At 44.7% G+C, this 144,179-nt stretch overlaps 3 protein-coding genes across 3 annotated transcripts in view; all 3 read right to left on the reverse strand.

Moving 5' to 3' along the window:
- Window positions 1–41,515: 41,515 nt before the first annotated feature.
- On the reverse strand, window positions 41,516–82,348 carry LOC311316218 (histone-lysine N-methyltransferase PRDM9-like; the record flags this gene model as incomplete). The annotated part of the gene is made up of 3 exons (XM_084447032.1): window positions 41,516–41,827; window positions 43,527–43,714; window positions 82,326–82,348. The coding sequence occupies 3 exons, from the start codon at window positions 82,346–82,348 to the stop codon at window positions 41,556–41,558; spliced, it is 483 nt and encodes a 160-aa protein (XP_084303158.1). The 3' UTR covers window positions 41,516–41,555.
- A 5,579-nt stretch (window positions 82,349–87,927) lies between these two features.
- Window positions 87,928–90,609, reverse strand: LOC311316284 (uncharacterized protein; the record flags this gene model as incomplete). The annotated part of the gene is made up of 1 exon (XM_084447125.1): window positions 87,928–90,609. The coding sequence occupies one exon, from the start codon at window positions 90,607–90,609 to the stop codon at window positions 89,425–89,427; it is 1,185 nt and encodes a 394-aa protein (XP_084303251.1). The 3' UTR covers window positions 87,928–89,424.
- A 48,670-nt stretch (window positions 90,610–139,279) lies between these two features.
- LOC311316337 (7-alpha-hydroxycholest-4-en-3-one 12-alpha-hydroxylase-like) overlaps window positions 139,280–144,179 on the reverse strand; it is a gene marked incomplete at both ends in the record, with an annotated part of 5,687 nt that continues 787 nt past the window's right edge. Inside the window, one exon of the mRNA XM_084447179.1 lies at window positions 139,280–139,967. Coding sequence (XP_084303305.1) covers window positions 139,280–139,967 — 688 coding nt within the window. The remainder of the gene's footprint in view (window positions 139,968–144,179) is intronic.

Here is a 144,179-nt window from a genome sequence, read left to right on the forward strand (position 1 = left end):
AACATGATGAATCACTTGAATGTAAGCATGTAACGGTATCAAAAACTCACGGTACGGTAATATCACAGTATCAAGGTCCACGGGACGGTATATCATGGTATTAAACGGTTTAAACACAAAATTTAAATAGGAAGAAGATTTGTACTTTGGAAAAAACACCATAGCATTTATTAAACACATTTCTAATGTGTACAGTTTTTCTCTTTTAATTTAAAGTGCTTCTGCTTTCCTTACAATCACGGATCAACGATGATCCGTTGCACCACTATTCAGTAGTGATAGAGGAGGTCTGTGGGTATAGATGGTGTGTTGAGCAGTTATAGAGGAGGTCTGTGGGTATAGATGGTGTGTTGAGCAGTGATAGAGGAGGTCTGTGGGTATAGATGGTGTGTTGAGCGGTGATAGAGGAGGTCTGTGGGTATAGATGGTGTGTTGAGCAGTTATAGAGGAGGTCTGTGGGTATAGATGGTGTGTTGAGCAGTGATAGAGGAGGTCTGTGGGTATAGATGGTGTGTTGGGCAGTGATAGAGGTCTGTGGGTATAGATGGTGTGTTGAGCAGTGATAGAGGAGGTCTGTGGGTATAGATGGTGTGTTGAGCAGTGATAGAGGAGGTCTGTGGGTATAGATGGTGTGTTGAGCAGTGATGGAGGAGGTCTGTGGGTATAGATGGTGTGTTGAGCAGTGATAGAGGTCTGTGGGTATAGATGGTGTGTTGAGCAGTGATAGAGGAGGTCTGTGGGTATAGATGGTGTGTTGAGCAGTGATAGAGGTCTGTGGGTATAGATGGTGTGTTGAGCAGTGATAGAGGAGGTCTGTGGGTATAGATGGTGTGTTGAGCAGTTAGAAGAAGAGGGAAAGAGGCTGAGCAGAGAGCCCAGGTCTGATCTCTGATGCTGCGCTTCTATGGCAGGAGACTGGATGAAAGAAGTTATAGGTCTAAAAAAATAATAATAATAATAATAAATGAAAAAAAACGACAGAAGAGGAAGAGAAAGAAGAGATGAGGAAGGAGAGAATGGAGGGGGGGGGGGTGCAGATCTAGGCTAGATGGTTCTGACATCTAGTTACAGAAAATCCCTCTACGGTTCGCACGTGGTCCGCGGATAGGTTTATAAAAAAAAATAATAAAACAAAAAAGGATGTAGGTGACGTGGTCACGTAAGGCGCATGTTCAATTCACACTAGTCAGGCGCTGCCAGCGGAAGACATGGCTAGCAGAGGAGCTCAACAACCGCTCATCACCACGGCATTTAAGCAGCACTTAGCTAAAGAATCCGACCAGGCTAAAGCTATTACAAAAGGTATTATTGGGGTGTTTATAGCTGCAGACATGAGGCCATATTCCGTTGTGCAAAACGAGGGGTTTAAACATATGCTGGATGTGCTTGAGCCACGCTACGAGATCCCGTCGCGCACCCACTTTGCAACAGCACCGCTACACCCGTGGGAGTGGCCAGACCAACCATGGATGAGGCTGCCTCTGGACTTCTGTGGGCCTGTATTGGGGAAGATGCTTCTCTTCGTCGTAGATGCCTATTCAAAATGGATCGAGGCTCACCCAATGTCGTCTATTACTTCATCCATGACTATCGAGAGACTGAGAAGCATTTTTGCCACCCCTGCAGTGATTGTCAGTGATAATGGGCCTAGTCTGGTCAGTGCAGAGTTCAAGAACTTCCTACAAAAGAATGGCATACAGCATGTCACAACAGCACCATACCACCCGTCCACAAATGGCTGTGAAGAGCGGGCGGTGCGGGCGGTCAAGGAGGGACTCAAGAAGATGGGGGAAGGTAGTCTGGAGACAAAGCTATCCAGGTTCCTGTTCAAGTACAGATCAACCCCCCAGACCACCACGGGAGCCACGCCAGCTGAGTTGCTCATGAACCGCAGGATCAGGACTCGGCTAGATCAGGTGTGTCCCTCGCTATTTACAAGTGTCTGATTCAGTCTATGTGAGGGGATACTCAGGCCAGAAGTGGTTTCCGGCAACTTATAGAGAGGACCGGTCCAGTCTCTTGGAGAGTGAAAACACTGGATGGGAAACTGGTGAGACGACATCAGGATCAGATACGGCCATGTTATGATCACAACCTGGCTGACCCCTGTCTCTAAGAGGAGAGTGTTCCTGTGGACACAGCAGAGCAAGAACTAGAAAATCAGGCACACGAGGTAGTATGGGCACCGCCACAAGAAGCAGAGGATCCAGGCATACTGGTGCCGCCAGCAGAACTAGAGAATCCAGCACCAGATGCAGTGGCACCGGGGCCTCCAGACATTGGGGTTTTGGGATGTTGTTACCCAGTGAGAGTTAGACAGGCACCCACGTATCTCAAGGACTAAGTGGTAGCAGGGGCAGAATAATCCCCTCATAGAATCAGACTAGGTTTAAGTGAATTTGTTCAGCACATAAAAGAAGGATTTTTGTAGACTATGGGGGGAGGAATGTTGTAATGTTCTGTTTCATGTTGTATGTTATATTCAGTCAGGCAGTCAGGTGATATAAGGAGAGGGGCTTAATGTAGAGGGGGACCGGAAGAAACGTTCAGCAGGGAGATAACCACCAGAATGCGTAGTAATGGAGTCTGAAGTGCAGAATGCAATAAAGAGTAAATAACTTTGAGAGTGTATCATCCTTGACTTTATTACAGTAATTGTATAGCAACATGTAAACCTCAGTTGCTGGCGGTCCATCTGATGCCTGACTAGCCTCAGTGCAAATGTATAACTATGTGTGTGTTTATTCTATCCAGAATAAATCAGCCTTCAGCAGCAAGAAGTGGTCCAGCTATTTAATACACAATGCATGAACACATGCGTACAAGACCAGACCGGTCAAATCAGCAATTTTTTTTGAGTCAGCACAGGTGGTGGCCTCTAGATTTGCTTATGAATTACGTTATACGGCCATGCTCTCCACTTAATGTCACCAGCGAATAAAAGAAGTGAACGCACGCAGCAACGACCAGCAACAGCGAAATTCACTGAAACGGTATGTTCGCTTCATGCGCTTCCCTTTCAACATGGTCATACAAAACAGCTTGTTGAATTCCGAAAAGATGAATCAACTATTCTGTTTTTGATTCAAATGTGTAGCTATATGACCCTCCCCTGGACTCAAATTAAAAAGAACAGTAACCCTCTCCTGGACTCAAATTCAAAAACAGTCGTCTGAAGCCCCCCGCAGACCGCATCCGCCACGATGTCGTACGACGGCGCACGGCGCTGTGTCCGGCTAGCCCCGCACACAGGCTGCGACATTCGACGCATTTTCTAGTGCACTTTAAAAAAACAAATCCCAATTGATCAGTAAATGACAAATGGCCAACAACCTCGCAATGGGTAAGTTAATCTTATACTTTCTTCAATAAAATAATGGTGATAGTAGCTAAGCTATAGCCTTACAAGTGATTTTGTATCTTTCAGAAACAATTACTTTGATGCTGTATCAGTCACATAACTGTTTTTGTTTCTGTTTCAGTAGGCAACATTGTGGCAAAACATTGTAGCTAGCCTATCTGGCACTCGCAACATTGTGCTAACGTTAGTCTAGATAACATAGTTAACAAACCTTATGCATGTATGTTATGTAACATAACGTAGTTAACAGACGTTAGTATAGGCTATGTAACGTTGTGTTATGCACCAACCGCAGTGTTTGAGTGTGTTTTCAAGCAGGCAACATTTTATGGCAAAACATTGTATCTGGCACTCATAACGTAGCTAGTGCTACATAGTTAACAGACGTTAGTAGGCTAATATGTAGACTAACGTTTGGCTATGCAACATAGTTAACAGACGTTAGTAGGCTAATATGTAGACTAACGTTTGGCTATGCATCAACCGCAGTGTTTGAGTGTCTGTTTTCAAGTAGGAAAAACATTGTAGCTAACAAGAACATCTGGTGAACAGATTAGTAATATGCACCAACCGCAGTTGGTGTGTTTGTTTTCAAGTTGGCAACAGTAAGAACATAGTTAACAAATGTTAGTAGGCAAATAAGGCTATGTATAAGATATGCAAGTATCAATGAGCATGCCACATAATGCCATATACCTACAACATTTTAGCAGTGTAGCCTATATGCTGGTAATATTATTCTTGATTTTATTAAGACACATACAACCTTTCTCCCACACAAGCTAAATATTTACTATTGATATCGTTTTGTCCCTTTTCCTTGAGCAAAACAGATACTTGGGTGTAACAGAGGACCCAGGGATGCCTACATTCTCTGTGACAAGCTGGCTGCATACTTCAGCTCCCCAGAGGGCAGTTTGGCCTGGCAGGATGGGTGTAGGCAAACCAAGCCCTCCTCTCCAGCCTACACCACCTGGCAGTCCCTCTCACCAGCCTATACCACCTGGCAGTCCTCCTCACCAGCCTATACCACCTGGCAGTCCTCCTCACCAGCCTATACCACCTGGCAGGCCTCCTTCAGTCTATACCACCTGGCAGTCCTCCTCACCAGCCTATACCACCTGGCAGTCCTTCTCACCAGCCTATACCACCTGGCAGTCCTCCTCACCAGCCTATACCACCTGGCAGTCCTCCTTCAGTCTATACCACCTGGCAGTCCCTCTCACCAGCCTATACCACCTGGCAGTCCTCCCCAGCCTAAACCACCTGGCAGTCCTCCTCACCAGCCTATACCACCTGGCAGTCCTCCTCACCAGCCTATTCATGGGTTTCAAATGTAGTCCTAGACCTGCCATATTGGGGACCAACGCAGGTGTTTCAATTTATCCGATTGGCTCGACTGCATAGAATCCTATGCAGTAGAACTAATTCATTCATTTGAAACACCTGTGTTGGGTCCCCAACATGGCAGGTCTAGGACTACATTTGAAACCCATTAATACTATCTGGCTCTCCTCACCAGCCTATACCACCAGGCAGTGGAGACACGCATAGCTCGGAGTGGATGATGACACATCAACTCAAGCTCAATCTGGACAAGACTGAGCTGCTGTTCCTTCCGGGGAAGGGCTGCCCGCACCGGTACCTGGCCATCACCATTGAAGACACAGGGGTGACCCCGACTCGGACTGCGAGGAATCTGGTTGTGACCCTAGATAACCAACTGTCGTCTTCCGCACATGTCACATCCATCACACGCTCCTGCAGATTCATGCTCTACAACATCAGGAGGATTCGCCCTTTCCTCACTGATGAAACGGTGCAGGTACTCATCCAGGCCCTGGTCATCTCCCGCCTGGACTACTGCAACTGCCTCCTCGCTGGGGCCCCAGCGTCAGCCATTAAACCTCTGGAACTTGTCCAGAAAGCTGCTGCTCGCCTGGTGTTCAACCACCCCAAGTTCTCCCACACAACTTCCCTCCTCCGTTCCCTACACTGGCTCCCTGTAGCGGCTCCCATCCAGTTTAAAACTCTGGCGCTAACCTACAGGGCAATGAAAGGAACAGCCCCCTCCTACCTCCAGGCCATGGTCAAACCCTACACCTCCTCCCGACCGCTACGCTCTGCTACCTCGGGGCGACTGGTTTCCCCGTCACTCCCGAGGCCCCTGCGGTCGATCGACACGGTCATGGCTCTTCTCTGTCCTGGCCCCGCAGTGGTGGAATGAACTGCCCACTGATGTCAGGACAGCAGAGTCGCTGCCCATCTTTCGTCACAGGCTCAAAACTCATCTCTTCAAGAAGTACTACAACAATCCTCCCTCCTAAGCACTTATTGTATTTTATTGTATTGCACTGTACTTTAGATTGCTATTCTTGAACTTTGCCTTCAGCACTAGATTATGCTCTTAGTCACTTGTTTTAGAGAGAAGATGCACTTGTGAGTTCTGGCAAGTAGTAGTACATTGGCTTTTCCTACGTTAAATGCAATTATTGTTAGTCGCTTTGGATAAAAGTGTCTGCTAAATGATTGTAATGTAATGTAAATATAATGCAGTCCTCACCAGACTATACCACCTGGCACCTCTGTGACAAGCTGACTGCTTTCTTCAGCTCCCCAGAGGGCAGTCTGTATTGGGGGATGGAAGGGTGTAGTCAAACCAATCCCCCCTCACCCCTCCCTCACCACTACAGACTCTCTCTCTCACACACACACACACACACACACACACACACACACACACACACACACACACACACACACACACACACACACACACACACACACACACACACAACCAGTAGTAGTAAACAATAAATTCATTATATAAATACATGCACTCATGCCATTTTTTATTCAAAATGAACATGACTACAGTTATGCTACTATGGAAGGAGTATTGATTTAGCAGTTTAGTTTTTTGGTCATAGTTCAACCCCAGGATTATTTATTCTTGCTATGTACATAACACACCCATGTTATTTAATTGCACTGACTATGTCATGGACACAAACAGTCATCGGTTGGGATAAGTAGGGAAGCGATGGGGTAAGTAGATGAGGATGATACTGATAGACTGCCAGATTAGTAGCAGATAGTAATGTAAATTGTCCGTTTGGGAACCTTTACGTCTAGTGGAGTACCTAGGACTGGACTGAGGAACTGGTTTGTACTGACACTGTAAGGACAAGCGATTACAAGAATTCCAATGTACCTGTAGGCTACTCATACTTATTTTACACATAGCAAATATTATAATAGTTATAACGTTATTATATTCTGTACAGTAGGCACCACTAGAGGGCAGTCTGGTATAGCCTACCATATAGACACAGCCTGGACCTGGGCCAATCTATAAACCGGTGTGCACCGTTTTGTTACGGTTCCCACTTTAACCCAATCAGCAGTGATTCAATCCACCACCTGAGGCCGCGTTTCCCAGATTCGCCGAACTTCTCCGCGCTACGACGCTTCTCAAGGTATACCTTGAGGTGCGCCGAGAGGCAGAGCACCGTGCCTTCCCTCACCCCGGAGGAGGAGAAGGCCCTATCGATCATCGGCCTCACAGCCTCCCAAGGCATCACTGGTGGCCTTGATTTGGAGTCTGGAGAGGGCCCCTCCAACATCCAGCCCTCAGCTGAATCACCCCAAGCCTCCCAGCCCTCAGCTGAGTCACCCCAAGCCTCCCAGCCCTCAGCTAAGTCACCCCAAGCCTCCCAGCCCTCAGCTGAATCACCCCAAGCCTCCCAGCCCTCAGCTGAGTCACCCCAAGCATCCCAGTCCTCTGAAGAGGAGACCCCAGCAAGGTCAGACCGCTCCACCCCATCAACACGCTCTCCCCCCACCCCCCACACACCCCATGACGCCCGCCCCCCGTGAGAGGCAGCTGAACACCACGGATGCGAGGTGCGACTGCAGTGAGGAGCTCCTGGAGGTGGGGAGGCAGAGGCTGGCTGTGCAGCGTGAGAGGCTGGACCTGCAGAACAGGCAGCAGGCCCTAGCGGAGGCACAGTTTGTGTGGCCCTCCATATCAGTGCCCATCATTCTGCCAACTCCAGGTAGGCTAAGTGTGTATTTTGTATACTCTGTCTATTCCCACACTGCATGCATTCCATTCAATGTCGCTAATTGAATTTTCCTCCCTTGCAGATGATGCAGATGCCAGAGACACACTGCACACACTCACCACACACTACATACACTTACCACACACTCATCACACACACTTACCACACACTGCACACACTCACCACACACACTACATACACTCACAACACCACTCATCCTTCCTACGTGTTGCTACCTTGTCGTGGTGGGAAGGCTTGTGTGCCTCCATGACCATGAAGGCTATATTGGAGGGGGGTCACCCCCCAGCAGGTTCATCCATGCCGGGCAGGTTCAGGGTAGAGGCCAGACGAAAAGCAACAACTGGCCCTCCAGGTTGGGGGTTGGGCATGGGTCTAACAACCCCACCCCGGAAAAAGACAGCCTGTTACAGGACAAAAGTCTGAAGAACAAACCTGCCCATGTTTTTTCCCAACCAATATTAAACAAGTTCCCTTTATCCTGTATATTTGTCGTTTCTTGCCACATTACAACAGTAGAGGTTTTGAAGAAGGCACACAATATAACAAACAGCATTTGTAAGCTCACTAAATACTGTGAATCTGTTAGCAAAGTATACTATAGGGACAGTAATGGGCCACCTACACATTACACCTATAGCAACTTTCATGACATACCATTCTAAATGAATAGGCATCATATGGAGTTGGTCCCCCCTGTGCAGCTATAACAGCCTCCACTGTTCTGGGAAGGCTTTCTACAATATTCTGGAGCGTGTGTGAGGATATTTGACTATTCATCTAGATGGCCTCATTGGATTAATCAATTCGCCAGGATATCTGTCTGACAATATATAAAGACAGCCAGAAAAGTCATGTCATCAAATTATCCCTTTACATAAGAAAATGTTGTTGTTGTTCACAAAGTGGATTATATTAGGCTATGGATAGTCCGTATATGTTGCTTGGCTCAATAAAAGTTTTAAAAACAACATTCCCATGATGTGTTGTGTAGGCTCCATGACATTATTTTCATCATTCAAGTTAATTGTATGTTGTGTACACTAATGATGTGAATCGCGCAGGTAGGATAGATAGATGTGCTCTGTATTGCAACTCTCCTTTTTAAAAGTGTAATTTTGCTCTAATCGAGCTAAAACTATAACGGGATGAACGGAGCGCATCGCCAAGGGACAGCTTACGATGGGGTCCGACCGCCCTTCGTAACGTATCCCTTGGCTGTGGTGTACCTTGGCTTAAGAAGGCTCTGGGAAACGAATCACCACCTAGAGGTGGACCTAACGACGTTCTTAAGAAGCACGTAGCGTTACGATGCCTAAACGATGCCTCTGGGAAACGCGGCCCTGGTCTAAATACGACCATGATCTCCACTTAATATCACCAGAGAATAAAAGAAGTGAACGCGCGCAGCAACGACCAGCAACAGAGAAATTCACTGAAAACAGACCGCATGTCGGTATGTTCGCTTCACGCGCTTCCCTCTCAGCATGGTCATACAAAACAGCTTGCTGAATTCCGAAAAGATGAATAAACTATTCTGTTTTCGATTCAAAGGTGTAGCTATATGACCCTCCCCTGGACTCAAATTAAAAAGAACAGTAACCCTCTCCTGGACTCAAATTCAAAAACAGTCGTCTAACCCTCCCTTGTTCATTCGAAGTTCACTTCCTAAACCGAAGCCCCAAACGGCTTCGCTCTAATCTTTCAAAAATAAAAAATAACATACAACTTACCGAATTGAGGATTGTCGTAGCCTACAGTGAAAGGCTAGTGAGTAGGTTGTGATGGAAACGTTTGTTTACTCAAAAAGAATAAAGAGCTTGTCTCTTTTTTTCTTCAGATGGATAAAAAAAAATCTTTGCAATGGGGAATCTTTACAGGCGTGACAAACAATGTTCAACTGTGAAAAGTTTCCAAGGTAGAGAGAGACACAAATGACGACCACAATTTATATACACTTTTGGTCGTGACTGCTAGTCTTTTCAATGCTCTTAACCAATCGGTGAAAGCCGGGAACAATGACGCGTTTCACTGTTCAGACCGCGTGATTTTTTTTACCAACCAACTTCTGCCATAACCACGCCCCCGCGAGTTTTGACCATAGACATTATAAAGAACTAGACTGGCCATTGTGCTGTAGAATTCCAATGGACTCACGTCCGACGTGGCAGCCATCTTGTGCAGGGCATCTCACTATGCGACGTCAATGATCCCACAGATTCACTGTGTAATGGTAGATGTTAGATCATCTGGGAGAAAGTCCCTGTAATTGTGCATAAGTGGCATTTTCTATCACTGGGATTAGCTGGAATGCTTGTATATTTATATTGCGACAAAAATGTTTTTTATTGTGACTTGCCAAGAGATTATAGATGCAGCCCCCCTGCCTCCCCCGCCAGTATACTGTTAAGGTCTACTCTGTATCTGGTGTATTCTCCAGGGTTCCCACTAATTTTTACCAATACAAATTACAACTTTTCCATGATTTTGACTTAACGTCTTGATGACCATGGGAACCCTGATTCTCAGTAGCACCAGTATCAACTAGAAAAACCACGTAGCGGCTAAATGCCTCCGCCCAACAATGCAAGTTGCAGTTAACATTCAGTTGGTCTTGAGAGAGGGCCCCTGTGTTGATGTGGATGGTGCTTGTGTACGCTAGCTTGCTGGTATTCTAGCTGTAATGCTAGCTGACACTAATGCTAGCTAGCATTACAGCTAGAATAGCTGTATCTAATTAGCATTAGATAGCTAGCATTAGCTAGCTGGCGCTAGCTTTATTGTTAGCGTTAGCATTAGCTAGCTAGTGTTAGTATTCAAAAGTGCCTTTTGTTTGACCTGACCTTTGACATTTGAATACCAAAATCTAATCCAAATAATCTAATTAAATCCAACTGGCAAGGCTCCGAACCGGTTCGAGGAACGGAAACGAAAACCGAAAACGAACGGTATTTTATGAGGAACAGAAACAAGAACGAAAACAAAATGGTCTTTAATTGTTCCAGAACAGAAACGTTAATTTGAAATCTTTAAAACCGGTTAATAACGTTATTTTTTCGTTCTTTGTAGTAGGCCTATAAAGCTTAAAATAAAAAAAATTTAAAAGAAGAAAATTAAAAAAAAGCTGAGCCTTTTATGGCCGAATAGGCAAAATTGAATTTATTACATTTGTAGCCTACATCTTGTCCTGTTTTTGTAATGTAGCCTAGGCCCCTAAATCTGTTATTTCACAGTCGGGATCTTAAATGCTTTCTTAGCGAAATGAAGAGATTGAGATATTACAAACACACCATAGCCTAGTTCAGACGTTTATGGTATGGTTAGAGATTATTAGCGTGTGGATACAGTCGTAGCCTATACCATATAGGCCTAGTGCCGTCTGAATAGGCCACGAGTAGGCCTAACGAAGCGCTCCGTTTAATGGCTATAACTTCCAGTCAGGTAAGGGCTTTTTATCGGCCTAGTGATCAAGAGATAGGCCTATTAAATGTTTTGCACTAAATTATATTTGCTGTCTTATAGGCATACAAGCAGCAGCAGTCTGGTGGATGTCTCTGAAATGTGTATCGCCACAAGAGAATATTTTTGTTTGCTATCTCAACTCAACTCAAATTTGATTTATAGAGCACATTTAAAAACGACTGTGGTCGAGCCAAAGTGCTGTACAGGTAGGTGACAAGACATAAGTTAATACATAATAAATAAATGACAAAACATTATAAAACAAAATAAAAACAAACAATAGGCCTACAGGCACAGAATAAAATAGCTTGCAGCAGCAGCAATATTTTTTAAAAGGATGATGAGCTATCATGATGACTTATGATAGACCTGCACATTGTTTACGGTGTGGATTAAGGGCATACGGGAATAGGACTAATGTTGCGTATTTCTTGTAAGATAATCAACAAGGCTTCACTACAGCACACATCACCAAGGCTAATATTGTTGGCAATAAGGCCACCACAACCCTAGACTTGTTGATTATACCTTACAAGAAATACTGTAGGCCTATAGAGTCTTAATAGGTTAACACCCCCGGAACGGTTAACGGAACGTTATTTTTCGTTCTTAACCGGTTCAGGAACGCTACGCTGGTGGCGGAACACGAGAACGGAAACGTTAAATATGCTGGTTCTGCTCGGAGCGAACCGATTGAAAAATAATTTCGTTTTTAAGCCCTGCCAACTGGACATTTTGGCCGAATATGTACAAATTCTGTCAAGCCGTTCTTGAGATATCATGTTCAGCAGGCCAAAAAACACCTTTTGTGATGTCAGTGACCCTTGACCTTTGACCCCCACAATGTAATCAGTTAATCCTTGAGTCCAACTGGACATTTTACCTAAATATGAACAAATTCTGTTAAACCGCAAAATACAAGTTTGACAATTAGCTATATGAGGGACTATCTCTATATACCCACATAAAAAAAGTCAAGATACTACATTATATAAAACTGTGTTAATAGTCGATGTGAGTGGAATAAATTATGTTATCTGTGTAATGTTAGCTTAGGGCAGCTAGACTAGTCTGTTATCCTAACCAGTTAGCTATGCAATTTAATTGTGAGATAAGTAAATAATTACCATTAAAATAGGCTCTGTGCACCAGCTCCACTACTTCCTGAAAGTCATTTAGCATCTTTATTTCCTGTCCTATATAATTGGATTAAGTGATTAATCAGGTCTGGGTCTGCCTCACACCTGATTAATCACTTAATCCAATCATATAGGACAGGAAATAAAGATGCCAAGTGACTTTCAGGAAGTAGTGGAGCTGGTGCACTGAGCCTATACCCATATTAGGCTACCATTCTCTTCCCGCAAACGCCTGAGTAATCATAAAACCTTAAAAGGCTAGTCTAACTGTATTTAGGCTGATACTAAAATATAATAAGAGTCACTAGTCACTTACCGAACAAAACGACAAGCAGCTCTGAAGCCCAACAGTAACAATCAAGGTCGGACAGCGGCGTAACCATTTACTGACGTTTACTGATATACTTTGGAGAAGTGCATTACAGGGCATGGCCATCACTGACTAACTGACACTGCACTGCTATATCTACCTAGGTGATTAACAAGTAGTAGTGCTTAGGTCAGGGGTGGCCAACCAGTCAGAGACTAAGAGACACAAAAATTACTGTGGTACCACCCAGAGCCACACCATATATACCAGCGTTTCTCAACCTTTTTTTCAGTCACCGCACCCTTCATAAGTACTTAAAATCCCAAGGCACCCCAGTCTAAAATAAGAAGAAAAACATTATTGTCCATTAAATATACATTTAAAGTTAATTTATTTAAAATTAATACATACAACAAGATATTTTCTGACATAATATATTTTGGACTGGGCTGGGTTAGGATGGACTGGGCTGGGTTAGGCTGGGCTGGACTTGGTTAGGCTGGACTGGGCTGGGTTAGGCTAAACTGGGCTGGGCTGGACTGGGCTGGGTTAGTCTGGACTGGACTAGGTTAGGCTGGACTGGACTGGGCTGGGTTGGGCTGGACTGGGCTCGAGATTTGAGGCTTTGAAATGCCCCAATGATGTCTGGCATATCAGACAGAATGGCTTACCATTACGTTCTATGAAGAAAAAATTACTCTCCCCACTCGGGTAAAAAATGTCCTGTGTTCGTCTTCATATTTTCTTTTAGCTGCGCATTTCTTTCCAGCCATTCTTTGGTTGTGTACAGTAGCCTAGGCTACGTTAGCTTTTGTCGTAATAGAGAATGACCCACGCAAAGCAAATTATTTTCTTTACAATAGGTGCGTTTACATGACAAATATTTTTCAATCTGGTTGATTTCAAGCTGATTTCAGCTTGAGCGTATGTGATACAAAGTAAACTGGTTGGATGTTTACATGCGACAACGAAACAAATGTTTCGAACGCGCACACAGCCGTGAGTGATTGCGTTACGATGGTTACAAACAGCTGACTACGGAACTGTCGAGCATGCCTTGATTAGTCAAGTCTTGAACATGCGCAAAATGAACGCAAAACACAGCATCAATCCGTTTCAAGGTAGTATACATGACGGACCAAACGGTTTCGAAAAGGTTTAAGTGATGATCCACTGATCATCCTTCAGATGTTTCTACAACTTAATTGGAGTCCATCTGTGGTAAATTCAACTGATTGGACATGATTTGGAAAGGCAGCCACCTGTATATATGAGGTCCCACAGATGACAGTGCATGTCAGAGCACAAACCAAGCCATGAAGTCAAAGGAATTGTCTGTAGAACTCAGAGACAGGATTGTATCGAGGCACAGATCTGGGGAAGGGTACAAAAAAAAATCTCTGCAGCATTGATGAAGGTCCCAACAAGCACAGTCGTCTCCATCATTTGTAAATGGAAGAAGTTGGAACCACCAGGACTCTTCCTAGAGCTGGCCGCCTGGCCAAACTGAGCAATCAGGGGAGAAGGGCCTTGGTCAGGGAGGTGACCAAGAACCCGATGGTCACTCTGACAGAGCTCCAGCGTTCCTCTATGGAGATGGGAGAACCTTCCAGAAGGACGACCATCTCTGTAGCACTCCACCAATCAGGCCTTTATGGTAGAGTGGCCAGACTTAAGCCACTCCTCAGTAAAAGGCACATGACAGCCCACTTTGAGTTTACCAAAAGACACCTAAAGGACTCTCAGACCATGAGAAACAAATAAACTAAGGTCTGATGGAACCAAGATTGAATGCTTTGGACTGAATGCCAAGTTTCATGTCTAGAGGAAACGAGGCACCACTCATCACCTGGCTAATTCTATCTGTACAGTGAAGCATGGCGGTGGCAGCATCATGCTGTGGGGATGTTTTTCAGCGGCAGGAACTGGAAGACTAGTCAAGATCGAGGGAAAGATGAATGCAGCAATGCACAGAGAGGTCCTTGATGAAAACCTGCTCCAGAGCGCTCTGGACTTCAGACTGGGGCGAAGATTCACCTTAAACCATTAAACCCCTGGAACTTGTCCAGAAAGCTGCTCTGTGCCTGGAATTCAACCACCCCAAGTTTTTTCACACAACCTCCCTTCTCCGTTCTCTGCAGTGACTCCCTGTAGCAGCTTACATCCAGTTTAAAACTCTGGTACTAGCCTGCTGGGCAATGAAAGGAACAGCTCCCTCCTACCTCCAGGCCATGATCAAACCCTACACTCCCGCCTGACCACTACACTCTGCTACCTCGGGAGGACTGGTTGCCCCGTCACTGCGAGGCCCCTGTAGTCAAATGACGCGGTCACGGCTCTTCTCTGTCCTGGCCCCACAGTGGTGGAATGAACTACCGTCTGACGTCAGGACAGTAGAGTCGCAGCCCATCTTTCGCTGCAGGCTCAAAACAGACCTCTTCAAGAGGTACAGTACTACTAGGAGTAGTACTGTACCAAGCACCTATTCTATTTTTAGTTTGCTATTCTTCACTTTGCCTTCAGCACTAGATTATGCTCTTAGTCACTTGTTTTAGAAAGGTGCACTTGTGAGTTCTGGCAACTACTTTAAATGCAATTATTGTTATTATTACTTTGGATAAAAGTGTCAGCTAAATGACTGTAATATATTGTAATGTAGCTAACTAGATAGGTTTTAAGTGGATTAATTGGAAGGCCACAACATATTGACATCATGTTCATTCAAATCAAAACATTTGCTGATTTTGTGTTTTGTGGATGGGTGTATTGCTGTTTTGAAATAAATCATTTTCATCTGGATCTGTATTGCTGTTTTGAAATTAATCATTTTCATCTGGATCTGGATTGCTGTTTTGAAATAAATTATTTCATCTGGATATGTTTCACTAATAGGATAAAGATGATCACTTAGAATAACTTTGTATTGACTGGTAATGGCTCTACACTTTCAGTATCCAAGTGGTTTCACACTATGGACGTGTGGGGGAGCATGTGGTGTACACTAAGAGAATGGTATTGACCTGAATGCTTCAGGTGGTTCACATTCATTTGGGGATTTATGGTTTTTGTGTTCAAATAAGAGCAGTTAAAACAGATCAGTCAAATTTGGCCTTGAACACTATAAAACGGGGGCTCATTTTAGACCTAGAACCCGGGTAACCCAGGTGAGTTGTGGCTGTGGGTGTGTATGGGATGTTTTCCATCTGCTGGATGAACATAATATTGTCTTACCCATTCATTTCCTATAGCGGGTCATTTTACCCATTCAATTCCTACGGCGGGTCATTTTAAACCCAGAACAGCACCCTGATCAGCTTGATCTCACACTACAACAGATTCAGCTTCATCAAGGTGATCAATATTTCCTCTGCAACATGCATTTTCAAGTTGGCCATATAGAACTGCTAAACTAAAAAAGAACTGTACATGCTGACGAAATGCATCACAGGCAGAGGTCTGTGCTCTCTGAGCGCTATTCTAGTTATTGTCATGTTTCTGTAACACTATTTAACTGGCCACCCGAAGACCTTCATCAACATGCAATGATAGCAGTCAACCACATAGTGGCGGTGTTGCACAGAGCTCAGCTAGGAGACCTCAAACTGCAAGCAGAGGATGCAGATTATCAGATTATAAACACTATGAAGAGTGAAGATGTTCTTCTGAAACTCACACAGACCTAGGCCTGGTCTCCTACTGGTACACTGGGCTCCTCCAGATACACTGGTCTCTACTGGTACACTGCACTCACAGAAATATTTAAGCCTAACTTTCAAGATTCATGTAATTTAATTGCATGACAAATTTCCATGAATTTGCTTTAGGTAGTTTTAACATACATGTACTTATAAACTTTACATGATGCATATTTGTCAGTGTAATAAAACCTATTTATTTGAAATGCATAATCACCAGGTTTATGTATTCAAAATACATAACGTATATTTGTTTGAAATGCATAATAATCAGGTTATCTATTTAAGATTAATAATATATTTGTTTGAAATACATAATGAGGCTTATGCAATAAACCTAATTAAATCAAAATGCATCACATTTATGTAATTCTTTGATTAACACCCAATGGATTTAACATTCTTTTCCATTCACTTCATATCTAACAATTTCAGTTACATCAGTAGAATTTCCCCCAGTCTCTCACATACGTTTCTGTTATCGTGAGGTGAACCATAACCCTTACTGTACATATTTTGTTGTGTTTTGAATCTGTGACTTCCTGTACACAGCAGCTCAATGTAAATCAGGCTTTATACCATATTTCCATACAGCAAATGTGCTTGTTATGGTCTGTGGGCACAGCTTCAGAACTATGTAGCCAGGTGACCGTTAGGACGGCAGGCCAGTGAAGAACTGGCTACTCAGACAGGGACGCAAACCCCAACAAGATCCCCACTATGATGTCATCGGCCATGGAGAGGAAGCCATGAGGATGGAGGAGCATATCTGTGAGACAAAGAGAGAGAGAGAGAGAGAGACGTTATAGACGTGCTAGGGACATACTAGATGTTTCAATCACACACACAGACACAAACAAACACACACACACACACACACACAAACACACATACACACACATGCACATCAATGATTGATTGATAATTTCCTTAATAAGTCTGTACAGAAGTCTAGTGTTCACCTGTTTGTAGACCTCCTTGCCAACCCCATAACTGAGCATGTACTGAGATAGAAGAGAAATGAGGGGGGTGGGTTTAATCAACGGAAGATAAAAGATGGTGCCCCTTTCTTTGTCACCATAGGGAACTCTCCTTTATACTGTTTATTGAGAGAGAGAAAGAGACAGACAGAGAGAGAGACAGAGATAATGCTGCCAGCTAAGGTTGCTGCTCCTACAGTATGTGTGTGTTTGTGTGTGTCCATGTGTGTGTGAGTGTGTATCAGTCTATATGTGTGTGTGCATGTGTGTGTGTGTGTGTGTGTCTGTCTGTGTGTGTGTGTGTGTGTGTGTGTGTGTGTCAGTCTGTGTGTGTGTGTCTGTTGGTGTCTATGTGAGTGTGTGTGTGTGTGTGTCTGTGTATTGATAGATGGCTCACTGTGAAGCTCATCCCCTGACAGCGTCCCTGTCCCCATGTTATCGTGTCAACATAAATATTCCTGCTACATTGGCGAAGCACTTAATTGTACCCTAACTTACGCCTGATGTAATTTGCACACACAAACATACACAGACTGGACGTTCACACCGATTTTGGTGGGGGGGGCAAATTCCATCAGGTGTAAGTGGGGGGCTCTGGGGAAGAAAGGTTGGGAACCCCTGCTCTAATCCATATTGTGACACTGTTCGACAGTGTATAGCAGGCCACCATGGAAATGGAGAAAAGTTAAATCTGGTGTTGTGATCTGAGGTTGTTTGTGGTTGTTTCTGGCACACAATACATTTCACACTACATCTACCATGTCATGAAAATGTCATTTTTAAATCATGAACATTAGAGATTTATTGAGCAAGAATGTGCAGTGAATATGAGGAGAGCATGGCTGGCTTCAGATAGCTCTAAGTAAAAAATGATAAATGTAGCAGCTTATTTACACTGTAGCAATCCTGGATGAACATATTAGTAGTCCTACATACTGTGATGGGAATGAGTTGTGGGACTCTGGACTGAGTATGGATTCACTGATTGACTGAATAGGCTATGTGCACCTCTCCACTACTTCCTGAAAGTCACTTGGCAACTTTATTTCCTGTCCTATATGATTGGCTTAAGTGATTAATCAGGTGTGCGGCAGACCCAGTGCACACCTGATTAATCACTTAATCCAATCATATTGGACAGGAAATAAAGATGCCAAGTTACTTTCAGGAAGTAGTGGAGCTGGTGCACAGAGCCTATTGAACACAGGTGGGACTGATTGAGATGTAAGCAGACAACAGGCTGGTCAGATGAAGAGATGTAAACAAAATGAAGAAACAGTAACAGCTACAAATAAATACATATATAAGTTTTTAAAAATCATGTCACAGCACAATGCCTGAGTATGTACTGTACATGTATTAGCATATTTATTCTGCATCCCCCCTGGGCTTGAACTCTTGTTGAGTTACCTGCCATGTGAGAAGCCATAGATGGTTTCATACTGACTTAAGCAATCACAAGGGCTGCATGTAACTGTCACAGGTGCATTAAGGTTTCAGCAGTTTTCACAAAACCAAAGATTAAACAATAAAACCACGGTATACACTCGACAAGTGAAGAAGAAAAGACAGAGCTTATAAACTTACAGACTTACAAGATGGCACCAGAAACACCAGGGACTATGCACAGCTACAGCAAATGGAACAGACAAAGAACAAGATGGGAGCTACTGTACATGTAGGCTAGAAATACTGTACACATACTAACGAGGCAGATGGAAACCAATCAAACAATCAGTGGCACAGGTCTCTCAATCAGAGCCAATTTAGCCAGTTGTAGTCCTAGGTCCGCTATTGGGGCGGGGTTGCCAACAACAACAAGTACTGTAAACATGTTGTCCCCCACCCATTATGCATGTTCCCTTGTGGTATCAAGCCCCCTGCTTCTCATTAGGCGTTTTTATACAGAGATCCCACTTTATTGCCCTGTAGAAGACCCCTCAATTTTCCAAGTGTGTATCTCAGGTCAGGTCAGGTCAGGAGTAAAACTGTTTATCTCCAATCTGTTCTATTCTCTGCGTCATCCATCTGCTCCCTCTGCCATGGTCAAGGACAAGAGACAAGAAATACCAAAACAGAAGGAAGACATATCACAACATGGCAGAAACCTTGAAGAGCTGTTGCTTCAACAAAGCTCTGATTATGGGAGACACCCGCGCCAGGAAGAAGAATCTTCACACCACACCCCATCGACAACAACCCAACGATGCCCCTCCCCTCCTCCACCACGCTCACCAATCAAGGGCCTCATCAAAGCTGCCACACTGAAGCTCAGCCAAATTGATGAGCTACTGCAAGAGGGGAAGTCTCTCACTCCCCCCCTCCCACTAGCACTCACCAGCGAGGATCCACCCCACCAAGAGCGGGAGTCTCTCACTCCCCCCCTCCCACTAGCACTCACCAGTGAGGATCCACCCCCTCCACCCCCCCAAGAGGGGGAGTCTCTCACTCCCCCCCTCCCACTAGCACTCACCAGCGAGGATCCACCCCCCCAAGAGGGGGAGTCTCTCACTTGCTTCCTCTCACCAGCATCCACCAGCAAGCACCTTCACGCGCTGTATTACGCGCTTCCAACCGCCCTTACCCCCTGCCGGGCACAGCCTGATAAAGGCACAGCACATTCAGTTACTTATTTACAAAATACAGCAAGCTCTAACTGATATGTACTGGGTCCAGGCTACAAGGCTAATGGCACTCATGACCCCTTCCAGGACAAGCCAGGACCCAACGTGATGGTATCTTCCTCAATTCCTGTCTTGATAGGTAATAGAAAAACAATGATGAATCTGCTAAGTAACAGGAAACACTCAACCGGCTCTACAAATGTATCAAATTTAGTATCTATTCCTCTTCAGCCACAAACTATCACAGAGAAATGTGCAGATAATACTCTCAGCACACTAAACTTAGCTTTATTAAATGTCAGATCTTTAACAGGAAAGACATTTTTAATCAATGATTTTATCACCAACCACAATCTTGATTTTATGTTTTTAACTGAAACTTGGCTAGACCAAGGTAACAGTGCAGCTGTTCTTATTGAGTCAACTCCTCCCAACTTCAGCTTTATGAGCGAGGCTAGAGTGCATAAGAAAGGAGGTGGAGTAGCCATCTTGTTTAATGACTCCCTCCAATGTAAGCAGATGTGTTATGGAAATTTTGGTTTCTTTGAATATGTGGCTCTTCAGTTGAATTCCTCTTCTCGAGCCATATTTCTAAACATTGTGGTAGGCCTGGGGGAAACAATGGGAAGTTCCGGTCGGGGCTGTACTCTTTAGCGCCGGGGCGCGTATTTATTCCACCGATAAACAGAAAAACAGGTCAAAACCAAACAGATGATTCCCCGGTGGTGGGGCGGCTCCTCGAGGGCTGGTCAGCCGGGCTGCGTGGATCCCTCGGGTTAGTCCTGCCGGTGGCCAAAAACAGGGTGTTAGGAAGATTGGTAACGTAAGCGTGCAAACTACTAGGGCATCTGCATGCCATCAACACAACCACTCACTGTGTTCCTTCTCCCTTCTCCCTTCTCCCTTCTCCCTTCTCTCTGTCCAGCCTGGCCTTTTCACCTCTCCTTGCCGTGATTAGGTGATGGGACCCAGCTGGCTGGTAGCTGGGTTGGTCCTTGACGAGCTGATGAGGGTCAGGTGTGGCGAATGGCCTGTAGATTCCCTCCACCACAGATCCCCGCTGTCCAGGGTTCTGAAGTGGAGGGCAAGGTGTGCCTGTCCCAGTGTGGCGCTCTCCACGGTGCTGAAGTGGCCGCGACCGGGTGCCTACCCGAGTCTTGCGGGCTCCCGTGGCAGGCCCGCGACGTCCCACCGGCGGGGGAATGCCACAACATCTACAGGCCACCCAAATACTGTCCAAACTTTTTTGATGACTTTGCTGAACTGTTGTCTACTGTCTGCATTGACTTTGACTGTGTGGTTATTGTTGGTGATTTTAACATCCATGTTGACAACCCTCAGGGCAGAGGGACTAAAGAGCTAGGTTGTGTCCTTGATAACTATGGACTGACTCAGCATGTGACGGAGCCCACACACAACAAGGGGCACACTCTGGACTTGATCATCACCAAAGGTCTGAATATTTCTAAGGTTCAGGTGTCTGATGTTGCGCTCTCTGATCATTCCTGTGTTTTCTTTGAGAGTACTATCTCCATGCACACAAATTCTCAATCAGAGGTTATCTCAAAACGGCACATCACTGAAAACACCAGTGAGATATTTACTCAGGCTTTCTCGTCCACACCTGCCCTCTCTATGGCCTCAGTCAACGAGCTTGTAGATAATTTCAATGTTAAAATTACAAACATTATTGACGCCGTTGCACCCACTAAGGTGAAGGTGGTCTCTGGTAAGAGAAGATCTCCATGGAGAAACGCCATGCTGGTCAGAATAGAAAAGAGAGAGTGTCGAAAATCTGAACGCAGATGGCGAAAAACAAATCTCCATGTTCATTATGACATCTATAAAGAGAGACTTCGCATTTATAATATGGAGCTGAGAAATGCACGGCAGACCTTCTTTTCTGACATCATCACCAAAAACCATAACAATGCGCGTGCTTTGTTTGCCACTGTTGATAGGCTGACAAACCCTCCTGTGTCAGTAGCCTCTGAACTTCTATCCACCAGGGCCTGCAATGAATTTGCCTCATTCTTCACTGACAAAATTCAGAAAATTAGACAAGCAGTTAGTGCCTCCATTCCAGGTACAGGACATGTGTCGTCACAGTGTCCACTTAAAATCAATACCATGACACAATTTAATCCGATCAACCATAAAACCCTGGGGGACACTATACAATATCTGAAATCCTCCACCTGTTGCCTTGATGTTCTACCTACATACTTCTTCAAAACTGTATCCAACTGCATGGCCTCTGATTTACTACAAATTGTAAACACATCTCTTCTTTCAGGTGTGTTCCCACATACCCTGAAAACTGCAGTCATCAAGCCACTCTTAAAAAAGAATAATCTAGACAGCTCACAAATGAACAATTATAGGCCCATATCAAACCTCCCATTTCTAAGCAAATTGAAAAGGTTGTTTTCCAACAACTGAATAACTTCCTGGCACTAAGTAATGGCTTTGATGTCTTCCAGTCAGGATTTCGACCACACCACAGCACCGAGACTGCTCTAATTAAGGTATTTAATGACATCCATTTAAACACAGATAATGGCAAAATCTCAGTCTTAGTATTACTGGATCTCAGCGCTGCGTTCGACACGGTAGACCACAACATACTACTAGGCCGACTGGAAAATTGGTTGGGAATTTCTGGTACAGTGTTAGATTGGTTTGAATCCTACTTAAAGGACAGGGATTATTTTGTGTGTATAGGCAATTACAAATCTGAGCTGACAAAAATGACCTGTGGAGTTCCCCAAGGCTCCATCCTGGGGCCTCTTCTGTTCAACATTTACATGCTCCCACTAACTCAAATTATGGAAAACAACAAAATATGTTACCATAGCTATGCAGATGACACACAAATTTATATCACTATATCACCAGGAGACTATAATCCCATACAAGCGCTGAGTAAGTGCATTCAACAAATCAATGATTGGATGTGCCAGAACTTTCTCCAACTAAACAAAAATAAAACTGAAGTAATTGTCTTTGGAGCCAAAGAAGAACGATTATAAGTCAGTGCTCAACTTCAATCAGTAATGCTAAAAACCACAAACGAAGCCAGAAATCTTGGTGTAGTCATGGACTCAGACCTGAATTTCAACAGCCACATTAAGTCAATTACAAAGTCAGCCTACTATCACCTGAAGAATATATCAAGGATCAAAGGATTTATGTCCCAGAAGGATTTGGAAAAACTTGTCAATCAATCAATCAAATCAATCAAAGCTTTATTTATATAGCGCATTTCATACCCAGAGGCAACACAATGCGCTTTACAGAGAACAAGGGAGGTGGGCATACGACCCACTCTCTACATATTCCAGAGGGAAGCAAAAAAACAGTAATCACCCGGGGGCCAGATAAGTGAGCTGTAAAAATTCTTCCCTGACCCCTCTCAACAAGGCGATCGAGCAAGCTCCAGGAGTATGTTTGTCTACCGGCTAAGAACATTTATGAAGCAATACATTGCATTGAATTACATTTCAGAGTGAGAGAGGCTAAAAACATCATAGGGGAGAGAATATTCTACGGACATGCTACATCATCCACAATAGACACAGAGGGTATCTATCGGACTTCGTGAGGTCTGCTGGTGACAGTGGGGCATCCACTGAACCTGGTTAGAAGATAGGAGGGAGAGAGAGAGGCACCAGGGAGAGGGAAGGCAGAACAGGGTTAGTAGCACATAGAGTCAATCAGACCACACAGATATTGAAACAGGCGACCTGGGGCAGGCTCCTGGAATATATTTGTCTAATGGCTAAGAACATTTAAAGAACAATAAATAATAGTAAATTAAGTTTAAATTAAGTTTTCGGAGCAAGAAAGGCTAAGAGCAAGAAAGGCTAAGAGCATCAGGTCCAGGCCAAAGCCGGATGTGGACTGATGTGTGTCTTGTGTGTACATGTGTGTGTGTGTACTAAATACTACGATATCCACAGCTCCGCAGCTGACACTGGACCTGGTTAGAGGATAGGAGGGAGAGAGAGAGACACTAGGGGAGACAGAAAAACGGTTAGTAGCACACTGAGCCATTGAAGCAACACAACAGTCAGAACAAGCCTGTTTCAGGATAACCAGCTTCTGTACGCTACATGATATACATTCATTCAGACAATGATATACATTGTCCATGCGTTTATCTTCAGTAGACTCGACTACTGTAATGGCATGTATACAGGTCTCTCTAAAAAATCGATCAGACAGCTGCAGCTGATTCAGAACGCTGCTGCTCGAGTCCTCACTAAGACTAAGAAAGTGGAGCATATCACACCAGTACTAAGGTCTTTACACTGGCTTCCTGTCTGTCAAAGAATTTACTTTAAAATACTGCTGTTGGTTTATAAAGCACTGAATGGTCTAGGGCCAAAATATATTTCTGATCTGCTCATATGCTATCAACCATCCAGACCCCTCAGGTCGTCTGGCACAGGTCTGCTTTCTGTCCCCAGAGTTAAAACAAAACATGGAGAAGCAGCATTCAGTTTTTATGCTCCACATATCTGGAACAAACTTCCAGAAAACTGCAGGTCTGCTGCAACTCTTGGTTCTTTTAAAACAAGCCTGAAGACTTTTCTTTTTGCCACTGCTTTCTAAGAGGAGCTATGTTTATCAGTATACTGCACTGTAACTTTTATTCCTGTATTCTATTTGTCCTGCTTTTTGTTTAAATGTCTATAATGACTTGCTTTTTGTTTTAATGCTTTTAATTTGTCCTGCCTTTTGTTTTAAATGTCTATAAGGTCTTGCTTTTTGTTTTAATGCTTTTAATGTCTCATGTAAAGCACCTTGAATTGCCCTGTGGCTTAAATGTGCTATATAAATAAACTTTCCTTGCCTTGCCTTGCCTCTGCAGGCCCAGAGACTTCCAGGGGGCGGGTCAACTGTCAATCAATTTCTACTTTGGCCAATCAGAGACTGACAATCGTCTTGTCAATCAGAAACTCATTTAGCCTGAAACGGTTGTCAATCACTTTTTAATTTAGCGAATCGCCTTTCTCTTAGGAGAAGGGGCATGGTGGAAATGACGCTAGCTAGTTAGCTAGCTTTCTACATTGACTTCGTTTGCTAGCTTGCTAGTTATGTAGGCCTAATGCAATTTGTTATGGAGTTAGATTGACTGGATTACATGACTGTGTGTGAGGGAGATTATATTTTTAATGCAAATCATGTAGCTTGAAAGACGTAATCCATCAACCTCCCTGATAAAAGCCTTACCAAGACTCCCCTTGGTATTCTCTTAGTAGGCCTATGATCAATGTAATGGCTTGTGGGTAGAGGCTAGCAATGGTCTACACTAGCCCAGGGGCAGGGGAACATCACTAGCCTACTGATCCATAGCCAGGACTGGGATGCCCTCAGTGGAGGTCCCAAGTCAGTCTTCCAGTCATTCAGCCAGCCTGTCAGTAGATGTGCTCTACTTGTATTGATTTGTTCATACACTAGTATTCCAGCACGGGTTATGTTCTTGAATGCTTCTGGTGACTAGCAGTTCTCTTAGCAACCTAATTTAATCCCTATCACTGTTTTCAGATCCACATAGGGGAAACATATGGCTGAGAGAGGAGTGTGGAGGAAAATCAACAGTACCACACACACACACACACACACACACACTTGCATAACCAACCAAGCAAGTTCTACCTTTCTATACCACAAATATAAGTTTGAGAACCTAGGATACATACAGCCCGCCTAAGGGGGTTCTAATGTACTGACCTCCCGGCACAGGCCTGACCCTGCTGGCAAGCTGCCTTGGTCCTAGCCAAGGAACAAGCGTTTCATCTTCTGCTCACCTGTATGCAGCTTATACCATGCTGACTGGCCTGGACTAGTCACCACATCCACAGTCTAGCCAAGTCAGAGATACCCTTGTGCATTTTACAAAACAAGTGTCATACAATTAAGGTCATCATTTGTGCAGCATGTGTGCTGTAAGTGTAAAGACAAGATACAGATCATTTTCTCCAGGTTTTATTGAATAGCTTGTAGACCACACTGAAACACTGGGCTGACAGTTCAGTTGTACAAGGCGGACCTGGGAGACCATTCAGGACACCTTGTTTGGGTCGAGGCTCTGCTTAGTCTACTGGCCCAGTTGAACTATCAAACTGGATGTACTGACGCTGAGAATGGAGACACACACACATGACACAGCTGGCCGACACTTCCTGCACTCAAAGAGGTTAGGGTTAGGGCTAGACTGAATGTAGGTTGGCATAAAATAATACATATTTATTTTTAAATGGATGGAAAGATGCTGCCCATGCCTAGATCTTTATGTCTATTCAGCATGTCTGTTCTCACCCACTGAGGTCCCATCACCAAACGTGAAGCCTCGGATACAATAATAAAGACAATGAAAGATAGAGAGAGACAGACAGACAGACAGATATGTAGACAGATATGTTAAAAATTAGAACAGTTAGTGTTGTGATCAGACGGTACAACCAAAATGTCACCTCAATGTAGTGATACAGACAGAATTATGAACACCTGCTTCTTGCTTAGAAGGAGCCTTATTATATATAAAAAATCCTTATTTCCTGTCCTGTACTATTGGATGGAAGTGATTAATTAGGTGTGCGGCACACCTGATTAATCACTTCCATCCAATGGTATAGGACAGGAAATAAGGATGCCTGTAGAATTTCAGGAAGTAGTGGAACTTGTGCAAAGCAAAGAGCCTATTGCTTGGCAACACCAAACGCCCAGTGTATGAGAAAATAAATTCCAGTGTATGGGAAGAACTTCACTACGTCAGAACATTTAAAGATACACCAGCGTGTTCATACAGGAGAAAAGCCATACCACTGTGACCAGTGTGAAAAGAATTTCACTACGTCAGGAGATTTAAAGATACACCAGCGTGTTCATACAGGAGAGAAGCCATACCACTGTGACCAGTGTGGAAAGAACTTCACTACGTCAGGAGAGTTAAAGATACACCAGCGTGTTCATACAGGAGAGAAGCCATACCACTGTGTCCAGTGTGGAAAGAACTTCACTACATCAGGATATTTAAAGACACACCAGCGTGTTCATACAGGAGAGAAGCCATACCACTGTGACCAGTGTGGAAAGAACTTCACTACGTCAGGAAATTTAAAGACACACCAGCATGTTCATACAGGAGAGAAGCCATACCACTGTGACCAGTGTGGAAAGAACTTCACTACGTCAGAACATTTAAAGAAACACCAGCGTGTTCATACAGGAGAGAAGCCATACCACTGTGTCCAATGTGGAAGGAACTTCACTACGTCAGGAGAGTTAAAGATACACCAGCGTGTTCATACAGGAGAGAAGCCATACCACTGTGACCTGTGTGGAAAGAACTTCACTAGGTCAGGAGAGTTAAAGAAACACCAGCGTGTTCATACAGGAGAGAAGCCATAGCTATAGCCTTAGGCCTGGATTACACTACTGTGTTTTTCTGAGTTTTCGCCTGCCTTTGCGCCTAGCAATAACATTACCGAGGCCAAAATGAGGCTCGAACCCGGAGGCAGATCGATACGTATGGGGCCACGTTTCGGTGCTTGAAATCCGGCGATGCGTTCTAGTGCAATAGGCAGATCTGGAGGCCTTTGGAAAAAAACTATAGGAATAGGGCTAAACTGTAACGCTGTATTCACTTCACCTTATAACAATCAAACAGATGATTTACGAGTTTGAGCTACATAGTATCTTACTGTATACAATAGTTAATCAGACAAGCAGATAATATCGTAGGAGGAATTTAACTGTATTCCATGTTTGCAGGTTCCACCCTAACAGAAGACATTTCAAATCATAACCTACACAAGAGTAGACACCTCAATTATCTTGTTAAAAGAAAAGTATCTAGCAAAAAGTTTTCTTGTTAAACCTTTTTATTGAGCTATAGCTATATAAGATATATATTGAGGTATGCTGCTACACGTGTGGGTAGGATCCCTAGCTCAGTCTTTCCTGTTCCTGACCAAATATCACCTTGATCACACCTGTCTGAACTTCCCAGCACTCCTTCCCTTTTCTTTTTCAATGATATCTCTATTCAATACTCAAATACAGTCCAAATGTTCCGATATATAGTCCTTACAATCAGTTTGTTTTAAGTCCTTCATCCATTCCCTCACGATATAGCTCCCATATTATGACGTAATATGTTTTTACGAATATGCCAACTGTCTGTCCCGCATGGTGTCGTTCTAAAACGTCACCATCAAGAGATGAATAAGCCTACTATTTTAAACCGCACCACAGATATGAGCAAACATGATTTAGGGTACCTATTAGGCCAGTAAAAGCAGATGTTTGCTTTTGCAAAAGAACCCCTCAAATATGTTGTACAGTTTAATCTGGAATAATATTCTGAAGTCAGATCTGTAATCATTCTACAAGCAATTGGTTTATTCGGGTGAACCACTGAGTGCGTGTACATGCACTCAATAAACCTTGCTTAAACGGAATATTTGAAAACTTGAATATTGACAATGGCCATGTAAACATCAATAAACCGTTTGAATAAATGGAATATGGGCATATTCCGAATATAAAAAAAATGAATAAGTCCCCTGGTTTATTCCTTTTCCAAACCGAATTTTGAGTCATGTATACGCTTATCGGTTTATTCCCCTCCAAAAGGAACATGAATTTGTGCTCTGCGCATGTTTTATTCGCAAGGATTCCTGGTTCTAGATTGCTGAACTAACGTTAGCCATTCTCAAAATGCAATACAACACAAATCTATAGTATATTTCATAGGTAGGCCTACAGTTTATTTTATTCTGCAAAATCAATTCTGTTATGTCTAAACAAACTAGTTTTGTACTGACTATTCTATTTGTTGCTGCTGTTTTGATTGTATTTCTGCTTATGTTCTCTCCTGTTATGTGATTGTATTTATGTATTTCCCACCAATCCTAGCTGCGAATCTTCATCCAAAGGGCCCGGGGGGCTCTGGTGTGAACGAGTGGCATATGAAAGAGAGCCACAGCACCGGCGTTTAACATTTCCTCTCGTTTTTTCCTTTCAGTAAGGAAGTGAATGAGGAGGAGTGTGAAGTGGTGTTGCTGGATGAGAGCAAGCACTATAGCGCACCACAAACATATTGCTATAGTTTCCATTCTTTGCTGTCTGGGGAGATGGGCTTAACAGGAAGAAGAAACGCGCCGAAAAACGTTCATTGCGATAACGTTCTCCGTGCGTCGCTGGTTTAAATTCGGAATATACAGAATGATTACAATTACCATACAGGAATATTCCTTTTTGCTTGCGCATGTAAACTCCTTATTCCTAATGTTTCAATAACTGGAATATGGACAATAAACCGAATATTGAGTGCATGTAAGCGTAGTCAGTGATAAAAAATCTAAATAGAAATTGGATATGGAGTTTGGATTACTGGAGAAAATGAAAAGAGGAACATGAGGAAGGTCCTTGGTGAACTGAATAATACGACAGGCCTTATCCTATAGGCCTATGGAATGCTGTTCAGGAAGTTGGGTGAATGAATGGATTTAATTTTGTCCTCTCGGTAAAAGTCAATTGCTTTAAAAACATGAAAGAATAAAACCAAAAAGTACTGCAACACGAAGTAGATGAAATGGTGATTGCATAGGGAACTGTTTAAATTAATTCCAATATACCTGGTTGAGTTCATGGTTTACAACCATTCATCTCTTACAATATACATGAATAAATTATCAGATGAACAGTAGTAATGGTAGGCTATAATATTGTTATCACAGCAGTGCAGATTGCAATTAGAGATTGGAATAAGTAGAGTATCTTTTTGGATTTGAGATTATTTTAAAAGCAGGGGATGCGCTCCACACATGGAATACAAACTGGGATGGAAATGTATTTGTTGGTGACTGTTGGCGTTGGTTGGATGGTATTTTAAACTCTAACTTTTCCGAATGTTTTTTTTTTTTCATTAGCCTTTTTAATAAACATTGGATAACCTGAGAGAGGTACTGTAGAGTGTGTTCATTTGTGTTCCTGCCTCAGTATCCAACCCTGGACTGACCCCGCCTCAGTATCCAACCCTGGACTGACCCCTCCTCAGTATCCAACCCTGGACTGACCCCCCCTCAGTATCCAACCCTGGACTGAGACCCCCTCAGTATCCAACCCTGGACTGACCCCACCTCAGTATCCAACCCTGGACTGACCCCACCTCAGTGTCTCTGCATGCCTCTTCCATTGCTCCCAGGGAGAGTCATGCAGGTGTCTGGTTGGTGTTCATAGACCTTTGTTGACTTTCATTGTCTTTTATTATTGTCCTAATTAAGCTCTGCGTTGTGTTTTGATTACAATAAAAGACGGCCCCAGATCTCACACAATACCACACAGTCCAGTGTCCCTTCTTTAGGTGTATTCCAAATGAATCTCTCCAACACAGGATTTGAGCGACATCAAAAGCTGTTTATTACAGAAGGTTTAACATACAAAAGACGATGGCATATAGTCTAATGTACAGCTGACCTGTCTGTATGTTGTCTGGACTCAAATCAAATCATCTGAGCTCGAGCACGGTTCTTATGTGGTTTGAGTGCCCCCACCCCCCCCTCGTCTCTTCTCCGATAAGACTGTCTTTCTGGTCTCTTCTGTGGCCTTGTTTTGTCAAGTCAACCTACGCCGCCTTGGCGCTAACCACAACAATTGCTGTTTGGCACAAGTGTACCAGCCATGGAATGTCATCTTTATCTCATAAGTCTATGGAAGAGGGACACCATTTCTTACAGAAAGCTCCAGCTACAGCCATACTCAGAGGTCAATCATTATAATTAGGAACAGCTAACAGGATCAGATTAAACCAATATTTCTCTGAAAATCAACCAATATTCAACACCTTCCAACACCAAAGTGAAAATAATTCCTCAATGGGACTGAGGAATGGGGACTAAGGGGGTAACGGTGTATCCACCTGTGAAGTTATGTATGGTGGTTGGTGAACCAGTCCCAGACCAGAGCAGCCTGGTGGAAACTAACATTATCCCACATGACAACAAACCTGGGCTGCTCTGCTCCATCCTGTACAACTGCATTATATAGAGCACCAGACATGTCATTGTGAGTGGAGTGCACTTCTAAAGCATAGAGCGCTCTACAATATCTTCTCTCATTCACTCACCAATGGTGGCCAGCTGGTGTTAGCCTGCTCTTTGGGATAAATTAGTGTCTTACTCAAGAACACGTCAACGAAGCAGAGCAGATAGCTGGAATTGAACTGGAGGCTCCCAGACGGCTACTCTACCTCCTGAGCTGCTGCCGCCCCCTCAGAACGTGATCATGTGTGCAGTACTGGATGGACCTAGGGTGGCATGGTGATGGAGAACTCCTTGCAGATGTAGGAACCTCTTGAAAATGTTTTCAGCCCTCAAAGGCCAAATGTAGATTTTTGCAGGGTGATTATCAACAATCTAGTAATTATATTCTGTAAACCAAGGCATGTTTAAATGATTTTATTGTGAGCTCACAAGGTATGTCTGAGCAGGGATATCAGAGTACAAATGTGTGGTCAGAAAACAATGAGTCTCATACTTCAGCCAAAATGACCTCATCTTAAGACCTCCTCCTTATCTCTCTGGGCTAGTTGAAAGGGCTCTCCCCCTCCCCCAACTTAACATTCTTGAAGCTCACAGACCAGCTCCCACACACCACAAAACACTGATTCTTCTTCCAGGAACACAAGGTGATATTTCCCCCACGCTGCCCAGGGACATTCACAACAGCTCTTTGTCCTGTAACATCTGGGCCCCGATGCCTGGTTTTAGATAGATTGAATCCAGCTTCATCAATGAAAATGAGGTCATGACGCAGTGCAGCTGCGCCAAATACCACCAATAGGCCGTTCACACCTCTCATATTGAAATGAATGGAATGCACAAGAACAAGAGCCCTGGATCAGGTCCAAATCCAGCCAGCTTGCTAATAACACCACCAGCTAACATTAGCTAGCCAACACCAGATATAAATCTAACCAGGTAGATATGAATAGGCTATTGCAGGATCTTGACTAGTCGTAACGTTAGAAGACCAAAAACGCAAATGAAAACGCAAGTGCTCATTTTACCATACTTTGGAAAATAAGTACCCTAACACACCCTATAGAACATGTTATCTATGGGCTACAGCTATTGAGTCTGAGGGAAATAATAATAGGCACAAATCCTTATTAAATCCATTTGCATCAAATCCTTATTTCCTGTCCTATACCATTGTGCCGCACACCTGATTAATCACTTCCATCCAATAGTACAGGACAGGAAATAAAAATGCCTGTAGAATTTCAGGAATTAGTAGAGCTTGTGCAAAGAGCCTATTGTCAGACAGTACTTCAGGAACAGTGTAAATCACACAAGTCAACTGGTGACATGATTTTTTAAAACTTATTTATGTATTTATTTATGTTTCTTCATTTTGTTTACATCTCTTCATCTGACCAGCCTGTTGTCTGCTTACATCTCAATCAGTCCCACCTGTGTTCAATTCAGTCAATCAGTGAATCCATGCTCAGTCCAGAGTCCCACAACTCATTCCCATCACAGTATGTAGGCCTACTAATATGTTCATCCAGGATTGCTACAGTGTAAATAAGCTGCGACATTTATCATTTTTTACTTAGAGCTATCTGAAGCCAGCCATGCTCTCCTCATATTCACTGCACATTCTTGCTCAATAAATCTCTAATGTTCATGATTTAAAAAATGACATTTTCTTGACATGGTAGATGTAGTGTGAAATGTATTGTGTGCCAGAAACAACCATAAAACAACCTCAGATCACAACACCAGATTTAACTTTTCTCCATTTCCATGGTGGCCTGCTATACACTGTCGAACAGTGTCACAATATGGATTAGAGCAGGGGTTCCCAACCTTTCTTCCCCAGAGCCCCCCACTTACTCCTGATGGAATTTGCCCCCCCAAATCTGTGTGAACGTCCAGTCTATGAGTATGTTTGTGTGTGCAAATTACATCAGGTGTAAGTTAGGGTACAATTAAGTGCTTTGCCAATGTAGCAGGAATATTAATGTTGACACGATTCATAGTCTCTGATTAATTTGTTGAATTTATATGATATTGTAGTGCCATACATACAAGGCTTTTTGGCTCTTCATCAGATATAATCATGTATTTTGCTGTGTGACATGTCAATATCAATCAATCAATCAATCAAAGCTTTATTTGTATAGCGCATTTCATACCCAGAGGCAACACAATGCGCTTTACAGAGAACAAGGGAGGATGGGCATACGACCCACTCTCTACATATTCCAGAGGGAAGCAAAAAAACAGTAATCACCCGGGGGCCAGATAAGTGAGCTGTAAAAATTCTTCCCTGACCCCTCTCAACAAGGCGATCGAGCAAGCTCCAGGAGTATGTTTGTCTACCGGCTAAGAACATTTATAAAGCAATACATTACATTAAATTACATTTCAGAGTGAGAGAGGCTAAAAGCATCATAGGAGAGAGAACATTCTACGGACATGCTACATCATCCACAGCAGACACGGGGGTATCTATCGGACTCCGGGAGGTCTGCTGGTGACAGTGGGGCCACTGGACCTGGTTAGAAGATAGGAGGGAGAGAGAGAGGCACTAGGGAGAGGGAAGGCGTAACAGGGTTAGTAGCACATAGAGCCATACAGACCACACAGATATTGAGACAGGCAACCTGGGGCAAGCTCCTGGAATATATTTGTCTAATGGCTAAGAACATTTAAAGAACAATAAATTACATTAAATTAAATTTTCAGAGCAAGAAAGGCTAAGAGCATCAGGTCCAGGCCTGAGCCGGATGTGGACTGATGTGTGTCTGTGTATAATAATAATAACATGATTCTTTGACAAATATTTGTCTAGCTAATATTAGGGCCTCAAATTGTCTGAGGCCTGGCGCACCCCCTGCAATTGTTGGCGCCCCCCTAAGGGGGGCCTGGACCCCAGGTTGGGAAACCCTGGATTAGAGCATACTTATAGGTGACAAAGGTCATTTGGATACATTCATTAAAGGTTTATAGGCTGTTTCCCTTTGGGGAAGGCTCACACAAAACATTCATATGTTCAGTTTTAGTGTTTATTGCAATGGTGATCTAATTTATCGAAATTCAGTTTTTAATACTGTTATAATAAAGATGATAAGATATGAGTAAATCTACGTATAACAGTTTTCACAGTAACATGATGATCTAAAATACTTTATTATAGAATATGGCAACATTTCAAGCATAACCTACTGTAATGATGAACGCTACTATGAGTTTAGACAACAGGGAGGAACAAGGTGCTCAAAAAGTGAGATAAACCAATAGTGTTGTTGGTGCTCTTGGATCACTGGGAATGGAGGCAATATCCAAAAACAAAAGTAGATCCAGGCACTCAGAATAAGTATTCGGAAAGGAAGTGGTGATGTTAAAAAACCTTTAAAGTCACACAGAAACGATTTTGAGACCTTTGAGATCATCTAACTTCCGTAGTTTTACGTATTTCCGATGCAAACAAGCTGTGAGGGTGGGACATATGTTTAGAGGAATTTTAGATTCAGATTCGATAGAAGGATAGCGTTGATTGACGGGTGGATGTCGTGAGATTATTGGCCTAAAATCTAAGGTACCTGTTGTCGTCATTGCACGTGACCTACCGTTTTCCAGGAAGTAAGAAATGATATACTTTGATATACGATTACAACAAAAGTAGAATTTTGTAATTTTTTTGGCATACATCGTTGAATAGGTGAACAAACACTATGACCAATTATGTGAACCAAAATGGGACAGAATGCTTTTTTCACTTCAGTGCGACTTTAATGTATCAGGCTTACATAATTTAAAAAAGTCAACATGTTTTGACCTTGTCAGTCTTCATCAGGACATGCTGTGCGCTCAAACAAATTACCCCTTAAATACTCACTCACTACTGTGAGTTTGGTTAGATTAACATCTAAGTGTGCTTTCAAACCTAAAACTTGAGCCTGTACCTAAACTGAATGTCTCTAGTTGGCTGCATGGACCCAAAGCCCCAGCGCTTGATGTCAATATGCGGGATCTCCTCATCTGGATTCTTTAACTCAAAGTCAAAGTATGTGAGCATGAGGAAAACAAGCTGCTTCAGCTCATTGGTGGCGAAGAAACGACCAGGGCACATGCTGATTCCAGCCCCCCACGGCATGTTGTAGTACTTCAGCTTCTTCCCGCCCTTGTAGAAATCATTTTTCTTGCCCCCGTCTGGTGTGAGGAAACGGTCATATTTGAACGTAAGCGGATCGGGGTGGATGTCTGGGTCCACCTGAACGGCAGTGTAGGGGAAGAGGGCCACCCTGTCGCCCCCCCTGAGGTGGTACTCTTGTCCGTCGGCCATCTTGAGGCTCATGTCCTGGAGCACGGCCCTGGTGAGGACGGGGGCGGCGGTCAAACGCAAGATCTCCTCCACGGCGCTGTCCATGACCGGCATCTTCTGCAGCATGTCCCGGCTCTTGGCTGTAGCCCTGGTTCTGGACCTGGACTCGGAACTGAATGTTTGATTGATCTTAAAATGACCTCATATTGGTATAATCACTGGTATGTAGACTATGATTGGTTTGTCAAATAAAGGGAATTATTCGTTTTGTTTTTTCTTGGGTGGACTCAATCTTATTTGGGTCCCTAAATTGGGCCTCAGTCATCAAAACTTTGATTATAGCTTTAGGAGAGCATAATCAATCATGCTAGAGATAAGAGCAATTAATTAAAATGGATTTAATGAGGATTTGTGCCTATTATTATTTCTCTCAGACTCAATAGCTGCAGCCCATAGATTACATGTTCTATAGGCTGTGTTAGGGTACTTATTTTCCAAAGTATGGTAAAATGAGCACTTGCGTTTTCATTTGCGTTTATGGTCTTCTAACGTTACGACTAGTCAAGATCCTGCAATAGCCTATTCATATCTACCTGGTTAGATTTATATCTGAAGTTGGCTAGTTAATGTTAGCTGGTGTTATTAGCAAGCTGGCTGGATTTGGACCTGATCCAGGGCTCTTGTTCTTGTGCATTCCATTCATTTCAATATGAGAGGTGTGAATGGCCTATTGGTGGTATTTTGCGCAGCTGCACAGCGTCATGACCTCATTTTCATTGATGAAGCTGGATTCAATCTATCTAAAACCAGGTGTCAGGGCCCAGATGTTACAGGACAAAGAGCTGTTGTGAATGTCCCTGGGCAGCGTGGGGGAAATATCACCTTGTGTTCCTGGAAGAAGAATCAGTGTTTTGTGGTGTGTGGAAGCTGGTCTGTGAGCTTCAAGAATGTTAAATTGGGGGAGGGGGAGAGCCCTTTCCACTAGCCCAGAGAGATAAGGAGGAGGAGGTCTTAAGATGAGGTCATTTTGGCTGAAGTATGAGACTCATTGTTTTCTGACCACACATTTGTACTCTGATATCCCTGCTCAGACATACCTTGTGAGCTCACAATAAAATAATTTAAACATGCCTTAGTTTACGGAATATAATTACTAGATTGATTATCACCCTGCAAAAACCTAGATATGGCCTTTGAGGGCTGAAAACATTTTCATGAGGTTCCTACATCTGCAAGGAGTTCTCCATCACCATGCCACCCTAGGTCCATCCAGTACTGCACACATGATCACGTTCTGAGGGGGCGGCAGCAGCTCAGGAGGTAGAGTAGCCGTCTGGGAGCCTCTAGTTCAATTCCAGCTATCTCCTCTGCTTCGTTGGCGTGTTCTTGAGTAAGACACTAATTTATCCCAAAGAGCAGGCTAACACCAGCTGGCCACCATTGGTGAGTGAATGAGAGAAGATATTGTAAAGCGCTCTATGCTTTAGAAGTGCACTCCACTCACAATGACATATCTGGTGCTCTATATAATGCAGTTGTACAGGATGGAGCAGAGCAGCCCAGGTTTGTTGTCATGTGGGATCATGTTAGTTTCCACCGGGCTGCTCTGGTCTGGGACTGGTTCACCAACCACCATACATAACTTCACAGGTGGATACACCGTTACCCCCTTACTCCCCATTCCTCAGTCCCATTGAGGAATTATTTTCACTTTGGTGTTGGAAGGTGTTGAATATTGGTTGATTTTCAGAGAAATATTGGTTTAATCTGATCCTGTTAGCTGTTCCTAATTATAATGATTGACCTCTGAGTATGGCTGTAGCTGGAGCTTTCTGTAAGAAATGGTGACCCTCTTCCCTAGACTTATGAGATAAAGATGACATTCCATGGCTGGTACACTTGTGCCAAACAGCAATTGTTGTGGTTAGCGCCAAGGCGGCGTAGGTTGACTTGACAAAACAAGGCCACAGAAGAGACCAGAAAGACAGTCTTATCGGAGAAGAGACGAGGGGGGGGTGGGGGCACTCAAACCACATAAGAACCTTGCTCGAGCTCAGATGATTTGAGTACAGACAACATACAGACAGGTCAGCTGTACATTAGACTATATGCCATCGTCTTTTGTATGTTAAACCTTCTGTAATAAACAGCTTTTGATGTCGCTCAAATCCTGTGTTGGAGAGATTCATTTGGAATACACCTAAAGAAGGGACACTGGACTGTGTGGTATTGTGTGAGATCTGGGGCAGTCTTTTATTGTAATCAAAACACAACGCAGAGCTTAATAAGGACAATAATAAAAGACAACGAAAGTCAACAAAGGTCTATGAACACCAACCAGACACCTGCATGACTCTCCCTGGGAGCAATGGAAGAGGCATGCAGAGACACTGAGGTGGGGTCAGTCCAGGGTTGGATACTGAGGTGGGGTCAGTCCAGGGATAGATACTGAGGAGGGGTCAGTCCAGGGTTGGATACTGAGGGGGGGTCAGTCAAGGGTTGGATACTGAGGGGGGGTCAGTCCAGGGTTAGATACTGAGGGGGGGTCAGTCAAGGGTTGGATACTGAGGGGGGTCAGTCCAGGGTTGGATACTGAGGAGGGGGCAGTCCAGGGTTGAATATTGGAGGTGGGGGGGGGGCAGTCCAGGGTTGGATACTGAGGTGAGGTCAGTCCAGGGTTGGATATTGGGGGGTCAGTCCAGGGTTGGATACTCAGGTGGGGTCAGTCCAGGGTTGGATACTGAGGTGGGGTCAGTCCAGGGTTGGATACTGAGGTGGGGTCAGTCCAGGGTTGGATACTGAGGGGGGGTCAGTCCAGGGTTGGATACTGAGGGGGGGTCAGTCCAGGGTTGGATACTGAGGAGGGGGTCAGTCCAGGGTTGGATACTGAGGTGGGGTCCGTCCAGGGTTGGATACTGAGGGGGGGTCAGTCCAGGGTTGGATACTGAGGAGGGGTCAGTCCAGGGTTGGATACTGAGGCAGGAACACAAATGAACACACTCTACAGTACCTCTCTCAGTTTATACAATGTTTATTAAAAAGGCTAATGAAAAAACAAAAAACATTCTGAAAAGTTTAAAATACCATCCAACCAACGCCAACAGTCACAACAAATACATTTCCATCCCAGTTTGTATTCCATGTGTGGAGCGCATCCCCTGCTTTTAAAATAATCTCAAATCAAAAAAGATACTCTACTTATACCAATCTCTAATTGCAATCTGCACTGCTGTGATAACAATATTATAGCCTACCATTACTACTGTTCATCTGATAATTTATTCATGTATATTGTAAGAGATGAATGGTTGTAAACCATGAACTCAACCAGGTATATTGGAATTAATTTAAACAGTTCCCTATGAAATCACCATTTCATCTACTTCGTGTTGCAGTACTTTTTGGTTTTATTCTTTCATGTTTTTAAAGCAATTGACTTTTACCCAGAGGACAAAATTAAATCCATTCATTCACCCAACTTCCTGAACAGCATTCCATAGGCCTATAGGATAAGGCCTGCCGTATTATTCAGTTCACCAAGGATCTTCCTCATGTTCCTCTTTTAATTTTCTCCAGTAATCCAAACTCTATATCCAATTCCTATTTAGATTTTTTATCACTGACTACGTTTACATGCACTCAATATTCGGTTTATTGTCCATATTCCGGTTAGTGAAACATTAGGAATAAGGAGTTTACATGCGCAAGCAAAAAGGAATATTCCTGTATGGTAATTGTAATCATTCGTTATATTCCGAATTTAAACCAGCGACGCACGGAGAACGTCATCGCAATGAAAGTTTTTCGGCGCGTTTCTCCTTCCTGTTTAGCCCATCTCCCCAGACAGCAAAGAATGGAAACGATAGCAATATGTTTGTGGTGCGCTATAGTGCTTGCTCTCATCCAGCAACACCACTTCACACTCCTCCTCATTCACTTCCTTACTGAAAGGAAAAAACGAGAGGAAATGTTAAACGCCGGTGCTGTGGCTCTCTTTCATATGCCACTCGTTCACACCAGAGCCCCCCGGGCCCTTTGGATGAAGATTCGCAGCTAGGATTGGTGGGAAATACATAAATACAATCACAGAACAGGAGAGAACATAACAAGCAGAAATACAATCAAAACAGCAGCAACAAATAGAATAGTCAGTACAAAACTAGTTTGTTTAGACATAACAGAATTGATTTTGCAGAATAAAATAAACTGTAGGCCTACCTATGAAATATACTATAGATTTGTGTTGTATTGCATTTTGAGAATGGCTAACGTTAGTTCAGCAATCTAGAACCAAGATTCCTTGCGAATAAAACATGCGCAGAGCACAAATTCATGTTCCTTTTGGTGGGAATAAACCGATAAGCATATACATGACCCAATATTCGTTTTGGAAAATGAATAAACCAGGGGATTTATTCGTTTTTTTTATATTCGGAATATGCCCATATTCCCTTTATTCAAACAGTTTATTGATGTTTACATGGCCATTGTCAATATTACGTTTAAGCAAGGTTTATTGAGTGCATGTAAACGCACTCATTGGTTCACCCGAATAAACCAATTGCTTGTAGAATGATTACAGATCTGACTTCAGAATATTATTCCAGATTAAACTGTACAACATATGAGGGGTTCTTTTGCAAAAGCAAACATCTGCTTTTACTGGCCTATTAGGTACCCTAAATCATGTTTGCTCATATGTCTGGTGCGGTTTAAAATAGTAGGCTTATTCATCTCTTGATGGTGATGTTTTAGAACGACACCATGTGGGACAGATAGTTGGCATATTCGTAAAAACATATTACGTAATAATATGGGAGCTATATCGTGAGGGAATGGATGAAGGACTTAAAACAAACTGATTGTACACAATGATTGTGAACAATACATTGGAACATTTGGACTGAATTTGAGTATTGAATAGAGATATTATTGAAAAAGAAAAGAGCAGGAGTGCTGGGAAGTTCAGACAGGTGTGATCAAGTTGCTGTTTATCAGCAACACAAAAGACTGAGCTAGGGATCCTACCCACACGTGTAGCGGCATATCTCAATATATATCTTAAAATAGCGATAGCTCAATAAAAAGGTTTAACAAGAAAACTTTTTTTTTTTGCTAGTTACTTTTCTTTTAACAAGATAATTGAGGTGTCTACTCTTGTGTAGGTTATGATTTGAAATGTCTTCTTTTTGGGTGGAACCTGCAAACATGGAATACAGTTGAATTCCTCCTACGATATTATCTGCTTGTCTGATTAACTATAGTATACAGTAAGATACTATGTAGCTCAAACTCATGAATCCTCTGTTTGATTGTTATAAGGTGAAGTGAACACAGTTACAGTGTAGCCCTATTCCTATAGTTTTTTTCCAAAGGCCTCCAGATCTGCCTATTACACTAGAACGCATCGCCGGATTTCAAGCACAAAAACGTAGCCCCGGATGTATCGATCTGCCTCCGGGTTCGAGCCTCATTTTAGCCTCAGTAGTGTAACTGCTAGGCGCAGAGGTCGGTGAAAAAGCAGTAGTGTAATCCAGGCCTAAGGCTAGGGCTATGGGTTCTCTCCTGTATGAACACACTGGTGTTTCCTGAGATGGTCCGTTTTAATAAAGTTCTTTCCACACTGTTCACAGTGGTATGGCTTCTCTCCTGTATGAACACGTAGGTGTTTCTTTAAATTTCCTGACATAGTGAAGTTCTTTTCACACTGGTCACAGTGGTATGGCTTTTCTCCTGTATGAACACGCTGGTGTGTCTTTAACTCTCCTGACGTAGTGAAGTTCGCTCCACACTGGTCACAGTGGTATGGCTTCTCTCCTGTATGAACACGCTGGTGTGTCTTTAAGTTTCCTGACGTAGTGAAGTTCTTTCCACACTGGTGACAGTGGTATGGCTTCTCTCCTGTATGAACACGCTGGTGTGTCTTTAAGTTTCCTGACGTAGTGAAGTTCTTTCCACACTGGTCACAGTGGTACGGCTTCTCTCCGGTGTGAACACGCTGGTGTGTCTTTAAACTTTCAGACTCATTGAAGTTCTTTCCACACTGGTCACAGTGGTATGGCTTCTCTCCTGTATGAACACGCTGGTGTCTCTTTAAGTCTCCTGACGTAGTGAAGTTCTTTTCACACTGGTCACAGTGGTATGGCTTCTCTCCTGTATGAACACGCTGGTGTATCTTTAACTTTCCAGAGGCAATGAAGTTCTTCCCACACTGGTCACAGTGGTATGGCTTCTCTCCTGTATGAACAAGCTGGTGTATCTTTAACTTTCCAGAGGCAATGAAGTTCTTCCCACACTGGTCACAGTGGTATGGCTTCTCTCCTGTATGAACACGCTGGTGTGTCTTTAACTCTCCTGACGTAGTGAAGTTCTTTCTACACTGGTCACAGTGGTATGGCTTCTCTCCTGTATGAACACGCTGGTGTGTCTTTAAATGTTCTGACCTAGTGAAGTTCTTTCCACACTGGTCACAGTGGTATGGCTTCTCTCCTGTATGAACAAGCTGGTGTTTCTTAAAATGTTCTAACGTAGTGAAGTTCTTTCCACACTGTTCACAGTGGTACGGTCTTGGCTTGTCTGTGTCTCTGTCTCTGGGCGGGAGCTGGGGTGAGGGGGGTGTTGGAGGTGGTGATAGGGAGTGATTGAGAGGAGGAGGAGGAGAGAATCTCTGGTCGGATCTGTCTGCTCGATAGACGAAAGAGAGAGACGTAGAGGTTGTCATGGCTCCTCTTGAGGTGCTTGTTGAGGCAGATCTGGGAGGTGTAGGTGAATGGGCACACATAGCAGGAGAACACCTGAGTCTTGGACAAGTCTGACATCACTCCTGGGAGAGTGAAAGAGAAAGAGACAAACATTAAAAAGGATTCTCACACCTGTATTAAAAGTGCAAATACTGTATAGAGTGTTTATACGTATGTAACTAGTGGGGGGCGAAACACGACGACACCACAACTTCAGATTGAGGACAGGAGAGAGAAAGATATGTAAGAGGTTCCTCTGGCTGAGCTCGAGTGAAGGAGAGCGACAGAGGAGAGAGAGGAGTGAGAAAAAGAAAAGAGGAGAAAGGAGAGAAAACAAGCATGAATACATTGAAGCCCACGGCAATAGCTACCTTAGATAGCTAGAGTAAGCTAGCACTCCTAAAGATAAGTCAAGCTACCATGTTCCATGGCAACTAACAGCATTCCATTTTGTTCTGAGCAAGTGTGCCTGCATAATATTGGCAATTTGCGTTCCTCACAACAGCGATTTGCACAGGCACCATTGCAGTTCATGACATAGTGCCCTCTGTATCTTTGCATCCATGAATGTCCTGAATTTCACGCTGTATGCCCATGTCTTGCCTGCTGGCTGGCACCATGGGAAAAAGACAGAGGAGAGGAAGGACGGTAGAGGAGAGCTACTTGGACAGCGGTTATTATTATGACCAGCAGACCTCTTGTTCTTTCAGCTTTAAGGAAAGAGGTGGATGAGAGAGAGATGGAGAAGACAGAGGGAAGAAGAGTTGAGGACAGATACCTCTAGCGGAATAAAATAAACTGTAGGCCTACATATGAAATATACTATAGATTTGTGTTGTATTGCATTTTGATAATGGCTTACGTTAGTTCAGCAATCTAGATTCCTTGCGAATAAAACATGCGCAGAGCACAAATTCATGTTCCTTTTGGTGGGAATAAACCGATAAGCGTATACATGACCCAATATTCGGTTTGGAAAAGGAATAAACTAGGGGACTTATTCTGTTTTTTTATATTCGGAATATGCCCATATTCCGTTTATTCAAACGGTTTATTGATGTTTACATGGCCATTGTCAATATTCCGTTTAAAGAAGGTTTATTGAGTGCATGTAAACGCACTCATTGGTTCACCCGAATAAACCAATTGCTTGTAGAATGATTACAGATCTGACTTCAGAATATTATTCCAGATTAAACTGTACAACATATTTGAAGGGTTCTTTTGCAAGAGCAAACATCTGCTTTTACTGGCCTAATAGGTACCCTAAATCATGTTTGCTCATATCTGTGGTGCGGTTTAAAATAGTAGGCTATTTTAAACCGCACCGCAAAGGCTATTAACAAGAAAACTTTTTGCCAGTTACTTTTCTTTTAACAAGATAATTGAGGTGTCTACTCTTGTGTAGGTTATGATTTGAAATGTCTTCTTTTTGGGTGGAACCTGCAAACATGGAATACAGTGAAATTCCTCCTACGATATTATCTGCTCGTCTGATTAACTATAGTATACAGTAAGATACTATGTAGCTCAAACTCATGAATAATCTGATTGTTATAAGGTGAAGTGAATACAGCGTTACAGTGTAGCCCTATTCCTATAGTTTTTTTCCAAAGGCCTCCAGATCTGCCTATTACACTAGAACGCATCGCCGGATTTCAAGCACCAAAACGTGGCATATTATTATGACCAGCAGACCTCTTGTTCTTTCAGCTTTAAGGAAAGAGGTGGATGAGAGAGAGATGGAGAAGACAAGAGGGAAGAAGAGTTGAGGACAGATACCTCTAGCGGTGCACTTTTCTTCCCAGACGTAGTTGAAGGAGATGCTATTGTATCGGTACTCCTGTCCGTACCAGACCAGCAGCTCCTCCCCGACAGCCAGCAGCCGACAGCAGCGAAACAGGATCCCTCCACGGTACTGAAACGCTACCAGGTTCTGCTCTTCCTCAGTACGGGCACAGTTCACATACCTGGGGGAGAGTGGGGGGTGGTTTCATAAGAACAAACAGGTGAGGGAGGGAGAGACGGGAGGAAGGAAGGATGAAGGAAGAGAGGGAGGGAGAAAAAGTGGGTGAGATGTAGGGACTGACTGTATGGAGGGAGGAAGGGATGGAGGGAAACTTTCAAGACTGGAGAGATGGTTTATTTTGAGTGAGAGCAGCAGAATGGATTCTGGAAATATGAGAAATTAGCATTAGTTCATATTTCTTCACCTGATTGTAAAGCCTAATTATTCTACAGTTTACACGCGCAAAGTCCATCCATTTGTAGGCATCTGGCATGACTTGCACATAGTCCTCCGTGGGAGCAGTGAAAACGAGTGCCAGGGGAATGCTCAAGTCCAAGCCATGCCAAACATGTACAAATATTGGGATTGCGATACATTTCACAGGAGAGCATATTGAGACTGCTAAGATTACACCCTGTGCTTCCCGTCTCAGTAAAGCACATTTTCACTAACAAATCCCTGTCCATCTATCCATCCATCCATCCAAGTATGAATGGATAACTATCTGTATGTCTTCTATATTTTACTTCAATTCAAAGGGCTTTATTGGAATGGGAAACATACATTTACAATGCCAAAGCAAACATCCCAAAAGGTCACAGAAATGTTATGGTTGAATTGAATGAATAAGTAAGTGTTATATTAACAAATGTATTTAAATGGTAACTTTAAAGTTTGTATGTACAGTGTGTATATGTATAGTGATCAGTGCGGTGTGCAGGGATACTGATTGAAGATTTTCAATCGTGGAACCAAGCCAACCAGCTATCTGATCAATCGTGACCACAAGTCTTCACCTGATTGTAATGCCTAATTATTCTACAGTTTACACATGCAAAGATCATCAAAGATGACACGATCTCTAAAAAGCCTGCCTATTGTTGTCCTGTTTAATTGTTCATGAAGTCTTTCCCTTAACATAGCCTTTTTATTTGCATCTCATTGTTTATAGGCCTCTGGATTCATTTCTAGTTGCTTCTCTATGAACTTCCTTCTGTTAGTTCTACCACAGTCCCTTACCATCTCTGGATCCTGCTGTTTCTGTCTCTCTAGTGACATGATGTTCATATGCGCAGTTTGACTTTTTGATCAGGGGGGCAGTCAGTCCCAGCCTACTTCTAACAATATAGATTAGGCCTAGTATCAATATAGCCTAGGCCTACTTCTAACAATATAGATTAGGCCTACTTCTAACAATGTAGATTAGGCCTACTTCTAACAATATAGATTAGGCCTACTTCTAACAATATAGATTAGGCCTACTTCTAACAATATAGATTAGGCCTACTTCTATCAATATAGCCTAGGCCTACTTCTAACAATATAGATTAGGTCTACTTCTATCAATATAGCCTAGGCCTACTTCTAACAATATAGATTAGGCCTACTTCTATCAATATAGCCTAGGCCTACTTCTAACAATATAGCCTAGGCCTACTTCTATCAATATAGCCTAGGCCTACTTCTATCAATATAGATTAGGCCTACTTCTATCAATATAGATTAGGCCTACTTCTAACAATATAGATTAGGCCTACTTCTATCAATATAGCCTAGGCCTACTTCTAACAATATAGATTAGGCCTAATTCAAACAATATAGATTAGGCCTACTTCTATCAATATAGCCTAGGCCTACTTCTATCAATATAGCCTAGGCCTACTTCTATCAATATAGATTAGGCCTACTTCTAACAATATAGATTAGGCCTACTTCTATCAATATAGCCTAGGCCTACTTCTAACAATATAGATTAGGCCTACTTCTAACAATATAGATAAGGCCTACTTCTATCAATATAGCCTAGACCTACTTCTATCAATATAGCCTAGGCCTACTTCTATCAATATAGCCTAGGCCTACTTCTATCAATATAGCGTGAGCGCAGCCAAATAGATTCTGGAAATCTGAGAAATGAGCATGTGTTCATATTTCTTCACCTTATTGTAATGCCTAATTATTCTACAGTTTACACGCGCAAAGTCCATCTATTTGTAGGCATCTGGCATGACTTGCACATAGTCCTCTGTGGGAGCAGTGAAAACAAGTGCCAGGGGAATGCTCAAGTCCAAGCCATGCCAAACATGTACAAATATTGGGATTGCGATACATTTCACAGGAGAGCATATTGAGACTGCTAAGATTACACCCTGTGCTTCCCGTCTCAGTAAAGCACATTTTAACTAACAAATCCCTGTCCATCTATCCATCCATCCATCCAAGTATGAATGGATAACTATCTGTATGTCTTCTATATTTTACTTCAATTCAAAGGGCTTTATTGGAATGGGAAACATACATTTACAATGCCAAAGCAAACATCCCAAAAGGTCACAGAAATGTTATGGTTGAATTGAATGAATAAGTAAGTGTAATATTAACAAATGTATTTAAATGGTAACTTTAAAGTTTGTATGTACAGTGTGTATATGTATAGTGATCAGTGCGGTGTGCAGGGATACTGATTGAAGATTTTCAATCGTGGAACCAAGCCAACCAGCTATCTGATCAATCGTGACCACAAGTCCGTATGGTAGAAACCATAGCGCGCCACAGACTGGAAGAAGAGGAAGAGGAGTATGCCCACATGATGTACAATATCGATGATGAAAAAAGAGTAGAGCCATACAGAGAGCAGATGGCAGTGAATGGATGCAACATTGAGTTTGAAGTAGACACTGGGGCAAGCCTGACTATAGTGAATGAGAAAACATACAGGAAGATGGGAGGGGGGAAACTCCACCATACAAGAACAAAGCTGTATATGTACACCAGAGATAGTGTAGGGGTGCTAGGCAAGATGTACACACAAGTCCGTTACAAGGGGCAGACCAGACAGTTGCCATTGATAGTGGTAAGAGGGGAGGGGCCAAATCTCTTGGGGATAAATTGGCTAGAGGCCATTAGGCTAGACTGGAGGGCCATTTTCAGACTACATACAGGTCAGCAGCAGGAGTTGAGTGAGCTACTCTCACAACACGGAGAGGTGTTTAAGGTGAGCTGGGCAGTTTAGTGGGAGCTACAGCAAAGATCTCTGTTGACCCCGAGGCCAAGCCAAGGTATTTCAAAGCCAGGCCTCTGCCATATGCCCTCAAGGACAAAGTTGAGCCAGAGTTGGTTAGATTAGAGAAGGAAGGTGTCCAGGAATTTACATCCAAACACCTTAAGCTTTTGTCTTTGTAATTTCTTTACATCCAAACACCTTAAGCCTTTGTCTTTGTAATTTATCACCTCCCCCCAAGTCCCCTGCAAAACCCCAGTTTCAGTCTAATGTAAAACACCAACTCTCCCCCCTTTTTGTAATTGTAAACACACTCTGCATAGCTCTGCCTCGCTCTTTTGTCCAAGTCAGAAAGGCCACACCTTGTCCTTCCTGCCCTGATTCAGACCTTTTGTTTTTCTTTGTTTTCTCATGTCACATGTCTTTACTCTTGGCCACGCCTGCCATTCATGTACAATGCAGTAGCCAATCACATCCTGGAAACACTGTACCTTTGTTTTGGACTGTACATAAGCCACAGCCAGAAGTGACTGACCTCACTTCTCTGACAAACCACCTTTGTTTGCGTTGTTCAGGAAGTCCTTGTGCAAGTATTTGATTTCATTCAATAAACCAGACTCAACCTTTTGAACGTATCTTGGTAAATCTTTGGACAAGACAAGTCTAAAATAACTATCACAGTTTGGCGAACGGGAATGGGAACACTGCCTGCGTTTACTTCGGGATTCCAGTGGAAAGGACTGATCGGCAGACGTGTCGGGTCCATAGTGGGCGTTGGAAAATCAATTTTCTCTCTTGCGCTAGAGCGCCAGCCGAGATTATTTCCTCAATTCTTCCACTGGATTCTTGAAGCGCACAGGTACGTTTAAACGAACCCTCTTATGGGTTGAGTTGTATTTGCCTTGATTTGGTTCAGCTTGTTGGTCTGGATTGTTTGAAAACGGAAAACCCCAGCGTGGGTATTTAGTAAGTAACTATCTAAGGAGGTTGTGAGCAGAAATAGATTTTATATCGTATTGTCTTTTGACTTCGTCCTTGTTTCGTTACGAGGGTATCAGCTGTTCAAGTGAGAGTTTGGCACAGAACAGGTTTCCTTTTGGCCAGTCGCGGGAGAGTTTTAACCGAGAGCACGTTGAGAGAGTTTTTGCTCAATGGAGATGTAGCTACAGGGCGGAATTGAGAGTTTTGCAATCCGCGTTTCTGGTAGAGATTTTGACCAGAGGGGCTGTACAATTTGGTAGGATCTGAACGGAAGGTTTAGCCTGGACCAAATTGCTAGTGCAGCCGAGAATGTTTTGTTGTAAACGTGGGCCTTTGTTTCATGTTTGTGTGTTAAGTCGTATATTAGTCGGTTTTGGTCGTCCTTTGTTTGCGTTCCCGTGTGTCTGCTACGTTCTCTCTTGCATGTGCACGGGGGGTTGGTCGTCTTATGTGTTCACTGTTTGAGCCTCGGCTCTTGATTATTGTTTGTTATGCGCGCCATGGATCCAGGTAAAGTATTGTTTTGTACCCTTTTTAGACTGTTAAATTTCTGCTAGATTCCCAGTAGGCTAGCTAACTGGTTGCCTAGGAGACGCCGGAAAACAACTCCCGGTGATCCGCCTTGAGCCAGAGGGAGAACAAAGAGATTCCTGACTGAGTGAGTACTAAGCGAATTTAATGTCTTAATGTGTGTTTCTTTCGAAATTGTATTCTTTCCCGCCGTGAGTTAACTATAAGGTTTCCTTTCGTTGCTGTTTTGGGGTTTTTTAGGCTGCGTCGTGATTATTTGGGATTTGTTTCTTTAAATTTCCCCGCGCTGCCAAAGACAACTTCCGGGTCATACATGCAACATTTTGGGATCACCACTAGGTGTCAATGTAACCCCGGCTAATAACATAGGGCTAGAGGAGGTCACAGGATTCTACTGCTAGCCTGAGGAGATTGTTGCGCTGAAGCATTACTCTGCGAGCGTTTGTTGGCAGAATTTCGTTATGTGCTAAAGCATTTTCGATTTCTTACATCCACATCTGACATTTTAGTGTTAAATTCTAAGATTCGGGCTCAGCTAGAGGGTTAAGGGAAAAGTAGAGTTAATTCTCTAGACTGGTCTGTTTTTAAGATTTGGGAGAGTAGAACGAGAGAGTTTGTTTTTTTTAGGTCAGGAAGGAAAGATAAGGAGATTCAGCAAACAGTCTCTCCACCATTTCCCCAGCAGAATAACTCTGATTTAAAATTAGATTCCCCCCCTCGACTTGTTGCGCCATTAGCCACGCCCCTTCTTTCTACGAGGTATTTGTCCGAACAGGTCCGGAAGGAAGAGCCTCCGATTTTGAAGTCGAGCGCCACCTGCTGGACTTCCCTTGAACAACCCATAAGGGTGATTTTAAACTAGCCAAGATAGAGAGTTTTAATTTTTAAGGTAAATAAACAGGATAAAATAGATGTAGAGCGAACTCAAAAGTCTGACAGGGTTGAATAGGTGTTTGATTCAGGAGTTTTGTTTCAATAGTCAATGAATGGCCATAAGCTGTTCGTTTTATGCATTTCTACTGTATGAATCTTCATTCATATAATGATAATGTGTTTTGAGGAGTTGGCTCTAGGCCTTCTCCTCTGCTATTGAACCCAGTCTGTGTTTTGAGTCTTAATTTTCAGGTGCTATGGACCCTGGGCGGCAGGTCTTTGAGGAGCCTGGATCATGCCTTCCTAGGGTTGCCAGTATCTTAATCTGAATGCACCATCTCATAACCCAATTATATATTTTTTAAATGAGTATGTTAAATATCTCATGTTTATAGTTTGAGGCACATTCATCGGGCCTGAGTGTTTTTTCTGAGTGGTTTTTTACAGACAACTGTCGTTCCGGGAGTGATGGGTGAATGCCGAACCAGGAGACGGGCACGTACACCGGAGGTTACTGGCCTGTTTCCCTACAGATGGGCGATCTGGGGTTCGTGAGATGCAGACCAACGCCATGTCACCAACTCGCTGTGAGCGACAGATAAGTATGAAACAGGAGCAGTGCCCAAATACTCTGTCCTCAAATGCAGAAGAGGGAGGTTTTAGATATACAAATATTTGTAGCTCTACAAATGAAGCTTTGATGGAGTTTTTTGATTAGTTAATTGTAAATGAAGCCAGTTCATTTTAGTGTCATTTTCTTTGCCCCGTCTCTATTTTTTATCCTGACTTCAGGAAATTTTTGCTTTCACCCTTAGGGGGTGTTGTTTTGTTGAGACGAGAATATGGTTATTTTCTTTTCATAAAATCGCAAGAGAACTGCTAGAGCCAAATCCAATTGCCTTGATCATGACTGGGGACTGGGCGTGTTGAAGTCATTCTAACGCTGCCCCTGATGTCACTGTAGGCTACTACAGACTGGCTCTAAATGACACTTGAACAGTCACCCTGTTTAAGTTTTCCTGACAGAATAACAACATTTTTTCCCCAAAGCAGGAGCTTGCGCTTAACCATATTTCTGAGAATCTCCAACAGATTTTGAATAACCGTTCCTGATCAAAGAGGGAAACAGGGAGACCAGACCAGAGGACTCTCCTTTTGCTCTTCTGTTTTGTCTCTGTTTTGTCTCTCTCATCTGTGAATCCACAGATGGAGCACTTCATCAGCCTGTACTGGGGGAGCGCCGAGGTGAGCCCTCCAGCAGCACGACCCGGGCCGACCCTACGTGGAGCAGTACAGGGATGGACCGGGTTCAGTTCAAGAGCCTACATTTCTGACCTACAAGCATCTGCTCCACCTGCGGAGAAAAAGAAATGAAGGACTAAGTGCACATTTCCACCACCAAACTAACCTGTATCTAGGGCCTAATGACAAACCTGTACTACCTCGTTCATGTTTTCATTATGCTTTCAAACTAGCCCACGGGCCAGATCATGTTTCAAAAACAGGGGTGGCGGAAGATGTTAACAGATGTCTCCAACAGAGTGAGGACCGCCATTTCCTGAGGCTAAGGAGGGGTTCCTGCATCACATCTCTCCTGGGGATTGGGTCCTGGTCCACGACCACAGACGAAGGAGCTGGAACTCGCCGAGGTGGCTCGGGCCGTACCAGTTTCTACTCATCACGCAGACAGCGATCTGAGAGGACTTCGTTGGATCCATGCAAGCATTGCCGACGGGTCCAAGCAGCAGAGGACGGTCCACCAAGGGATCGCAAACACCAGGAGATCAGAATGCAGCTGAACCAGAGGGCTCAGAGGCCAAAACCATGGGCCATCACACTGTCCTCTCCTCTGACGAGGAATCGGAGGAAAAATGACCTTGCTGGTCACCTCCTCACAAGATGCACCACACACGCACACACACCTGCACACACTAACATTGAACATAACTGATATCAAACAACGCGACATTGAAGTTGCGATCTAGAAGAGAAGACGCCTTGCATTCCCCAATGACATTCTATTGCCCAAAAGAGAAGTGCCACCTAAATGACTGTTGGAATACACTGTGACCAAGAGTGACCTTGACAGTCACCGCCACACTCTCCCCTCCTCTGATGAGCAATCGGAGACTGACCTTGCCGGTCACCTCCTCACAAGAGTGAATGAACTTTGAAATAATCTGAAAAATATCATATTTGTTTACAAGAGTTGCAATGATTGAAACATGAGTTGATAAATAAGTTTGGGTTTTTCCTCTAAATTGACCAAGAGGTTTTTTGCCCCTCTTACACTGGTAACCATTTTATCTTTTTTTTGCCTTGTTAAATCAAGTTTGTTTTTTGGTGAATGGTTGTCCACTCTTAGACTATAAATAGTATATAATCATGTCATTTTTTTTATCTTGTTTCCTGTCAAATTTCTGAAGCAAGGGGTTTTGGTGTGTGATTTTGCACTAGAGGAGAGATTATTTCCTTTCCACATGTATAGCATAGCTGACTGTTTACACTGTGTTTGGATTTTATTTTTGTGTGCCTGTTCAGGCACAAATGAGGGATTGTCCAGGAATTTACATCCAAACACCTTAAGCTTTTGTCTTTGTAATTTCTTTACATCCAAACACCTTAAGCCTTTGTCTTTGTAATTTATCACCTCCCCCCAAGTCCCCTGCAAAACCCCAGTTTCAGTCTAATGTAAAACACCAACTCTCCCCCCTTTTTGTAATTGTAAACACACTCTGCATAGCTCTGCCTCGCTCTTTTGTCCAAGTCAGAAAGGCCACACCTTGTCCTTCCTGCCCTGATTCAGACCTTTTGTTTTTCTTTGTTTTCTCATGTCACATGTCTTTACTCTTGGCCACGCCTGCCATTCATGTACAATGCAGTAGCCAATCACATCCTGGAAACACTGTACCTTTGTTTTGGACTGTACATAAGCCACAGCCAGAAGTGACTGACCTCACTTCTCTGACAAACCACCTTTGTTTGCGTTGTTCAGGAAGTCCTTGTGCAAGTATTTGATTTCATTCAATAAACCAGACTCAACCTTTTGAACGTATCTTGGTAAATCTTTGGACAAGACAAGTCTAAAATAACTATGGCATCATAGAGCCTGTGAGTTTCCGAGTGGGCCGCTCCCATAGTTCCTATACTTAAACCAGACAAAACAACTAGAATATGTGGGGACTATAAAGTTACAGTGAATCCAGTGTCTAAGATAGATAACTACCCAATTCCAAAAACTGAGGACTTGTTGGCAGTACTGGGGGAGGACAGAAATTCACCAAACTAGACATGTCTCAGGCATACCAGAAACTCCCACAGGATGAAGAATCACAGAAGTTCACAACAATTAACACCCACCGCGGTTTATACCAGTACACCAGGCTACCCTATGGGGTGTCATCAGCCCCAGGCATAGGAGAGAGAAATGTGTCTTCATGGCACCAGAGGTGGTGTACCTGGGATACAGGATCAATGAAAAAGGAATTCATTCTGTAGCAGATAAGTGTTGAATCTGGCTGATTTTCAAAGAAATATTGATTTAATCTGATCCTGTTAGCTATTTCTAAATTATTATGATCGACCTCTGAGTATGGCTGTAGCTGGTGTGTTCTGTAAGAAAATGGTGTCCCTCTTCCATAGACTTATGAGATAAAGATGACATTCTTAGGGCTGGTACATTCTGTGCTAAACAGCAATTGTTGTGGTTAGCGCCGAGGCGGCGTAGCTTATCTTGACCAAACAAGGCCACAGAAGAGACGAGAAAGACAGTCTTATCGGAGAAGAGACGAGGGGGGGGGGGTCACCCGAACCATAAGAACGTTGCAACGAGACCAATGCTTTAATTTGAGATTAGACAGCATACAGAGAGGTCAAGTGTACATTAGACTTTATGCCATCGTCTTTTGTATGTTAACCCTTCTGGAATAAACAGCTTTTGATGTCGCTCAAATCCTGTGTTGGAGAGATTAATTTGGAATACATCAGAACAAAGAGACACTGGACTGTGTGGTATTGTGTGAGATTGGGGGCCTCTTTTATTGTAATCAAAACACAACGCAGAGCTTAATAAGGACAATGATAAAAGACAACGAAAGTCAACACAAAGTACAGGCCATTGCAAGCGCTCCACAGCCAACTGACCAGACACAGTTGAAGTACTTCTTGGGCTTCATGCTTAACTACAGTAGGACCCCACTTATCCCAACTTCAGAGATCCCAACCTCCCGGTCTACCGGACAGGCTTAAAAAACTTTTTTTTTTTTTTTTGCCTGCTATCTGGTTACTGGTGGGATTTCCATTACAGTACTGTACTTAAATATGTCATAGTAAACATGTACTGTATCCTACTGTGAATAAAAACTGAACTGTATGTAGACCTACATGTTGCCTGTAGGCTGTAGCCTATTGTCACGTTTCATTTCTTTGTTACTCTAAAGCGGGAAAATATCGAGCACAAAATGCAAACGAGTCGTACGAAGTACTGTATTTGATCAAAGCACGCACTCAAGTGGAAATTCGTTTATTTTATTATAGGCTAGGCTATATGAGTTTAGTTGGCTATTTGATTGCATTTTTGACGCATTTTCACAAGTAATTAAGGGTATTTTTCGGTGTATTATGAGTCTATTTGAAACAAGTATACCACTTATTGAATTTGGTGCATTTTAACATACGTTTGTCATCCGGACATTTCAGAGATACGAACGACCTTCGGTCCCGTTGGGTTCGGATAAGTGGGGTCCTACTGTACTACTTCCTTGTAGTCTAAAAAACATGATGAATCACTTGAATGTAAGCATGTAACGGTATCAAAAACTCACGGTACGGTAATATCACAGTATCAAGGTCCATGGGACGGTATATCATGGTATTAAACGGTTTAAACACAAAATTTAAATAGGAAGAAGATTTGTACTTTGGAAAAAACACCATAGCATTTATTAAACACATTTCTGATGTGTACAGTTTATTTCTTTTAAGGGGAGACACCCCAGGTGAATAGGAAAAAAAAAAGCCTTAATAGGTATCACCATCAAACTCCCCCAGTTTGTTAGGTACATTAAGGAGCATCTTTTTTGTATTACAAGTTTTCTGAAATCTTATGGATAAATATGCAAATTAGGCATTATATGCGCTAAATATGCGCCAATTTGCATAATTTTGGGAAATCAATTTTTTTAACTGGTTCAAGCCAGATTCAAAATTCTTGTTTCATTTTGTTCACATATCCCTATTCAAACTTTGTCCAAGGGGGATTTTTGATATCTCTTTTCTTCACTTCAGAAATCAGAAAATACTGTCAACAGTCATAAAAAGACCAATTTTCGCCATGTTTTAGGGATAAACTGTTATATAAATCAGGCTATGAATGAAATTTAAAAAATCCCCCTTGGACAAACTCTCAGAATATGGATTGGAACAAAACTGGAAAGTTAGGTGTATGTAGGTGCTACTCAAGTGGTGGTTTTGATGTCCCTAAGATGATAAATAACTCATTTTGAGAAAACGGGCTTTGAAAATTTGTATTGTAAAAAACCATACATTTGCATTGTAAACCAATATTTACAAACACAATATCCAATCACATCATTAGTAACAACATTACACAACATCTGAAAACACATAGAAACTGAAAACTGAATAACACAGCATGTTGTGGATTCAAAATAGTCCAGGAGTAGACATTTTGTATAGAGAAGTAAGACCTGTTTAGTTGGAAGCCCACTCACCACGTCAAGGTTCAGCCCACGAGTGGGATGTTAGTAAGACGAGACTAGAGACGAGACAATGTTAGTAGGGAAGAGAACATTCCCTTTTAGAAAGCTTGTATTATTTTGTTAAACAGATCATGGACAAAGATAGACACATTTGACGAGGACATGCATGAGAAAACAGATTATCTAGCTTTTTGTGTTTTTTAAGCGTTTTACATGGAGAAAACATGAATGAATGAATGAATGAACATGAAGAGTAAGCTGATTCATAAATACACAGGACAAGATGTGGTAAACAATGCAGGGTAAACACCAATAGAAGCTAAATATAGATTGCCAAACAAACAAGTGATATAACCATCGTCAAAAGCAACACCATAGGAGACATCAAGCTACGCCGTCATAGGTCTACAGAGTCACTCCTCAGATGGCACCACACTAGCTATCAACAAAACTGTTCTAGGCAGCTGGTTTGTAGAACCCACTCAGCTGCAGTTCACAAAACTGTTCTAAGCAGCTGGTCTGTAGAACCCACTCAGCTGCAGTCCCCAAAACTGTTCTAAAACCACAATATGTTCCTGGTGCGCATGGGGTTGTCATCAGTGAAGCGGACTACCCCATATTGCCGCCTTCATGTTGTCCACTGAACGCTGGTTATTGAGAATTATTGTAATAATTCTCAATAACTGTAATAATTTTGTAACATTTTGCATTTATTGGCAGTCAGCTTACCTACCTCTGGCTCCACATCTGCATATGCCTGCCTAATCTGCTCTCTGCTTCTGTGAAAGGACTCCAGACCTCTCTCTATTTCAGCAACTGAAATTAAAACAGTTTATTTGGTCAGTTTATGGATGCATGTAGATATGCCACAGGCAGAGAGACTACTGTGCATATGTATAGGCTTCTGATATTGGCTAGAGAGAGAGAGAGAGAGAGAGAGAGAGAGAGAGAGAGAGAGGGAACACGTTTCAATAGCCTACCTGTCACCCTCTCTGTCATGTTTCTGATACGTTTTCAGATGAAGCCCTGGGATCCAACACTTTACTAATCTTTTGGAGAGCTGCATACCCCAACCCTAACTCGTGCGCTAAGAGGACCATCCTCACATTGACATCAAATGCAACATCATTCCTAGTTGTATCATGAAGCCGAGTCGATGTGTAGACACTTTTGAGATAGCCATTTCTCACAAAGACTGCACTCTAAGAGCAAAGTACTACAGAACCCACTATTCTGAGGATCTATGTTAATTTTAATACCAGTCCCTGCACAATTAGGACAAATCAACCCAGTTATCAGCTCATTCAAACGCGCCGCATCTCTCTGCTGCTCACTGGACATGCTAACACTAGCCTCATCTCCCTGCTGCTCACTGGACATGCTAGCACCGGCTAATGACAACTTGCGCGAATAGGCACTTTATATCTCATAAATGTAAACATTTCCATTTAGTTTCTCATGTTTTCTGTTCAACCTTGCGGGCAAACACTGTTGTCATTGTTGCTTATTACGTTTAGAACGCTTTACAGACGGCATTGTTTGGATTAGATATAAGGAAGTGGAAACGTGTCACATGACGCGCTGAACCAATCACGTTCTCAGAAATCATCAACAGCCAATGAGATTTCACGATTAGCATCAAACCCGCCTTTGTATTTCCACGATTGGTTGCTGATACGAATGAAACTATCAGGTTTGGTTGCGATAACATCATGCTCGAGAGAGAGATCTCTCTATCGATATATAACATTCGCGGATCCAAAAGACGGCCGCGCTCTGGTTCGTTGCGAAAAAATGCTAACTTTTCGTGATTTTAGGAAGAATCTACAGACGCACACAGACTAAATGAAGTAAAATAAACATCTAAATGCGTATTTTTGATGTTTTATTTCCACTAGTATGAAAGAAGACATGTTATGGAAGCAAACTAGCACAAAATCTCAAATTTGACCAGGGCGTTGAAAAACGATGTTTTCACCTACCGTGTCTCCCCTTAATTTAAAGTGCTTCTGCTTTCCTTACAATCACGGATCAACGATGATCCGTTGCACCACTATTCAGTAGTGATAGAGGAGGTCTGTGGGTATAGATGGTGTGTTGAGCAGTTATAGAGGAGGTCTGTGGGTATAGATGGTGTGTTGAGCAGTGATAGAGGAGGTCTGTGGGTATAGATGGTGTGTTGAGCAGTGATAGAGGTCTGTGGGTAGGCTATAGATGGTGTGTTGAGCAGTTAGAAGAAGAGGGAAAGAGGCTGAGCAGAGAGCCCAGGTCTGATCTCTGATGCTGCGCTTCTATGGCAGGAGACTGGATGAAAGAAGTTATAGGTCTAAAAAAATAATAATAATAATAATAAATGAAAAAAAAACGACAGAAGAGGAAGAGAAAGAAGAGATGGGGGGGGTGCAGATCTAGGCTAGATGGTTCTGACATCTAGTTACAGAAAATCCCTCTACGGTTCGCACGTGGTCCGCGGATAGGTTTATAAAAAAAAAAGAAAAAAAAAAAGGATGTAGGCGACGTGGTCACGTAGGGCGCATGTTCAATTCACACTAGTCAGGCGCTGCCAGCGGAAGACATGGCTAGCAGAGGAGCTCAACAACCGCTCATCACCACGGCATTTAAGCAGCACTTAGCTAAAGAATCCGACCGGGCTAAAGCTATTACAAAAGGTATTATTGGGGTGTTTATAGCTGCAGACATGAGGCCATATTCCGTTGTGCAAAACGAGGGGTTTAAACATATGCTGGATGTGCTTGAGCCACGCTACGAGATCCCGTCGCGCACCCACTTTGCTGAGAAGATCGTGCTAAATCTTTATGAGCATGAAAAGGCAAAAGTTGGCTGAATTATCCCAGGCATCCTCTGTTGCGCTCACAGACGGGTGGACCTCCAGGGCAACGGAAAGCTACGTGACTAGTGTGGATTGAACATGCGCACTACGTGACCAGTTGCTGGTTAGCTATGAGAGGCATGATCCTAGCTGACCGTTGCATCCCCCAACCTGCAGCGGAGGGTTATCAGCTGGGCTGGGACTCCGCCTCTCATCGCTAACCAGCAACTGAGCCGATTGAGCTAAAGGTGATTAGCTAGCTCGATTGTAAATTACAAACGGAATAAATATGACACCGATAAGCACACCGAAGCCAATAGTTAGCTTGATATAACTAAGGCATCTGACCAGTCCAGAACAGTGAGTTTAGCCTACGGTTTTACCGAGCCAGTCCCAAGGTTACCGCGTGACCAAAAAATACTGCGGTTACCGTAATACGCGGTTAACGTTACATGCCTACTTGAATGTCTTTCCTACCTTGTAATTTCTTCGGAAAATGATATTTAGCTTATGTTTTGAAAACAACAAAGATGTGTGAAACGTCACTATTATGTGCTCAACGTATTGACGCAATGACGTAGTACGCGATTTTCGGGGACCACCTCAAATTTGCTCTAGAGCGCATACTAATGGTCAAAAACTACATTGAGTAACTTTAAAGGAGTAGTAAAGGGAAAAATCATGTTTAGCCCTGTTTTAAGGTTACTTATGATCATATACAAGAGTTTAACATATTTTTTGAATGATTTTCCACAGTGCTCACCCACATCCATTGTATGACCAAAATGGTGGTAGACCAATTATCACACTTTCTCAAAAGTGCTAGTTTTGTCAACTTTTTGATCTGAACCATTGTATATGATCATAAGTAACCTAAAACAGGGCTAAACATGATTTTTCCCTTTACTACTCCTTTAAGAAATTCCACCAGTGTCTGTTTGGGAAACACTGCACCATTGTGACAGACCACAAACCGCTGCTGGACCTCCTGGGAGAGAGTAAAGGCATCCCACACCTCGCCGCAGCCAGAAGGCAAAGATGGGCACTGATTTTGGCAGCTCATGAGTACACCTTGGAGTATAAGGAGGGCTCAAAACACGGGAACGCGGATGCACTGAGCAGGCTCCCCCTGCCGATCACGTCCGCTGCCACACCATGGGAAGAAGAGGTGGTAATGCTCATGGAGCACATGAATGGCACACCACTACAGGTAACGCAGATATGGGAGGGGACCCGGCGAGATCCCATTCTGTCCAGAGTACATCAGGCGCTGCTGCAGGACTCCTGGCCCTCAGAGTACTGCAACAACCGAGAAATGCAGCCATACACAAGAAAAAAGGAAGTGAGCGTGGAGGAGGGGTGCATACTGTGGGGAAGTAGAGTGATAATCCCACCTCAAGGAAGACGAATCATGATTGAGGAGCTTCATGAAGCTCGTCCGGGGGTCCGGGGGTCTCACCAATGAAGTCTTTGGCCCGCAGCTACGTATGGTGGACAAACATGGACGCGGATTTAGAGTCCGCTGTGCGGGAATGTCATGCATGTCAGTCCTACCAAGCCACCCCTGCAACAGCACCGCTACACCCGTGGGAGTGGCCAGACCAACCATGGATGAGGCTGCCTCTGGACTTCTGTGGGCCTGTATTGGGGAAGATGCTTCTCATCGTCGTAGATGCCTATTCAAAATGGATCGAGGCTCACCCAATGTCGCTTATTACTTCATCCATGACTATCGAGAGACTGAGAAGCATTTTTGCCACCCCTGCAGTGATTGTCAGTGATAATGGGCCTAGTCTGGTCAGTGCAGAGTTCAAGAACTTCCTACAAAAGAATGGCATACAGCATGTCACAACAGCACCATACCACCCGTCCTCAAATGGCTGTGAAGAGCGGGCGGTGCGGGTGGTGTGATAGTATTTTAGACTTGTCTAGTCAAAAGATTTACCAAGATACGTTCAAAAGGTTGAGTCTGGTTTATTGTGGAAAACATTACGAGCGCAAGGACTTCCTGACAAACGCAGCAAAGGTGGTTCAGTCAGAGAAGTGAAGTCAAAGAAGTCATGCCCAGTCTTATATTCAAGCGAAACACAGGTACGGTGCTTTGAGGATGTGATTGGCTAACTCATTGCACGTCATGTGAAATGGCAGGCGTGGCCAAGAGTATAGACATGTGACAACAAAGAAAACAAAAGTCTGAATCAGGACGAGGAAGACTAAGGTGGGGCCCTTCTGACTTAAACAAAGAGATGAGGAAGAGCTATGCAGAGTGTGTTTACAATTACAAAAGAGGGAGAGTTGAGGTGTTTTACATGACTGAAACTGGGTTTTGCAGGGGACTTGGGGGGAGGTGATAAATTACAAAGACAAAGGCTTAAGGTGTTTGGATGTAAATTCCTGGACAATCCCTCATTTGTGCCTGAACAGGCACACAAAAATAAAATATAAAATACAAACACAGTGTAAACAGTCAGCTATGCTATACATGTGGAAAGGAAATAATCTCTCCACTATGTGGAAACTTTAATTATTTTCTCTCAACGTGCAAAATCACACACCAAAACCCCTTGCTTCAGAAATTTGACAGGAAACAAGATAAAAAATTGACATGATTATATACTATTTATAGTCTAAGAGTGGACAACCATTCACCAAAAAACAAACTTGATTTAACAAGGCAAAAAAAAAAAAGATAAAATGGTTACCAGTGTAAGAGGGGCAAAAAACCTCTTGGTCAATTTAGAGGAAAAACCCAAACTTATTTATCAACTCATGTTTCAACAATTGCAACTCTTGTAAACAAATATGATATTTTCCAGATTATTTCAAAGTTCATTCACTCTTGTGAATAATCGCATGTGATGTCCTATGGAACATAGATTCCATGTGTGCGTCTCTGAATGTTTAATGTAGGTTCCAGTGTGTGCGATCAGAGGTGCAGTCCGATTGCTCATCAGAGGAGAGGAGAGTGTGGCGGTGACTGTCTGTCAAGGTCACTCTTGTTCACAGTGTATCCCAACAGTCATTTAGGTGACACTTCTCTTTTGGGCAATAGAATGTCATTTGGGGAATGCAAGGCGTCTTCTCTTCTAGATCGCAACTTCAATGTCGCGTTGATTGAATCAGTTATGTTCAATGTTAGTGTGTGCAGGTGTGTGTGCGTGTGTGCATCTTGTGAGGAGGTGACCAGCAAGGTCATTTTTCCTCCGATTCCTCGTCAGAGGAGAGGACAGTGTGATGGCCCATGGTTATGGCCTCTGAGCCCTCTGGTTCAGCTGCATTCTGTTCTCCTGGTGTTTGCGATCCCCTGGTGGACCGTCCTCTGCTGCTTGGACCCGTCGGCAATGCTTGCATGGATCCACGAAGTCCTCTTCAGATCGCTGTCTGCGTGGTGAGTAGAAACTGGTACGGCCCGAGCCACCTCGGCGAGTTCCAGCTCCTTCGTCTGTGGTCGTGGACCAGGACCCAATCCCCAGGAGAGATGTGATGCAGGAACCCCTCCTTAGCCTCAGGAAATGGCGGTCCTCACTCTGTTGGAGACATCTGTTAACATCCTCCGCCACCCCTGTTTTTGAAACATGATCTGGCCCGTGGGCTAGTTTGAAAGCATAATGAAAACATGAACGAGGTAGTACAGGTTTGTCATTAGGCCCTAGATACAGGTTAGTTTGGTGGTGGAAATGTGCACTTAGTCCTTCATTTCTTTTTTCTCCGCAGGTGGAGCAGATGCTTGTAGGTCAGAAATGTCTGCCGGGGACAGTGGAGGAATCTTGTCAGGGTCTGTGGATGGTAGAGAGTATAGAAAGCACAGGGGAGGAAGCAGAGACAGCCGCAGCTTTTGCAGCGAGCTCTCGGAGGGTGAGGAGGGAGTCCCTGTCCTGGTTCAGCAGGGTGAAGGTGCGGTGGGACACCACACAGCCAGGGCGCCAGCAGCACGTACAGGCTCTTGAACTGAACCCGGTCCATCCCTGTACTGCTCCACGTAGGGTCGGCCCGGGTCGTGCTGCTGGAGGGCTCACCTCGGCGCTCCCGCTCCCCCAGCACAGGCTGATGAAGGGCTCCGTCTGTGGATCCACAGATGAGAGAGACAAACAGAGACAAAACAGAAGAGCAAAAAGAGAGTCCTCTGGTCTGGTCTCCCTGTTCCCCTCTTTGGTCAGGAACGGTTATTCAAAATCTGTTGGAGATTCTCAGAAATATGGTTAAGCGCAAGCTCCTGCTTTGGGGAAAAATGTTGTTATTCAGTCAGGAAACTTAAACAGGGTGTCTGTTCAAGTGTCATTTTAGAGCCAGTCTGCAGTAGCCTACAGTGACATCAGGGGCAGCGTTAGAATGACTTTAACACGCCCAGTCCCCAGTCATGATCAAGGCAATTGGATTTGGCTCTAGCATTTCTCTTGCGATTTTATGAAAATAAAATACGCTATATTCTCGTCTCAACAAAACAACACCCCCTAAGGGTGAAAGCAAAAAATTCCTGAAGTCAGGATAAAAATAGAGATGGGGCAAAGAAAATGACACTAAAATGAACTGGCTTCATTTACAATTAACTAATCAAAGAACTCCATCAAAGCTTCATTTGTATAGCTAAAATTTGTATATCTAAAACCTCCCTCTTCTGCATTTGAGGACAGAGTATTTGGGCACTGCTCCTGTTTCATACTTATCTGTCGCTCACAGTGAGTTGGTGACATGGCGTTGGTCTTGTATCTCACGAACCCCAGATCGCCCATCAACAGCAGGTTCCAATGTCCCCAGGAAGGCATGATCCAGGCTCCTCAAAGACCTGCCGCCCAGGGTCCATAGCACCTGAAAATTAAGACTCAAAACACAGACTGGGTTCAATAGCAGAGGAGAAGGCCTAGAGCCAACTCCTCAAAACACATTATCATTATATGAATGAAAATTCATACAGTAGAATGCATAACACGAACAGCTTATGGCCATTCATTGACTATTGAAACAACTCCTGAATCAAACACCTATTCAACCCTGTCAGACTTTTGAGTTCGCTCTACATCTATTTTATCCTGTTTATTTACCTTAAAAATTAAAACTCTCTATCTTGGCTAGTTTAAAATCTCCCTTATGGGTTGTTCAAGGGAACTCCAGCAGGTGGCGCTCGACCCCAAAATCGGAGGCTCTTCCTTCCGGCCCTGTTCGGACAAATACCTCGTAGAAAGGGGTGGCTTAACTCGTAGAGAGAAGGGGCGTGGCTAATGGCGCAACAAGTCGAGGGGGGAATCTAATTTTAAATCAGAGTTATTCTGCTGGGGAAATGGCGGAGAGACTGTTTGCTGAATCTCCTTATCTTTCCTTCCTGACCTAAAAAAAACTCTCGTTCTACTCTCCCAAATCTTAAAAACAGACCAGTCTAGAGAATTAACAGGCTTTTCCCTTAACCCTCTAGCTGAGCCCGAATCTTAGAATTTAACACTAAAATGTCAGATGTGGATGTAAGAAATCGAAAATACTTTAGCACATAACGAAATCTGCCACAAACGCTCGCAGAAATATGCTTCAGTGCAACAATCACATCAGGCTAGACGTTTGCAGTAGAATTCTGTTACATCCTCTAGCCATATGGTATTAGCCGGGGTTACATTGACACCTAGTGGTGCTCCCAAAATGTTGCATGTATGACCCGGAAGTTGTCTTTGGCAGCGCGGGGAAATTTAAAGAAACAAATCCCTAATAATCACGACGCAGCTTAAAAACCCAAAACAGCAATGAAAGGAAACCTTAGAGTTAACTCACGGCGGTAAAGCACACATTAAGACACATTAAATTCGCTTAATACTCACCCAGTCAGCGAAGTGCTTTGTTCTCTTCTGGCTCAATGGCGGAACACCGCGATAGCGGAGTTTTCCTTATCTCCTAGGCAACCAGCTAGCTAGCCTACTGGGAATCTAGCAGAATTTTAACAGTCTAAAAAGTGTACAAAAAATACTTTACCTGGATCCATGGCGCGCATAACAAACAATAATCAAGAGCCGAGGCTCAAAACAGTGAACACATAAGACGAACAACCCCCCGTGCACATGCAAGAGAGAACGTAGCAGACACACGGGAACGCAAACAAAGAGCGACCAAACGACGACCAAAAACGACTAATATACGACTTAACACACAAACATGAAACAAAGGCCCACGTTTACAACAAAACATTCTCGGCTGCACTAGCAATTTGGTCCAGGCTAAACCTTCCGTCTAGATCCTACCAAATTGTACAGCCCCTCTGGTCAAAATCTCTACCAGAAACGCAGATTGCAAAACTCTCAATTCCGCCCTGTAGCTACATCTCCATTGAGCAAAAACTCTCTCAACGTGCTCTCGGTTAAAACTCTCCCGCGACCGGCCAAAAGGAAACCTGTTCTGTGCCAAACTCTCACTTGAACAGCTGTTAAAACTCTCCCGCGACCGGCCAAAAAGAAACCTGTTCTGTGCCAAACTCTCACTTGAACAGCTGATACCCTCGTAACGAAACAAGGACGAAGTCAAAAGACAATACGATATAAAATCTATTGCTGTTCACATCTCCTTAGATAGTTACTTACTAAATACCCACGCTGGGGTTTTCCGTTTTCAAACAATCCAGACCAACAAGCTGAACCAAATCAAGGCAAATACAACTCAACCCATAAGAGGGTTCGTTTAAACGTACCTGTGAGCTTCAAGAATCCAGTGGAAGAACTGAGGAAATAATCTCTCCGCGCGCTCTAGCACAAGAGAGAAAATTGATTTTCCAACGCCCACTATGGACCCGACACGTCTGCCGATCAGTCCTATCCACTGGAATCCCGAAGCAAACGCAGGCAGTGATCCCATCCCCGTCGCCAAACTGTGATAGTATTTTAGACTTGTCTAGTCAAAAGATTTACCAAGATACGTTCAAAAGGTTGAGTCTGGTTTATTGTGGAAAACATTACGAGCGCAAGGACTTCCTGACAAACGCAGCAAAGGTGGTTCAGTCAGAGAAGTGAAGTCAAAGAAGTCATGCCCAGTCTTATATTCAAGCGAAACACAGGTACGGTGCTTTGAGGATGTGATTGGCTAACTCATTGCACGTCATGTGAAATGGCAGGCGTGGCCAAGAGTATAGACATGTGACAACAAAGAAAACAAAAGTCTGAATCAGGACGAGGAAGACTAAGGTGGGGCCCTTCTGACTTAAACAAAGAGATGAGGAAGAGCTATGCAGAGTGTGTTTACAATTACAAAAGAGGGAGAGTTGAGGTGTTTTACATGACTGAAACTGGGTTTTGCAGGGGACTTGGGGGGAGGTGATAAATTACAAAGACAAAGGCTTAAGGTGTTTGGATGTAAATTCCTGGACAGTGGTCAAGGAGGGACTCAAGAAGATGGGGGAAGGTAGTCTGGAGACAAAGCTATCCAGGTTCCTGTTCAAGTACAGATCAACCCCCCAGACCACCACGGGAGCCACGCCAGCTGAGCTGCTCATGAACCGCAGGATCAGGACTCGGCTAGATCAGGTGCGTCCCTCGCTATTTACAAGTGTCTGATTCAGTCTATGTGAGGGGATACTCAGGCCAGAAGTGGTTTCCAGCAACTTATAGAGAGGACCGGTCCAGTCTCTTGGAGAGTGAAAACACTGGATGGGAAACTGGTGAGACGACATCAGGATCAGATACGGCCATGTTATGATCACAACCTGGCTGACCCCTGTCTCTAAGAGGAGAGTGTTCCTGTGGACACAGCAGAGCAAGAACTAGAAAATCAGGCACACAAGGTAGTATGGGCACCGCCACAAGAAGCAGAGGATCCAGGCATACTGGTGCCGCCAGCAGAACTAGAGAATCCAGCAACAGATGCAGTGGCACCGGGGCCTCCAGACATTTGGGTTTTGGGAAATTGTTACCCAGTGAGAGTTAGACAGGCACCCACGTATCTCAAGGACTAAGTGGTAGCAGGGGCAGAATAATCCCCTCGTAGAATCAGACTAGGTTTAAAGGAAAATGCTCGTTTTTGACAACCTGGACCTTATTTACGACATATTATAAGAAGTTTGACTCACCCAGATCACTTTTGTGTTGTTCGGAGGCCTGTAGAAGAAATTTAAAATCCAGCGCGAGCCAGTATATCCATGTAATGGCGGCGCACGGGGCAAAGGGAATGCAGTTTCTCAAAATCCATTTTCGGCCGCTAAACGGTTGTTTTCATCAATCACATTGCATGAATCGACAGTTGATATTCCTCTACGCGAGCCATTCTTTCGGTTTTCAAATACGTGGTCTGTAGCCTCTGTAATATGATCTTTACAAGCCTCTCCCCCACTTGCTCCAGCACGCATGCGCACAGGCCAGCGCGCAGCCTGCTATTCTCCGGCTCACATTCTCTGCGCTACGATCGGATTGTTGCTGACGAATGACGACGACAATATTCTCGGCACCAACTACGATCGTAGCGCAGAGAATGTGAGCCGGAGAATAGCAGGCTGCGCGCTGGCCTGTGCGCATGCGTGCTGGAGCAAGTGGGGGAGAGGCTTGTAAAGATCATATTACAGAGGCTACAGACCACGTATTTGAAAACCGACAGAATGGCTCGCGTAGAGGAATATCAACTGTCGATTCATGCAATGTGATTGATGAAAACAACCGTTTAGCGGCCGAAAATGGATTTTGAGAAACTGCATTCCCTATGCCCCGTGCGCCGCCATTACATGGATATACTGGCTCGCGCTGGATTTTAAATTTCTTCTACAGGCCTCCGAACAACACAAAAGTGATCTGGGTGAGTCAAACTTCTTATAATATGTCGTAAATAAGGTCCAGGTTGTCAAAAACGAGCATTTTCCTTTAAGTGAATTTGTTCAGCACATAAAAGAAGGATTTTTGTAGACAATGGGGGGAGGAATGTTGTAATGTTCTGATTCATGTTGTATGTTATATTCAGTCAGGTGATATAAGGAGAGGGGCTTAATGTAGAGGGGGACCGGAAGTAACGTTCAGCAAGGAGATAACCACCAGAATGCGTAGTAATGGGGTCTGAAGTGCAGAATGCAATAAAGAGTAAATAACTTTGAGTGTATCATCCTTGACTTTATTACAGTAATTGTATAGCAACATGTAAACCTCAGTTGCTGGCGGTCCATCTGATGCCTGACCAGCACAGTGCAAATGTATAACTATGTGTATGTTTATTCTATCCAGAATAAATCAGCCTTCAGCAGCAAGAAGTGGTCCAGCTATTTAATACACAATGCAGAAACACATGCGTACAACACCAAACCGGTCACATCAGCAATTTTTTTGGAGTCAGCACAGGTGGTGGCCTCTAGATATGCTTATGAATTACGTTATACGGCCATGCTCTCCACTTAATGTCACCAGCGAATAAAAGAAGTGAACGCACGCAGCAACGACCAGCAACAGTGAAATTCACTGAAAACAGACCGCATGTCGGTATGTTCGCTTCACGCGCTTCCCTCTCAACATGGTCATACAAAACAGCTTGCTGAATTCCGAAGAGATGAATAAACTATTCTGTTTTCGATTCAAATGTGTAGCTATATGACCCTCCCCTGGACTCAAATTAAAAACAGTAACCCTCTCCTGGACTCAAATTCAAAAGAACAGTAACCCTCTTGTTGAGGAATTTACATCCAAACACCTTAAACCTTTGTCCTCTCACTTCTCTTGTAATTCATCACCTCCCCCAAATATTCACATAGCTGTGCTAACATACAAAATGGCTTCCAGAAGGTCATCTGTCTACAATAGAATAACCATCCTTTGTCCCCAATTGCCACCCTTTTTCTCATGTCACATGTCTGTACTCTTGGCCACGCCTGCCATTTCATATGATGTACAATGCAGTAGCCAATCACATCCTGGAAGGACCTTACCTGTGGTTTGACTGCATATAAGGCATCGCAGAAGACCAAACGGGCACTTCGCTGACTAAACCACCCTTGTTGCGTTTTCAGGAAGTCCTTGCACTCGTATGCTTTTCACAATAAACCAGACTTAACCTTTTGAACGAATCTTGGTAAATCACAAGTAAATCACACTCTCCTGGACTCAAATTCAAAAACAGTCGTCTAAAGCCCCCCGCAGACCGCATCCACCACGATGTCGTACGACGGCGCACGGCGCTGTGTCCAGCTAGCCCCGCACACAGGCTGCAACATTCGACGCATTCTAGTGCACTTAAAAACATTTTAAAAAATCCCAGTTGATCAGACAATGACAAATGTCCAACAACCTCGCAATGGGTAAGTTAATCTTATAATTTCTTCAATAAAATAATGGTGATAGTAGCTAAGCTATTGTGATTGTAAAATCACTAAGTGATTTTGTATCTTTTAGAAACAATTACTTTGATGCTGTATCAGTCACATAACCGTTTTTGTGTCTGTTTCAGTAGGCAACATTGTGGCAAAACATTGTAGCTAGCCTATCTGGCACTCGCAATATTGTGCTAACGTTAGCCTAGATAACATAGTTAACGGACCTTATGTATGTATGTTATGTAACATAACGTAGTTAACAGACGTTAGTACAGGTTTGTTGTGTTATGCACCAACCGCAGTGTTTGAGTGTGTTTTCAAGCAGGCAACATTTTATGGCAAAACATTGTATCTGGCACTCATAACGTAGCTAGTGCTACATAGTTAACAGACGTTAGTAGGCTAATATGTAGCCTAACGTTTGGCTATGCATCAACCGCAGTGTTTGAGTGTCTGTTTTCAAGTAAGAAAAACATTGTAGCTAACAAGAACATCTGGTGTAGACATTAGTAATATGCACCAACCGCAGTTGATGTTTGTTTTCAAGTTGGCAACAGTAAGAACATAGTTAACAAATGTTAGTAGGCAAATTAGGCTATGTATAAGATATCCAAGTATAATGAACATGCCACAAATATACCTACAACATTTTAGCAGTGTAGCCTATATGCAGGTAATATTATTCTTGATTTTATTAAGACACATACAACCTTTCTCCCACACAAGCTAAATATTTACTATTAATATTGTTTTGTCCCTTTTCCTTGAGCAAAACAGATACTTGTGTAACAGAGGACCCAGGGATGCCTCTCCGTGACAAGCTGGCTGCATACCTCAGCTCCCCATAGGGCAGTTTGGCTTGGCAGGATGGGTGTAGGCAAACCAAGCCCTCCTCTCCAGCCTACACCACCTGGCAGTCCCTCTCACCAGCCTATACCACCTGGCAGTCCTCCTCACCAGTCTATACCACCTGGCAGTCCTCCTCACCAGTCTATACCACCTGGCAGTCCCTCTCACCAGCCTATACCACCTGGCAGTCCTCCTCACCAGTCTATACCACCTGGCAGCTCCCTCACCAGCCTATACCACCTGGCAGGCCTCCTCACCAGCCTATACCACCTGGCATTCCTCCTTCAGCCTATACCACCTGGCTCTCCTCACAAGCCTATACCACCTGGCAGTCCCCCTCGCCAGCCTATTCATGGGTTTCAAATGTAGTCCTAGACCTGCCATATTGGGGACCAACACAGGTGTTTCAATATATCTGATTGGCTCTACTGCATATAGTAGAGTTCTATTATGCAGTAGAACTAATTAATTCATTTGAAACACCTGTGTTGGGTCCCCAACATGGCAGGTCTAGGACTACATTTGAAACCCATTAATACTATCTGGCTCTCCTCACCAGCCTATACCATCAGGCAGTCCTCCTCACCAGCCTATACCACCTGGCAGTCCTCCTCACCAGCCTATACCACCTGGCAGTCCTCCTCACCAGCCTATACCACCTGGCAGTCCTCCTCACCAGCCTATACCACCAGGCAGTGGAGACACGCATAGCTGGGTGTTTGGCTGACATCTCTGAGTGGATGACGACACATCACCTCAAGCTCAACCTGGACAAGACTGAGCTGCTGTTCCTCCCGGGGAAGGGCTGCCCGCACCGGGACCTGGCCATCACCATTGAAGACACAGTGGTGACCCCGACTCGGACTGCGAGGAATCTGGGTGTGACCCTAGATAACCAACTGTCGTCTTCCGCACATGTCACACGCTCCTGCAGATTCATGCTCTACAACATCAGGAGGATTCGCGCTTTCCTCACTGATGAAACGGTGCAGGTACTCATCCAGGCCCTGGTCATCTCCCGCCTGGACTACTGCAACTCCCTCCTCGCTGGGGCCCCGGCGTCAGCCATTAAACCTCTGGAACTTGTCCAGAAAGCTGCTGCTCGCCTGGTGTTCAACCACCCCAAGTTCTCCCACACAACTTCCCTCCTCCATTCCCTACACTGGCTCCCTGCAGCGGCTCGCATCCAGTTTAAAACTCTGGCGCTAACCTACAGGGCAATGAAAGGAACAGCCCCCTCCTACCTCCAGGCCATGGTCAAACCCTACACCCCCTCCCGACCGCTACGCTCTGCTACCTCGGGGCGACTGGTTGCCCGGTCACTCCGAGGCCCCTGCGGTCGATCGACACGGTCATGGCTCTTCTCTGTCCTGGCCCCGCAGTGGTGGAATGAACTGCCCACTGATGTCAGGACAGAAGAGTCGCTGCCCATCTTTCGTCGCAGGCTCAAAACTCATCTCTTCAAGAAGTACTACAACAATCTTCCCTCCTAAGCACTTATTGTATTTTATTGTATTGTATTGCACTGTACTTTAGATTGCTATTCTTGAACTTTGCCTTCAGCACTAGATTATGCTCTTAGTCACTTGTTTTGGAGAGAAGATGCACTTGTGAGTTCTGGCAAGTAGTAGTACATTGGCTTTTCCTACGTTAAATGCAATTATTGTTAGTCGCTTTGGATAAAAGTGTCTGCTAAATGATTGTAATGTAATGTAAATGTAATGCAGTCCTCACCAGACTATACCATCTGGCACCTCTGTGACAAGCTGACTGCTTTCTTCAGCTCCCCAGAGGGCAGTCTGTACTGGGGGATGGAAGGGTGTAACCAAACCAATCCCCCCTCACCCCTCCCTCACCACTACAGACACACACTCTCTCTCTCTCTCTCTCTCTCTCTCTCTCTCACACACACACACCACCACAACCAGCAGTAGTAGTATTATTAAACAATAAATTCATTATATAAATCCATGCACTCATGCCATTTTTTATTCAAAATGAACATGACTACAGTTATGCTACTATGGAAGGAATATTGATTTAGCAGTTTAGTTTTTTGGTCATAGTTCAACCCCAGGATTATTTATTATAGCTATGAACATAACACACCCATGTTATTTAATTGCACTGACTATCATGGACACAAACAGTCATCGGTTGGGATAAGTAGGGAAGGGATGGGGTAAGTAGATGAGGATGATACTGATAGACTGCTAGATTAGTAGCAGATAGTAATGTAAATTGTCCATTTGTGAACTTTTACGTCTAGTGGAGTACCTAGGACTGAACTGAGGAACTGGTTTGTACTGACACTGTAAGGACAAGCGATTACAAGAATTCCAATGTACCTGTAGGCTACTCATACTTATTTTACACATAGAAAATATTATAATAGTTATAACGTTATTTTCTTATTTTATATTCTGTACAGTAGGCACCACTAGAGGGCAGTCTGGTATAGCCTACCATATAGACACAGCCTGCACCTGGGCCAATCTATAAACCGGTGTGCACCGTTTTGTTACGGTTCCCACTTTAACCCAATCAGCAGTGATTCAATCCACCACCGTAGGCCGCGTTTCCCAGATTCGCCGAACTTCTCCGCGCTACGACGCTTCTCAAGGTATACCTTGAGGTGCGCCGAGAGGCAGAGCACCGTGCCTTACCTCACCCCGGAGGAGGAGAAGGCCCTATCAATCATCGGCCTCACAGCCTCCCAAGGCATCACTGGTGGCCTTGATTTGGAGTCTGGAGAGGGCCCCTCCAACATCAAGCCCTCAGCTGAATCACCCCAAGCCTCCCAGCCCTCAGCTGAATCACCCCAAGCCTCCCAGCCTTCAGCTGAGTCACCCCAAGCCTCCCAGTCCTCAGCTGAATCACCCCAAGCCTCCCAGCCCTCAGCTGAGTCACCCCAAGCCTCCCAGTCCTCTGAAGAGGAGACCCCAGCACGATCAGACCGCTCCCCCCACCCCCCACACACCCCATGAGGTCCCCCCCCCCCCCGCCCCCCGCGAGAGACAGCTGAACACCACGGATGCGAGGTGCGACTGCAGCGAGGAGCTCCTGGAGGTGGGGAGGCAGAGGCTGGCTGTGCAGCGTGAGAGGCTGGACCTGCAGAACAGGCAGCAGGCCCTAGCGGAGGCACAGTTTGTGTGGCCCTCCATATCAGTGCCCATCATTCTGCCAACTCCAGGTAGGCTAAGTGTGTATTTTGTATACTCTGTCTATTCCCACACTGCATGCATTCCATTCAATGTCGCTAATTGAATTTTCCTCCCTTGCAGATGATGCAGATGCCAGAGACACACTGCACACACTCACCACACACACTACATACACTTACCACACACTCACCACACACACTACATACACTTACCACACACTGCACACAACACACACTGCACACACTCACCACACACACTACATACACTTACCACACACTCACCACACACACTTACCACACACTGCACACACACCACTGTACACTGCGCGCACACACTACATACACTCACAACACCACTCATCCTTCCTACGTGTTGCTACCTTGTCGTGGTGGGAAGGCTTGTGTGCCTCCATTAGGGCTGGGACGACGCGTCGACTTAGTCGACGTAATCGACTACGTCAATACGTCAACTTGCGTAATGTGCGTCGATGCGTCGCAAATAAACAACATGGCTGCGACCAGCGGAGCTCTTTGTGAAGACAGCCGCAAGATAGCACCGTAAGTCACCGTTGTATTTCTGTTCACTTTTCTGGCCGTGTATGAGTGAAAAATGGATAGCTACTAGCTAATGTTACACAAGCAATGTAGCTCACCACAGTTTGTATGTCTTCTGGTATTAGTAACGTTAGCTACGGTAGCCTATTGTCATTGTGGTGCTCGCACCTAAATGGCTACGTTAGCATCAATTTAGCTAATCATAACATAGCAGCGAGAGTAACGTTAGCTAGCCATGTAGCTACTAGCTAGCTATGTGTTGTGGTGATGGACAGACTTCTAAATGGCCATGTTGGCATTCAAGTTGGCTAAACATAGCAGTGAGGTGGAGATTAAGGGGCCTACACATGATAAGAAATGTGTGCTTTGCGCGAGGTAGGGCGCAGAGCGTTTTGTTTACAAGCACATGTTGCTAGGCAACAGGGAAGCTACCGGAGCTTTTGAAGAACGGTGTGCTAAAATCTCCGAAAACAGAGGTTATTTGGATAAACTGACCACATATTGGTAATCTACATGGTTACTTTCTCGCCTGAGAAAACATTAAAACTAGTCTTATTTTTAAATATGCCACTATTAGCATTAGCTATTTAATTAACTAATGTGCTTAATATTTTCAGGAGGCAAAGCAGTGTGGAGGACTTTTTCCCCAAAAAGAACACAACTCCATGCACACCCCAGATGGCTGCTCAGCTTTCTAACTGCATCTTACAGATGATCGTCAAGGACATGAGACCTGTTGCTATTGTGGAGGGTCAAGGCTTCCGTGAGATGATCAACACATTTCACCCAGGGTATACACTTCCCTCCAGGCACCACTTCACAAATTTGATGGAGAAGAAAGAAAGAAAGAGATGTGGACATGCTCACATTCCTCCACAGTAATGCCTAAGGTGGAGGGGGGAGAAGGGAGAGAGGGGGGGAGAGAGCGAAGGGGGGAGGGCGAGAGAGAGAAGGGGGCAGGGGGAGAGAGGGGAGCGCACGAGAGGGGGAGGGGGAGAGAGGAGCGCAGGAGAGAAGGGGGAGAGGGAGCGAGGGAGAGAGGAGCGCAGGAGGAGAGAGAAGGGGAGAGGGGAGGAGACGAGGGAGAGGGGGAGAGAGGAGCGTGTGGGAGAGAGGTGCGCGGGGGAGGGGGAGAGAGAAGAGGAGGCAGGAGGAGAGAGAGGGGGAGAGGAGTGAGGGGGAGGGGGAGAGAGGAGCGCAGGAGAGAGAAGAGGAGGCAGGAGGAGAGAGAGAGAAGAGGAGGGGGGGAGAGAGAGGAGCGTGGGAGGGGGAGAGAGAGGAGGGGGAGAGCAGAGAGAGGGGGAGAATGTTATATTGTTACTGAGATCGTTATTGTTACTGAGAGTTATAGTTACGGTATTCCGGTTAGAATTGCACTCGAATTGCACTAATTAGAGGATTTTATGTTGGTATTTATTTTGGTATTCGTCCTGAAAATGACTTGAACTTGCCTACTGCATTACTTGCACTTTTCCTTTTATTTGAAGTTAACTTTTATATTTTATAATATTATATTTTATGTTGGACTGTAAGACAGAGAGGATTTTTTTTTTTGTGGAATATTGCCCTGCAGTGCAGAAGCATAATTTATATATTTGTACAGGAATAATTGAATAAAATACTGAAATGTTAATAAGAGACGTTTTTGACATTTATTTGGGGAAAATTAAGTGATATATTAATCGAACAGTAAAAAAATAATCGTTAGAATAATCGTTAAATTAGTCGTTAGATTAATCGACTAATCGAAAAAATAATCGCTAGATTAATCGTTAGAAAAATAGTCGTTAGGGACAGCCCTAGCCTCCATGACCATGAAGGCTATATTGGTGGGGGGTCACCCCCCAGCAGGTTCAACCATGCCGGGCAGGTTCAGGGTAGAGGCCAGACGAACTGGCCCTCCAGGTTGGGGGTTGGGCATGGGTCTAACAACCCCACCCCAGAAAAAGACAGCCTGTTACAGGACAAAAGTCTGAAGAACAAACCTGCCCATGTTTTTTCCCAACCAATATTAAACAAGTTCCCTTTATCCTGTATATTTGTTGTTTCTTGCCACATTACAACAGTAGAGGTTTTGAAGAAGGCACACAATATAACAAACAGCATTTGTAAGATCACTAAATACTGTGAATCTGTTAGCAAAGTACACTATACGGATAACAGTATTGGGCCACCTACACATTACACCTACAGGAACCTTCATGACATCCCATTCTAAATGAATAGGCATCATATGGAGTTGGTCCCCCCTGTGCAGCTATAACAGCCTCCACTGTTCTGGGAAGGCTTTCTACAATATTCTGGAGCGTGTGTGAGGATATTTGACTATTCATCTAGATGGCCTCATTGGATTAATCAATTCGCCAGGATATCTGTCTGACAATATATAAAGACAGCCAGAAAAGTCATGTCATCAAATTATCCCTTTACATAAGAAAATGTTGTTGTTGTTCACAAAGTGGATTATATTATCTTATGGATAGTCCGTATATGTTGCTTGGCTCCATAAAAGTTTTAAAAACAACATTCCCATGATGTGTTGTGTAGGCTCCATGACATTATTTTCATCATTCAAGTTAATTGTATTTTGTGTACACTAATGATGTGAATCGCGCAGGTAGGATAGATAGATGTGCGCTGTATTGCAACTCTCCTTTTTAAAAGTGTAATTTTGCTCTAATCGAGCTAAAACTATAACGGGATGAACGGAGCGCATCGCCAAGGGACAGTTTACGATGGGGTCCGACCGCCCTTCGTAACGTATCCCTTGGCTGTGGTATACCTTGGCTAAGAAGGCTCTGGGAAACGAATCACCACCTAGAGGTGGACCTAACGACGTTCTTAAGAAGCACGTAGCGCCACGATGCCTAAACGATGCCTCTGGGAAACGCGGCCCAGGTCTATATACGGCCATGATCTCCACTTAATATCACCAGAGAATAAAAGAAGTGAACGCACGCAGCAACGACCAGCAACAGAGAAATTCACTGAAAACAGACCGCATGTCGGTATGTTCGCTTCAGGCGCTTCCCTCTCAACATGGTCATACAAAACAGCTTGCTGAATTCCGAAAAGATGAATAAACTATTCTGTTTTCGATTAAAATATGTATATTATCCCCTGGACTAAAAAACAAACAAACAAAAGAACAGTAACCCTCTCCTGGACTCAAATTCAAAAACAGTCGTCTAACCCTCCCTTGTTCATTCGAAGTTCACTTCCTAAACCGAAGCCCCAAACGGCTGCGCTCTAATCTTTCAAAAATAAAAAATAACATACAACTTACCGAATTGAGGATTGTCGTAGCCTACAGTGAAAGGCTAGTGAGTAGGTTGTGATGGAAACGTTTGTTTACTCAAAAAGAACAAAGAGCTTGTCTCTTGTTTTCTTCAGATGGATAAAAAAGTCTTTGCAATGGGGAATCTTTACAGGCGTGACAAACAATGTTCAACTGTGAAAAGTTTCCAAGGTAGAGAGAGACACAAATTACGAACACAATTTATATACACTTTTGGTCGTGACTGCTAGTCTTTTCAATGCTCTTAAACAATCGGTGAAAGCCGGGAACAATGACGCGTTTCACTGTTCAGACCCTGCAGGCCCGGAGACTTCGAGGGGGCGGGTCAACTGTCAATCAATTTCTACTTTGGCCAATCAGAGGCTGACAATCGTCTTGTCAATCAAAAACTCATTTCGCCTGAAACGGTTGTCAATCACTTTTTATTTGGCGAATCGCCTTTCTCTTAGGAGAAGGGGTGTGAGACGCAAAGCTAATTTGTCATTAATAAGTGTCAGCTGCGGACGATCAAGCGAACATATTGGACGTCTTTCGAGGTAAGGGAGATTGACACAAGTAACATAACAATAAGCAGTTATTTTAACGTATTTTCAATTAGTTATAACATTGACAGCGCCTAAATGCTCACATTTAAGAACGTAGACGAAGATGCTGAGATGCCTCGTTAGCTAAATAACTAGTTAGTGAATACATCCATGATCCTAGCCGTCACAACGTGGCTAGCTAGGTGTAGGCTATTCTTGACCCAAGTTAACATTAGCAAAGCGGTGTACCTGCGCACATGCACAAACAGAGCAGTGCTTCTACAAAGAAATCTATCATATTTATTTTCTCATGTAAACACTGGGCGTTTGGTGTTGCCAAGCAATTAGGCTCTTTGCACAAGCTCCACTACTTCCTGAAATTCTACAGGCATCCTTATTTCCTGTCCTATACCATTGGATGGAAGTTATTAATCAGGTGTGCCGCTTATATAGATAAACAAATAGACAGGTAGGTGTGTATACATAAACACAGTATGCATGATTATGTTCTGTTAAAAATATATAATTTGTTGACAGGAAACCAAGAGGTACAAGAGAGGGGACAGGAGGAGAGGACATAGAGATGAGAGGTGAGATACGTGATGTTAGCCAAAGAGACAATACATTAATTAGATCCTGGCAAGTTTAAAAAATAATGTGGATGGGTGGGTGGGTGGGGGTGTGTGTGTTTATATCTTATGTTTATGTTTTGTTTATTTGTGGACAGGAGATGAAAATGGACACCACAGTGGAGGAGAGGTGACAGGAGGAGACCAACATGGACACCACAGTGGAAGAGAGGTGACAGGAGGAGACCAACATGGACAAGAGTGGAAGAGAGGTGACAGGAGGAGACCAACATGGACAAGAGAGTGGGGGAGAAGTGACAGGAGGAGACCAGCATGGACAAAAGACAGGAGCAGAGGTGACAGAAGGAGACCAGCATGGACATCAGAGTGGAGGAGGCCAGTCTGGGAGAGAGGTGACAGGAGGAGCTAGTCTCATGTTTCTAATAGATGGTGTGTTCTCATCAACATTCACTTAAGTTGTGTCCTCTCTGGATGACCTCCACTGCTCTCAGTTAAAGATGATATTAATCCAATATGATGCGTGTTGTTCTTTATAGATCTAGCCTCTTCATTTTGCTCTCAAAGTGCACCAGATTGAATCACCACAACTAAATGACCTCGGTATTACAAAAGAGACATAAAGATCTAGGCATGGGCAGCATCTTTCCATCCATTTAAAAATAAATATGTATTTTACAGTATGCCAACCTACATTCAGTCTAGCCCTAACCCTAACCTCTTAGAGTGCAGGAAGTGTCGGCCAGCTGTGTCGTGTGTGTGTCTCCATTCTCAGCGTCAGTACATCCAGTTTGATGGTTCACCTGGGCCAGTAGACTAAGCAGAGCCTCGACCCAAACAAGGTGTCCTGAATGGTCTCCCAGGTCCGCCTTGTACAACTGAACTGTCAGCCCAGTGTTTCAGTGTGGTCTACAAGCTATTCAATAAAACCTGTAGAAAATGATCTGTATCTTGTCTTTACACTTACAGCACACATGCTGCACAAATGATAACCTTAATTGTATGACACTTGTTTTGTCAAATGCACAAGGGTATCTCTAACTTGGCTAGACTGTGGATGTGGTGACTAGTCCAGGCCAGTCAGCATGGTATAAGCTGCATACAGGTGAGCGGAAGCTGAAACGCTTGTTCCTTGGCTAGGACCAAGGCAGCTTGCCAGCAGGGTCAGGCCTGTGCCGGGAGGTCAGTACATTAGAACCCCCTTAGGCGGGCTGTATGTATCCAAGGTTCTCAAACTTATATTTGTGGTATAGAAAGGTAGAACTTGCTTGGTTGATAATGTAAGTGTGTGTGTGTGTGGTACTGTTGATTTTCCTCCACACATCTTTCAGCCATATGTTTCCCCTATGTGGATCTGAAAATGGTGATAGGGATTAAATTAGGTTGCTAAGAGAACTGCTAGTCACCAGAAGCATTCAAGAACATAACCCGTGCTGGAAAACTAGTGTATGAACAAATCAATACAAGTAGAGCACATCTACTGACAGGCTGGCTGAATGACTGGAAGACTGACTTGGGACCTCCACTGAGGACATCCCAGTCCTGGCTATGGATCAGTAGTGATGCTCCCCTGCACCTGTAGTCCAGGCACAGCGGAGCTGTGGATATCGTAGTATTTAGTACGCACACACACACACGTACACACAGACACACATCAGTCCACATCCGGCTTAGGCCTGGACCTGATGCTCTTAGCCTTTCTTGCTCCGAAAATTTAATTTAATATTATTTATTGTTCTTTAAATGTTCTTAGCCATTAGACAAATATATTCAAGGAGCTTGCCCCAGGTTGCCTGCTTCAATATCTGTGTGGTCTGTATGGCTCTATGTGCTACTAACCCTGCTCTGCATTCCCTCTGCCTTCCCTCTCCCTAGTGCCTCTCTCTCTCCCTCCTATCTTCTAACCAGGTCCAGTGGATGCCCCACTGTCACCAGCAGACCTCCCGAAGTCCGATAGATACCCCTGTGTCTACTGTGGATGATGTAGCATGTCCGTAGAATATTCTCTCTCCTATGATGCTTTTAGCCTCTCTCACTCTGAAATGTAATTTAATGCAATGTATTGCTTCATAAATGTTCTTAGCCGGTAGACAAACATACTCCAGGAGCTTGCTCGATCGCCTTGTTGAGAGGGGTCAGGGAAGAATTTTTACAGCTCACTTATCTGGCCCCCGGGTGATTACTGTTTTTTGCTTCCCTCTGGAATAAGTAGAGAGTGGGTCGTATACCCACCTCCCTTGTTCTCTGTAAAGCGCATTGTGTTGCCTCTGGGTATGAAATGCGCTATACAAATAAAGCTTTGATTGATTGATTGATTGATTTTATGACATAACCTGCAACATAAATTATTTTCCCTGTCCAGACGGACTTACCACCAGCTCCACAAGAACTTCTTAAGATCATCAGATGCACCTGCAAGACAGCCTGAGGTGCACATGCAAGAAACATGGCCTTGAGTGTTCTGTTGCATGTAGCAGCTGTAAAGGATCAGGGTGTGCAAATTCACATCAGGCGGCAGGTGATGATGAAGATGATGATGAATGCAAGTTATTATTATTATTATCATCCTGCTCATGTTCTCTTCTCTCCTGAAGTGGACCCTCTAATCGTGTGTGTGTGTGTGTGTGCGCGCGCGCGCACACGCGCGTGTGATTTTCTCCCACAGGTAGTGGTAGGTAGTCCACTGCTATGGACGGTTCTATGTCTCAGACTGTCCTCTCCAGGGTTCTACTGTTCTCTACAGGGCTGTAGACTGTTCTCCAGGATTCTACTGTTCTCTACAGGGCTGTAGACTGTTCTCCAGGGTTCTACTGTTCTCTACAGGGCTGTAGACTGTTCTCCAGGGTTGTAGACTGTCCTCTCCAGGGTTCTAGACTCTTAAGCTTTTTGATTAATACACATGTCCGATTTTCTGTTGCAATATGTGAGATTCACCCCTTTTCTCTTCACCAAATGCCAATAGAATTAAAAATATATTTCTGTATATGCACTGTGATGCATCCTATATAGTTTCTGGTTGATTGGGGACAGTGTTGTGTGGACATCAGACAAGAAAACATGCATAAACCTTTTTCTTTTACATAGGCGAAAATTGGAAATTGGTATATTTGTCACATACCTTCCATCTGCATTTTTCATTACTTTCCACCACTGGGATTTTGGGGGACTAACTGATATGTTATAAAGAACATATGTATGACACTAAAACAGTTGAAATAATTTCTGTTGCAATTTGTTCAAGGTTATGTCATAAAATGCCTGGACTACAGGGGCAGGGGAGCATCACTACTGATCCATAGCCAGGACTGGGATGTCCTCAGTGGAGGTCCCAAGTCAGTCTTCTAGTCATTCAGCCAGCCTGTCAGTAGATGTGCTCTACTTGTATTGATTTGTTCATACACTAGTATTCCAGCACGGGTTATGTTCTTGAATGCTTCTGGTGACTAGCAGTTCTCTTAGCAACCTAATTTAATCCCCATCACTGTTTTCAGATCCACATAGGGGAAACATATGGCTGAGAGATGTGTGGAGGAAAATCAACAGCATCCCACACACACACACTTACATAATCAACCAAGCAAGTTCTACCTTTCTATACCACAAATATAAGTTTGAGAACCTAGGATACATACATCCCGCCTAAGGGGGTTCTAATGTACTGACCTCCTGGCACAGGCCTGACCCTGCTGGCAAGCTGCCTTGGTCCTAGCCAAGGAACAAGCGTTTCAGCTTCCGCTCACCTGTATGCAGCTTATACCATGCTGACTGGCCTGGACTAGTCACCACATCCACAGTCTAGCCAAGTCAGAGATACCCTTGTGCATTTGACAAAACAAGTGTCATACAATTAAGGTTATCATTTGTGCAGCATGTGTGCTGTAAGTGTAAAGACAAGATAGATAATTTTCTCCAGGTTTTATTGAATTGCTTGTAGACCACACTGAAACACTGGGCTGACAGTTCAGTTGTACAAGGCGGACCTGGGAGACCATTCAGAACACCTTGTTTGGGTCGAGGCTCTGCTTAGTCTACTGGCCCAGGTGAACCATCAAACGATGTACTGACGCTGAGAATGGAGACACACGACACAGCTGGCCGACACTTCCTGCACTCTAAGAGGTTAGGGTTAGGGCTAGACTGACTGTAGGTTGGCATAAAATTATACATATTTATTTTTAAATGGCTGGAAAGATGCTGCCCATGCCTAGATCTTTATGTCTATTCAGCATGTCTGTTCTCACCCACTGAGGTCCCATCACCAAACGTGAAGCCTCAGATACAATAATAAAACAGGGGCAGACAATGAAAGATAGAAATGGACAGACAGACATGTAGACAGATAGGTTAAAAAATTAGATTAGAACTCTTAGTGTTGTGATCAGACGGTACAACCAAAATGTCACCACAGTGTAGTGATGCAGACAGAGTTATGAACACCTGCTCCTTGATTAGAAGGAGGTTATCATCTGCCCTCTGAAACATTCAGGACCAGGGCTGTAAGCAGGATTTTTGTAATACCGAGGTCATTTAGTTGTGGTGCTTCAATCTGGTGCACTTTGAGAGCAGAATTAAGAGGCTAGATCTATAAAGAACAACACACATCATATTGGATTAATATCATATTTAACTGATAGCAGTGGAGATCATCCAGAGAGGACACAACTTAAGTGAATGTTGATGAGAACACACCATCTATTAGAAACATGAGACTAGCTCCTCCTGTCACCTCTCTCCCAGCCTGGCCTCCTCCACTCTGATGTCCATGCTGGTCTCCTTCTTTCACCTCTCCTCCTGTCTTTTGTCCATGTTGGTCTCCTCCTGTCACCTCTCCTCCTGTCTTTTGTCCATGCTGGTCTCCTCCTGTCACCTCTCCTCCTGTCTTTTGTCCATGTTGGTCTCCTCCCGTCACCTCGCCTCCACTGTGGTGTCCATTTTCATCTCCTGTCCACAAATTAACAAAACATAAACATAAGCTATAAACACACACACACCCACCCATCCACCCATCCATCCATCCATCCATCCATCCATCCATCCATCCATCCATCCATCCATCCATCCATCCATCCATCCACCCACCCACCCACCCACCCACCCACCGCCCCACCCACCCACCCATCCATCCATCCATCCATCCATCCATCCATCCATCCATCCATCCATCCATCCATCCATCCATCCATCTATCCATCCATCCATCCATCCATCCACATTATTTTTTTGATCTTGCCAGGATCTAACTTAATGTAGTGTCTCTTTGGCTAACATCAGGTATCTCACCTCTCATCTCTATGTCCTCTCCTCCTGTCCCCTCTCTTCCACTCTCTTGTACCTCTTGGTTTCCTGTCAACAAATTATATATTTTTAACCGAACATAATCATGCATACTGTGTATATTTATACACACCTACATACCTGTCTATTTGTGCTTTTTCCATCATGTTAAGTAAAGAGTAGGCAGTGTACCACCATCATCACCTCTTTCTTTTTGATCTTGTCCTCAACAGTTCGCTTTCCAAAGCTGAGCTTTGTTTGATGAAATCTTTTCATCTTCTCCCTCTCTTTCCCCCTCTCTCTCTCTGTCAGTGAAGAAAGCAAACACGGTCAACTGTTATGTGAATAACGGCCTCTGCTATAGTTGCAATGGAAAAGAGGGGGCTTCATTTCAACATGAATTTCAACCATTTACACGTCATTGACGATTTATCAGTCACAGACATGCAACGTGCCAGCAGTTGACTTGTGTGATTTACACTGTTCCTGAAGTACTGTCTGACAATAGCCTCTGGAAGGAACTTGGAGCTACAAGACTGAACTAGAAACATAAGTATATTTTTGTTTCTCTAATAGCTAGTGCTAAGTCGTCAGTGTAGTTGTGAAACTGCTTTGTTATTCAATGTTATTGTGAGAGTTAGTTTCGGCCTGAGCTAGACTAATTGCCCTGTTGAGTGGGCTAAGGGAGTGGCCTACTCTCCTGGCAGACGATTAGCAATCAGCAGTTAGAGGCCTTAAGCATTGACGGCTAAGACGGCGACAGCGGGACGGTGACAGCTCCCTCCGGCGCGCGACCGAAGGCTAGGGCGACCAAAGGCACCGGGCGACTTATTCAAGAGCGACTTTGTCAAGTAAGACTGTCTGGAAGGTAGTACGTCTACATTTACCTCTGTACCTGTTTTGTTACCATTATGTGTTTGCATCCTATCCCTCTTGTGTTCCCTCTCCGGGGGTCACGCAGACACTGGGTCACCCCCAGACTCCGTAACCCCTCTAACCTCATCTATCCGACTGTCTCAACTCATAGAGAGCAAGTGGTGACAGGGGGACTTTGGAATTGCCAGTCGGCGGTGCCCAAAGCTGAGTTTATCTCAGGCTATGCATCCTTGCTCTCCCTCAGCTTCCTTGCTCTCACCGAGACATGGATCACACCAGAGAACACTGCCACACCCGCAGCCCTGTCAGATGTGTATTCTTTCTCCCACACTCCCAGAGCTGCGAGGCGAGGTGGTGGTACTGGCCTGCTCATTTCCACAACATGGAAATACTCACTCGTCTCCATCCCACAGTTCTCCCCTCCCTCTTTTGAATTCCATGCTGTCTCTGTCATGTATCCAATCAAGCTCACCATTGCTGTTGTGTATCGCCCACCAGGTCCTCTTGGTGAATTCCTAGAGGAGCTCGATACACTAGTTTCGCACTTCCCAGATGATGGGTCCGCACTCATCCTTCTCGGGGACTTCAACATCCAGAGTGAGAAATTGGAACCTTTCCTCTCCTTCCTCTCCTCCTTCGATCTTCACCTCTCTTCTTCTCCTCCTACTCACAAAGCCGGCAACCAGCTGGATCTCATCTTCACTAGACACTGTTCCACCTCTAACCTGTCTGTCCTGCCCCTCCATCTCTCTGACCACTATTTCATGTCCTACTCCCTCTCCATCCCCTCTTCCCCTGTAACTCCTCCTCCTACCCACATGGTTACCGCCCGTAGCCATCTCCGCTCGCTCTCCCCTACTGACCTTTCCTCTACTGTCACCTCCGCCCTCCCTGCCCCTGAATCCTTCTCTCTCCTACCCTCTGATACTGCCACTGATCTTCTCCTCTCTACTCTTTCCTCTTCTCTGGACAATCTCTGTCCCCTCACCTCCAGGCCTGCACGCCCAACTCCACCTGCCCCATGGCTGTCGGACTCAGTGCGTACTGATAGACGGAGCCTGAGAATAGCTGAGCGCAAATGGAGGAAAGGCAAGCTCCCAGAGGACCTTCTTAATTTCCAATCTCTTCTTTCCACATTCTCCTCCTCTCTGTCTGCTGCTAAAGCTGCTTTCTTCCGCTCTAAAATCCTAACCTCTGCTTCCAATCCTAAAAAACTCTTTGAAACCTTCTCTTCACTACTCCAGCCCCCACCTCCTACTCCCAACTCCTCCCTTCTCCCTGATGATTTCGCCAACTTCTTTGACAAGAAAGTTAACGATATCAGATCCTCTTTCCCCCCTCCCCCGGTCAACGCTCCATGCACGAAACTCACCCCCCCATCCCCACCCTCTCTCCACTCCCTGCTCCCCCCCTCCTCTCCACGCCCCACCTTATCCCACTTTTCTCCCCTCTCCCCCAACGAGGCCCTCAACCTTGTAACATCTAACCGCCCCACCACGTGCTCCCTAGACCCTGTTCCCTCGACTCTCCTTCAGTCTGTTGCACCCGAACTCCTTCCCTTCCTAACCCACCTCATCAATGCATCTCTTGTATCAGGATGTTTTCCCTCTGCTTTCAAGACTGCCAGAGTCACCCCCCTCCTAAAGAAACCATCTCTCGACCCCTCTGATGTCAAAAACTACAGACGATTTCCCTTCTATCCTTTCTATCCAAAACACTTGAACGTGCTATCTTTAACCAACTGTCTTCGTACCTCCACCAGAACGACCTCCTAGATCCCCACCAATCCGGGTTCAAGGCTGGCCACTCGACAGAGACCGCCCTCCTTGCAGTAACAGAGTCACTCCATGCCGCTAGAGCGAACTCTCTCTCCTCTGTCCTGATACTCCTAGACCTGTCAGCAGCATTTGATACGGTAGACCACCAGATCCTCCTCTCCACCCTCGAGGAGAAAGGCATCGATGGCTCTGCACACTCCCTGTTTGCATCCTACCTGACGGGCCGCTCCTACCAGGTGACATGGAGAAGGTCGACGTCGGAACCGCGTAGTCTGACTACGGGGGTTCCACAAGGGTCTGTCCTGGGTCCTCTCCTGTTTTCCCTCTACACTACATCTCTGGGCTCTGTCATTCGCTCGCATGGCTTCTCCTATCACTGCTATGCCGATGACACCCAACTGGTTCTGTCATTTCCCCCTTCTGATACAGAAGTGGAGACACGCATAGCTGGGTGCTTGGCTGACATTTCGGAGTGGATGACGACACATCACCTCAAGCTCAATCTGGACAAGACTGAGCTGCTGTTCCTCCCGGGGAAGGGCTGTCCGCACCGGGACCTGGCCATCACCATTGAAGACACAGTGGTGACCCCGACTCGGACTGCGAGGAATCTGGGTGTGACCCTGGATGACCAACTGTCATTTTCCTCACATGTCACATCCGTCACACGTTCCTGCAGATTCATGCTCTACAACATCAGGAGGATTCGCCCTTTCCTCACTAATGAAACGGCGCAGGTACTCATCCAGGCCCTGGTCATCTCCCGCCTGGACTACTGCAACTCCCTCCTCGCGGGGGCACCGGCATCAGCCATTAAACCTCTGGAACTTGTCCAGAAAGCTGCTGCTCGCCTGGTGTTCAACCACCCCAAATTCTCCCACACAACTTCCCTCCTCCGTTCCCTACACTGGCTCCCTGTAGTGGCTCGCATCCAGTTTAAAACTCTGGCGCTAACCTACAGGGCAATGAAAGGAACAGCCCCCTCCTACCTCCAGGCCATGCTCAAACCCTACATCCCCTCCCGACCACTACGCTCTGCTACCTCAGGGCGACTGGTTGCCCCGTCACTCCGAGGCTCCTGCGGTCGATCGACACTCGGAACTGAATGTTTGATTGATCTTAAAATTACCTCATATTGGTATAATCACTGGTATGTAGACTATGATTGGTTTGTCAAATAAAGGGAATTATTCGTTTTGTTTTTTCTTGGGTGGACTCAAATCTTATTTGGGTCCCTAAATTGGGCCTCAGTCATCAAAACTTTGATTATAGCTTTAGGAGAGCATAATCAATCTTGCTAGAGATAAAAGCAATGAATTAAAATGGATTTAATAAGGATTTGTGCCTATTATTATTTCTCTCAGACTCAATAGCTGCAGCCCATAGATTACATGTTCTATAGGGTTAGGGTACTTATTTTCCAAAGTATGGTAAAATGAGCACTTGCGCTTTCATTTGCGTTCATGGTCTTCTAACGTTACGACTAGTCAAGATCCTGCAATAGCCTATTCATATCTACCTGGTTAGATTTCTATCTGAAGTTGGCTAGTTAATGTTAGCTGGTGTTATTAGCAAGCTGGCTGGATTTGGACCTGATCCAGGGCTCTTGTTCTTGTGCATTCCATTAATTTCAATATGAGAGGTGTGAACGGCCTATTGGTGGTATTTGGCTCAGCTGCACTGCGTCATGAGTTCATTTTCATTGATGAAGCTGGATTCAATCTATCTAAAACCAGGCGTCGGGGCCCAGATGTTAAAGGAAAAAGAGATGTTGTGAATGTTCCTGGGAAATATCACCTTGTGTTCCTGGAAGAAGAAATAGTGTTTTGTGGTGTGTGGGAGCTGGTCTGTGAGCTTCAGAATGTTTAGTTGGGGGAGGGGGAGAGCCCTTTCCACTAGCCCAGAGAGATAAGGAGGAGGAGGTCTTAAAATGAGGTCATTTTGGCAAAAAAAATGAGAGACTGTCTGACCACACATTTGTACTCTGATATCCCTGCTCTGGAGATCAGACATACCTTGTGAGCTCACAATAAAATCATTTAAACATACCTTAGTTTACGGAATATAATTACAAACATAATTATTACTCTGCAAAAACCTAGATATGGCCTTTGAGGGCTGAAAACATTTTCAAGAGGTTCCTACATCTGCAAGGAGTTCTCCATCACCATGCCACCCTAGGTCCATCCAGTACTGCATACATGATCACGTTTTGAGGGGGCGGCAGCAGCTCAGGAGGTAGAGTAGCCGTCTGGGAGCCTCCAGTTCAATTCCAGCTATCTCCTCTGCTTCGTTGACGTGTTCTTGAGTAAGACACTAATTTATCCCAAAGAGCTGGCTAACACCAGCTGGCCACCATTGGTGAGTGAATGAGAGAAGATATTGTAAAGCGCTCTATGCTTTAGAAGTGCACTCCACTCACAATGACATATCTGGTGCTCTATATAATGCAGTTGTACAGGATGGAGCAGAGCAGCCCAGGTTTGTTGTCATGTGGGGTAATGTTAGTTTCCACCGGGCTGCTCTGGTCTGGGACTGGATCACCAACCACCATACATAACTTCACAGGTGGATACACCGTTACACCGTTACCCCCTTACTCCCCATTCCTCAGTCCCATTGAGGAATTATTTTCATTTTGGCGTTGGAAGGTTTATGAACACCAACCATATACCCGCATGACTCTCCCTGGGAGCAATGGAAGAGGCATGCAGAGACACTGAAGGGGGGTCAGTCCAGGGTTGGATACTGAGGGGGGGTCAGTCCAGGGTTGGGTCCTGAGGGGGGTCAGTCCAGGGTTGGATCCTGAGGGGGGTCAGTCCAGGGTTGGATACTGAGGGGGGGTCAGTCCAGGGTTGGATCCTGAGGGGGGGGGGGTTAGTCCAGGGTTGGATACTGAGGTGGGGTCAGTCCAGGGTTGGATATTGGGGGGGGGGGGGGGGGGTCAGTCCAGGGTTGGATACTGAGGGGGGGTCAGTCCAGGTTTGGATACTGAGGCAGGCACACAAATGAACACACTCTCTCAGGTTAGACAATGTTTATTAAAAAGGTTAATGAAAAAAAAACATTCTGAAAAGTTAGGGTAAGAGTTTAAAATGCAGCTGTCCAGCCATCCAACCAACGCCAACAGTCACAACAAATACATTTCCATCCCAGTTTGTGTTCCATGTCTGGTGCGCATCCACTGCTTTTAAAATAATCTCAAATCCAAAAGGTTAGGCTACTTATTCCAATCTAGATCCAATCTTCCAAAGAGATACAGTTGTAAGCCATGAACTCAACCAGGTATATTGGAATTTATTTAAACAGTCCCTTTGCAATCACCATTTCATCTACTTGGTGTTGCAGTATTTTTTGTTTTATTCTTTCATGTTTTTAAAGCAATCGACTTTGACCAAGAGGACGAAATTAAGTCCATCCATTCACCCAACGTCATCCTTGAGCACAGCATTCCATAGGCCTATAGGATAAGGCCTGCCATATTATTCAGTTCACCAAGGATCTTCCTCAAGTTCCTCTTTTCATTTTCTCCAGTAATCCAAACTCCATATCCAATTCCTATTTTGATCATTGGCTCACACCTGAATAAACCGATTGCTTGTAGAGTGATTATAGATCTGACTTCAGAATATTATTCCAGATTAAACTGTATAAAATATTTGCGGGGTTCTTTTGCAAAAGCAAACATCTCCTTTTACTGGCTAATAGGTAACCTCAATCATGTTTGCCCATATCTGTGGTGCGGTTTAAAATAGTAGGCTTATTCATCTCTTGATGGTGATGTTTTAGAACGACACCATGCGGGACAGACAGTTGGCATATTCGTAAAAAAAGGTCACATCCTAATATTTATTCACAAGCACAAACTTCTGCGTCAGGACTGCTTTAGAACAAATTCAATACATCTTGAAATATTCAAGTCTCATCATAATATGGGAGATATCGTGAAGGAATGGATGAAGGACTTAAAACAAACTGATTGTAGGAACAATATATCAGAACATTTGGACTGTATTTGAGTATTGAATAGAGATATTATTGAAAAATAAACACAAAAGGCTGAGCTGGGGAGTCTACCCACACATATAGCAGCATATCGCAATATATATCTTATATAGCTATAGCTCAATAAAAATGTTTAAACTTTTTGCTAGTTACTTTTCTTTGAACGGGAGAATATTATCATTTCAGATGCCTATTCTTATGTAGGTTATGATTTGAAGTGTCTACTTTTTGGGGGGAACACAGTGAAATTCCTCATACGATATTATCTGCTTGTCTGATTAACTATAGTATACAGTAAGACACTATGTAGCTCAAACTCGTGAATCATCTGTTTGATTGTTATAAGGTGAAGTGAATACAGCGCTACAGTGTAGCCCTTTTCCTATAGTTTTTTTCCAAAGGCCTCCAGATCTGCCTATTACACTAGAACGCATCTCCGGATTTCAAGCACCAAAACGTGTCCCCGGATGTATCGATCTGCCTCTGGGTTCGAGCCTCATTTTGGCCTCGGTATTGTAATTGCTAGGCGCAAAGGCAGGCGAAAACTCAGAAAAACGCAGTAGTGTAATCCAGGCCTAAGGCTATGGCTTCTCTCCTGTATGAACACGTTGGTGTTTCTTTAACTCTCCTGACAAAGTGAAGTTCTTCCCACATTGGTCACAGTGGTATGGCTTCTCTCCTGTATGAACACACTGGTGTTTCTTTAAATTATCTGACTTAGTGAAGTTCTTCCCACACTGTTCACAGTGGTATGGCTTCTCTCCTGTATGAACACGCTGATGTGTCTTTAAATCTCCTGACGCAGTGAAGTTCTTTCCACACTGGTCACAGTGGTATGGCTTCTCTCCTGTATGAACACGCTGGTGTGTCTTTAAGCTTGTTGACTGAGTGAAGTTCTTTCCACACTGGTCACAGTGGTATGGCTTCTCTCCTGTATGAACACGCTGGTGTGTCATTAAATTTCCTAACGCAGTAAAGTTCTTTCCACACTGGTCACAGTGGTATGGCTTCTCTCCTGTATGAACACGCTGGTGTTTCTTTAAATTTCCTGACGTAGTGAAGTTGTTTTCACACTGGTCACAGTAGTATGGCTTTTCTCCTGTATGAACACGCTTGTGTATCTTTAACTGTCCTGAGTCAGTGAAGTTCTTCCCACACTGGTCACAGTGGTATGGCTTCTCTCCTGTATGAACACGCTGGTGTTGCTTTAAATGTTCTGACTTAGTGAAGTTCTTCCCACACAGGTCACAGTGGTATGGCTTCTCTCCTGTATGAACACGCTGGTGTCTCTTTAAATTTCCTGACGCAGTAAATTTCTTTCCACACTGGTCACAGTGGTATGGCTTCTCTCCTGTATGAACACGCTGGTGTTTCTTTAAATGTTCTGACTTAGTGAAGTTCTTCCCACACAGGTCACAGTGGTATGGCTTCTCTCCTGTATGAACACGCTGGTGTCTCTTTAAATTTCCTGACGCAGTAAATTTCTTTCCACACTGTTCACAGTGGTACGGTCTTGGCTTGTCTGTGTCTCTCTGTCTCTGGGCGGGAGCTGGGGTGAGGGGGGTGTTGGAGGTGGTGATAGGGAGTGATTGCGAGGAGGAGAAGGAGAGAATCTCTGGTCTGATCTGTCGGCTCGAGAGACGAGAGAGAGAGACGTAGAGGTTGTCATGGCTCCTCTTGAGGTGCTTGTTGAGGTAGATCTGGGAGGTGTAGGTGAATGGGCACACAGAGCAGGAGAACACCCGAGTCTGGGACAAGTCTGACATCACTCCTGGGAGAGTGAAAGAGAAAGAGACAAACTTTAAAAAGGATTCTCACACCTGTATTACAAGTGCAAATACTGTATAGTAAAGAGTGTTTATACGTATGTAACTAGTGGGGGGCGAAACACGACGACACCACAACTTCAGATTGAGGACAGGAGAGAGAAATATATGTAAGAGGTTCCTCTGGCTGAGCTCGAGTGAAGGAGAGCGACAGAGGAGAGACAGGAGTGAGATAAAGAAAAGAGGAGAAAGGAGAGAAAACAAGCATGGATACATTGAAGCCCACGGCAATAGCTACCTTAGATAGCTAGAGTAAGCTAGCACTCCTAAAGATAAGTCAAGCTACCATGTTCCATGGCAACTAACAGCATTCCATTTTGTTCTGAGCAAGTGTGCCTGCCTAATATTGGCAATTTGCGTGCCTCACAACAGCAATTTGCACAGGCACCATTGCAGTTCATGACATAGTGCCCTCTGTATCGTTGCATCCATGAGTGTCCTGAATTTCACGCTGTATGCCCATGTCTTGCCTGCTGGCTGGCACCATGGGAAAAAGACAGAGGAGAGGAAGGACGGTAGAGGAGAGCTACTTGGACAGCAGTTATTATTATGACCAGCAGACCTCTTGTTCTTTCAGCTTTAAGGAAAGAGGTGGATGAGAGAGAGATGGAGAAGACAGAGGGAAGAAGAGTTGAGGACAGATACCTCTAGCGGTGCTCTTTTCTTCCCAGACGTAGTTGAAGGAGATGCTCTTGTATCTGTACTCCTGTCCGTACCAGACCAGCAGCTCCTTCCCGACAGCCAGCAGCCGCGAAACAGGATCCCTCCACGGTACTGAAACGCTACCAGGTTCTGCTCTTCCTCAGTACGGGCACAGTTCACATACCTGGGGGAGAGAGGGGGTGGTTTCATAAGAACAAACAGGTGAGGGAGGGAGAGACAGGAGGAAGGAAGGATGAAGGAAGAGAGGGAGGGAGAAAAAGTGGGTGAGATGTAGGGACTGACTGTATGGAGGGAGGAAGGGAGGGAGGGAAACTTTCAAGACTGGAGAGATGGTTTATTTTGAGTGAGAGCAGCAGAATAGATTTTGGAAATATGATAAATGAGCATGTGTTCATATTTCTTCACCTGATTGTAATGCCTAATTATTCTACAGTTTACACATGCAAAGATCATCAAAGATTACACGATCTCTAAAAAGCCTGCCTATTGTTGTCCTGTTTAATTGTTCATGAAGTCTTTCCCTTAACATAGCCTTTTTATTTGCATCTTATTGTTTATAGGCCTCTGGATTCATTTCTAGTTGCTTCTCTATGAACTTCCTTCTGTTAACTTCTATCACAGTCCCTTACCATCTCTGGATCCTGCTGTTTCTGTCTCTCTAGTGACATGATGTTCATATGCGCAGTTTGACTTTTTGATCAGGGGGGCAGTCAGTCCCAACCTACTTCTAACAATATAGATTAGGCCTACTTCTATCAATATAGATTAGGCCTACTTCTAAAAATCTATATTAGGCCTACTTCTATCAATATAGCCTAGGCCTACTTCTAACAATATAGATTAGGCCTACTTCTAACAATATAGTCTAGACCTACTTCTAACAATATAGCCTAGGCCTACTTCTAACAATATAGATTAGGCCTTCTTCTATCAATATAGATTAGGCCTACTTCTATCAATATAGCCTAGGCCTACTTCTAACAATATAGATTAGGCCTACTTCTATCAATATAGATTAGACCTACTTCTATCAATATAGCCTAGGCCTACTTCTAACAATATAGCCTAGGCCTACTTCTAACAATATAGCCTAGGCCTACTTCTAACAATATAGATTAGGCCTACTTCTAACAATATAGATTAGGCCTACTTCTAACAATATAGATTAGGCCTACTTCTATCAATATAGCCTAGGCCTACTTCTATCAATATAGCCTAGGCCTAGTTCTAACAATATAGATTAGGCCTACTTCTAACAATATAGATTAGGCCTACTTCTATCAATATAGCCTAGGCCTACTTCTATCAATATAGCCTAGGCCTACTTCTATCAATATAGCCTAGGCCTACTTCTATAAATATAGCCTAGGCCTACTTCTAACAATATAGCCTAGGCCTACTTCTAACAATATAGCGTGAGCGCAGCCAAATAGATTCTGGAAATCTGAGAAATGAGCATGTGTTCATATTTCTTCACCTTATTGTAATGCCTAATTATTCTACAGTTTACACGCGCAAAGTCCATCTATTTGTAGGCATCTGGCATGACTTGCACATAGTCCTCCGTGGGAGCAGTGACAACAAGTGCCAGGGGAATGCTCAAGTCCAAGCCATGCCAAACATGTACAAATATTGGGATTGCGATACATTTCACAGGAGAGCATTGAGACTGGTAAGATTACACCCTGTGCTTCCCATCTCAGTAAAGCACATTTTCACTAACACAAATCCCTATCCATCTATCCATCCATCCATCCAAGTATGAATGGCTTACTATCTGTATGTCTTCTATATTTTACTTCAATTCAAAGGGCTTTATTGGCATGGGAAACACACATTTACAATGCCAAAGCAAACATCCCAAAGGGTCACAGAAATGTTATGGTTGAATTGAATGAATAAGTAAGTGTAATATTTACAAATGTATTTAAATGGTAACTTTAAAGTTTGTATGTACAGTGTGTATAGTGATCAGTGCGGTGTGCAGGGATACTGATTGAAGATTTTCAATCGTGGAACCAAGCCAACCAGCTATCTGATCAATCGTGACCACAAGTCCGTATGGTAGACGCCATAGCGCGCCACAGACTGGAAGAAGAGGAAGAGGAGTATGCCCACATGATGTACAATATCGATGATGAAAAAAGAGTAGAACCATACAGAGAGCAGATGGCAGTGAATGGATGCAACATTGAGTTTGAAGTAGACACTGGGGCAAGCCTGACTATAGTGAATGAGAAACATACAGGAAGATGGGAGGGGGGAAACTCCACCATACAAGAACAAAGCTGTATATGTACACCAGAGATAGTGTAGGGGTGCTAGGCAAGATGTACACACAAGTCAGTTACAAGGGGCAGACCAGACAGTTGCCATTGATAGTGGTAAGAGGGGAGGGGCCAAATCTCTTGGGGATAAATTGGCTAGAGGCCATTAGGCTAGACTGGAGGGCCATTTTCAGACTACATACAGGTCAGCAGCAGGAGTTGAGTGAACTACTCTCACAACACGGAGAGGTGTTTAAGGTGAGCTGGGCAGTTTAGTGGGAGCTACAGCAAAGATCTCTGTTGACCCCGAGGCCAAGCCAAGGTATTTCAAAGCCAGGCCTCTGCCATATGCCCTCAAGGACAAAGTTGAGACAGAGTTGGTTAGATTAGAGAAGGAAGGCATCATAGAGCCTGTGAGTTTCCGAGTGGGCCGCTCCCATAGTTTCTATACTTAAACCAGACAAAACAACTACAATATGTGGGGACTATAAAGTTACCGTGAATCCAGTGTCTAAGATAGATAACTACCCAATTCCAAAAACTGAGGACTTGTTGGCAGTACTGGGGGGGGACAGAAATTCACCAAACTAGACATGTCTCAGGCATACCAGCAACTCCCACGGGATGAAGAATCTAAGAAGTTCACAACAATTAACACCCACCGCGGTTTATACCAGTACACCAGGCTACCCTATGGGGTGTCATCAGCCCCAGGAGAGAGAAATGTGTCTTCATGGCACCAGAGGTGGTGTACCTGGGATACAGGATCAACGAAAAAGGAATTCATTCCGCAGCAGATAAGTGTTGAATCTGGCTGATTTTCAAAGAAATATTGATTTAATCTGATCCTGTTAGCTATTTCAAAATTATTATGATCGACCTCTGGGTATGGCTGTAGCTGGTGTGTTCTGTAAGAAAACGGTGTTCCTCTTCCATAGACTTATGAGATAAAGATGACATTCTAAGGGCTGGTACATTCTGTGCTAAACAGCAATTGTTGTGGTTAGCGCCGAGGCGGCGTAGCTTATCTTGACCAAACAAGGCCACAGAAGAGACGAGAAAGACAGTCTTATCGGAGAAGAGACGAGGGGGGGGACACCCGAACCATAAGAACGTTGCAACGAGACCAATGCTTTAATTTGAGTTCAGACAGCATACAGAGAGGTCAAGTGTACATTAGACTTTATGCCATCGTCTTTTGTATGTTAACCCTTCTGGAATAAACAGCTTTTGATGTCGCTCAAATCCTGTGTTGGAGAGATTCATTTGGAATACATCAGAACAAGGAGACACTGGACTGTGTGGTATTGTGTGAGATTGGGGGCCATCTTTTATTGTAATCAAAACACAACGCAGAGCTTAATAAGGACAATGATAAAAGACAACGAAAGTCAACACAAGGTACAGGCCATTGCAAGCGCTCCACAGCCAACTGACCAGACACAGTTGAAGTACTTCTTGGGCATGCTTAACTACAGTAGGACACCAATAATCCAAACTTCAGAGATCCCAACCTCCCGGTCTACCGGACAGGCTTAAAAAAACTTTCTTTTTTTTTTTTAGCCTGCTATCTGGTTACTGGTGGGATTTTCATTACAGTACTGTACTTAAATCTGTCATAGTAAACATGTACTGTATCCTACTGTGAATAAAAACTGAAGGGTGCATACTGTGGGGAAGTAGAGTGATAATCCCACCTCAAGGAAGACGAATCATGATTGAGGAGCTTCATGAAGCTCATCCGGGGGTCCGGGGGTCTCACCAATGAAGTCTTTGGCCCGCAGCTACGTATGGTGGACAAACATGGACGCGGATTTAGAGTCCGCTGTGCGGGAATGTCATGCATGTCAGTCCTACCAAGCCACCCCTGCAACAGCACCGCTACACCCGTGGGAGTGGCCAGACCAACCATGGATGAGGCTGCCTCTGGACTTCTGTGGGCCTGTATTGGGGAAGATGCTCCTCATCGTCGTAGATGCCTATTCAAAATGGATCGAGGCTCACCCAATGTCGTCTATTACTTCATCCATGACTATCGAGAGACTGAGAAGCATTTTTGCCACCCCTGCAGTGATTGTCAGTGATAATGGGCCTAGTCTGGTCAGTGCAGTCAGGCCAGAAGTGGATTCCGGCAACTTATAGAGAGGACCGGTCCAGTCTCTTGGAGAGTGAAAACACTGGATGGGAAACTGGTGAGACGACATCAGGATCAGATACGGCCATGTTATGATCACAACCTGGCTGACCCCTGTCTCTAAGAGGAGAGTGTTCCTGTGGACACAGCAGAGCAAGAACTAGAAAATCAGGCACACGAGGTAGTATGGGCACCGCCACAAGAAGCAGAGGATCCAGGCATACTGGTGCCGCCAGCAGAACTAGAGAATCCAGCACCAGATGCAGTGGCACCGGGGCCTCCAGACATTGGGGTTTTGGGAAATTGTTACCCAGTGAGAGTAAGACAGGCACCCACGTATCTCAAGGACTAAGTGGTAGCAGGGGCAGAATAATCCCTCGTAGAATCAGACTAGGTTTAAGTGAATTTGTTCAGCACATAAAAGAAGGATTTTTGTAGACTATGGGGGGAGGAATGTTGTAATGTTCTGATTCATGTTGTATGTTATATTCAGTCAGGCAGTCAGGTGATATAAGGAGAGGGGCTTAATGTAGAGGGGGACCGGAAGTAACGTTCAGCAAGGAGATAACCACCAGAATGCGTAGTAATGGGGTCTGAAGTGCAGAATGCAATAAAGAGTAAATAACTTTGAGAGTGTATCATCCTTGACTTCATTACAGTAATTGTATAGCAACATGTAAACCTCAGTTGCTGGCGGTCCATCTGATGCCTGACCAGCCTCAGTGCAAATGTATAACTATGTGTGTGTTTATTCTATCCAGAATAAATCAGCCTTCAGCAGCAAGAAGTGGTCCAGCTATTTCATACACAATGCAGAAACACATGCGTACAAGATCAGACCGGTCACATCAGCAATTTTTTTTTGAGTCAGCACAGGTGGTGGCCTCTAGATTTGCTTATGAATTACGTTATACGGCCATGTTCTCCACTTAATGTCACCAGCGAATAAAAGAAGTGAACGCACGCAGCAACGACCAGCAACAGAGAAATACACTGAAAACAGACCGCATGTCGGTATGTTCGCTTCACGCGCTTCCCTCTCAACATGGTCATACAAAACAGCTTGCTGAATTCAGAAAAGATGAATAAACTATTCTGTTTTCGATTCAAATGTGTAGCTATATGACCCTCCCTGGACTCAAATTAAAAAGAACAGTAACCCTCCCCTGGACTCAAATTCAAAAACAGTCGTCTAACCCTCCCTTGTTCATTCGAAGTTCACTTCCTAAACCGAAGCCCCAAACGGCTTCGCTCTAATCTTTCACAAATAAAAAATAACATACAACTTACCGAATTGAGGATTGTCGTAGCCTACAGTGAAAGGCTAGTGAGTAGGTTGTGATGGAAACGTTTGTTTACTCAAAAAGAATAAAGAGCTTGTCTCTTGTTTTCTTCAGATGGATAAAAAAAAATCTTTGCAATGGGGAATCTTTACAGGCGTGACAAACAATGTTCAACTGTGAAAAGTTTCCAAGGTAGAGAGAGAGACAACTTACGAACACAGTTTATATACACTTTTGGTCGTGACTGCTAGTCTTTTCAATGCTCTTAACCAATCGTTGAAAGCCGGGAACAATGACGCGTTTCACTGTTCAGACCCGGTCTAGAGCCCGCCTCCTGAGACCGGAAACTTTCGGTTTTCTGGATATGTAATTGTAATATCTTGTACTATATTACATAATCAAGGTCGGACAGCGGCGTAACCATTTACTGACGTTCACTGATATACTTTGGAGAAGTGCATTACAGGGCATGGCCATCCCTGACTAACTGACACTGCACTGCTATATCTACCTAGGTGATTAACAAGTAGTAGTGCTTAGGTGAACCTCTGTTGCCACCTACTGGACATTGTTAAGAACACATAACCCAACCATAGCATATAGTACAGTAATGGTAGTGAACAGTTCTGACATTACTATGACATTATTATTCTGACATGCATTATGCGTGACCTCTTCATTTATGTGAGGTCTTATATTGAATGTCCAGTGCTGACCATGTTCCTCCTTGTTTTCCACAGATAAAAAGGTGCAGTCTCTTCTTGTTCTTTAGTCCTGGACCTGGATCAGGGCTACTTCGTTCCATTCATTTGAATATGAGAGGTGTGAACACAAGACTACTGACGACCACTTCAGCCAGACAATACGTAGACTAGATGGTTCCCAAGTGTGAATGTGTCTGCTCTCCAACTTCAGCGCTATTGAAAACCTGAAGGTCTCCTCATTCTAACTATAAGTGCCAACAGTCTAAATCGCCAGCAACTGAAACTGAGTTCTTCTCTGTTGGCTGATGTTTGATTGATCTTAAGATGACCTCATATTGGTATAATCACTGGTATGTAGACTATGATTGGTTAGTCAAATAAAGGAAATTATTCGTTTTGTTTTTTCTTGGGTGGACTCAATCTTATTTGGGTCCCTAAATTGGGCCTCAGTCATCAAAACTTTGATTATAGCTTTAGGAGAGCATAATCAATCTTGCTAGAGATAAAAGCAATGAATTAAAATGGATTTAATAAGGATTTGTGCCTATTATTATTTCTCTCAGACTCAATCCTTACAGCCCATAGATGAGATGTTCTATAGGGTGTGTTAGGGTACTTTCCAAAGTATGGTAAAATGAGGACTTGGGGCAGGTAAAGGGATCCATGATCCGTTTTCATTTGCGTTTATGGCCTTCTAGCATTAGAATAGTCAAGATCCTGCTGTAGCCTATTCATAACTACCTGGTTAGATTTATATCTGAAGTTGGCTAGTTAATGTTAGCTGGTGGTGTTATTAGCAAACTGGCTGGATTTGGACCTGATCCAGGGCCATTGTTCTTGTGCTTTCCATTCATTTCAATATGAGAGGTGTGAACGGCCTATTGGTGGTATTTGGCGCAGCTTCACTGCGTCATGAGTTCATTTTCATTGATGAAGCTGGATTCAATCTATCTAAAACCAGGCGTCGGGGCCCAGATGTTACAGGACAAAGAGCTGTTGTGAATGTCCCTGGGCAGCGTGGGGGAAATATCACCTTGTGTTCCTGGAAGAAGAATCAGTGTTTTGTGGTGTGTGGGAGCAGGTCTGTGAGCTTCAAGAATGTTAAGTTGGGGGAGGGGGAGAGCCCTTTCCACTAGCCCAGAGAGATAAGGAGGAGGAGGTCTTAAGATGAGGTCATTTTGGCTGAAGTATGAGACTCATTGTTTTCTGACCACACATTTGTACTCTGATATCCCTGCTCTGGAGATCAGACATACCTTGTGAGCTCACAATAAAATAATTTAAACATGCCTCAGTTTACGGAATATAATTACTAGATTTATTATCTTTGTTGTTGGACTTCTGTGCTAGTCACGGTTTGTCCATAACAAACACCATGTTCGAACACAAGGATGCTCACAAGTACACCTGGCATCAGAACACCTTAGGCCGAAGGTCGATGATCGATTTCGTTATCGTATCATCTGATCTGAGGCCATGTGTTTTGGACACTCGGGTAAAGAGAGGGGCAGAGCTGTCCACTGATCACCATCCGGTGCCTGACCAGGACGTGGACTGAGTACTTGGACTTGGTCTCCGGGCGCCATGAACAATGACTGCCCACTGCTCCTGGCTGCCCCTGGGAGAGGTAGGCTTGGGATGTGATAAAAACAGGGAACAGTTTCCACCGGCAGCCCCCGAAAGTTGCATGTGTGTGTGTGTGTGCCGTGTCGCCGTTCACTATGTAATGCGTGTGTCACTGTATGGCAAAATAAAGACCCCCCCTGTCATTTTTTTGGAATCAGACCAGCAGAGTACTGTGCTAGCTTGGATGCTAGGGGGAGCAGCTATGGCTGGTGTTAGCGGACCTACCCTAGGAAGGGCCTCCTTGGCTTCTGCGGGCGCGTTTCTGCATCAGCTTACTAAATGGCAGTTCACGAGCCTTACTGGGTCATCATGGCTAGCTGGGTTGGTTAAGGCGCGTGGCGCAATGGAGGCCTCCCCTATGACAAGGAGTGATTTGATAGCATTGCTGAAAGAGCAATTTTCTCTAGTGGCTCTGTGGGTAGAGCTGAGGAAAGAGAGGGAGAGAGCAGCAATTTGAGCTTGAGGAGAAAGACAGGGTGCTTGTAGAGGAAGAGAGAGAAAGACAGTTTCAGTGGGAGCTGGGGAGGATCCAGAGTTTGTCTTCTCTGGGTTGGTGTCGGTTGCCTCCTTGTGTTGGTATCTGTTTGCTAGTGAGACTGTTTGGTAACATGCTACTCCCTGCTTTGTGCCACCCCAGGAAGTATTACAAGTTTATCCTGATGCTCATCTTTGAGGCCCTGAATACCAGAGGGAACCAAGTGTATGTATGGATGCATCTGCAATTCATTTACTTTTATATTGTAGTAAGTAAGTAAGTAAGTAAGTAAGTAAGTAAGTAAGTAAGTAAGTAAGTAAGTAAGTAAGTAAGTAAGCTTTATTTATATAGCGTTCTTCACAGCACTGATGCACAGAGTGCTTTACAGTAATAAATTAAAATGGCAATACAACTCGAGACAAAATTAAAACGACACAGAACAGAAAAAAACCAACAACATTGCGAGCAGCAAGGCGTTATAGATGGCCGAAGGCCTGTTTGAACATGTGTGTCTTAAGAAGTTTTTTGAACATGAGTTCAGTGGATGGCTCTCTCAGGGCCTGGGGAAGAGCGTTCCAGAGTCTTGGCGCCACCGCCTCAAATGCTCTGTCACCCTGGGTTTTTAGTCTGGTCCGGGGCACCGCCAGGAGACCCTGGTCGGATGACCTCAGAGACCGACTCAGAGAGTGAGGGTGTAAAAGTTCTGAGATGTAGGCCGAGGTCAGTCCGTGAAGAGCTCGGTGGGTGAACACCAGGACTTTGAACACGATCCGGAGGTGAACTGGGAGCCAGTGCAAGGAGGCCAGGATGGGGGTGAGGTGGCATGTCTTCTTTGACCTAGTGAGTAGTCTTGCAGCAGCATTTTGGACTAGCTGACGTTGTCCCACAGAGGATTTGTTGAGGCAGGTAAACAGTGAATTACAGTAGTCAAGTCGTGATGAAATAAATGCATGGACAGAGAGTTCTAATTCAGTATGTGATACAATGGATCGGAGTTTGGAAATATTTCTGAGGTGGAAAAAACAGGAACGCGTTAGGGATTTGACATGTTTGTCCAAGTGCATAGCTTGATCAAAGAAGACACCCAGGTTTCTAACAGAGGGCCTAACATTTCCCTTGAGGGACCCCATGTGGTTTACCACTGTAGCGGCAGTCTTGTCATTAGAACGAACAAACCTTTGGTGCTTGGCCCCCTAATAAACGTTGCGATGCCTTGTTGGCGGATGGTCAGTCAGGGCAGCTTTTCCCAACAGTTCATAACACTTCACCCTCAGCTGTCCACTTGTGCCCACACATGCAATGGCTATTTAGAGTGATCTGACACTTTCTTATACCTGTTCATCCCTTTCAGATCCATGAGGGGACGTCAACAAGTGTTCACTCAGAAGAGGAAGAGAAAGGAGATGCAGCCTTATGTCCACACATGCCAGAGACTGTGGTGGAATAGTAGCTACAGTACGCTAGAGAGGGGTGAGGTTGTTATATACCAGCGCTGTGGCCTAGTGGTAGAGTGTCCGCCCGGAGACTGTGAGGTTGTGGGTTCGATCCCTGGCCGAGTCATACCAAAGACTATAAAAATGGGACCCATTGCCTCCCTGCTTGGCACTCAGCATCAAGGGTTGGAATTGGGGGGCTACATCACCAAATGATTCCCGAGCGCGGCACCGCTGCTGCTCACCGCTCCCCCAGTGGATGGGTCAAGTGCGGAGAACAAATTTCACACACTCAGGTGTGTGACAATCAGTGGAACTTAGTCTACAGTACCCTAGAGAGGGGTGAGGTTGGGGACAGATAAAATAAGACTGTTAATCTAGCAGGGAAAAGCTGTCTGTTTAACCAGGCTTGGTTTTGCAGTACAAACAAAGTCGGAAGCCTAAATAAATATTTTGCATCGGAGCTAGAGTGTGCAGCGACTCCCATTCTGCCAGCTGGCAGCCCTTGAATACATGGGCACATGTGTCAACCTACAGTGCAGGGCAGTGCTGGTGGGCCAGGCTAGGTTCTTGGTAACAGCTCCAGCTTCTCAGAAGTAGAGTTGTGGTTGGTGCATGAGCTCGAATCCTTGCATTCACCCCAAGATGTCTCGCAGTCCAAGATGGCGCGGACCAAATCTGCAGCCATCGTGTCGGTTCCGCTTAGATTGAGCCATTTGTTTCAATCAATCAATCAATCAAAACTTTATTTATATAATTTATAATTTATTTTTTTATTTATATTTCATACCCAGAGGCAACACAATGCGCTTTACAGAGAACTAGGGAGGTGGGTATACGACCCACCCCTACATATTCCAGAGGGAAGCAAAAAAACAGTAATCACCCGGGGGCCAGATAAGTGAGCTGTAAAAATTCTTCCCTGACCCCTCTCAACAAGGCGGTCGAGCAAGCTCCTGGAGTATGTTTGTCTAACAGCTTAGAACATTTATAAAGCAATAAATTACATTAAATTACATGTTTGCTATTTGGGGGTACTTGATACTAGGTGCCACAGTGCCCATTCAAAATGTGCACACAGCTCCCTGTGGCCGCTGGGTGGTTTATATCAAATTGTGCCCAATGTGTGACACAATGACCTCAATACAGGTTAGATGGCGCTCAAACCCTTCTGGAAAATCCAGGTAGAACCAGCTACAAACCTTAGCTGGTCATTAGCTGAGCCCTGTACTACGAAGCTGGATTACGGGGTTGGCGCGATAACTTCAGGTTCAAGACTGGTTCATCCGTATCACGAAGGTGGATCTCTTTTCACCGCGTTATATCTCCATTATGCTGGCGAGCTAACCTGCTCGGTGGCAGGTTAAGTTCCAGATTACGGCTCGACGCTATAAAAACACCGGTATCAACCAGTCAATACATGCGGAGAATGGCTTGTCCTTTCTTAGAGGATCCCGTGGAGCTCGGTGCGCGAATAGTTAGAGGGTCTCTAAGGAAGGCGAGAGTATTTAAGAACCGACAAAACCCATTAGAGTTTTCGGATGACTATTTATATGAAAGATACCGATTTTCGGCAGAATGGATAATTTATATCTGTCAGCTGCTTGAGCCACATATGTAGCTCAGTCAAGTCATGCGCTTACAGTCCCACAGACTGTATGTATTGCTTTGCGGTTTCTTGCTACAGGTAGCTACATGTATGCTGTCGGCGATGCAGAAAACCTGAGTAAGAACACGGTCTGTCGCGCAATACGCAAGGTGGTCGTTGCCCTTATAGCTGCTTGACGCGTTTGTCACCTTCCCAGGCCACTTGCCCTTGCAGTCCATAAAAGAGGGCTTTTATGAAATGGCAGGTAAGAACCTACTTGATATAGCCTACTGTAAACCAATATGACGTTTACTGTTGTAGCCAATGCTGCCCACTCTTTGCATAGGTTTCCCCAGAGTGATCAGTGCTATAGACTGCACACATATCCCAATCTCCGCCACCCTTGGAGAAAATGAGGGGGATTATGTGAAGCGCAAGTCATTTCATAGCATCAATGTGCAGGTAAAGACACTTCAATATTTGGCCTACTCATTCCTTGATATGATTGTTGCAGGAGCTGATGAAAGTTAATTCCTTCATGGCACATATGGAAATATTCACATCAATAAATATCACCCCCACCTTCCAAATTCAATTCAATGTCATTATGAGAAAAGCACATGTACAACCAAATTAGTGTCAACAGGAGCAGCACAGAACAACTATACATCATCACATATCAAAAAAGAAACCATCATACCCCCCCCCCCCCCACACACCATCAAGTCTAGTGCAGTCCCTGTGTTCATTCAATAATAAATAGTCAGCAGACATGTAGCAGTAATTCAGTCAAATGCACAAACTACATTCACTTTTAATTCTATGGTCTTATGTTGTGAACCACACTTTTGCAGATGACGTGACCACAACGGCATGATCACCAGCCTTGATGCGAAGTGGCCTGGGTCAGTGCCTGACTCCCGGATCTTTAGGGAGTCTACACTGTGCCACAAGTTTGAGCAAGGTATGGCAACTGTAGCCTACATAGTGTTTCTCATGTTATCTCCCACAATGCATGTGCGATACTGACCATGGCAATATTCCTCTTCACCTTCAGGGCTTTTCAATGGAGTGCTGCTTGGGGACAGGGGGTATGCGTTCATGCCCTTCTTGATGACACCCTATCCTAACCCAGAGCCACAAAACACATTCAATGTGGCCCTTACCAAGACGAGGGTCAGGATAGAGATGGCTTTTGGGGTTCTGAAAGCCCTCTTCAGCTGCCTGCGCGGGCTCAGGGTGGCCCCAGAGAGAGCCTGCCAAAGTTGTGTCGGCATGTGTTGTACTCCACAACATAGCTGGCATTAGGAAGGAGAGCCCCACCGGTCACCATGCAACCCCCTGATGTCGTGGACCCCATCACTTTGGATTACCCTACTGGCAGGGCTGTGAGAGGCCATCACACAGCTATTTTTTGCATGAACATTGAACAGGAGGCATTTTGTGAAGTAACAACTTTTTATTGAAATGTAACTCAGATGTCCTCTCGTTGCTAGAAACAAAGAGAGAGACATGTTAGTTGAATTGTCATCCATGCCGGGAAATAAATGACGTTCTTACTGATATACCTTCTTTTCATACTCCAGTTTCTCCACCTCACACCTCCACAGCTACAGCAAATGGAACAGACAAAGAACAAGATGGGAGCTACTGTACATGTAGGCTAGAAATACTGTACACATACTAACGAGGCAGATGGAAACCAATCAAACAATCAGTGGCACAGGTCTCTCAATCAGAGCCAATTTAGCCAGTTGTAGTCCTAGGTCCGCTATTGGGGCGGGGTTGCCAACAACAACAAGTACTGTACACATGTAAACATGTTGTCCCCCACCCATTATGCATGTTCCCTTGTGGTATCAAGCCCCCTGCTTCTCATTAGGCGTTTTTATACAGAGATCCCACTTTATTGCCCTGTAGAAGACCCCTCAATTTTCTGGCTTTGTTTGTTTATAATGAACCAAAGAAAGACAGCATAATGTGTGATTTTATATAGCATGCCGGCAATCTGGAATCGAGAGGCATGACCCTTGGACGCAACATTCACTAGTTGTTAAACAAATCCATGCACCTGTATGGTCAAAAGTCCTATAATGAATGTTGAAATACAGACATATCTGGTGCTACTAATGTCACATTATTTGTATCAATGATTGACCAAAGTAAGCTCCCTACACACCATGGTAGAGTGAATAAGAGTACAATAACGTCTCCATCTAGTGGGCAAACAAGTCCATGCTCCTGTATGGTCTAAAGTCATATACTGTAATGAATGTTGAAATACAGACATATCTAGCTCTACTAAACACCTCAAGCTCTACTCTCTGCAGATGTAGAAAGTACATTGTTTTAGTGACTTAGTCCTCTTGACCCCGTTCAGGGGCATAGGACGCCCACCAGAGCTCTCCATCTCCCTCTCTTCTGGGCCTGGGCATGTGCTTCCTGCCAGCTCACTCCAATGTTCTTCAGGTCTTGGAGTGTGGAGCGTCTCCAGGTTTCTTGGCCTATCCTGTTTCCTCTTTCCCTGTGGATTGCAGTCCAGGGCCTGTCTCGTGATGTTATTTGAGTCCTTCCTAAGGGTGTGACCTATCTTAATTCCACATTCTCCTTTTGACGGTGGTAGCTATGTCGTCCTGGTTTGTGATCCCTCACAGCTAATCATTTGTGGTCTTGATGGGCCACCATAGCTTGAGGATGTAACGCAGGCATTTGTTAACAAGAACCTGGATCTTTCTTGAGAGGCCCTCGGTTGTTTTCAACATATCGGAGCCGTAGAGAAGGACGGTCTTCACGTTGGCCCATGGATCTCAGGGAATTCCTCTTTGGTCTAGCGGTAGATGTTTGGGATGAGGAAGGTCAGCGGTTCAATCCCCACCTCACCCACATGTTACACATAGAACCCCTGTTATGCAGGCAGGACATCAGCTGAGGGCTTGAGGTACAGCTATCTTATGTCAGGAGAAACCCAGATCACCTCATTACTCATTACCCAGGTTTCAATCCACTAACATGAGAGGTTACATACGGCACTATGCAGATTAGCCTACTGACATAACACTATTCAGATTAAATGCAGCCTACTGACATACTTGCACTGTGCTGTATCTTTCCTAGATTAGATTGTTCAATACTCCAGCCTCCGACATTTAGGAGTGAGTGACAGAACCTTGGGGGCCGTCTCCCTGCTGACTTCAAAGCCCTGGTAGGAACCAAGAGAGAGAGAGAGAAAGAGAGAGAGAGAGAGAGAGAGCAGTATATCCTGGGAAATGGGGGGGGGGGTAGCTGACAGCAGGTAGTTACTGTAGTAGGTATTTAGGTAGGTAGGCAGGCAGGTAGGTAGGTATAGGTAGGTGGGTGGGTAGGTAGGTAGGTGTAGGTAGTTAGGTAAGTAGATAGGTAAGTGGGTAGGTAGGTAGGTGTAGGTAGGTAGGTAGGTATTTAGGTGTAGGTAGGTAGGTAGGTAGGTGTAGGTAGGTAGGTAGGTAGGTAGGTAGGTAGGTAGGTGTAGGTAGGTAGGTTGGTAGGTAGGTAGGTAGGTAGGTAGGTAGGTAGGTAGGTAGGTGTAGGTAGGTAGGTTGGTAGGTAGGTAGGTAGGTAGGTAGGTATAGGTAGGTAGGTGTAGTTAGGTAGGTAGGTAGGTGTAGGTAGGTAGGTAGGTGTAGGTAGGTAGGTAGGTATTGATCCCTGAGGGGAAATTACAATGGTACAGCAACAAGAATACAAGAAGCGCTGACAAAAATAGGCGTAGTTAAATACAAATGTACAGTAAACATATCAAAATATAGAAAGGGTAAGAATGAATAAACAAGTCTAAATAGGATGCCTAGTAATGCACATATGTTGAGCCTACTGTAAATTGTGCAAAATACAACATTTCTAGAAATCAAGCTTCAGGGTCTTGATAGTGTCCTTTTTGTATTTGTTTCTTGGATTTGAATGGAGCATCTCTGCCCTCACACTTTATTTGATAGGTTCAGTCGTCGTTCATATTTTGTAATAATAAAATTGTTATTTGTGAATCCCTGTCTCTGTGCTTCATTTAGTTGAAGGCTCGTGTGTAGGAAACATTATGGCTATAGTTCCTGTGGGAGTCCCTAGGCGGCGCTGTCGCTCCACCACCACTCACTACACTGGCGCTGTCCGCAGCATCAGTGAGCAGAGACGGTGGTGAGTGGAGACATATAGACATTATAAAGAACTTGACTGGCCATTGTGCTGTAGAATTCCAATGGACTCACGTCCGACGTGGCAGCCATCTTGTGCAGGGCATCTAACTATGCGACGTCAATGATCCCACAGATTCACTGTGTAATGGTAGATGTTAGATCATCTGGGAGAAAGTCCCTGTAATTGTGCATAAGTGGCATTTCCTATCACTGGGATTAGCTGGAATGCTTGTATATTTATATTCTGACAAAAAATGTTTTTTTTTTATTGTGACTTGGCAAGAGATTATAGATGCAGCCCCCCTGCCTCCCCCGCCAGTATACTGTTAAGGTCTACTCTGTATCTGGTGTATTCTCCAGGGTTCCCACTCATTTTTACTAATAAAAATTAAAAAACTTTTCCATGATTTTTCCACAACTTCTTGATGACCATGGGCAGTGTTAATTTTGACAGCAAATTATGATTTTGTTTTAGTCATAGTCTTTTGACTAAAATGCCATTTAGTTTTAGTCATATTTTAGTCATCTGACTTGTTTTAGTTTTAGTCTAGTTTTAGTTGACTAAATATCATTACGATTTTAGTCGACAAAATCTACCAAAGATTTAGACAACTCAAATTTAACAGGCTTAGTTCAATCAATCAATCAAGTTGGATTTATATAGCGCCCTTCATGAAACCCAGAGCGCTTTACAGAGTCCAGTATTCATTCAGACAGTCATACCGGTGGTGGTCAGCTACATCTGTAGCCACAGCTGCCCTGAGGCAGACTGACAGAAGCGTGGCTGCTTCTGTCAGACAGTTTCATAATGAAGCATTCCTCTCCCCCAGTCTGATGCTAACTGTGTTTGTGCCTGATATAGCAAGCTATAACATTATCATGTCAGCACTAGTTGGCTAGTCAGGCTAGCTACAGTAGGAAAAGCCAATGTACTACTACTTGCCAGAACTCACAAGTGCATCTTCTTTCTAAAACAAGTGACTAAGAGCATAATCTAGTCCTGAAGGCAAAGTGCAAGAATAGCAATCTAAAATACAGTACAATATAATATAATAAAATACAATACGTGCTTAGGAGGTAGGATTGTTGTAGTACTTCTTGAAGAGATGAGTTTTGAGGCTGCGACGAAAGATGGGCACCGACTCTGCTGTCCTGACATCAGTGGGCAGTTCGTTCCACCACTGCGCGGCCAGGACAGAGAAGAGCCGTGACCGCGTCGATCGACCGCAGTGGCCTCCATTACATTACAGTCATGTCTTTTCAGTGGTTGGTTTTCACTCTACTCCAAAACTAGATCCGGTTCATGCCGCAGTGTTATCGTCCCTCGCCAGTCGCTAGGAGTTAGAATGCAGTCAGACTTCAGGGTTAGACTCAGAGTTTTTTGAACGTCCTGGAATACCCCCATGTGTCTGTTGTCTCGCTTGCTGGTGTTTACATTTCCATTAGGTCCTGTAGCTCTAGGCTGTACGTATTCAGCAATGACGTACAGTATGCAACATTGGTCAATTACACAACAGCATTAGTCCCCCAATATCATTACCGAAATATTGATATTGTAGAAGAAGTTCAGTTAATCTGGCATCATTGTCATTATCATCATGAATCAGTCTCATCACAACAGTTCTGATAACCCCAATGGGAGATGGGAAATGTAGTGTGTGATAACTGTTTTTTTTCCTATACAGCCAGTGGAGGCCACAGATGATGTCCTTTCGGAGCAGTTCAGGCCAGACACTGTGCAGGATGGATTTTCCACAGTGCCAGCTGTAGAGGAGAAGCCCCCCTCCAACCTGGCAACCCTCAGTTATGAGGTATGAGGCATGTCGTGCCTGATGCATGTACGATGGAGCTGTTCCTTCCATTGCCCTGTAGGCTAGCACAAAACAGGGGGACAAAAAAGAGACCAACAGAAATGGGAAAAAAAGGAATAAAAATGAATGGGAGTGACAAAAAAAACAACAACATAGAACTGAATATAGTTGCAAGGATCAAAATGATAAATTATATTATTACGTCAGTATTTAATAGTCCCTCAGTTGCTTTCTAAAAGCTGTCTGAGAAGACGATCTCAGTGATAGCGTGATAGAGTTTTGGACCTCTAAATTTAATGTTGAATTGATGGCGTGATGTTCGACAGAAAGGTAGGTGAAGTTGATTATTATGCCTAGTTGGTTATTAATGGACCAATTAATGTCAACTTCAGGAAAAGTGCCACTAAAATGCTTCTTTGATTAATACAGGATGGGAGCCATCACGATACCCTCGATTCTGCTCTAGAGCTTCCTGCTGGGGTAGTTGGCGGTATGTGTTCTGTCCAAATATTTTGAAGGTCTTGAGATGTGCAAACCTTAATGTATGTGCACATTGTCGCTAATGAACTCATTCTGTGTGTATAGGATCTCTGGAGTCACAGGTGGGCAATGCTACATTTCCACTACTGAGTCTCCAGAAGGACCTTGTTAGAGGGACTAATCTAGCAGTTCCTGCTGGAGTATGTAACGGTATGTGTTATGTCCAAACATTTTGAAAGTGTTGAGATATGCTAGCCTTCATTTATGTGCATTGTCACTAATTCACTCATTCTGTGTCTATAGGATCTCTGGAGGCACAGGCGTGCACAACACAGGACATGCACAGCTCTGTCATGGCAGTGAAATGGAGGCCAGGGTCCAGGTTAAGAGCGTTGCCTTGGATCATTCTTCGGATCATAGTCATCAAGGTCATGACTACCAAGGTTTTCAAGCTTCCATGGAGCAGCATCCTCCTGAGAATCAAGAGTCACTTGTTTTAGAAAGGTGATGCACTTGTGAGTTCTGGCAACTACTTTAAATGCAATTATTGTAAGTATCTTTGGATAAGTGTCAGCTAAATGACTGTAATATATTGTAATGTAGCTCGCGAGCTAGGTTTTAAGTGGATTAATTGGAATGTTACAACATATTGACATCATGTTCATACAAATCAAAACATTTGCCGATTTTGTGTTTTGTGGATGGGTGTATTGCTGTTTTGAAATAAATCATTTTCATCTGGATATGTTTCACTAATAGGATAAAGATGATCACTTAGAATAACTTTGTATTGACTGGTAATGGCTCTACACTTTCAGTATCCAAGTGGTTTCACACTATGGACGTGTGGGGGAGCATGTGGTGTACACTAAGAGAATGGTATTGACCTGAATGCTTCAGGTGGTTCACATTCATTTGGGGATTTATGGGTTTTGTGTTCATATAAGAGCAGTTAAAACCGATCAGTCTAATTTGGCCTTGAACACTATAAAACGGGGGCTCATTTTAGACCTAGAACCCGGGTAACCCAGGTGAGTTGTGGCTGTGGGTGTGTATGGGGATGTTTTCCATCTGCTGGATGAACATAATATTGTCTTACCCATTCATTTCCTATAGCGGGTCATTTTACCCATTCAATTCCTATGGCGGGTCATTTTAAACCCAGAACAGCACCCTGATCAGCTTGGTCTCACACTACAACAGATTCAGCTTCATCAAGGTGATCAATATTTCATCTGCAACATGCATTTTCAAGTTGGCCATATAGAACTGCTAAACTAAAGCACACATTCAACAATTGTACATGCTGACGAAAAGCATCACAGGCAGAGGTCTGTGCTCTCTGAGCGCTATTCTAGTTATTGTCATGTTTCTGTAACACTATTTAACTGGCCACCCGAAGACCTTCATCAACATGCAATGATAGCAGTCAACCACATAGTGGCGGTGTTGCACAGAGCTCAGCTAGGAGACCTCAAACTGCAAGCAGAGGATGCAGATTATCAGATTATAAACACTATGAAGAGTGAAGATGTTCTTCTGAAACTCACACAGACCTAGGCCTGGTCTACTACTGGTACACTGGGCTCCTCCAGATACACTGGTCTCTACTGGTACACTGCACTCACAGAAATATTTAAGCCTAACTTTTAAGATTTATGTAATTTAATTGCATGACAAATTTCCATGAATTTGCTTTAGGTAGTTTTAACATAAATGTACCTAATAAACTTTACATGATGCATATTTGTCAGTGTAATAAAACCTATTTATTTGAAATGCATAATCACCAGGTTTATGTATTCAGTATAAATAAAGTCTATTTGCTTTAAATGCATAATAATCAGATTATGTATTCAAAATACATAACGTATATGTGTTTGAAATGCATAATAATCAGGTTATCTATTCAAGATTAATAATGTATTTGTTTGAAATACATAATAATGAGGCTTATGCAATAAACCTAATTAAATCAAAATGCATCACATTTATGTAATTCTTTGATTAACACCCAATGGATTTAACATTCTTTTCCATTCACTTCATATCTAACAATTTCAGTTACATCAGTAGAATTTCCCCCAGTCTCTCACATACGTTTCTGTTATCGTGAGGTGAACCATAACCCTTACTGTACATATTTTGTTGTGTTTTGAATCCGTGACTTCCTGTACACAGCAGCTCAATGTAAATCAGGCTTTATACCATATTTCCATACAGCAAATGTGCTTGTTATGGTCTGTGGGCACAGCTTCAGAACTATGTAGCCAGGTGACCGTTAGGACGGCAGGCCAGTGAAGAACTGGCTACTCAGACAGGGACGCAAACCCCAACAAGATCCCCACTATGATGTCATCGGCCATGGAGAGGAAGCCATGAGGATGGAGGAGCATGTCTGTGAGACAGAGAGAGAGAGAGAGAGGGAGAGAGAGACAGAGACAGAGACGTTATAGACGTGCTAGGGACATACTAGACGTTTCAATCACACACACAGACACAAACTAACAAACACACACACAAACAAACAAACACACATACACACACATGTACATCATTGATTGATTGATAATTTCCTTAATAAGTCTGTACAGAAGTCTAGTGTTCACCTGTTTGTAGACCTCCTTGCCAACCCCATAACTGAGCATGTACTGAGATAGAAGAGAAATGAGGGGGGTGGGTTTAATCAACGGAAGATAAAAGATGGTGCCCCTTTCTTTGTCACCATAGGGAACTCTCCTTTATACTGTTTATTGAGAGAGAGAAAGAGACAGACAGAGAGAGAGACAGAGATGATGCTGCCAGCTAAGGTTGCTGCTCCTACAGTATGTGTGTGTTTGTGTGTGTCCATGTGTGTGTGAGTGTGTATCAGTCTATGTGTGTGTGTGCATGTGTGTGTGTTTGTGTGTGTCCATGTGTATCAGTCTATGTGTGTGTGTGCATGTGTGTATGTCTGTCTGTGTGTGTGTGTGTGTCTGTGTGTGTGTGTGTGTGTGTGTCTGTTGGTGTCTATGTGAGTGTTTGTGTGTGTGTGTGTGTGTGTGTGTGTGTGTATTGATAGATGGCTCACTGTGAAGCTCATCGCCTGACAGCGTCCCTGCTGCTTGGCCTTTCCGGGCAGAAGCAGGAGTTTGGGATGATTCCCCCAGTCCTCATAGCTGAACAGGCTGCAGAACTTGAACTGTGGAAGAGAAAACAAGGCACACACACACAGCGGCTTGTCACACAGCCAATCAGAACACACATACCTGCTGATGCATGTTTGTGATAAGAACCCTGTTAGACGACTGGTGTCTGGTGACTAGTGAGCCAGTCTTGTCTTGTTATTGTTCTGTTTGTGCGCCAGACCTCAGATAATTTGAGGCTCTAATATTAGCTAGACAAATATTTGTCAAAGAATCATGTTATTGACATGTCACACAGCAAAATACATGATTATATCTGATGAAGGGCCAAAAAGCCTTGTATGTACAGCACTACAATATCATATAAATTCAACAAATTAATCAGAGACTATGAATCTTGTCAACATTAATATTCCTGCTACATTGGCGAAGCACTTAATTGTACCCTAACTTACGCCTGATGTAATTTGCACACACAAACATACACAGACTGGACGTTCACACCGATTTGGGGGGGGGGGGGGGGGGGGGGAATTCCATCGGGTGTAAGTGGGGGGCTCTGGGGAAGAAAGGTTGGGAACCCCTGCTCTAATCCATATTGTGACACTGTTCGACAGTGTATAGCAGGCCACCATGAAATGGAGAAAAGTTAAATCTGGTGTTGTGATCTGAGGTTGTTTGTGGTTGTTTCTGGCACACAATACATTTCACACTACATCTACCATGTCATGAAAATGTCATTTTTTAAATCATGAACGTTAGAGATTTATTGAGCAGGAATGTGCAGTGAATATGAGGAGAGCATGGCTGGCTTCAGATAGCTCTAAGTAAAAAATGATAAATGTCGCAGCTTATTTACACTGTAGCAATCCTGGATGAACATATTAGTAGGCCTACATACTGTGATGGGAATGAGTTGTGGGACTCTGGACTGAGCATGGATTCACTGATTGACTGAATTGAACACAGGTGGGACTGATTGAGATGTAAGCAGACAACAGGCTGGTCAGATGAAGAGATGTAAACAAAATGAAGAAACGGTAACAGCTACAAATAATAATACATAAATAAGTTAAAAAATCATGTCACAGCATAATGCCTGAGTATGTACATGTATTAGCATTTTTATTCTGCATCCCCCCTGGGCTTGAACTCTTGTTGAGTTACCTGCCATGTGAGAAGCCATAGATGGTTTCATACTGACTTAAGCAATCACAAGGGCTGCATGTAACTGTCACAGGTGCATTGAGGTTTCAGCAGTTTTCACAAAACCAAAGACCAAACAATAAAACCAAGGTATACACTCGACAAGTGAAGAAGAAAAGACAGAGCTTATACACTTACAGACTTACAAGATGGCACCGGAAACACCAGGGACTATGCACAGCTACAGCAAATGGAACAGACAAAGAACAAGATGGGAGCTACTGTACATGTAGGCTAGAAATACTGTACACATACTAACGAGGCAGATGGAAACCAATCAAACAATCAGTGGCACATGTCTCTCAATCAGAGCCAATTTAGCCAGTTGTAGTCCTAGGTCCGCTAATGGGGCGGGGTTACCAACAACAAGTACTGTACACATGTAAACATGTTGTCCCCCACCCATTATGCATGTTCCCTTGTGGTATCAAGCCCCCTGCTTCTCATTAGGTGTTTTTATACAGAGATCCCACTTTATTGCCCTGTAGAAGACCCCTCAATTTTCCAAGTGTGTATCTCTGCAGGCCCAGAGACTTCCAGGGGGCGGGTCAACTGTCAATCAATTTCTACTTTGGCCAATCAGAGACTGACAATCGTCTTGTCAATCAAAAAACTCATTTCACCTGAAACGGTTGTCAATCACCTTTTAATTTGGCGAATCGCCTTTCTCTTAGGAGAAGGGGCATGGTGGAAATGACGCTAGCTAGTTAGCTAGCTGTCTACATTGACTTAGTTTGCTAGCTTGCTAGTTACGTAGGCCTAATGCAATTTGTTATGGAGTTAGATTGACTGGATTACATGACTGTGTGTGAGAGAGAGATTATATTTTTAATGCAAATCATGTAGTTTGAAAGACGTAATCCATCAACCTCCCTGATAAAAGCCTTACCAAGACTCCCCTTGTATTCTCTTAGTAGGCCTATGATCAATGTAATGGCTTGTGGGTAGAGGCTAGCAATGGTCTACACTAGCCCAGGGGCAGGGGAGCATCACTAGCCTACTGATCCATAGCCAGGACTGGGATGTCCTCAGTGGAGGTCCCAAGTCAGTCTTCCAGTCATTCAGCCAGCCTGTCAGTAGATGTGCTCTACTTGTATTGATTTGTTCATACACTAGTATTCCAGCACGGGTTATGTTCTATCACTGTTTTCAGATCCACATAGGGGAAACATATGGCTGAGAGAGGATTGTGGAGGAAAATCAACAGTACCACACACACACACACACACACACACACACACACACACACTTGCATAACCAACCAAGCAAGTTCTACCTTTCTATACCACAAATATAAGTTTGAGAACCTAGGATACATACAGCCTGCCTAAGGGGGTTCTAATGTACTGACCTCCCGGCCCAGGCCTGACCCTGCTGGCAAGCTGCCTTGGTCCTAGCCAAGAAACAAGCGTTTCAGCTTCTGCTCACCTGTATGCAGCTTATACCATGCTGACTGACCTGGACAAGTCACCACATCCACAGTCTAGCCAAGTTAGAGATACCCTTGTGCATTTTACAAAACAAGTGTCATACAATTAAGGTCATCATTTGTGCAGCATGTGTGCTGTAAGTGTAAAGACAAGATACAGATCATTTTCTCCAGGTTTTATTGAATAGCTTGTAGACCACACTGAAACACTGGGCTGACAGTTCAGTTGTACAAGGCGGACCTGGGAGACCATTCAGGACACCTTGTTTGGGTCGAGGCTCTGCTTAGTCTACTGGCCCAGGTGAACTATCAAACTGGATGTACTGACGCTGAGAATGGAGACACACACACATGACACAGCTGGCTGACACTTCCTGCACTCTAAGAGGTTAGGGTTAGGACTAGACTGAATGTAGGTTGGCATAAAATACATATTTATTTTTAAATGGATGGAAAGATGCTGCCCATGCCTAGATCTTTATGTCTATTCAGCATGTCTGTTCTCACCCACTAAGGGCCCATCACCAAACGTGAAGCCTCAGATACAATAATAAAACAGGGGCAGACAATGAAAGATAGAGATGGACAGACAGACATGTAGACAGATAGGTTAAAAAATTAGATTAGAACTCTTAGTGTTGTGATCAGACGGTACAACCAAAATGTCACCTCAGTGTAGTGATGCAGACAGAGTTATGAACACCTGCTCCTTGCTTAGAAGGAGGTTATCATCTGACCTCTGAAACATTCAGGACTAGGGCCGTACGCAGGATTTTTGTAATACCGAGGTCATTTAGTTGTGGTGCTTCAATCTGGTGCACTTTGAGAGCAGAATGAATAGGCTAGATCTATAAAGAACAACACACATCATATTGGATTAATATCATCTTTAACTGAGAGCAGTGGAGGTCATCCAGAGAGGACACAACTTAAGTCAATGTTGATGAGAACACACCATCTATTAGAAACATGAGACTAGCTCCTCCTGTCACCTCTCTCCCAGGCTGGCCTCTTCCACTGTGGTGTCCATGTTGGTCTCCTCCTGTCACCTCTCCTCCTGTCTTTTGTCCATGTTGGTCTCCTCCTGTCACCTCTCCTCCACTGTGGTGTCCATTTTCATCTCCTGTCCACAAATTAACAAAACATAAACATAAGCTATAAACACACACACACCCACCCACCCACCCACCCACCCACCCATCCACCCATCCACCCATCCATCCACCCATCCATCCATCCATCCATCCATCCATCCACATCCATCCATCCATCCATCCATCCATCCATATTTTTTTTAAAATCTTGCCAGGTTCTAACTTAATGTAGTGTCTCTTTGGCTAACATCAGGTATCTCACCTCTCATCTCTATGTCCTCTCCTCCGTCCCCTCTCTTCCACTCTCTTGTACCTCTTGATTTCCTGTCAACAAATTATATATTTTTAACCAAACATAATCATGCATACTGTGTATATTTATACACACCTACATACCTGTCTATTTGTTTATCTATATACAGACATACAATTTATCCCGTCAATGTGCTTTTCCCATCATGTTAAGTAAAGAGTAGGCAGTGTACCACCATCATCACCTCTTTCTTTTTGATCTTGTCTTCAACAGTTCGCTTTCCAAAGCTGAGCTTTGTTTGATGAAATCTTTTCATCTTCTCCCTCTCTTTCCCCCTCTCTCTCTCTGTCAGTGAAGAAAGCAAACACGGTCAACTGTTATGTGAATAACGGCCTCTGCTATACTTGCAATGGAAAAGAGGGGGCTTCATTTCAACATGAATTTCAACCATTTACACGTCATTGACGATTTATCAGTCACAGACATGCAACGTGCCAGCAGTTGACTTGTGTGATTTACACTGTTCCTGAAGTACTGTCTGACAATAGGCTCTTTGCACAAGCTCTACTACTTCCTGACATTCTACAGGCATTTTTATTTCCTGTCATGTACTATTGGATGGAAGTGATTAATCAGGTGTGCGGCACAATGGTATAGGACAGGAAATAAGGATGCCTGAAGAATTTCAGGAAGTAGTGGAACTTGTGCAAAGCAAAGAGCCTATTGCTTGGCAACACCAAACGCCCAGTGTATGAGAAAATAAATATGATAGATTTCTTTGTAGCACTGCTCTGTTTGTGCATGTGCGCAGGTACACCGCTTTGCTAATGTTAACGTGGGTCAAGAATAGCCTACAATTAGCTAGCCACGTTGTGAGGCTATAGGTACCTGGATCTGGAGGAGAAAAGAAGGGAGCAGAGTTCAAGGACTATGCAAACACCTTCCCAGTCCAGTCCGCCTCCCCCTGCTGTTGGCTGTAGCCCTGGTTCTGGACCCAGACTCGGAACTGAATGTTTGATTGATCTTAAAATGACCTCATATTGGTATAATCACTGGTATGTAGGCTATGATTGGTTTGTCAAATAAAGGGAATTATTCGTTTTGGAACTTATTTTTCTTGGGTGGACTCAATCCTATTTGGGTCCCTAAATTGGGCCTCAATCATCAAAACTTTGATTATAGTTTTAGGAGAGCATAATCAATCTTGCTATAGATAAAAGCAATGGATTAAAATGGATTTAATAAGGATTTGTGCCTATTATTATTTCTCTCAGACTCAATCCTTGCAGCCCATAGATGAGATGTTCTATAGGGTGTGTTAGGGTACTTGTTTTCCAAAGTATGGTACAATGAGGTCTTGGGGCGGGTAAAAGGATCCATGATCCTTTTTCAATTGCGTTCATGGCCTTCTAGCATTAGACTAGTCAAGATCCTGCAATAGCCTATTCATATCTGCCTGGTTAGATTTATATCTGGTGTTGGCTAGCTAATGTTAGCTGGTGGTGTTATTAGCAAACTGGCTGGATATGGACCTGATCCAGGGCTCTTGTTCTTGTGCATTCCATTCATTTCAATATGAGAGGTGTGAACGGCCTATTGGTGGTATTTGGCTCAGCTGCACAGCGTCATGACCTCATTTTCATTGATGAAGCTGGATTCAATCTATCTAAAACCAGGCGTCGGGGCCCAGATGTTACAGGACAAAGAGCTGTTGTGAATGTCCCTGGGCAGCGTGGGGGAAAAATCACCTTGTGTTCCTGGAAGAAGAATCAGTGTTTTGTGGTGTGTGGGAGCAGGTCTGTGAGCTTCAAGAATGTTAAGTTGGGGGAGGGGGAGAGCCCTTTCCACTAGCCCAGAGAGATAAGGAGGAGGTCTGATTATTTTAGGAGGATTATCACCCTGCAAAAACCTAGATATGGCCTTTGAGGGCTGAAAACATTTTCAAGAGGTTCCTACATCTGCAAGGAGTTCTCCATCACTATGCCACCCTAGGTCCATCCAGTACTGCACACATGATCACGTTCTGAGGGGGCGGCAGCAGCTCAGGAGGTAGAGTAGCCGTCTGGGAGCCTCCAGTTCAATTCCAGCTATCTCCTCTGCTTCGTTGACGTGTTCTTGAGTAAGACACTAATTTATCCCAATGAGGAGGCTAACACCAGCTGGCCACCATTGGTGAGTGAATGAGAGAAGATATTGTAAAGCGCTCTATGCTTTAGAAGTGCATTCCACTCACAATGACATATCTGGTGCTCTATATAATGCAGTTGTACAGGATGGAGCAGAGCAGCCCAGGTTTGTTGTCATGTGGGATAATGTTAGTTTCCACCGGGCTGCTCTGGTCTGGGACTGGTTCACCAACCACCATACATAACTTCACAGGTGGATACACCGTTACCCCCTTACTCCCCATTCCTCAGTCCCATTGAGGAATTATTTTCACTTTGGCGTTGGAAGGTTTATGAACACCAACCAGACACCTGCATGACTCTCCCTGGGAGCAATGGAAGAGGCATGCAGAGACACTGAGGGGGGGTCAGTCCAGGGTTGGATACTGAGGGGGGGTCAGTCCAGGGTTGGATACTGAGGGGGGGTCAGTCCAGGGTTGGATACTGAGGGGGGGTCAGTCCAGGGTTGGATACTGAGGTGGGGTCAGTCCAGGGTTGGATACTGAGGGGGGGTCAGTCCAGGGTTGGATGCTGAGGTGGGGTCAGTCCAGGGTTGGATACTAAGGTGGGGTCAGTCCAGGGTTGGATACTGAGGCAGGGTCAGTCCAGGGTTGGATACTGAGGGGGGGTCAGTTCAGGGTTGGATACTGAGGGGGGGGTCGGTCCAGGTTTGGATACTGAGGCAGGCACACAAATGAACACACTCTCTACAGTACCTCTCTCAGGTTACACAATGTTTATTTAAAAGGTTAATGAAAAAAAAACATTCTGAAAAGTTAGGGTTAGAGTTTAAAATGCAGCTGTCCAGCAATCCAACCACACCAACAGTCACAACAAATACATTTCCATCCCAGTTTTTGTTCCATGTCTGGTGCGCATCCACTGCTTTTAAAATAATCTCAAATCCAAAAAGTTAGGCTACTTATTCCAATCTAGATCCAATCTTCCAAAGAGATACAGTTGTAAACCATGAACTCAAGCAGGTATATTGGAATGAATTTAAACAGTCCCTTTGTAATCACCATCTCATCTACTTTGTGTTGCAGTACTTTTTGTTTTATTCTTTCATGTTTTTAGAGCAATCGACTTTGACCAAGAGGACGAAATTAAGTCCATCCATTCACCCAACGTCATCCTTGAGCGCAGCATTCCATAGGCCTATAGGATAAGGCCTGCCGTATTATTCAGTTCACCAAGGATCTTCCTCAAGTTCCTCTTTTCATTTTCTCCAGTAATCCAAACTCCATATCCAATTCCTATTTTGATCATTGGCTCACACCTGAATAAACCGATTGCTTGTAGAGTGATTACAGATCTAATTTCAGAATATTATTCCAGATTAAACTGTATAACATATTTGAGGGGTTCTTTTGCAAAAGCAAACATCTCCTTTTACTGGCCTAATAGGTATCCTAAATCATGTTTGCTCATATCTGTGGTGCAGTTTAAAATAGTAGGCTTATTCATCTCTTGATGGTGATGTTTTAGAACGACACCATGCGGGACAGACAGTTGGCATATTCGTAAAAACATTCACATACCCTGATAGATATTAATTATTATTATCCAAGTCTCATCATAATACGGGAGATATCGTGAGGGAATGGATGAAGGACTTAAAACTAAATGATTGTAAGGACTATATATCGGAACATTTGGACTGTATTTGAGTATTGAATAGAGATATTATTGAAAAAGAAAAGGGCAGGAGTGCTGGGAAGTTCAGACAGGTGTGATCAAGGTGATATTTGGTCAGGAACAGGAAAGGCTGAGCTGGGGAGTCTACCCACACGTGTAGCAGCATACCTATATATCTTATATAGCTATAGCTCAATAAAAATATTGTAACTTTTTGCTAGTTACTTTTATTTGAACAAGATAATATTATTATTTGAGGTGTCTATTCTTATGTAGGTTATGATTTGAAGTGTCTACTTTTTGGGGGGAACATGTAAACAGGGAATACAGTGAAATTCATCCTATGATATTATCCACTTGTCTGATTAACTATAGTATACAGTAAGACACTATGTAGTTCAAACTCGTAAATCATCTGTTTGATTGTTATAAGGTTAAGTGAACACAGAGTTACAATGTAACCCTATTCCTATAGTTTTTTTTTCTCAAAGGCCTCCGGATCTGCCTATTACACTAGAACGCATCTCCGGATTTCAAGCACCAAAACGTGGCCCCGGACGTAACGATCTGCCTCCAGAAAAACTCAGTAGTGTAATCCAGTCCTATGGCTATGACTTCTCTCTTGTATGAACACACTGGTGTGTTTTTAACTCTCCTGACGTAGTGAAGTTCTTTCCACACTGGTCACAGTGGTATGGCTTCTCTCCTGTATGAACACGCTGATGTGTCTTTGAATCTCCTGACCTAGTGAAGTTCTTTCCACACTGGTCACAGTGGTATGGCTTCTCTCCTGTATGAACACGCTGGTGTATCTTTAACTCTCCTGACCTAGTGAAGTTCTTTCCACACTGGTCACAGTGGTATGGCTTCTCTCCTGTATGAACACGCTGGTGTTTCTTTAAATTTCCTGACATAGTGAAGTTCTTTCCACACTGGTCACAGTGGTATGGCTTCTCTCCTGTATGAACACGCTGGTGTATCTTTAAATGTTCTGATGTAGTTAAGTTCTTTCCACACTGGTCACAGTGGTATGGCTTCTCTCCTGTATGAACACGCTGGTGTATCTTTAACTCTCCTGACCTAGTGAAGTTCTTTCCACACTGGTCACAGTGGTATGGCTTCTCTCCTGTATGAACACGCTGGTGTATCTTTAACTCTCCTGACATAGTGAAGTTCTTTCCACACTGGTCACAGTGGTATGGCTTCTCTCCTGTATGAACACGCTGGTGTATCTTTAAATGTTCTGATGTAGTGAAGTTCTTTCCACACTGGTCACAGTGGTATGGCTTCTCTCCTGAATGAACACGCTGGTGTATCTTTAACTCTCCTGACGTAGTGAAGTTCTTTCCACACTGGACACAGTGGTATGGCTTCTCCCCTGTATGAAAACGCTGGTGTCTCTTTAAATCTCCTGACGTAGTGAAGTTCTTTCCACACTGGACACAGTGGTATGGCTTCTCCCCTGTATGAAAACGCTGGTGTGTCTTAAAATCTCCTGACGTAGTGAAGTTCTTTCCACACTGGACACAGTGGTATGGCTTCTCCCCTGTATGAAAACGCTGGTGTGTCTTTAAATCTCCTGACGTAGTGAAGTTCTTTCCACACTGGACACAGTGGTATGGCTTCTCCCCTGTATGAAAACGCTGGTGTATCTTTAAATGTTCTGACCTAGTGAAGTTCTTTCCACACTGGTCACAGTGGTATGGCTTTTCTCCTGTATGAACACGCTGGTGTTTCTTTAAATGTTCTGACGTAGTGAAGTTCTTCCCACACTGTTCACAGTGGTACGGTCTTGGCTTGTCTGTGTCTCTCTCTCTCTGGGCGGGAGCTGGGGTGAGGGGGGTGTTGATAGGGAGTGATTGAGAGGAGGAGGAGGAGAGAATCTCTGGTCTGATCTGTCTGCTCGAGAGACGAAAGAGAGAGACGTAGAGGTTGTCATGGCTCCTCTTGAGGTGCTTGTTGAGGTAGATCTGGGAGGTGTAGGTGAATGGGCACACAGAGCAGGAGAACACCCGAGTCTGGGACAAGTCTGACATCACTCCTGGGAGAGTGAAAGAGAAAGAGACAAACATTAAAAAGGATTCTCACACCTGTATTACAAGTGCAAATACTGTGGTGTTTATACGTATGTAACTAGTGGGGGGCGAAACACAACACAACCACAACTTCAGATTGAGGACAGGAGAGAGAAAGATATGCAAGAGGTTCCTCTGGCTGAGCTCGAGTGAAGGAGAGCGACAGAGGAGAGAGAGGAGTGAGAAAAAGAAAAGAGAAAGGAGAGAAAACAAGCATGAATACATTGAAGCCCACAGCAATAGCTACCTTAGATAGCTAGAGTAAGCTAGCACTCCTCAAGATAAGTCAAGCTACCATGTTCCATGGCAACTAACAGCATTCCATTTTGTTCTGAGCAAGTGTGCCTGCCTATTATTGGCAATTTGCGTGCCTCACAACAGCGATTTGCACAAGCACCATTGCAGTTCATGACATAGTGCCCTCTGTATCGTTGCATCCATGAGTGTCCTGAATTTCACGCTGTATGCCCATGTCTTGCCTGCTGGCTGGCACCATGGGAAAAAGACAGAGGAGAGGAAGGATGGTAGAGGAGAGCTACTTGGACAGCGGTTATTATTATGACCAGCAGACCTCTGGTTCTTTCAGCTTTAGGGAAAGAGGTGGATGAGAGAGAGATGGAGAGTTGAGGACAGATACCTCTAGCGGTGCTCTTTTCTTCCCAGACGTAGTTGAAGGAGATGCTCTTGTATCTGTACTCCTGTCCGTACCAGACCAGCAGCTCCTTCCCGACAGCCAGCAGCCGACAGCAGCGAAACAGGATCCCTCCACGGTACTGAAACGCTACAGGGTTCTGCTCTTCCTCAGTACGGGCACAGTTCACATACCTGGGGGAGAGAGGGGGTGGTTTCATAAGAACAAACAGGTGAGGGAGGGAGAGACAGGAGGAAGGAAGGATGAAGGAAGAGAGGGAGGGAGAAAAAGTGGGTGAGATGTAGGGACTGACTGTATGGAGGGAGGAAGGGAGGGAGGTAAACTTTCAAGACTGGAGAGATGGTTTATTTTGAGTGAGAGCAGCAGAATAGATTCTGGAAATATGAGAAATGAGCATGTGTTCATATTTCTTAACCTGATTGTAATGCCTAATTATTCTACAGTTTACACATGCAAAGATGGGTCCATCCCTGACACGATCTCTGAAAAGCCTGCCTATTGTTGTCCTGTTTAATTGTTCATGAAGTCTTTCCCTTAAAATAGCCTTTTTATTTGCATCTCATTGTTAATAGGCCTCTGGATTCATTTCTAGTTGCTTCTCTATGAACTTCCTTCTGTTAGTTCTACCACAGTCCCTTACCATCTCTGGATCCTGCTGTTTCTGTCTCTCTAGTGACATGATGTTCATATGCGCAGTTTGACTTTTTGATCAGGGGGGCAGTCAGTCCCAGCCTACTTCTAACAATATAGATTAGGCCTACTTCTAACAATATAGCCTAGGCCTACTTCTATCAATATAGATTAGGCCTACTTCTATCAATATAGCCTAGGCCTACTTCTAACAATATAGATTAGGCCTACTTCTATCAATATAGCCTAGGCCTACTTCTATCAATATAGCCTAGGCCTACTTCTAACAATATAGATTAGGCCTACTTCTATCAATATAGCCTAGACCTACTTCTAACAATATAGATTAGGCCTACTTCTATCAATATAGCCTAGGCCTACTTCTATCAATATAGCCTAGGCCTACTTCTAATAATATAGATTAGGCCTACTTCTATCAATATAGCCTAGGCCTACTTCTAACAATATAGATTAGGCCTACTTCTATCAATATAGCCTAGGCCTACTTCTATCAATATAGCCTAGGCCTACTTCTAACAATATAGCGTGAGCGCAGCCAAATAGATTCTGGAAATCTGAGAAATGAGCATGTGTTCATATTTCTTCACCTGATTGTTATGCCTAATTATTCTACAGTTTACACACGCAGAGTCCATCTATTTGTAGGCATCTGGCATGACTTGCACACGGTCCTCCGTGGGAGCAGTGAAAACAAGTGCCAGGGGAATGCTCAAGTCCAAGCCATGCCAAACATGTACAAATATTGGGATTGCGATACATTTCACAGGAGAGCATATTGAGACTGGTAAGATTACACCCTGTGCTTCCCGTCTCAGTAAAGCACATTTTCACTAACACAAATCACTATCCATCTATCCATCCAAGTATGAATGGATAACTATCTGTAGCCTATGTCTTCTATATTTTACTTCAATTCAAAGGGCTTTATTGGCATGGGAAACATACATTTACAATGCCAAAGCAAACATCCCAAAAGGTCACAGAAATGTTATGGTTGAATTGAATGTATATGTAAGTGTAATATTTACAAATGTATTTAAATGGTAACTTTAAAGTTTGTATGTACAGTGTGTATATGTATAGTGATCAGTGCGGTGTGCAGGGACACTGATTGAAGATTTTCAATCGTGGAACCAAGCCAACCAGCTATCTGATCAATCGTGACCACAAGTCCGTATGGTAGAAGCCATAGCGCGCCACAGACTGGAAGAAGAGGAAGAGGAGTATGCCCACATGATGTACAATATCGATGATGAAAAAGAAAGAAAGAAAAAAGAGTAGAGTCATACAGAGAGCAGATGGCAGTGAATGGATGCAACATTGAGTTTGAAGTAGACACTGGGACAAGCCTGACTATAGTGAATGAGAAAACATACAGGAAGATGGGAGGGGGGAAACTCCACCATACAAGAACAAAGCTGTATATATGTACACCAGAAATAGTGTAGGGGTGCTAGGCAAGATGTACACACAAGTCAGTTACAAGGGGCAGACCAGACAGTTGCCACTGATAGTGGTAAGAGGGGAGGGGCCAAATCTCTTGGGGATAAATTGGCTAGAGTCCATTAGGCTAGACTGGAGGGCCATTTTCAGACTACATACAGGTCAGCAGCAGGAGTTGAGTGAGCTACTCTCACAACACGGAGAGGTGTTTAAGGTGAGCTGGGCAGTTTAGTGGGAGCTACAGCAAAGATCTCTGTTGACCCCGAGGCCAAGCCAAGGTATTTCAAAGCCAGGCCTCTGCCATATGCCCTCAAGGACAAAGTTGAGACAGAGTTGGTTAGATTAGAGAAGGAAGGCATCATAGAGCCTGTGAGTTTCCGAGTGGGCCGCTCCCATAGTTCCTATACTTAAACAAGACAAAACAACTAGAATATGTGGTGACTATAAAGTTACCATGAATCCAGTGTCTAAGATAGATAACTACCCAATTCCAAAAACTGAGGACTTGTTGGCAGTACTGGGGGGGGACAGAAATTCACCAAACTAGACATGTCTCAGGCATACCAGCAACTCCCACGGGATGAAGAATCTAAGAAGTTCACAACAATTATCACCCACCGCGGTTTATACCAGTACACCAGGCTACCCTATGGGGTGTCATCAGCCCCAGGCATAGGAGAGAGAAATGTGTCTTCATGGCACCAGAGGTGGTGTACCTGGGATACAGGATCAACGAAAAAGGAATTCATTCCGTAGCAGATAAGTGTTGAATCTGGCTGATTTTCAAAGAAATATTGATTTAATCTGATCCTGTTAGCTATTTCTAAATTATTATGATCGACCTCTTGAGTATGGCTGTAGCTGGTGTGTTCTGTAAGAAAACGGTGTCCCTCTTCCATAGACTTATGAGATAAAGATGACATTCTTAGGGCTGGTACATTCTGTGCTAAACAGAAATTGTTGTGGTTAGCACCGAGGCGGCATAGCTTATCTTGACCAAACAAGGCCACAGAAGAGACGAGAAAGACAGTCTTATCGGAGAAGAGACGAGGGGGGGGGGACACCCGAACCATAAGAACGTTGCAACGAGACCAATGCTTTAATTTGAGTTCAGACAGCATACAGAAAGATCAAGTGTACATTAGACTTTATGCCATCGTCTTTTGTATGTTAACCCTTCTGGAATAAACAGCTTTTGATGTCGCTCAAATCCTGTGTTGGAGAGATTAATTTGGAATACATCAGAACAAGGAGACACTGGACTGTGTGGTATTGTGTGAGATTGGGGGCCGTCTTTTATTGTAATCAAAACACAACGCAGAGCTTAATAAGGACAATGATAAAAGACAACGAAAGTCAACACAAGGTACAGGCCATTGCAAGCGCTCCACAGCCAACTGACCAGACACAGTTGAAGTACTTCTTGGGCTTCATGCTTAACTACAGTAGGACCCCACTAATCCCAACTTCAGAGATCCCAACCTCCCTGTCTACCGGAAAGGCTTAAAAAACATTTTTTATTGTTTTAGCCTGCTATCTGGTTGCTGGTGGGATTTTCATTACAGTACTGTACTTAAATCTGTCATAGTAAACATGTACTGTATCCTACTGTGAATAAAAACTGAACTGTATGTAGACCTACATGTTGCCTGTAGGCTGTAGCCTATTGTCACGTTTAATTTCTTTGTTACTCTAAAGCGGGAAAATGTCGAGCACAAAACGCAAACGAGTCGTACGAAGTACTGTATTTGATCAAAGCACGCACTCAAGTGGAAATTTGTTTATTTTATTATAGGCTAGGCTATATGAGTTTAGTTGGCTATTTGATTGCAATTTGGATGCATTTTCACAAGTAATTAAGGGTATTTATCGGTGTATTATGAGTCCATATGAAACAAGTATACCACTTATTGAATTTGGTGCATTTTAACATAAGTTTCAGTCATCCGGACATTTCAGAGATACGAACGACCTTCGGTCCCGTTGGGTTCGGATAAGTGGGGTCCTACTGTACTACTTCCTTGTAGTCTAATAAACATGATGAATCACTTGAATGTCTTTCCTACCTTGTAATTTCTTCGGAAAATGATATTTAGCTAATGTTTTGAAAACAACAAAGATGTGTGAAACGTCACTATTATGTGCTCCACGTATTGACGCAATGACGTAGTACTCGATTTTCGGGGACCAAATCAAATTTGCTCTAGAGCGCATACTAATGGTCAAAAACTACATTGGGTAACTTTAAAGGAGTAGTAAAGGGGAAAATCATGTTTAGCCCTGTTTTAAGGTTACTTATGATCATATACAAGAGTTTAACATATTTTTTGAATGATTTTCCACAGTGCTCACCCACATCCATTATATGACCAAAACGGTGGTAGAGCAATTATCACACTTTCTCAAAAGTGCTAGTTTTGTCAACGTTTTGATCTGAACCATTGTATATGATCATAAGTTACCTTAAAACAGGGCTAAACATGATTTTTCCCTTTACTACTCCTTTAAGAAATTCCACCAGTATCTGTTTGGGAAACGCTGCACCATTGTGACAGACCACAAACCGCTGCTGGACCTCCTGGGAGAGTAAAGGCATCCCACACCTCGCCGCAGCCAGAAGGCAAAGATGGGCACTGATTTTGGCATCTCATGAATACACCTTGGAGTATAAGGAGGGCTCCAAACACGGGAACGCGGATGCACTGAGCAGGCTCCCCCTGCCGATCACGTCCGCTGCCACACCACGGGAAGAAGAGGTGGTAATGCTCATGGAGCACATGAATGGCACACCACTACAGGTAACGCAGATATGGGAGGGGACCCGGCGAGACCCCATTCTGTCCAGAGTACATCAGGCTCTGCTGCAGGACTCCTGGCCCTCAGAGTACTGCGACAACCCAGAAATGCAGCCATACACAAGAAGAAAAAAGGAAGTGAGCGTGGAGGAGTGGTGCATACTGTGGGGCAGTAGAGTGATAATTCCACCTCAAGGAAGACGAATCATGATTGAGGAGCTTCGTGAAGCTCATCCGGGGGTCCGGGGGTCTCACCAATGAAGTCTTTGGCCCACAGCTACGTATGGTGGACAAACATGGATGCGGATTTAGAGTCCGCTGTGCGGGAATGTCATGCATGTCAGTCCTACCAAGCCACCCCTGCAACAGCCCCGCTACACCCGTGGGAGTGGCCAGACCAACCATGGATGAGGCTGCCTCTGGACTTCTGTGGGCCTGTATTGGGGAAGATGCTCCTCATCGTCGTAGATGCCTATTGAAAATGGATCGAGGCTCACCCAATGTCGTCTATTACTTCATCCATGACTATCGAGAGACTGAGAAGCATTTTTGCCACCCCTGCAGTGATTGTCAGTGATAATGGGCCTAGTCTGGTCAGTGCAGAGTTCAAGAACTTCCTACAAAAGAATGGCATACAGCATGTCACAACAGCACCATACCACCCGTCCTGAAATGGCTGTGCAGAGCGGGCGGTGCGGGTGGTAAAGGAGGGACTCAAGAAGATGGGGGAAGGGAGTCTGGAGACAAAGCTATCCAGGTTCCTGTTCAAGTACAGATCAACCCCCCAGACCACCACGGGAGCCACGCCAGCTGAGCTGCTCATGAACCGCAGGATCAGGACTCGGCTAGATCAGGTGCGTCCCTCGCTATTTACAAGTGTCTGATTCAGTCTATGTGAGGGGATACTCAGGCCAGAAGTGGATTCCGGCAACTTATAGAGAGGACCGGTCCAGTCTCTTGGAGAGTGAAAACACTGGATGGGAAACTGGTGAGACGACATCAGGATCAGATACGGCCATGTTATGATCACAACCTGGCTGACCCCTGTCTCTAAGAGGAGAGTGTTCCTGTGGAGACAGCAGAGCAAGAACTAGAAAATCAGGCACACGAGGTAGTATGGGCACCGCCACAAGAAGCAGAGGATCCAGGCATACTGGTGCCGCCAGCAGAACTAGAGAATCCAGCACCAGATGCAGTGGCACCGGGGCCTCCAGACATTGGGGTTTTGGGAAATTGTTACCCAGTGAGAGTTAGACAGGCACCCACGTATCTCAAGGACTAAGTGGTAGAAGGGGCAGACTAATCCCCTCGTAGAATCAGACTAGGTTTAAGTGAATTTGTTCAGCACATAAAAGGAGGATTTTTGTAGACTATGGGGGGAGGAATGTTGTAATGTTCTGATTCATGTTGTATGTTATATTCAGTCAGGCAATATAAAGAGAGGGGCTTAATGTAGAGGGGGACTGGAAGTAACGTTCAACAAGGAGATAACCACCAGAATGCGTAGTAATGGGGTCTGAAGTGCAGAATGCAATAAAGAGTAAATAACTTTGAGAGTGTATCATCCTTGACTTTATTACAGTAATTGTATAGCAACATGTAAACCTCAGTTGCTGGCGGTCCATCTGATGCCTGACCAGCCTCAGTGCAAATGTATAACTATGTGTGTGTTTATTCAATCCAGAATAAATCAGCCTTCAGCAGCAAGAAGTGGTCCAGCTATTTAATACACAATGCAGAAACACATGCGTACAAGACCAAACCGGTCACATCAGCAATTTTTTTGGAATCAGCACAGGTGGTGGCCTCTAGATTTGCTTATGAATTACGTTATACGGCCATGCTCTCCACTTAATGTCACCAGCGAATAAAAGAAGTGAACGCACGCAGCAACGACCAGCAACAGAGAAATACACTGAAAACAGACCGCATGTCGGTATGTTCGCTTCACGCGCTTCCCTCTCAACATGGTCATACAAAACAGCTTGCTGAATTCCGAAAAGATGAATAAACTATTCTGTTTTCGATTCAAATGTGTAGCTATATGACCCTCCCCTGGACTCAAATTCAAAAGAACAGTAACCCTCTCCTGGACTCAAATTCAAAAACAGTCGTCTAACCCTCCCTTGTTCATTCGAAGTTCACTTCCTAAACCGAAGCCCCAAACGGCTTCGCTCTAATCTTTCAAAAAATAAAAAATAACATACAACTGTCGTGTTATTCTTTTACACATACACGTGAGTCCTTCTGTATTCCAATGTAGTGTCTTTATTACGTCTCGTTCTCTCGCTCTCCCATCTCCTCTCCCGTTCTCCCGCCCGTAACCTAGCCAACCCAACCTGACGTCACTACGGTGGCCTGTAACAATAACAATAACACCACATCTCTCTTTCTAGAATCAATGGGTAGACTGCCATTGATTCATCAGACCTTAGAGGATTATTCTGCCTCTATAACTAAAAGGTCTGATCTGAACCTGATCAAATAAACAATTATACTAACAACCCTATAGTATATATCTATATAACACAAAACAAGAGCATAAACACATCTCTTTCTTTCTATTTTTTTTTTCACAAGTCCAACCTAGTAGGTTTCACCACAACTCTACCAGACCTGGTTCTGGGAGTAGCTGGTGGTTCTGGGACATTCTGGTCCATTGTTTCTGTAGAACCCTGCTTTGGGACACATCCCAGAAGTTGCTCCGCAGCACCACCACCACTCTGCGCCGGTGAGGGCTCCATGGGGATGAGATGGCGCCGGTTTCTCCGTACCGTCCCATGAGGTCCATCCACGACGTACGACCGTGGAGTAGGGTGACTGCTGACCACGACTCCAGTTGCATTTTGATCGGTGACCCACACTTCCTTTCCAGGAGTGAGTCTGTCGAGACATCTTGCACGATGACGCCGATTGTAGCTTTGTGCGTCTCTCCTCCTCTTTACCTCTTCCTTCAGGACCACCGCCGCACTGTCGGGAAGAGCAGGGGCCAGTAGAGCAGGAAGTGTAGGCACCGTCGTGCGGAGTCTCCTTCCCATCAGAAGTTGAGCCGGACTGTACCCGTTATGCAGCGGGGTGGCTCTGTACGCCAGCAGAGCGCGGTATGGGTCAGCTGCCTTCTTCAGGAGACCTTTTATTGTCTTGACAGCCCGTTCTGCTTCCCCATTACTTTGAGGATATTTCGGGCTGCTTGTGACATGACGAAATCCGTAGGACGCCGCAAATGCCGCAAAGGCCATTCCAGAGAACTGCGGCCCGTTGTCCGTCACCAGTTCCTCTGGGATGCCGTGCCGTGCGTAGATCGATTTGAGGTGGTGGATGACATCTGTTGATTTTGTGGGGGTCAGCAGAGCGATCTCCACGTATCTTGATGCGTAATCCACAACCAGCAGTTCTTCTTTGACAGAAGGTCCCGCAGCGGCTTATCTCTCTCCGCCAGCTGTGGGATAAACTTCCCCAGCTGGTTTACCATGCCGAGAAAGCTCCTCAGCTCACTCACATTCGTCGGCTCCTCCATCCTCCTCACAGCCTCTGTCTTACTCGGGTCAGGGCTAATACCACTGGTGGAGATTATATGGCCTAGAAAGGTCACCTCTTCTTTCGACAGGTCGCACTTATCGATGTTCAGGGTGATTCCGGCCTTCTCAATCCTCCCCAGCACGACGTGCAGACGAGCATCATGTTCCTCTTGTGATCGGCCCCACACCAGCACATCGTCCATGTGGCAGACTACACCCTCCAGCCCTCCCGTGACCTCTGTCACCATTCTGTTTTGGAAGTGTTCGGGGGCAGAGGCGATGCCGAAAGGTAGACGGTTGAAGTAATATCTGCCAAAGGGCGTGATGAAGGTGGTGTACTTTGATGAATCTTCCGTCAGAGGTATTTGCCAAAACCCCATGTTCGCGTCTAACTTGCTGAATATTCTGGCTCCAGCCAGCATTCCCAGTGTTTCCTCCACTGTTGGTAGGGTGTACTTTTCCCGGCACACTGACTCATTGAGGTTCGTGAGATCAACACAGATGCGAACAGCACCTGTCTTCTTGGGAACCACCACAATGCCGGCACACCAGTCAGTTGGCTCCTCGATTCGGCTGATCACTCCAAGGCTTTCCATGCGGGACAGCTCTTGCCTGACTTTGTCCATCAGTGGCAACGGAATCCTTCTGGGTGTCTTCAGTGAGAATGGTTGGGCCCCAGGTTTCAGCCTGATTGCATACGGCTGTCTCATCTCGCCGAGACCACTGCATATCTTTGGGTAGGTTGTCTTGAGCGTCTCCATCGTGATACTGTCAAGACGTGCCACAAGCTCCATCTTACTAATAGCAGGTCTCCCCAGCAACGCAGTGTGCAGGTGTCGAGTGACATACACATCCTCCAGCACCTCTTTCTCTCCTCTCCTTAGCAACAGTTCGGCGACGCCCACAACATCTAGTGGACTCCTCCCAGGTCCCATCAGTGGCTTAGTTGACTTCCGGAGGGTAGGTGGATCCTTGTCTCTGTAGATCTCTTGAAAAACAGTGTGAGGCATAACTGTAACATCAGCACCAGTGTCTATTTTGAATGGCACACGTCTGTCATCGATGTTTATGTTGACCATCCATGGCTCACCATCAGCTGTGATGCTGCCTAAGAACACACAGTCCTCATCCTCTTCACAGGAGCAGGAACAGTCCTCTTCAACCTCATGTACAGATTTGGATGACTTACACACACGCCTGTAATGCCCCATCTTCCCACATGAATGACATTTCACCTCATTAGCAGGGCAATCGCGCTGTGAATGGGGCAGAGAGCTGCCGCATTTATGGCACTGAACATTTTTTCCCTTTGAGTATTTGGCACTGTGTGGCTTGGCTGGGTAGCTGTTAGCCTGTTGAGGTTTGTTTTTAGCATACGTCTTGCCACTGCTCTTGAACACTCTGTCTACAGATTTAGCATCACTTGCCTCTGTCCTGGTGTCCCCTCGCAGAGAAGATTGCTGTCTTTTCACCTCTTCACTCTGCCTCGCCATGTTTATTGCCTTTTCCAAGGTCAAGTCCGGGTCCAGCTGCATGCGTTCGGACAGCCGCTTATCCATCAGTCCAACGACAAGCCTGTCACGAATCAGCTCGTCATGTAGCGCTCCATATGTACAATGCTCCGCCAGCGCATATAGTGCTGTCACAAATGAGTCTACAGTCTCGCATTCTCCTTGCTTGCGCATGTTAAATTTGGCACGCTCGTAGATAACATTTTTCTTGACTACGAAGAAACCCTGTAATCCATCACGCACCCCTTGGTAAGTACCTCTTAGAGCATCAGTCAGATTTAGTCCACGTAAAATATCATCCGCCTCATCTCCCATACAATATATTAGCGTGTTGACTTGATTCTCTTCAGTGCTAACATTCAGGTTACTTGCCAGACGAAATCTTTCAAACCTGCGTATCCATTTTGCCCACTCTTGCGGCTTTGAAAAGTCGAAGGACTCCGGAGGCTGAATGCTGAACGTAGCACTTGAAACTGGAACCGGCGCCGCTCTCTGGGCTGCCGCTGCTCCCGCGTTATCAACCATCCTTCTCTTCCTCTTTCTCTTCCTCCTCCGCATGAACTAAAATGACACTTGTCGGCCGATCTAACTCTTAACACTACTTACAGGACTTCTGACACCATGTCGTGTTATTCTTTTACACATACACGTGAGTCCTTCTGTATTCCAATGTAGTGTCTTTATTACGTCTCGTTCTCTCGCTCTCCCATCTCCTCTCCCGTTCTCCCGCCCGTAACCTAGCCAACCCAACCTGACGTCACTACGGTGGCCTGTAACAATAACAATAACACCACAACAACTTACCGAATTGAGGATTGTCGTAGCCTACAGTGAAAGGCTAGTGAGTAGGTTGTGATGGAAACGTTTGTTTACTCAAAAAGAATAAAGAGCTTGTCTCTTGTTTTCTTCAGATGGATGAAAAAATCTTTGCAATGGGGAATCTTTACAGGCGTGACAAACAATGTTCAACTGTGAAAAGTTTCCAAGGTAGAGAGAGACACAAATTACGACACAATTTATATACACTTTTGGTCGTGACTGCTAGTCTTTTCAATGCTCTTAACCAATCGGTGAAAGCCGGGAACAATGACGCGTTTCACTGTTCAGACTCTGCAGGCCCGGAGACTTCGAGGGGGCGGGTCAACTGTCAATCAATTTCTACTTTGGCCAATCAGAGGCTGACAATCGTCTTGTCAATCAAAAACTCATTTCGCCTGAAACGGTTGAATCACTTTTTATTTGGCGAATCTTCTTTCTCTTAGGAGAAGGGGTGTGAGACGCAAAGCTAATTTGTCATTAATAAGTGTCAGCTGCGGACGATCAAGCGAACATATTGGACGTCTTTCGAGGTAAGGGAGATTGACACAAGTAACATAACAATAAGCAGTTATTTTAACGTATTTTCAATTAGTTATAACATTGACAGCGCCTAAATGCTCACATTTAAGAACGTAGACGAAGATGCTGAGATGCCTCGTTAGATAAATAGCTAGTTAGTGAATACATCCATGATCCTAGCCGTCACAACGTGGCTAGCTAGGTGTAGGCTATTCTTGACCCAAGTTAACATTAGCAAAGCGGTGTACCTGCGCACATGCACAAACAGAGCAGTGCTTCTACAAAGAAATCTATCATATTTATTTTCTCATGTAAACACTGGGCGTTTGGTGTTGCCAAGCAATTAGGCTCTTTGCACAAGCTCCACTACTTCCTGAAATTCTACAGGCATCCTTATTTCCTGTCCTATACCATTGGATGGAAGTTATTAATCAGGTGTGCTTATATAGATAAACAAATAGACAGGTAGGTGTGTATATATATATACATAGTATGCATGATTATGTTCTGTTAAAAATATATAATGTGTTGACAGGAAACCAAGAGGTACAAGAGAGGGGACAGGAGGAGAGGACATAGAGATGAGAGGTGAGACCTGATGTTAGCCAAAGAGACACTACAGGAGGAGAGGACATAGAGATGAGAGGTGAGACCTGATGTTAGCCAAAGAGACACTACATTAATTAGATCCTGGCAAGTTTTGAAAAATAATGTGGATGGGTGGGTGGGGGTGTGTGTGTTTATAGCTTATGTTTATGTTTTGTTAATTTGTGGACAGGAGATGAAAATGGACACCACAGTGGAGGAGAGGTGACAGGAGGAGACCAACATGGACACCACAGTGGAAGAGAGGTGACAGGAGGAGACCAACATGGACAAGAGTGGAAGAGAGGTGACAGGTGGAGACCAACATGGACATCAGAGTGGAGGAGAGGTGACAGGAGGAGACCAACATGGACACCACAGTGGGGGAGAGGTGACAGGAGGAGACCAGCATGGACAAAAGACAGGAGCAGAGGTGACAGAAGGAGACCAGCATGGACATCAGAGTGGAGGAGGCCAGGCTGGGAGAGAGGTGACAGGAGGAGCTAGTCTCATGTTTCTAATAGATGGTGTGTTCTCATCAACATTCACTTAAGTTGTGTCCTCTCTGGATGACCTCCACTGCTCTCAGTTAAAGATGATATTAATCCAATATGATGTGTGTTGTTCTTTATAGATCTAGCCTCTTCATCTTGCTCTCAAAGTGCACCAGATTGAAGCACCACAACTAAATGACCTCGGTATTACAAAAATCCTGCGTACGGCCCTGGTCCTGAATGTTAGAGAGGGCAGATGATAACCTCCTTCTAATCAAGGAGCAGGTGTTCATAACTCTGTCTGCATCACTACACTGTGGTGACATTTTGGTTGTACTGTCTGATCACAACACTAACTGTTCTAATTTTTAACCTATCTGTCTACATATCTGTCTGTCTGTCTATCTTTCATTGTCTGCCCCTGTTTTATTATTGTATCTGAGGCTTCACGTTTGGTGTTGGGACCTCAGTGGGTGAGAACAGACATGCTGAATAGACATAAAAATCTAGGCATGGGCAGCATCTTTCCATCCATTTAAAAATAAATATGTATTTTATGCCAACCTACATTCAGTCTAGCTCTAACCCTAACCTCTTAGTGCAGGAAGTGTCGGCCAGCTGTGTCGTGTGTGTCTCCATTCTCAGCGTCAGTACATCCAGTTTGATGGTTCACCTGGGCCAGTAGACTAAGCAGAGCCTCGACCCAAACAAGGTGTCCTGAATGGTCTCCCAGGTCTGCCTTGTACAACTGAACTGTCAGCCCAGTGTTTCAGTGTGGTCTACAAGCTATTCAATAAAACCTGGAGAAAATGATCTGTATCTTGTCTTTACACTTACAGCACACATGCTGCACAAATGATGACCTTAATTGTATGACACTTGTTTTGTAAAATGCACAAGGGTATCTCTAACTTGGCTAGACTGTGGATGTGGTGACTAGTCCAGGCCAGTCAGCATGGTATAAGCTGCATACAGGTGAGCGGAAGCTGAAACGTTTGTTCCTTGGCTAGGACCAAGGCAGCTTGCCAGCAGGGTCAGGCCTGTGCCAGGAGGTCAGTACATTAGAACCCCCTTAGGCGGGCTGTATGTATCCTAGGTTCTCAAACTTATATTTGTGGTATAGAAAGGTAGAACTTGCTTGGTTGGTTATGCAAGTGTGTGTGTGTGTGTGTGTGTGGTACTGTTGAATTTCCTCAACACTCCTCTCTCAGCCATATGTTTCCCCTATGTGGATCTGAAAACAGTGATAGGGATTAAATAAGGTTGCTAAGAGAACTGCTAGTCACCAGAAGCATTCAAGAACATAACCCGTGCTGGAATACTAGTGTATGAACAAATCAATACAAGTAGAGCACATCTACTGACAGGCTGGCTGAATGACTGGAAGACTGACTTGGGACCTCCACTGAGGACATCCCAGTCCTGGCTATGGATCAGTAGGCTAGTGATGCTCCCCTGCCCCTGGGCTAGTGTAGACCATTGCTAGCCCCTACCCACAAGCCATTACATTGATCATAGGCCTACTAAGAGAATACCAAGGGGAGTCTTGGTAAGGCTTTCATCAGGGAGGTTGATGGATTACGTCTTTCAAGCTACATGATTTGCATTAAAAAATATAATTTCTCTCTCACACACAGTCATGTAATCCAGTCAATCTAACTCCATAACAAATTGCATTAGGTCTACGTAACTAGCAAGCTAGCAAACTAAGTCAATGTAGACAGCTAGCTAACTAGCTAGCGTCATTTCCACCATGCCCCTTCTCCTAAGAGAAAGGCGATTCGCCAAATTAAAAAGTGATTGACAACCGTTTCAGGCTAAATGAGTTTTTGATTGACAAGACGATTGTCAGTCTGATTGGCCAAAGAAGAAATTGATTGACAGTTGACCCGCCCCCTGGAAGTCTCTGGGCCTGCAGAGATACACACTTGGAAAATTGAGGGGTCTTCTACAGGGCAATAAAGTGGGATCTCTGTATAAAAACGCCTAATGAGAAGCAGGGGGCTTGATACCACAAGGGAACATGCATAATGGGGGTGGGGGACAACATGTTTACATGTGTACAGTACTTGTTGTTGGCAACCCCGCCCCAATAGCGGACCTAGGACTACAACTGGCTAAATTGGCTCTGATTGAGAGACCTGTGCCACTGATTGTTTGATTGGTTTCCATCTGCCTCGTTAGTATGTGTACAGTATTTCTAGCCTACATGTACAGTAGCTCCCATCTTGTTCTTTGTCTGTTCCATTTGCTGTAGCTGTGCATAGTCCCTGGTGTTTCCGGTGCCATCTTGTAAGTCTGTAAGTTTATAAGCTCTGTCTTTTCTTCACTTGTCGAGTGTATACCTTGGTTTCATTGTTTGGTCTTTGGTTTTGTGAAAACTGCTGAAACCTCAATGCACCTGTGACAGTTACATGCAGCCCTTGTGATTGCTTAAGTCAGTATGAAACCATCTATGGCTTCTCACATGGCAGGTAACTCAACAAGAGTTCAAGCCCAGGGGGGATGCAGAATAACAATGCTAATACATGTACAGTACATACTCAGGCATTGTGCTGTGACATGATTTTTTAAAACTTATTTATGTATTTATTTGTAGCTGTTACTGTTTCTTCATTTTGTTTACATCTCTTCATCTGACCAGCCTGTTGTCTGCTTACATCTCAATCAGTCCCACCTGTGTTCAATTCAGTCAATCAGTGAATCCATGCTCAGTCCAGAGTCCCACAACTCATTCCCATCACAGTATGTAGGCCTACTAATATGTTCATCCAGGATTGCTACAGTGTAAATAAGCTGCAACATTTATCATTTTTTACTTAGAGCTATCTGAAGCCAGCCATGCTCTCCTCATATTCACTGCACATTCTTGCTCAATAAATCTCTAATGTTCATGATTTAAAAAATGACATTTTCATGACATGGTAGATGTAGTGTGAAATGTATTGTGTGCCAGAAACAACCACAAACAACCTCAGATCACAACACCAGATTTCACGGCCTGGCGCACCCCCTGCAATTGTTGGCGCCCCCCTAAGGGGGGCCTGGACCCCAGGTTGGGAAACCCTGGATTAGAGCATACTTATAGGTGACAAAGGTCATTTGGATACATTCATTAAAGGTTTATAGGCTGTTTCCCTTTGGGGAAGGCTCACACAAAACATTCATATGTTCAGTTTTAATGTTTATTGCAATGGTGAACTAATTTATCGAAATTCAGTTTTTAATACTGTTATAATAAAGATGATAAGATATAAGTAAATCTACGTATAACAGTTTTCACAGTAACATGATCTAAAATACTTTATTATTGAATATGGCAACATTTCAAGCATAACCTACTGTAATGATGAACGCTACTATGAGTTTAGACAACAGGGAGGAACAAGGTGCTCAAAAAGTGAGATAAACCATTAGTGTTGTTGGTGCTCTTGGATCACTGGGAATGGAGGCAATATCCAAAAACAAAAGTAGATCCAGGCACTCAGAATAAGTATTCAGAAAGGAAGTGGTAATGTTAAAAAACCTCTAAGTCGTTTTACGTATTTCCGATGCAAACAAGCTGTGAGGGTGGGACATATGTTTAGAGGAATTTTAGACAGATTCGATAGAAGGATGGCGTTGATTGACGGGTGGATGTGAGATTATTGGCCTAAAATCTAAGGTACCTGTTGTCGTCATTGCACGTGACCTACCGTTTTCCAGGAAGTAAGAAATGATATACTTTGATATACGATTACAACAAAAGTAGAATTTTGTAATTTTTTTGGCATACATCGTTGAATAGGTGAACACTATGACCAATTATGTGAACCAAAATGGGACAGAATGCTTTCTTCACTTCAGTGCGACTTTAATGTATCAGGCTTACATAATTTAAAAAAGTCAACATGTTTCGACCTTGTCAGTCTTCATCAGGACATGTTGTGCGCTCAAACAAATTACCCCTTAAATACTCACTCACTACTGTGAGTTTGGTTAGATTAACATCTAAGTGTGCTTTCAAACCTAAAACTTGAGCCTGTACCTAAACTGAATGTCTCTAGTTGGCTGCATGGACCCAAAGCCCCAGCGCTTGATGTCAATATGAGGCATCTCTTCATCTGGATTCTTTAACTCAAAGTCAAAGTATGTGAGCATGAGGAAAACAAGCTGCTTCAGCTCATTGGTTGCGAAGAAACGACCAGGGCACATGCTGATTCCAGCCCCCCACGGCATGTTGTAGTACTTCAGCTTCTTCCCGCCCTTGTAGAAATCATTTTTCTTGCCCCCGTCTGGTGTGAGGAAACGGTCATATTTGAACGTGAGCGGATCGGGGTGGATGTCTGGGTCCACCTGAACGGCGGTGTAGGGGAAGAGGGCTACCCTGTCGCCCCCCCTGAGGTGGTACTCTTGTCCGTCGGCCATCTTGAGGCTCATGTCCTGGAGCACGGCCCTGGTGAGGACGGGGGCGGCGGTCAAACGCAAGGTCTCCTCCACAGCGCTGTCCATGACGGACATCTTCTGCAGCATGTCCCGGGTCAGGTCGATGAGCGGCCCACCACGCCTCACTTCCTGCCCGGCCTCCTTCAGCACGTCTTCCACCTCCGCCCGGACCACCCTCATGGCGTCGGGGTGCTTCATGAGATAGAGGAGCAGCCAGAAGGCTGACGGCCCCGTGTTACCCTGGGACGCCCACAGAAGCAGGAACATGTACCTGTGTTAGGGTTTGAGGCAGGACCCAAAAGCAGACGGCAGGCAAGCAGCTCAGGTTTAAAATAAGGGTTTTAATTTCCAAATAATACCGGGAGGAAACGCAGGGGAAACACGCACTAACATTGACAATGAACCGACAGAGAACAAAGGAAACAGGAGGGCATATATACTCTGGGAGAACAATCAAGGAACAATGTACAGGTGTGCAACAAGACATAACGAGACACAGGTGCAGACAATCACCCAGACAAGGACATGGAGGGATTCCAACAAGACACCAACACAAGGACACAGGAACAAGGACACAATGGAAGGGAACGGGGAACGAGGCTGGGACAGGGAAAGGGACCGGGCAGAAGCAGAGGGGGGAACTAAATGGCCAGGAGAGGAGGGACTTGAGTGACGTGAGACTAGTGAGGGGACAGGTGTCTAGAGCTGGGGCTGGGAGGACACAAACCAACATAGAAGACAAGACAACGAACACAAGACCAAACACACAAGGAGGTAGAACAAAACCAAGTGACAAAGTGTACAATAGTCTCTGGGGGTAGTGCAGGGGTAGTCACTGGGAGAGGAGGTGCTCAGGGTCCAGGAAGGTCCAGGGGGCACAGGAGCTCAGGGTCAGGAATCCAGGCCAGGATCAGGGGGTGAGCAGGGCGAGGGGCAGGGGCGAGGGTCTGGACCGGGAACAGGGGGTGAGCAGGGCGAACCAGGGGTCCGGGGCAGGGGCGAGGGTCTGGACCGGGAACAGGGGGTGAGCAGGGCGAACCAGGGGCCCGGGCAGGGGCGAGGGTCTAGACCGGGAGCAGGGGGTGAGCAGAACAAACCAGGGGCCCGGGGCAGGGGCGAGGGTCTGGACCAGGAGCAAGCAGAGTGGACCAGGGGTCCGGGGCGAACCAGGGGTCCGGGGCGAATCGGGGGTCCGGGGCGAATCGGGGGTCCGGGGCAGAAACGGGGGTCCAGACTGGGAGCAGGCGGTGAGCCGGGGCGGACCCGGCCCGAACCATAACAGTACCCCCCCCCCAAAGGCCGAATCCCAGACGGCCCAAAAACCCCAACCAGGGAGGGCGGAGGGGGCCCGGAGGAGGGAAACGGACAGCACCGGGAGCCCTGGGCGGACGGCCCGGGAACTGGCCAGGGACAGTGCAGAACTCCTCCGGCGGATGGCCAGAGGGCTGACCAGGGACAGAGCAGAACGTCCCAGGCAGGCGACCAGAGAACAAAACGGCAGGGCAGGTCCGGAGGACGACCAGGAGGCCCGGCCGAACGGCGGAAGCATTCGGGAAGCAGAGCTGGCCTCCAGAGGCGATGGCAGGACCACCGAAGCACCCTGTAGCGCAGGCAGGGTCGCTCAGGGGACCGACGGCACAGGCAGGACCGCTCAGGGGGCCGACGGCGCAGGAGAGACCGCTCAGGGGGCCGACGGCGCAGGAGAGCCCGCTCAGGGGGCCGACGGCGCAGGAGAGACCGCTCAGGGGACCGACGGCGCAGGAGAGACCGCTCAGGGGGCCGACGGCGCAGTAGAGACCGCTCAGGGGGCCGACGGCGCAGGAGAGACCGCTCAGGGGGCCGACGGCGCAGGAGAGACCGCTCAGGGGGCCGACGGCGCAGGAGAGACCGCTCAGGGGGCCGACGGCGCAGGAGAGCCCGCTCAGGGGGCCGACGGCGCAGGAGAACCCGCTCAGGGGGCCGACGGCACAGACGGACCCACCTAGGCGGCTGGCGACGTAGACGCAAGCCCCGAGGCCGGCGAAACCGCTCAGGTGGTCGGCCATGAAGCAGGAGGGCAAGAAGAGCGGTGTCTGGGGGAACAGAGCGGGAAGATCGCCAGAGGACTAGCCCTGGGGCTGGGGTGGCCACAGGGCCTGGCATGGCAGCTGAGCCAGGGGTATCTAGGAGATCAGAGTCCGGATCCCCTAACTGAACAGGGTTAGATAGCCTGGGCCTAACAGGGCTAACGGGACCGAGACTAGCTGGGCAGACAGGGTCAGGACCTGCAACTGCTACCGTTACCCCTACAACTATAGCTACGACTATGACTATGGGGTCAGGGGCCGAGTCATCTACAGAGAATGGGATGACTACAGGGACAACGGCACTGGGGCTAGTAGGGCTCACAGGATTGGGGCTAACAGGGCCTGAGCTACTAACAGGGCTGGAGCTAACAGGGCTGGAGCTAACAGGGCTGGAGCTAACAGGGCTGGAGCTAACAGGGCTGCCGGGGTCAGGGACAGCCACCACTAAGGGGACAGGAACTGGGTCAGGTAAGGAGTTGGAGTCTGGAACCGGAATTGCTACCGCAATAGCCACAGCTATGGCTACAGCAATGGCGACGGCTATAGGGTCAGTGTCAGCTGCCGGTCCAGGGACAGCTACAGGGCCTGGAACAGGGCCCTGTGGGGGTGCAGCCATGGAGGACTGCTGAGGCTCACGAGGAACAGGAGTCTCTTGTAGCTCAGGGAACAGCACAGCCAAGGGGGCCTGCTGGAGCATAGCCATGGAAGGCTGCCGGGGCTCATGAGGAACAGGAGATGCTTGCAGCTCGGTGTCCAGGAAACACTGCAGGTCACTGATGGGTGACAGCTGCGGCTGGGACTCCGTGGATTGCTGAGGCATGGAACACAGGGGGCGTCTGTGGCACGGAGACCTGGAGGTGCCCACGGTGCAGAGACTAGGAGGTGCCAGAGCGCTGAACAAAAGATGCTCCGGGGTGCTGGGTTGCCGTAGCTCGAGGACACTGGACAGCGGAGTCACTGGGCCGCTGGTCAGCAGGGGAACGTCTGATACGTTGGGGAGCGCAGACGCCGGGGCAGTGGGGAGCGCAGACGCCGGGGCACTGGGGAGCGCAGACGCCGGGGCACTGGGGAGCGCAGACGCCGGGGCACTGGGAAACGCAGACGCCGGGGCACTGGGGAACGCAGACGCCGGGGCACTGGGGAGCGCAGACGCCGGGGCACTGGGGAGCGCAGACGCCGGGGCACTGGGGAGCGCAGACGCCGGGGCACTGGGGAGCGCAGACGCCGGGGCACTGGGGAGCGCAGACGCCGGGGCACTGGGGAGCGCAGACGCCGGGGCACTGGGGAACGCAGACGCCGGGGCACTGGGGAGCGCAGACGCCGGGGCGCAGGAGCGGAGGCAACGGCTGCCACGGGAACGCCACCGCCTCTTGGATGCCCTCTTAGGACACCGGGGGGCATCAGGAAGAACCTGGGGTCCGAGAGACGCTGCCATCTCCTTGCCCTCAGACCAGTCCAACACCGGATCAATGTACTCAGTGGGGTCAAAGTAGTAGTCGATCTCAGTGAGGTAATCAGGCTTGTAATCAGGCTGCAGTCTGGCAGATGCCAAGGCGATGGCGGAGGTCAACCGCTTTGTAGTCCCGGCTAAAGAGTCTGCTAAGAAAGGCCTGCTAGAGATCTCCTGGAGAGCCAACTCATAAAACCTCTTTTCATCAGTCAGGCGAAAGGCATAACCAGCCGCCTCCACAAAGCGCCAAACATTCGATGGTACCTGTCTTAAATCGTCCGCTGGGTCCATAATTGGTCGGTTCATTCTGTTAGGGTTTGAGGCAGGACCCAAAAGCAGACGGCAGGCAACAGCTCAGGTTTAAAATAAGGGTTTTAATTTCCAAATAATACCGGGAGGAAACGCAGGGGAAACACGCACTAACATTGACAATGAACCGACAGAGAACAAAGGAAACAGGAGGGCATATATACTCTGGGAGAACAATCAAGGAACAATGTACAGGTGTGCAACAAGACATAACGAGACACAGGTGCAGACAATCACCCAGACAAGGACATGGAGGGATTCCAACAAGACACCAACACAAGGACACAGGAACAAGGACACAATGGAAGGGAACGGGGAACGAGGCTGGGACAGGGAAAGGGACCGGGCAGAAGCAGAGGGGGGAACTAAATGGCCAGGAGAGGAGGGACTTGAGTGACGTGAGACTAGTGAGGGGACAGGTGTCTAGAGCTGGGGCTGGGAGGACACAAACCAACATAGAAGACAAGACAACGAACACAAGACCAAACACACAAGGAGGTAGAACAAAACCAAGTGACAAAGTGTACAATAGTCTCTGGGGGTAGTGCAGGGGTAGTCACTGGGAGAGGAGGTGCTCAGGGTCCAGGTAGGTCCAGGGGGCACAGGAGCTCAGGGTCAGGAATCCAGGCCAGGATCAGGGGGTGAGCAGGGCGAACCA

The sequence above is a fragment of the Borostomias antarcticus genome, assembly GCF_949987555.1.
Source record: "Borostomias antarcticus genome assembly, chromosome: 1".
Classification (NCBI taxonomy): domain Eukaryota; kingdom Metazoa; phylum Chordata; class Actinopteri; order Stomiiformes; family Stomiidae; genus Borostomias; species Borostomias antarcticus.